Source organism: Oncorhynchus keta, chromosome 23 (genome assembly GCF_023373465.1).
Source record: "Oncorhynchus keta strain PuntledgeMale-10-30-2019 chromosome 23, Oket_V2, whole genome shotgun sequence".
Taxonomy (NCBI): domain Eukaryota; kingdom Metazoa; phylum Chordata; class Actinopteri; order Salmoniformes; family Salmonidae; genus Oncorhynchus; species Oncorhynchus keta.
The window spans coordinates 9,950,167-10,094,345 of NC_068443.1; the positions used below are offsets into that span (position 1 = coordinate 9,950,167).

Sequence of the window (144,179 nt, forward strand, 5' to 3'; positions counted from 1 at the left end):
CCTCAGAGGCTAGGAGAGTATTGTGGGAACTAGAGTGTAGATGAGATGGAGGTAGAGATGGTGGGGCAAGGCAATGTAGGCCTCCAGGAAAATTTAGCTGAATTACGTAGTGACCTGGGCAGCTTTCTCCAGGTTAAAACAAAGGGAGCACTTGTAAGAGCTAGGTTCTCCATGCCTCAAGGAGATGGATCCTACCAGCTCCTTCTTCGTTGGTTTGGAAAGACAGAGTGGTGAAACCAAGGGTATGCATTGTCTACGGCTGTCTGATGGGCGGGTGACCTCTGTGGTGGGTGAGATGCGGGAGTGAACTGTGGAGTTTTATACTGAGTTGTACAGGGCAGAACTGTGTGATCCTATGTGTGCTCAGGTCTTGTTTGCAGAACACCCTAAGCTCTCTCTGGCACAGAGGGATGAAATTCACATTCCTCTGTTGTCCCATGAACTGGCAGAGGCCGTAACCCAGATGTCCCCCGGCACCAGGGATCGATGGACTCCCAGTGGAGTTTTATAAAATATTCTGGGGAATAATTGGACTGGACTTCTTTTGAGTGTTGCGTGAGTGCATCGGGGTAGGAGAGTTGCCGATGAGCTGCCATCGGGCGGCTCTGACTCTCCTGCCCAAAAAAGGGGACTTAAGAACTGGGAGCCTGTGGCGTTGCTCTGTGCGGACTACAAGATATTTGCCAAGGTCCTCTCTAACATACTGAAGTCCCAAATGGGACTTCAAGGACCAAACATATTGTGTACCGGGAAGGTCAATCCCGGACAACTTGTTCTTAATCAGGGACATGTTGGACTTGTCGAGAGGTTCTAATGTGACGTTTGGACTGGTCTCTTTAGATCAAGAGATGGCTTTTGATAGAGTGGACCATGAGTATCTGTTTAATGTGATGTCTGTTTTGGGGTTTGGGATTTGTTTTTGACCTGTGTGAAGATGTTGTATGCTGGGGCGTCATGTATGGTCAAGGTGGGAGGGGGGCTCATAAGGCCAGTCTGGGTGAGATGGGGCATGCCTTCTATCGGGGGAGTTATATACACTAGTCATTGAGTCTTTTTTGGGCCTGCTATGCAGGAGACTGCAGGAAGTGTGCTGGACAGGCATGGGTGTGGTGACAGGCATAGCAGTGTCAGCATATGCAGACTACGTTTCTGTGGTCAGGGATGGGCAGGATATGCAGGCACTAGAGGCTAGTCTGAAAGTCTACGAGGGAGCTTTGTCAGCTAAGGTAAACTGGAGCAAGAGCAAATATCTGTTATGTGGGGCATGGGGGGATAGGGCCACTCATCTGCTTCCAGGGGGTTTGCAGTGGGGTTGTGAAAAGTTTAAAATGTTGGGGGTGTACCTGGGCTCGGAGAGGTTGGTCAGGAAGAACTGGAAGGGGCTGTCACAGGTAGTGGTGTCAAGACTAGCCAGGTGGAGGTGGCTCCTGTCCCAAGTGTCATATAGAGGGAGGGTGCTGTAAATCAAACACCTGGTGACATCTTCCCTGTGTCATAAACTGGCTGTCCTCAACCACACCTGCCAGGCTGCTTGCAGACCTGCAACGCAAGCTGGTGGACTTTTTCTGGTTGGGCCATCACTGGCTGAGGACGGCAGAGTTGTACATGACCGTCCACGAAGGAGGACAGGGCCTGGTGGAACTGGAGAACAGGGTGGCTGCTTTCCGACTAAAGGCGGTGCAGAGACTGCTGTACCATACTGATGTTGGCTGGGGGGAACCAGCATGCGCGCTGCTGAGGAGAGCTGGTGGATTAGGGTTGGACCGGCAGCTGTTCCTAATGGAGCTGGTGAGGCTGAGTATTGCAGGTCTCTCAGATGTTTACTCTGCAGTACTGAGGGCCTGGCAGCTGCTAAGACCCTGATAGAGGAATTCTATATTCCTGTATGTTTTATTGCCAAAATCAATTCGCACTCATTTCTATTTCATTAATGAGTTGTAAATTCATTAATTATGCATGAAGTAGATTGAGACCAGTCTTAAAAGCCAAAGGTAAACAGCGTTTATTACAAGAGAGTACTAAATGCGTACACACATTTCCACAGGTTATAAACAGAAAATGATGTCAGCGTTTTCCAAACGTTCCATTTCACAAGCAGAGGGCCCTCGCGTTATCAGCACGAAGTCAAGGCCAGTCAGCATAAATCAACATTCTCGACAATCTGGAGATGGCCCGTTCCCACCACCTAGAGATTTGTACAACTGAATGAACTAAGGAACAGACCTTCATTGTTACTAAACTCCTGACTACATTATATACAATTGGGAAAGGGAGCAAGAGAGAAAATTCACATGTACAGTACATTATAGTATTTGGACTAGTCAGTTCTGATTGGAATGTATACATAATTAGTCATTTCAACCATAACTTCCTCTATCAGACCCCCATGAGAAGGGGGTGGAGCCTGGGCTGTGGGTGTGGGAGGAGCCTATCTTCCACAACCCAGCCATCCCTTTGAGATCGGTTCAGTTGGCCACCCCGCAGAGGCAACTGATGGCAGTGGGTTTACAAAGGCTGGGTGACCTGCGACTGCTGGGAGAGGAGGGATGCAAAACCCCGGAAGTCCTGGCACAACAAACAGGAATAACGTCTCTTAGGCTGCTGGAGAGATTCCTGGAGGAGGTCCAGGAGGGGGGTGTTTGAGCGGCCAAAGGGGGAGGGGCCACCAATGTTTCTGCCACTGCAGGTGACGGCAGAAACAGTGGACTGGCAAGGGGGTCTGGATGACTTGTTAGATTTTAACAGTCCGAGCCTGGGGGAGTTTGAGGGGTGTGGGAGGTAAAGCCCTCCACAACCTCTGCATTAAGATGAGGAACATGACATTGATCTCTGTTACCTCATCCACATAACCCTGAACTGTTACCTCATCCTCATGACCCTGATCTCTGTTACCTCATCCACATGACATTGATCTCTGTTACCTCATCCACATAACCCTGATCTCTGTTACCTCATCCACATAACCCTGAACTGTTACCTCATCCACATAACCCTGATCTCTGTTACCTCATCCACATGACCCTGATCTCTGTTACCTCATCCACATAACCCTGAACTGTTACCTCATCCTCATGACCCTGATCTCTGTTACCTTATCCACATAACCCTGATCTCTGTTACCTCATCCAGATAACCCTGAACTGTTACCTCATCCTCATGACCCTGATCTCTGTTATCTCATCCACATGACACTGATCTCTGTTACCTCATCCTCATAACCCTGATCTCTGTTACCTCATCCTCATAACCCAGATCTGTTACCTCATCCTTATAACCCTGATCTGTTACCTCATCCACATAATCCTGAACTGTTACCTCATCCTCATGACCCTGATCTCTGTTATCTCATCCACATGACACTGATCTCTGTTACCTCATCCTCATAACACTGATCTCTGTTACCTCATCCGCATAGCCCTGATCTGTTACCACATCCAAAGGACCCCGATCTCTGTTACCTCATCCTCATAACCCTGATCTCTGTTACCTCATCCTCATAACGCTGATCTCTGTTACCTCATCCTCATAACCCTGATCTTGGTTACCTCATCCTCATAACCCTGATCTATGTTACCTGATCCACAGGACCCTGATCTATGTTACCTCATTCTCATAACCCTGATCTCTGTTACCTCATCCTCATAACCCTGCTCTATTACCTCATCCTCATAACCTTGATATGTTACCTCATCCACAGGACCCTGATATGTTACCTCATCCTTATAACCCTGATCTGTTACCTCATCCTCATAACCCTGATCTGTTACCTCATCCTTACAACCCTGATCTCTGTTATCTTATCCTCATAACCCTGATCTCTGTTACCTCATCCTCATAACCCTGATCTGTTACCTCATTCTCATAAGCCTGATCTCTGTTACCACATCCACAGGACCCTAATCTCTGGTCCTCATCCACATGACCCTGATCTCTGTTACCTCATCCTCATAACCCTGATGTGTTACCTCATCCTCATAACCCTGATCTCTGTTACCTCATCCTCATAACCCTGATCTCTGGGCCTCATCCACATGACCCTGATCTCTGTTACCTCATCCTCATAACCCTGATCTGTTACCTCATCCACATGACACTGATCTCTGTTACCTCACCACACGACCCTGATCTCTGGTCCTCATCCTCATAACCCTGATCTGTTACCTCATCCACATGACACTGATCTCTGTTACCTCATCCACACCACCCTGATCTCTGGTCCTCATCCACATAACCCTAATCTGTTACCTCATCCACATGACCCTGATCTCTGGTCCTCATCCACATGACCCTGATCTCTGGTCCTCATCTACATGACCCTGATCTCTGTTACCTCATCCTATTTACCCTGATCTGTTACCTCATCCACATGACCCTGATCTATGTTACCTCATCCTCATAACCTGATCTCTGTTACCTCATTCTCATAACCCTGATCTCTGGTCCTCATACACATTACCCTGATCTCTGTTACCTCATCCACATGACCATGATCTCTGGTCCTCATCCACATGACCCTGATCTCTGTTACCTCATTCTCATAACCCTGATCTCTGGTCCTCATCCACATGACCCTGATCTCTGTTACCCACATCCATAGGACCCTGATCTCTGTTACCTCCTCATCTCTGGTCCTCATATGACCCTGATCTCTGTTCCTCATCATGACCCTGATCATAACCCTGATCTCTGGTCCTCATCCACATGACCCTGATCTGATCTCTGTTACCTCATCCTCATAACCCTGATCTGTTACCTCATCCACATGACCTGATCTCTGTTACCTCATCCTCTCACCATCTCATAACCCTGATCTCTGGTACCTCCTCATCCTCATAACCCTGATCTGTTACCTCATCCACATGACCCTGATCTCTGTTACCTCATCCCACACCCTGATCTCTGTTCCTCATCCACATAACCCTAATCTGTTACCTCATCCTCATGACCCTGATCTCTGGATCCTCATCCACATGACCCTGATCATCCTCATAACCCTGATCTCTGTGTTACCTCATCCTCATACCTCATCCACATGACCCTGATCTATGAACAGATCATCCACAGCCCTCTGGTCCTCTCCCCAGACCTGACTGCCCTTAACCTGAAGACAAAAACATCCTCATCCCCTATTTACCCACATGGCGATTCTGCATTAGCAAAAAACATCCTATGGCGTTCTGCATTAGCAATCGAACAGCCCCTGTGATATGCAGCTTTTCAGGGAAGCTAGAAACCATTATACACAGGCAGTTAGAAAACATCCAAGGCTAGCTTTTTGAAGCAGAAATGTGCTTCCTGCAAAACTAACTCAAAAAAGTTCTGGGACACTGTAAAGTCCATGGAAAATAAGAACACCTCCTCCTTGCTGCCCACTGCTCTGAGGCTAGGAAACACTGTCACCACTGATAAATCCACTATAATTGAGAATTTCAATAAGTATTTTTCTACGGCTGGCCATGCTTTCCACCTGGCTACCCCTACCCCGGTCAACAGCACTGCACCCCCCACAGCAACTCGCCCAAGCCTTCCCCATTTCTCCTTCTCCCAAATCCAGTCAGCTGAGCTGCAAAATCTGGACCCCTACAAATCAGCCGGGCTAGACAATCTGGACCCTTTCTTTCTAAAAATTATCTGCAGAAATTGTTGCCACCCCTATTACTAGCCTGTTCAACCTCTCTTTCATGTCGTCTGAGATTCCCAAAGATTGGAAAGCAGCTGCGGTCATCCCCCTCTTCAAAGGGGGAGACACTCTTGACCCAAACTGCTACAGACCTATATCTATCCTACCCTGCCTTTCTAAGGTCTTCGAAAGCCAAGTCAACAAACAGATTACCGACCATTTCGAATCTCACCATACCCTCTCTGCAATGCAATCTGGTTTCAGAGCTGGTCATGGGTGCACCTCAGCCACGCTCAAGGTCCTAAATGATATCTTAACCGCCATCGATAAGAAAGATTACTGTGCAGCCGTATTCATTGATCTGGCCAAGGCTTTCGACTCTGTCAATCACCACATCCTCATCGGCAGACTCGACAGCCTTGGTTTCTCAAATGATTGCCTTGCCTGTTTCACCAACTACTTCTCTGATAGAGTTCAGTGTGTCAAATCGGAGGGTCTGCTGTCCGGACCTCTGGCAGTCTCTATGGGAGTGCCATAGGGTTCAATTCTTGGACCGACTCTCTTCTCTGTATACATCAATGATGTCGCTCTTGCTGCTGGTGAGTCTCTGATCCACCTCTATGCAGACGACACCATTCGGAATACTTCTGGCCCTTCTTTGGAAACCGTGTTAACAACCCTCCAGGCAAGCTTCAATGCCATACAACTCTCCTTCCGTGGCCTCCAATTGCTCTTAAATACAAGTAAAACTAAATGCATGCTCTTCAACCGATCGCTGCCTGCACCTGCCCGCCCGTCCAGCATCTCTACTCTGGACGGTTCTGACTTAGAATATGTGGACAACGACAAATACCTAGGTGTCTGGTTAGACTGTAAACTCTACTTGCAGAATCACATCAAGCATCTCCAATCCAAAGTTAAATCTAGAATTGGCTTCCTATTTCGCAACAAAGCATCCTCATGCTGCCAAACATACCCTTGTAAAACTGACTATCCTACCAATCCTCGACTTCGGCGATGTCATTTACAAAATAACCTCCAATACCCTACTCAACAAATTGGATGCAGTCTATCACAGTGCCATCTGTTTTGTCACCAAAGCCCCATACACTACCCACCATTGCGACCTGTACACTCTCGTTGGCTGACCCTCGCTTCATACTCGTCGCCAAACCCACTGGCTCCATGTCATCTTCAAGACCCTGCTAGGTAAAGCCCCCCTTATCTCAGCTCGCTGGTCACCATAGCATCACCCACCCATAGCACACGCTCCAGCAGGTATATCTCTCTGGTCACCTCCAAAACCAATTCTTTCTTTGGCCGCCTCTCCTTCCAGTTCTCTGCTGCCAATGACTGGAACGAACTACAAAAATCTCTGAAACTGGAAACACTTATCTCCCTCACTAGCTTTAAGCACCAGCTGTCAGAGCAGCTCACAGATTACTGCACCTGTACATAGCCCACCTATAATTGAGCCCAAACAACTACCTCTTTCCCTACTGTATTTATTTTATTGTATTTATTTATTTTGCTCCTTTGCACCCCATTATTTTTATTTCTACTTTGCTCATTCTTTCACTGCAAATCTACCATTCCAGTGTTTTACTTGCTATATTGTATTTACTTTGCCACCGTGGCCTTTTTTTGCCGTTAAACCCCTTATCTCACCTCATTTGCTCACATCGTATATAGACTTGTTTATACTGTATTATTGACTGTATGTTTGTTTTGCTCCATGTGTAACTCTGTGTCGTTGGATGTGTCAAACTGCTTTGCTTTATCTTGGCCAGGTCGCAATTGTAAATGAGAACTTGTTCTCAACTTGCCTACCTGGTTAAATAAAGGTTAAATAAAAAATACAAATGTTCCTCATCCACATGACCCTGATCTATGTTCCTCATCCACATGAACCTGGTCTATGTTCCTCATCCACAGGACCCTGATCTATGTTCCTCATCCACAGGACCCTGATCTATGTTCCTCATCCACATGAACCTGGTCTATGTTCCTCATCCACAGGACCCTGATCTATGTTCCTCATCCACATGACCCTGATCTATGTTCCTCATCCACAGGACCCTGATCTATGTTCCTCATTCACATGACCCTGATCTATGTTCCTCATCCACATGACCCTGATCTATGTTCCTCATCCACATGACCCTGATCTATGTTCCTCATCCACATGACCCTGATCTATGTTCCTCATCCACAGGACCCTGATCTATGTTCCTCATCCACATGACCCCGATCTATGTTCCTCATCCACATGACCCCGATCTATGTTCCTCATCCACATGACCCTGATCTATGTTCCTCATCCACATGACCCTGATCTATGTTCCTCATCCACAGGACCCTGATCTATGTTCCTCATCCACATGACCCTGATCTATGTTCCTCATCCACATGACCCTGATCTATGTTCCTCATCCACATGACCCTGATCTATGTTCCTCATCCACAGGACCCTGATCTATGTTCCTCATCCACATCACCCTGATCTATGTTCCTCATCCACATGACCCCGATCTATGTTCCTCATCCACATGACCCCGATCTATGTTCCTCATCCACATGACCCCGATCTATGTTCCTCATCCACATCACCCTGATCTATGTTCCTCCGGCTAAAATGCATATTTATTCAATAGAGGTTGTGATGATGATGCAGAAGGATTATACTAACACAGCCCATCACACACACACACACACACACACACACACACACACACACACACACACACACACACACACACACACACACACACACACACACACACACACACACACACACACACACACAAGCATGTATACACACACAAGCACATCTACACACAAGCACATCTTCATGTGAGACTCTTGCGAATGAATCAGTGTGCTCACGTCAGAGAGGCTCTTCTTCTCCCTCGAGAACAGTCAGCTGACGGAATGTTAAAGCAAAACACCTCCAATAGCAGCCAAGTGAAACGTGGAGCACCTCAGGACGTGTGGAGGGAGGAATTAGTGGGTACTCCAATGGCTACAACCTTGGTGGGTATGTAAAAAGCTCAAGTTATTGTACACGATGACAGCAAGTCATGTGATGTGATGGTTATGTGAAGTGTGGAGGGCATTTCAAGGGTGAATTGTAAGAGCACTTTTGAGTGAATGCTGTGAGTTTATTGAGCTCTGGGGGAATAGTTTGAAGCACTTTAGAAGGTAGAAGGACAACGAGAAGTACTGTAGTTTGGGCATCAATGTAGATTATATAATTGAAATGACTCAATTTGCTGAGTTTAATGAGGATCCTTAAGGTTTCAATTAATAAAACTGTGAATCCTATTAAATCATACACTCCATGACCAAAAGTATGTGGACACGTACTCGAACATCTCATTACAAAATCATGGGCGTTAACATGGAGATGGTCTCCCCCTTTGCTGCTATAACAGCCTCCACTCTTCTGGGAAGGCTTTCCACTAGATGTAGGAACATTGCTGCTATAACAGCCTCCACTCTTCTGGGAAGGCTTTCCACTAGATGTAGGAACATTGCTGCTATAACAGCCTCCACTCTTCTGGGAAGGCTTTCCACTAGATGTAGGAACATTGCTGCTATAACAGCCTCCACTCTTCTGGGAAGGCTTTCCACTAGATGTTAGAACATTGCTGCTATAACAGCCTCCACTCTTCTGGGAAGGCTTTCCACTAGATGTAGGAACATTGCTGCTATAACAGCCTCCACTCTTCTGGAAGATGTTAGAGAACATTGCTGCTATAACAGCCTCCACTCTTCTGGGAAGGCTTTCCACTAGATGTTGGAACATTGCTGCTATAACAGCTATAACAGCCTCCACTCTTCTGGGAAGGCTTTCCACTAGATGTTAGAACATTGCTGCTATAACAGCCTCCACTCTTCTGGGAAGGCTTTCCACTAGATGTTGGACATTGCTGCTATAACAGCCTCCACTCTTTGGGAAGGCTTTCCACTAGAGAACATTGCTGCTATAACAGCCTCCACTCTTCAGTTAGAAGAACATTGCTGCTATAACAGCCTCCAGCATGGCGCTTGCTATAACAACTCTTCTGGGAAGGTAGATGTTGGAACATTGCTGCTATAACAGCCTCCACTCTTCTGGGAACCACCCATACTAGATGTTAGAACATGCTATAACAGCCTCCACATGACTGTAAGTCGCTAGATGTTGAACATTGCTGATAAAAGCCTCCACTCTTCTAAATGGCATATATTATTATTATTATTATTATATTAAGAGCATTAGTGAGGTTGGGCACTGATGTTGGGCGATTAGGCCTGGCTCGCAGTTGGTGTTCCAATTCATCCCAAAGTTGTTAGACGGGTTTGATGTCAGGGCTCTGTGCAGGTCAATCAAATTCTTTCAAACCATTACTGTATGGACCTCGCTTTGTGCACGGGGGAATTCTCATGCTGAAACAGGAAAGGGCCTTCCCTAAACTGTTGCCATAAGCTGTAAACACAGAATCGTCATTCTATGCTGTAGCAATAATATTTCCCTACACTAGTACTAAGGGGCCAAGCCTGAACCATGAAAAACAGCCCAAGACCATTATTCTTTCTCCACCAAACTTTACAGTTGGCACTATGCATTTGGGTAGGTAGCGTTTTCCTGGCCTACGTCAAACCCAGATTTGTCTGTTGGACTTTCAAATGGTGAAGCGTGATTCATCACTCCAGAGAAAGCTTTTCCTGCTCCAGAGTCCAATAGAGTCCAATAGCGGCGAGCTTTACACGAAGTTTGGAATTGCAAATGGTGATCTTAGGCTTGTGTACGGCTTCTCGGCCATGGAAACCCATTTCATGAAGCTCCCGACAAACAGTTCTTGTGCTGACGTTGCTTCCAGAGGCTGTTTGGAACTCGGTAGTGAGTGTTGCAACCGAGGACAGACGATTTTCACGCGCTAAGCGCTTCAGCACTCGGTGATCCCGTTCTGTCAGCTTGTGTGGCCGACCACTTTGCGGCTGAGCAGTTGTTGCTCCTAGACTTTTCCACTTCACAATAACAGCCCTTACAATTGACCAGTGCAGCTCTAGCAGGGAAGAAATGTGATGAACTGACTTGTTGGATGGTGCTACATTGAAAGTCATTGAGCTCTTCAGTAAGGCCATTCTGCTGCCAATGTTTGGCTATGGGGATTGCATGGCTGTTTACTCGATTTTATACACCTGTCAGCAATGGGTGTGGCTGAAATATAATTCACTAATTTAAAGGGGTGTCCACATACTAATGTATATACAGTGTATCTGAAATAGCGGTATTAAATTCCCTGTATAAAATCCCACCAATACATATTATTAAATGTCTGTAACTGGGTAGGCTTGTTGACATGTTGTTGATACGCAGCGTTATTATATAACGCTTGCCACTGCTTTGGCGTTGACATTGCGTGCCACCAGGTCCCTGACCTGCTCGTGACGTGTTGTGATGGGCGTCCTGATCAATGGCCCGATTTTAAAAATCACTATGCCAGGAGGAGCGCGAGCCATGCCAGTAGATGCATTTACCACCGGCGGCGTCTCTTCTCTGCGGACCATAAGCGAGACAGAGAACTGCGACTGCTACTAAGATTCTGCAGCTCCTCAGTGGTGGGTTCAGGGCGTGAGTCATCACCGGTGGTTTTAACCTCTTATCTTCCGCGAGAGACGGATGTAGTAGGATAACTCCTTGTTACACCTTATTGTTCTGATAATTCCATTAGGCTAATGCAAATCACTGCAATATGTCAACAGACATAGGTGATTTCTATGGGTGTAGTTTTTATGGTTAAGCTATTGCTTACTGCTTGAGTAAATGTGTGCCTCATTAGCAAATTAATATTTACAAGAACTGCAATCTGAATAGGGTGGTACATGAAGCCATACAATTAAATGCTGTAAGAATTGATGTCACAGTGATAACTATTGGCCTTCACAAAGCTAATTGGGACAAGCTCAAAAATAACCCACCACTTTTCCAAAGGGAGTTATGAATAGCGCTTGAATAATAATTGATACAGCTAGAAACAGACAATATCCATCTCTATTTTAAGCACACTGCCTTTTCTTAGCATGCTATATCATGAGCCTAAATCATGTATTATGGATTTCCAAAGGCTGGGTATTGCGTGCGTACTGCTGTGATGACGCGCGAGTCAGGTGTTGCCATATATCACCCGGAGCTGTCCTGGTGCTGAAAACAGAATCGCTCGCGCTACGACTGGGAGGAGATGCTATACACGTTTACTACTGTCGTCTGAGCTACTTACCGAAAGGTACAAACTCATGCATGTCTTTTATTTCTCAAACAAAGATTACGATGTTTGTAAGTTATTTGTGGGCTTTCCAGCATTCCGTGTTTAGATTTTCTCTCTCAAGTTCTCATCTCTTATCAGATCTCGGCAATGGCTTGGAATTTAGTTGAATAACTGATAGCCTGATAGCTGTGTGCATGTTGTTGTGATGCATGTCAAGTAGTCTGATGCATTTTGACATTGGGCAACATTGAGATGAATGAATTATTATTATATCCTTCATAAAAGTGTTTAATCGAGATGGTTTGGAGAAAGGCAGCCACAAGCAAAAAAAGGTTGCCCTGACAACGGGCAGTGACTCATCCTGTGATGTAGTCTAGTCATTTAAAAACAGTGATTCACAAATATAGCCCACTTTTCCTTGGTGGGTGATTATATCCTGCTCTAGATATAACCTACTTTTTATCCTTTGTGCATTGAGTCATAGCATTCATCACTTATAAGGGTTGTCAATGAACTTGGCATGAATTGAAACGCAGATTTTTCATTAAAAGAATAATTTGCATTAGAGTGTGGTGGTAACCTCCTTAAAGAGTTAGAAGATTCTAAGAATTTGGAAGATAGAATCTCAGATCAAAATGTAAAAAATGTGCAGGCATATTATTGTTAAACTCAGCTCTCTCTCTCTCTGCTATATGAAGATGCTGTCACTCCCCAAGCTATCCACGGGGAAAACTGTTGTTCTCGCCTGCCTCCTCCATGCGTGCGCGTCCCTCCCCCGCCATCACAGGCTCAGAGGCGGGGAGTCCGAGGACCGGCAACCCGCTGCATACCCGCCCAGCTCAGACATGATCAAAGCCCTGGAGTACATCGAGAGCCTGAAGCAGCGGACAGATGGGGGCAGAGAGAGAGAGGAGCCAACAAGAGACTATGATGAGGTCGAAAAGTTCCACATCCTCCTCCAACTCGCCTCTCTCCAGGACAAAGGTGGACCCGAAAGGCAGTCTCCCTCGCCGACCCAGAGAGAGCAAGACATCCCGACTGAGCAGCTGGTGAGAGCCTTGCTCAGGACCCTCCAGGAGCAGCCCGCTAGTCCCCTCAGACCCGTTCCCGTGGTGCCGGGGAACGAACATCACACCCACAGGTACCAATCGGTGAACACAGGCAGCCCCGTAAACGCACCTGCCTACGGTGGCTTCCCGAGGCCACACAAGAAGTACCCGCTGATGTTCGAGGACGAAGAGAATAGGGACAGCGCCAAGCGCGCTACGGAGGACCTGGACGAACAATACACCCCTCAGAGCCTTGCCAACCTGCGCTCCATCTTCGAAGAGCTGGAGAAACTATCCACATCCAATGGCCAGAAGCGCGGAATCTTTGATGATGATGATGATGATGATGATTTATTCAGTCTGAGGAACCTGGCCTACGAGGATGTGGCAGGCGGGGAGGAGTGGATTCCTTTAGAGGAGCAGGTCGAGACGGAGGAAGTGGTAAACGGGAGCCACGATGAGTTCGACAGGGCACTGGAGCAGAACTATGACGAGGATGAAGAGGAGGAAGGCAATGGAATGCAGGTGCAGCGCAGAGCCAGCCAGGACAAAGAGGACCCAGAGGACAATACTAAACTAGTGGATTATTATCTGTTGAAGATACTGGAGATGAGTGAACATGAGACAGCCAAGAGGCAAGCTGGAGAGCAAAAACATAGAGTGATTCGCCACCCCTTGGTCGACCCCCAGGCTCTGAACGAGCTGTTAGAGATCTCCCTCAAGCTCCACATCCCCCCGGAGGACCTCATTGATATGCTGATCACAGAGGAGATCAGAAAACTAGAACGTCACCCGCAAGCCTCTTCCCGCTACAGGACCAAACCGAAAATCAGATACTACAGCCGGAGACTGCCAGTCAAAAACGCTCCTGAGGACATGGACGAGGAAGACTTCTTGAAAATCATTGAAATGGAAACCATCAGCAACGACTATCCTGTGAGTCGGAGGCCGCTCAAAAGTGTCTCTGTCCCGGCCAGGGTTTCAGCACCACCCGTCCCGGTGAGAGTTTCAGCACCAGCACCTCCTCCAAAAATCCCAGCTCAGTCCGGCCGAAGGGAAAACTTATTTATGTCGGAGCTCAACAAGATGCCTTTTAGGAGAGAAGCCGATGACGATGACGAGGCGGACGAAGACGAGATAACAACCTTTCTGGCGGCCAAAATATTAACGGAGTACCCTAGCACGATCAGCAAACGCGACACCCAATCTCAGGCGAACGGACAGTTTCCTTATGAGCTATACGAACAAGCCATGAAAGATTACTTTGACCAAGCGGACAGTGAGAAAGCAGGCATGCTGACAAAGAGAGATTCAGTAGCTAATGAGGAGGTAGTGGAGTCCACTGAGACGCAGGTGAAAGATGAGGTAACGCCAGAGACCGCGGCTCCAGAGTCCGAGAAAGAGGAGGAAAAGGAGCATCGCGGAAAACCGTTTTCTGGAATGTAAAGCTAAGATCGGAGGTCACACACGACATCCTCTACTGAAATATGAATAAGTCATGTTTATACTATCTCCAAATGACCCGTCTGCTGGACGTACTCTGATTTACATAAAATGTGTATATACATGAAGTAACATATATGAATTATATCAGTGTGCTGGGCATGGAGGCAAAGTGTGTTGTGTAAACATCTGGGTTTGTGACTTTCCAATCTTGTAACATTGTGAAAATGTAATTCACTGATATAGGCTAGAGAGTAAGACCGTCACCGTCCTGCCTTTCAACCCTGTAACGCTGCTCTGTAATCGCTCAACTCTCTCTATTGATGTGGTAATATATATGCTCATTTTGAAACCATTTTGTACGTGTTTAATAATGTGTGACGAGTTGGAGATGAATAAAGCGTCAGCGCCATTTTTCTTCTTGCTGCGCTGTGTGTTTCTTAATAAACACTGATCACTACAACAGTGATCAGAAATGCCTTCTCAATGATCATACATTGACTCACAGTGATGATTAGATATTGATGATCAGAAATGCCTTCTGAATGATCATACATTGACTCACAGTGATGATTAGATATTGATGATCAGAAATGCCTTCTCAATGATCATACATTGACTCACAGTGATGATTAGATATTGATGATCAGAAATGCCTTCTGAATGATCATACATTGACTCACAGTGATGATTAGATATTGATGATCAGAAATGCCTTCTGAATGATCATACATTGACTCACAGTGATGATTAGATATTGATGATCAGATATGCCTTCTGAATGAAGCTTGATTCCACAATGAAAGTGTGAGAAGTTCCTTTTTCACATCCCTCTTGAGCAAGCTTGAACCTGTGGACAATTCCCGAGGCAGAATCAACAGACTCGAGGTAAGATTATAAAGACAGTAAAAGTGTCGGTCTATAAATTCACAATTCTACTGATTGTGCTTGTTAATGTTTATCATCTAGTTTGTTTTTAAAACTTCAGCACCATGGACAGCTCCCGCAAATAAAATGTCAAATAATGATGAACATCAAATAGTCTATTCTACAACAGAAAAACAAATCATCAGAGGCTTCTGTATCAAAATACACATTTTAATTCCAAAGTCTTCACCATTCAAGATCCATAATTAGTTATATAAAAAAAACTGTGACATTCACCCAGATAAATAATCACTCCCTTTCCAAGATATAATCCTACAACAAGTCACACAGAAAAAGGCTAGTCTACAAGATGCATTTAAAACACAACTTCAAATACATATTTCTAAAAAGGCACTTCTTAAAATGTCAATACAGCGTACATATTTTGGAGAAAAAAAAAATGTGAGTATTGATTTTAATGATTGTCATAACCACCGTTTTCAGTAACCTCAATGTACATCGACGAGCAAGAGGGATGGGTGATCACACAGCATCAATATACATTTGATAATAGCTCAATCAATGAGTGTCTCCTACCAATTTATTGGTCATCATGTTATTGTCCTATTTGCAGAAACAAGATAGATTTCACTGCACTTCCCTACTTAAAAACACTTCCTGCCTGCCTCAGGACACAGATTCAGACACATCATTCTAGAACTCATAACTCCATGGTTCTGTACAGTAGTAAGACTTCCAGGTCTGTAATCGTTCAGATTCCTTCTGGTGTGTGTAGATCCATTTCCCCCAGTTGTTAGAATGCAGGCTTGCTCATGTATTCCTCCATGGTCTGGAGTGGAGAGACAGATGAAACGTGAGATCTCCAGATCAACAAGCCTTGTCCTAATGTGATGAATATTCATAGCCACACCTACATAACATCTAACCATAGAGGTAGAATGATTGTCATTCTAATTGAATGCATCTTACATCCCTGGAGACATAGGAGCGTAAACCGCCAACACAATGTAGACTACTCTGCTACGAACACAATCACAATCATTCACTTCTAACCTTTCGGTCCACATTCAAGGCCATCCAAGCTCCAGACCAAAATCACTGTTGTCAATCTCAGCCTATAGCAATGATGATGAAGGGTGGTGATGAAGATTAAAACGAGTGTGATGATGCAACAACGTCAGATAGCATGCACGTGCATCAGACTAGATCAAACAAGTTTGTTTTATTCCCCCGAAGCAAGAAGATGGTGTGAAACCAGGGCCACGCAGGGTGGGACTCTGGTTTGGTGCGTCTATAGCGCCACCGAGAGCTGGGGATAGACTGACAATACAGAAAACAGACATACTGCCAACGCTCAGACTTACAGCAACTGAAGAATAAAGGAAATAGAAGTATAATCTCCATCAGTCTCTGTTTCTGAGATAGGAGAGAAAAGAGGAGAGAAAAGAGGAGAGAAGAGGAGAGAAAAGAGAAAAGAGGAGAGAAGAGAGAAGAGAGAAGAGAGAAAAGAGAAAAGAGGAGAGAAAAGAGAAGAGGAGAGAAAAGAGAAGAGGAGAGAAAAGAGAGGAGAGAGGAGAGAAAAGAGAGGAGAGAAAAGAGAAAAGAGGAGAGAAAAGAGAGAAAAGAGGAGAGAAAAGAGAAAAGAGGAGAGAAAAGAGAGAAGACAAAAGAGAAAGGAGGAGAGAAAAGAGGAGAGAAAAGAGAAAAGAGGAGAGAAAAGAGAAAAGAGGAGAGAAAAGGAGAGAAAAGAGAAAAGAGGAGAGAAAAGAGAAAAGAGGAGAGAAAAGAGAAAAGAAAAGAGAAAAGAGGAGAGAAAAGAGAAAAGAGGAGAGAAAAGAGAAAAGAGAAGAGAAAAGAGAAAAGAGGAGAGAAAAGAGAAAAGAGGAGAGAAAAGAGAAAAGAGGAGAGAAAAGAGAAAAGAGGAGAGAAAAGAGAAGAGGAGAGAAAAGAGAAAAGAGGAGAGAAAAGAGAAGAGGAGAGAAAAGAGAGGAGAGGAGAGAGGAGAGAAAAGAGAGGAGAGAAAAGAGAGAAGAGGAGAGAAAAGAGAGGAGAGAAAAGAGAGAAGAGGAGAGAAGAGAAGAGAGAGAAGAGAGAGAAGAGAAAAGAGAAAAGAGGAGGAGAGAAAAGAGAGGAGAGAAAAGAGAAGAGAGAAAAGAGAGAAAAGAAGAGAGAGGAGAGAGAAAAGAAGAGAGAGGAGAGAGAAGAGAGGAGAGAAAAGAGAGAAGAGGAGAGAAGAGAGGAGAGAGAGGAGAGAAAAGAGGAGAGAAGAGAAGAGAGGAGAGAGGAGAGAGAGAATAGACAGAACAGGTCCATGAGTATTGGCACCAGTTAATATGGTTCATGAAGGGAAGCCTGTTAGCGGAGATTGACAGGAGAGCTCACCAGGAAGTCAGTTAGCTGCTGCACTACACATTATCAACCCATGCTGAAACAGTAACACTTTTTCAACAGTCCACTTTCACCTGGTATTACTAAGGAATTATAGGGTAAAATGGCTACTTTAGAGTACCTACTATAAATAATTCATTAAAATTGGTAACTACTTGTTACAAAATGGTATAGCTATGCGTGTGTTCAATCTCCAATAAACAAGAGGTTAATTATAGCTAATTATTATGTAATTACATATGTAAATACAAGATAAATATCAGACCGCAACATAGTCTCAGCTAAGATCGGAGGCAGAAATACTGATCCTAGATCAGATCGGAGGCAGAAATACTGATCCTAGATCAGATCGGAGGCAGAATTACTGATCCTAGATCAGATCGGAGGCAGAATTACTGATCCTAGATCAGATCGGAGGCAGAATTACGATCCTAGATCAGATCGGAGGCAGAATTACGATCCTAGATCAGATCGGAGACAGAATTACTGATCCTAGATCAGATCGGAGACAGAATTACTGATCCTAGATCAGATCGGAGACAGAATTCTGATCCTAGATCAGATCGGAGACAGAATTCCTGATCCTAGATCAGATCGGAGACAGAATTCCTGATCCTAGATCAGATCGGAGACAGAATTCCTGATCCTAGATCAGATCGGAGACAGAATTACTGATCCTAGATCAGATCGGAGACAGAATTCTGATCCTAGATCAGATCGGAGACAGAATTCTGATCCTAGATCAGATCGGAGACAGAATTCTGATCCTAGATCAGATCGGAGACAGAATTCTGATCCTAGATCAGATCGGAGACAGAATTCTGATCCTAGATCAGATCGGAGACAGAATTCTGATCCTAGATCAGTCCCTACTGGGCAGGTTCTATCCTGAGCGTGGCGTTTCTCTCACCTCCTGTAGCATGTCCGAGGCCTCGACGGAGCGGGCCACCACTAGTTTGGAAGTCTCCTGTACCTCTCCCCCTAATAGAAACTCATCCAGGATGAAGTAGGCCTTTTCAAAGTTAAAGATAATGTCCAGCTCACACACCTGCATGGGTAAAGGAAGAGGAAATCACCCAATGTTCACGAGGTACTATCCAGTCTAGCAGGAATCATTTTACTGTGTTAAATCATATCTACTACATAGGCAGTGCAGTTTCAGTCTAAGTTTGGGAAGAAATAGGCTGAAAGAGAAGGGAAGGAAATATGTGAGAGAAAGACAGAAAGACATAGTGAGAGAGAATGAGAGTGAAATAAAGAGAGTGCTGGATGAAAGAGAAGAAAGGTCGTCCCTCACGTACGTTGCCAAAGTACTTGTCCAACAGCTCCACATAGCGATGCAGCATCTCCAAGGCCAGAAGTTCATTCTCCTCAGCATCCAGACCACAGCAGAAATACAGACTGGCATACCTACAATGAGAGAGTAGTGGGGGGTAACAGGACAATACAACATTACAGTCAGAGAGTGGTGGGGGGGGGTAACAGGACAATACAACATTACAGTCAGAGAGTGGTGGGGGGGGTAACAGGACAATACAGCATTACAGTCAGAGAGTGGTGGGGGGTAACAGGACAATACAGCATTACAGTCAGAGAGTGGTGGGGGGGTAACAGGACAATACAACATTACAGTCAGAGAGTGGTGGGGGGGTAACAGGACAATACAGCATTACAGTCAGAGAGTGGTACAGGGGGTGGGGGGTAACAGGACAATACAGCATTACAGTCAGAGAGTGGTGGGGGGTAACAGGACAATACAACATTACAGTCAGAGAGTGGTGGGGGGTAACAGGACAATACAGCATTACAGTCAGAGAGTGGTGGGGGGTAACAGGACAATACAGCATTACAGTCAGAGAGTGGTGGGGGGTAACAGGTCAATACAGCATTACAGTTAGAGAGTGGTGGGGGGGTGACAGGGCAATACAACATTACAGTCAGAGAGTGGTGGGGGAGGGGGTAACAAGGACAATACAGCATTACAGTTAGAGAGTGGGGGGTAACAAGGACAATACAGCATTACAGTCAGAGAGTGGTGGGGGGTAACAAGGCAATACAGCATTACAGTCAGAGAGTGGTGGGGGGTGGGGGGTGACAGGCAATACAACATTACAGTCAGAGAGTGGTGGGGGGGGGGTAACAGGGCAATACAGCATTACAGGTAGAGAGTGGTGGGGGTAACAGGCAATACAGCATTACAGTCAGAGAGTGGTGGGGGGGGTAACAGGACAATACAGCATTACAGTCAGAGAGTGGTGGGGGGTAACAGGTCAATACAGCATTACAGTTAGAGAGTGGTGGGGGGGTGACAGGGCAATACAGCATTACAGTCAGAGAGTGGTGGGGGGGTAACAAGGCAATACAACATTACAGTTAGAGAGTGGGGGGTAACAAGGCAATACAACATTACAGTTAGAGAGTGGGGGGTAACAAGGCAATACAACATTACAGTTAGAGAGGGGGGGTAATAGGGCAATACAGCATTACAGTTAGAGGGGGGGGGTAACAAGGCAATACAGCATTACAGGTAGAGAGTGGGGGTAACAAGGCAATACAGCATTACAGTTAGAGAGTGGGGGGTAACAGGACAATACAGCATTACAGTCAGAGAGTGGTGGGGGGTAACAGGCAATACAACATTACAGTTAGAGAGTGGTGGGGGTAACAGGGCAATACAACATTACAGTTAGAGAGTGGGGGGTAACAGGGCAATACAACATTACAGTTAGAGAGTGGGGGGTAACAAGGCAATACAACATTACAGTTAGAGAGTGGGGGGGTAACAGGCAATACAACATTACAGTTAGAGAGTGGGGGGTAATAGGGCAATACAACATTACAGTTAGAGTGTGGGGGGTAACAGGGCAATACAGCATTACAGGTAGAGAGTGGGGGGTAACAAGGCAATACAACATTACAGTTAGAGAGTGGGGGGTAACAGGGCAATACAGCATTACAGGTCAGAGAGTGGGGGTAACAAGGCAATACAACATTACAGTTAGAGAGTGGTGGGGGGTAACAGGGCAATACAACATTACAGTTAGAGAGTGGGGGGGTAACAGGACAATACAGCATTACAGTCAGAGGTGGGGGGGTAACAGGACAATACAGCATTACAGTTAGAGAGGGGGGGTAACAGGGCAATACAGAATTACAGTTAGAGAGTGGTGGTGGGGTGGGGGGTAACAGGGCAATACAACATTACAGTCAGAGAGTGGGGGGTAACAAGGCAAAACAGCATTACAGGTAGAGCGTGGGGGGTAACAAGGCAATACAGCATTACAGTTAGAGAGTGGGGGGGTAACAAGGCAATACAGCATTACAGTTAGAGAGTGGGGGGGTAACAGGGCAATACAGAATTACAGTTAGAGAGTGGTGTGGGGGGGGTAACAGGGCAATACAACATTACAGTTAGAGAGTGGTGGGGGTAACAAGGCAATACAGCATTACAGTTAGAGAGTGGTGGGGGGTAACAAGGCAATACAGCATTACAGTTAGAGAGTGGGGGGGTAACAGGGCAATACAGAATTACAGTTAGAGAGTGGTGGTGGGGTGGGGGGTAACAGGGCAATACAACATTACAGTTAGAGAGTGGGGGGTAACAGGGCAATACAACATTACAGTTAGAGAGTGGGGGGTAACAAGGCAATACAACATTACAGTTAGAGAGTGGGGGGTAACAAGGCAATACAGCATTACAGTTAGAGAGGGGGGTAATAGGGCAATACAGCATTACAGGTAGAGAGTGGGGGGGTAACAGGGCAATACAGCATTACAGTTAGAGAGTGGTGTGTGGGGGGGTAACAAGGCAATACAACATTACAGTTAGAGAGTGGTGGGGGTAACAAGGCAATACAGCATTACAGTCAGAGAGTGGTGGGGGTAACAAGGCAATACAGCATTACAGTCAGAGAGTGGGGGTAACAAGGCAATACAACATTACAGTTAGAGAGTGGGGGGTAACAGGGCAATACAGCATTACAGTTAGAGAGTGGGGGGTAACAAGGCAATACAACATTACAGTTAGAGAGTGGGGGGTGGGGGGTAACAGGGCAATACAGCATTACAGTTAGAGAGTGGGGGGTAACAAGGCAATACAACATTACAGTTAGAGAGTGGGGGGTAATAGGGCAATACAGCATTACAGTCAGAGAGTGGGGGTAACAAGGCAATACAACATTACAGTTAGAGAGTGGGGGGTAATAGGGCAATACAGCATTACAGGTAGAGAGGGGGGTAACAAGGCAATACAGCATTACAGTTAGAGAGTGGGGGTAACAGGGCAATACAGAATTACAGGTAGAGAGTGGGGGTAACAAGGGCAATACAGCATTACAGTTAGAGAGTGGGGGGTAACCAGGCAATACAGCATTACAGTTAGAGTGGTGGTGGGGTGGGGGGTAACAGGGCAATACAGAATTACAGTTAGAGAGTGGTGGTGGGGTGGGGGGGGGTAACAGGGCAAAACAACATTACAGTTAGAGAGTGGGGGGTAACAAGGCAATACAGCATTACAGTTAGAGAGTGGTGGGGGTAACAGGGCAATACAGCATTACAGTTAGAGAGTGGTGGGGGTAACAAGGCAATACAGCATTACAGTTAGAGAGTGGTGGGGGTAACAAGGCAATACAGCATTACAGTTAGAGAGTGGTGGGGGTAACAAGGCAATACAGCATTACAGTTAGAGAGTGGTGGGGAGGGGGGTAACAGGGCAATACAGCATTACAGTTAGAGAGTGGTGGTGGGGTGGGGGGTAACAGGGCAATACAGCATTACAGTCAGAGAGTGGGGGGGGGGGTAACAGGTCAATACAACATTACAGTTAGAGAGTGGGGGGGAAGGGGGTAATAGGGCTGGGGTAATTTAATATGAATAAGAGGAAACCACTTGAATACTTAGATTTTGACATGCAACCTGAGATAAATAGTAAGCAAATCTAGTTCTCCTCTTCACTTCCTCCCCTCCCCACTTCTTGTAGACGATTTTCAGGTCCTTCCTCCCTGTCCTCCCCTCCTCACCTCTTGTAGACAATCTTTAGGTCTTTCCAGTGCAGGAAGTTGCAGGAGCGTGGTTTCCGTGCCAACACCATGGTGGTCATGTCCCTGGTGATCTTCTTCTTCTCTCGCTCGGGGATGGGCGTGAACCACTTCTGGAGACGGAGCTTGCCCTGGCGACTGAAGAGGAGCAGGAAACGCATCTAAAAGGGCGAGATGGGTTAGGAGAGGACATGCAGAGAGGAGAGAAAAATATAGGGCAGAACGCTGGGTTCCAATATTTATCTTTCAAACCTTCATTCAGGTAGTTGGGTGAAAACCCTGGAATGAGTAGGTGTGTCCAAACTGTTGACTGGTACTGTACACAGTTGAAGTCAGAAGTTTACATACACCTTAGCCAAATACATTTAAACTCAGTTTTTCAGAATTACTGACATTTAATCCTAGTAGAAATTCTGTCTTAGGTCAGTTAGGATCCCCACTTTACTTGTGAGAGATTGTGAAATGTCAGAATAATAGTAGAGAGAATGATTTATTTCAGCTTTTATTTGTTTCATCACATTCCCAGTGGGTCAGAAGTTTACATACACTCAATTAGTATTTGGTAGCCTTCCACAATAAGTTGGGTGAATTTTGGCCCATTCCTCCTGACAGAGCTGAGCTGGTGAAACTGAGTCAGGTTTGTAGGCCTCCTTGTGTAACCGATGTGAAATGGCTAGCTAGTTAGCGGTGTTCGCGCTAAATAGCGTTTCAATCGGTGACGTCACTCGCTCTGAGACCTTGGAGTAGTGGTTCCCCTTGCTCTGCAAGGGCCGCGGCTTTTGTGGAGCGATGGGTAACGTTGCTTCGAGGGTGACTGTTGATGATGTGTGCAGATGGTCCCTGGTTCGAGCCCGGCGAGGGGACGGTCTAAAGTTATACTGTTACACTTACACACGCTTTTTCAGTTCTGCCAACAGACTTTCTATAAGATTGAGGTCAGGGCTTTGTGATGGCCATTTCAATACCTTGACTTGCCTTGTTGTCCTTAAGCCATTTTGCCACAACTTTGAAAGTATGCTTGGGGTCATTGTCCATTTGGAAGACCCATTTCCGACCAAGCTTTAATTTCCTGACTGATGTCTTGAGATGTTGCTTCAATATATCCACATCATTTTCCTTCCTCATGTTGCCATCTATTTTGTGACGTGCACCAGTCCCCTCCTGCAGCAAAGCACCCCCACAACATGATGCTACCACCCCCGTGCTTCACGGTTGGGATGGTGTTCTTCAGCTTGCAAGCCTCCCCCTTTTTCCTTCAAACATAACAATGGTCATTATGGCCAAACAGTTCTAGTTTTGTTTCATCGGACCAGAGGACATTTCTCCAAAAACTACGATCTTTGTCCCCATGTGCAGTTGCAAACCGTAGTCTGGCTTTTTTATGGCGGTTTTGAAGCAGTTGCTTCTTCCTTGCTGAGCGGCCTTTCAGGTTATGTTGATATAGGACTCGTTTTACTGTGGATATAGATACTTTTGTACCTGTTTCCTCCAGCAAGGTCCTTTGCTGTTGTTCTGGGATTGATTTGCACTTTTCGCACCAAAGTACGTTCATCTCTAGGAGAAATCGCCTTTCTGAGCGGTGTGACGGCTGCGTGGTCCCATGGTGTTTATACTTGCGTACTATTGTTTGTACAGATGAACGTGGTACCTTCAGGCACTTGGAAATTCCTCCCAAGGATGAACCAGACTTGTTTTTTAACTGAGGTCTTGGCTGATTTCTTTTGATTTTCCCATGATGTCAAGCAAAGAGGCACTGAGTTTGAAGGTAGGCTTTGAAATAAATCCACAGGTACACCTCCAATTCACTCAAATGATGTCAATTAGCCCATCAGAAGCTTCTAAAGCATGACATAACTTTCTGGAATTTTTCCAAGCTGTTTAAAGGCACAGTCAACATAGTGTATGTAAACTTCTGACCCACTGGAATTGTGATAGAGTGAATTATAAGTGAAATAATCTGTCTGTAAACAATTGTTGGAAAAATGACTTGTGTCATGCACAAAGTATATGTCTTAACCGACATACCAAAACTATAGTTTGTTAACAAGAAATTTGTGGAGTGGTTGAAAAACAAGTTTTAATGACTCCAACCTAAGTGTATGTAAACTTCTGACTTCAACTGTATAGTACTGTATATAGTACCAGCTTGGACACACCTACTCATTCAAAGGTTTTTCTTTATTTTGATTCTGATTACAGTGACAGTGTTTTTGTAATCGGATTACATGTAAACTGATGAGATGTAATCATTACTCCCCTGTACCCAACCTCTTTCATTTAGTAATACTGTTTTGCTTCCAAGAGAACTCAAGAGACGTGCTAGTGCTGTTTAGAGAGTGTGTTTCCTTGCTTTGTTCAGCTGGATGTCCAGTTTGATATTCATTAGAATATAGCCACATCATTTTCCTCTGGTTTCATCTTCCTCTATTTTTGACTTCAGAGGACCGCAGCTGCACAAGCACCCCTGAGGACATCATGATGACTACCAGAGGACCTTCAGCTGGACAAGGTGTTCTTCTGAGGACATCTATTTTCCTTCAAACATGGACAAGCTTTCATTGAGGACATCTATTTTGTTTCATCGGACCCAGCTGGACAATTTCTCTGAGGACATCTATTGTTGATGTGAGAGGACCGCAGCTGGACAAGCTTTCTCTGAGGACATCTATTGTTGACTTCCAGAGGACGGCAGCTGGACAGGTTTGTCTGAGGACATCTATTTTGACTTCAGAGGACCGCAGCTGGACAAGCTTTCTCTGAGGACATCTATTGTTGACTTGAGAGGACCGCAGCTGGACAAGCTTTCTCTGAGGACATCTATTGTTGACTTGAGAGGACCGCAGCTGGTCCCATGGTGTTTATACGCAGCTGAGGACATCTATTGTTTGACAGATGACGTGGTACCTTCAGGCACTTGGAAATTCCTCCCAAGGATGACATCCAGACTTGAGAGGACCGCAGCTGGACAAGCTTTCTTTTGATTTTCATCTATTGATGTCAAGCAAGGAGGCAGCTGGACAAGTTTGAAGGACATCTAGGACTTGAAGGACATCCAGCTGGACAAGCTTTCTCTGAGGACATCATTTTGACATCAGAGGACCTTCTAAAGCCATGACAAGCTTTTCTGAGGACATCTATTGTTGACTTGAGAGGACCGCAGCTGGACAAGCTGTTTGAGGACATCTATTGTTGACTTGAGAGGACCCAGCTGGACAATTTTCTGAGGACATTATGAGAGGACCGCAGCTGAAATAAGCTTTCTGTAAACATCTATTGTTGAAAGAGGACCGCAGCTGGACAAGCTTTCTTGAGGACATCTATTGTTGACTTAACAGAGGACCGCAGCTGGACAAGTGGTCTGAGGACATCTATTGTTGACTTCAGAGGACCGCAGCTGGACAAGCTTTTCTGAGGACATCTATTGTTGACTTATAGAGGACCGCAGCTGGACAAGCTCATTCTGAGGACATCTATTTTGACTTCAGAGGACCGCAGCTGGACAAGCTTTTCTGAGGACATCTATTGATGACTTAAGAGGACCGCAGCTGGACAAGCTTTCATCTGAGGACATCTATTTTGACTTCAGAGGACCGCAGCTGGACAAGCTTTCTGAGGACATCTATTGTTGACTTCAGAGGACCGCAGCTGGACAAGCTTTCTCTGAGGACATCCATTGTTGACTTCAGAGGACCGCAGCTGCTTTCATCTTCATCTATTGTTGACTTCAGAGGACCGCAGCTGGACAAGCTTTCTCTGAGGACATCTATTGTTGACTTCAGAGGACCGCAGCTGGACAAGCTTTCTCTGAGGACATCTATTGTTGACTTGAGAGAGGACCGCAGCTGGACAAGCTTTCTCTGAGGACATCTATTGTTGACTTGAGAGGACTGCAGCTGGACAAGCTTTCTCTGAGGACATCTATTGTTGACTTGAGAGGACCGCAGCTGGACAAGCTTTCTCTGAGGACATCTATTGTTGACTTGAGAGGACCGCAGCTGGACAAGCTTTCTCTGAGGACATCTATTGTTGACTTCAGAGGACCGCAGCTGGACAAGCTTTCTCTGAGGACATCTATTGTTGACTTCAGAGGACCGCAGCTGGACAAGCTTTCTCTGAGGACATCTATTGTTGACTTGAGAGGACCGCAGCTGGACAAGCTTTCTCTGAGGACATCTATTGTTGACTTCAGAGGACCGCAGCTGGACAAGCTTTCTCTGAGGACATCTATTGTTGACTTCAGAGGACCGCAGCTGGACAAGCTTTCTCTGAGGACATCTATTGTTGACTTGAGAGGACCGCAGCTGGACAAGCTTTCTCTGAGGACATCTATTGTTGACTTGAGAGGACCGCAGCTGGACAAGCTTTCTCTGAGGACATCTATTGTTGACTTCAGAGGACCGCAGCTGGACAAGCTTTCTCTGAGGACATCTATTGTTGACTTCAGAGGACCGCAGCTGGACAAGCTTTCTCTGAGGACATCTATTGTTGACTTGAGAGGACCGCAGCTGGACAAGCTTTCTCTGAGGACATCTATTGTTGACTTCAGAGGACCGCAGCTGGACAAGCTTTCTCTGAGGACATCTATTGTTGACTTCAGAGGACCGCAGCTGGACAAGCTTTCTCTGAGGACATCTATTGTTGACTTCAGAGGACCGCAGCTGGACAAGCTTTCTCTGAGGACATCTATTGTTGACTTGAGAGGACCGCAGCTGGACAAGCTTTCTCTGAGGACATCTATTGTTGACTTGAGAGGACTGCAGCTGGACAAGCTTTCTCTGAGGACATCTATTGTTGACTTGAGAGGACTGCAGCTGGACAAGCTTTCTCTGAGGACATCTATTGTTGACTTCAGAGGACCGCAGCTGGACAAGCTTTCTCTGAGGACATCTATTGTTGACTTGAGAGGACCGCAGCTGGACAAGCTTTCTCTGAGGACATCTATTGTTGACTTCAGAGGACCGCAGCTGGACAAGCTTTCTGACTTGAGGACTTCTATTGTTGACTTCAGAGGACCGCAGCTGGACAAGCTTTCTCTGAGGACATCTATTGTTGACTTCAGAGGACCGCAGCTGGACAAGCTTTCTCTGAGGACATCTATTGTTGACTTCAGAGGACCGCAGCTGGACAAGCTTTCTCTGAGGACATCTATTGTTGACTTGAGAGGACCGCAGCTGGACAAGCTTTCTCTGAGGACATCTATTGTTGACTTGAGAGGACCGCAGCTGGACAAGCTTTCTCTGAGGACATCTATTGTTGACTTGAGAGGACCGCAGCTGGACAAGCTTTCTCTGAGGACATCTATTGTTGACTTCAGAGGACCGCAGCTGGACAAGCTTTCTCTGAGGACATCTATTGTTGACTTCAGAGGACCGCAGCTGGACAAGCTTTCTCTGAGGACATCTATTGTTGACTTCAGAGGACCGCAGCTGGACAAGCTTTCTCTGAGGACATCTATTGTTGACTTCAGAGGACCGCAGCTGGACAAGCTTTCTCTGAGGACATCTATTGTTGTCGACTGTTAAACGACGCCAGCAAAGCCATACAGAATACACAATATAGAAATTAATTAACTTAACATAAATGTGTTTCCTTCTTAACCTTGCACTGCAGATGTGTATAGTTGTTAATGAATGGCAGCAAAGCCATTGATATTTCAGGGACTTGAGGCATCGTGACAGTAGGACAGAGACTAGGATATATAAAGAACATAGGATTAGAAGTTCTGCTATTAAAACGTTATACCTTTCTAAATGTAGGGAGACGTACAGGGCATTCAGAAAGTATTCACACCCCTTGATTGTTTCCACATCTTGTTGTGTTACAGCCTGAAATGAAAATGGATCAATTTGAGACTGTGTGTCACTGGACTACACAATATACCCCAACATGTCAAAGCAGAATTATGTTTTTAGAAACTTAAAAAAAATGTATTAAACATGTAAATCTGAAATGTCTTTGAATCAATAAGTATTGGACCCATTTGTTATGGCCTAAATATGCTGAACAAGTCACATAATAAGTTGCATGGACTCTATAATAGTGTGACATGTTTTTTTGAACGACTACCTCATCTCTGTACCCAACACATGTATCTGTAAGCTCTGTTGAGCAGTGAATTTACAACACAGATTCAACCACAAAGACCAGGGAGGTTTTCCAATGCCTCACAAAGATGGGCACCTATTGGTAGATGGGTCAAAATAAATCAAAACATTGAATATGGCTTTGTGCATGGTGAAGTTATTAATTACACTTTGGATGGTGTATCAATACACCCAGTCACTACAAAGATAAAGATCAAATCAAATTGTATTTGCACCAGATCACTGTGGAGCTATATACAGGGAATACCAGATCACTGTGGAGCTATATACAGGGAATACCAGATCACTGTGGAGCTATATACAGGGAGTACCAGATCACTGTGGAGCTATATACAGGGAGCACCAGATCACTGTGGAGCTATATACAGGGAATACCAGATCACTGTGGAACTATATACAGGGAGTACCAGATCACTGTGGAACTATATACAGGGAGTACCAGATCACTGTGGAGCTATATACAGGGAGCACCAGATCACTGTGGTCCTTCTGTAGCTCATAGAGCATACAGGGTAGTGGGGAGGGACCACCAGATCACTGTGGAGCTGCTAAATGGCATATATATATACAGGAGTACCAGATCACTGTGGAGCTATATACAGGAGCACCAGATCACTGTGGAGCTATATACAGAATCAAAGTGGAGCTATATACAGGGAGCACCAGATCAAAGTGGAGCTATATACAGGGAGTACCAGATCACTGTGGAGCTATATACAGGGAGTACCAGATCACTGTGGAGCTATATACAGGGAGTATCAGTACCAGATCAAAGTGGAGCTATATACAGGGAGTACCAGATCAAAGTAGAGCTATATACAGGGAGTACCAAATCAAAGTGGAGCTATATACAGGGAGTACCAGATCACTGTGGAGCTATATACAGGGAGTATCAGTACCAGATCACTGTGGAGCTATATACAGGGAGTATCAGTACCAGATCAATGTGGAGCTATATACAGGGAGTACCAGATCACTGTGGAGCTATATACAGGGAGTACCAGAACACTGTGGAGCTATATACAGGGAGTACCAGATCACTGTGGAGCTATATACAGGGAGTACCAGTACCAGATCAATGTGGAGCTATATACAGGAGTACCAGATCACTGTGGAGCTATATACAGGGAGTACCAGATCACTGTGGAGCTATATACAGGAGTACCAGATCACTGTGGAGCTATATACAGGAGTACCAGTACCATATCAATGTGGAGCTATATACAGGAGTACCAGATCACTGTGGAGATACAGGAGCACCACTGTGGAGCTATATACAGGGAGTACCAGATCACTGTGGAGCTATATACAGGGAGTACCAGATCAAAGTGGAGCTATATACAGGGAGTACCAGATCACTGTGGAGCTATATACAGGGAGTACCAGATCACTGTGGAGCTATATACAGGGCGTACCAGATCACTGTGGAGCTATATACAGGGAGTACCAGATCACTGTGGAGCTATATACAGGGAGTACCAGATCACTGTGGAGCTATATACAGGGAGTATCAGTACCAGATCAAAGTGGAGCTATATATAGGGAGTACCAGATCACTGTGGAGCTATATACAGGGAGTACCAGATCACTGTGGAGCTATATACAGGGAATACCAGATCGATATGGAACTATATACAGGGAGTATCAGTACCAGATCAAAGTGGAGATTTACAGGCCTCTCTCATCTTTTTAAGTGGGAGAACGTGCACAATTGGTGGCTGACCAAAAACGTTTTTTTTGCCCCAAAAATCCAGAAAATCACATTGTAGGATTTTTAATTCATTTATTTTCAAATTATGGTGGAAAATAAGTATTTGGTCAATAACAAAAGTTTATCTCAATCATTTTTTACCAAAAAGTTATATTTTGGTTTCATCTGACCATATGACATTCTCCCAATCGTCTTCTGGATCATCCAAATGCTCTCTAGCAAACTTCAGACGGGCCTGGACATGTACTGGCTTAAGCAGGGGGACACGTCTGGCACTGCAGGATTTGAGTCCCTGGTGGCGTAGTGTGTTACTGATGGTAGGCTTTGTTACTTTGGTCCCAGCTCTCTGCAGGTCTTTCACTAGGTTCCCCCGTGTGGTTCTGGGATTTTTGCTCACCGTTCTTGTGATCATTTTGACCCCACGGGGTGAGATCTTGCGTGGAGCCCCAGATCGAGGGAGATTATCAGTGGTCTTGTATGTCTTCCATTTCCTAATAATTGATCCCACAGTTGATTTCTTCAAACCAAGCTGCTTACCTATTGCAGATTCAGTCTTCCCAGCCTGGTGCAGGTCTACAATTCTGTTTCTGGTATCCTTTGACAGCTCTTTGGTCTTGGCCATAGTGGAGTTTGGAGTGTGACTGTTTGAGGTTGTGGACAGGTGTCTTTTATACTGAAAACAAGTTCAAATAGGTGCCATTAATACAGGTAACGATTGGAGGACAGAGGAGCCTCTTAAAGAAGAAGTTACAGGTCTGTGAGAGCCAGAAATCTTGCTTGTTTGTAGGTGACCAAATACTTTTTTTCCACCATAATTTTCAAATAAATAAATTTAAAATCCTACAATGTGATTTTTATCTTCTTGTTTTGTCTGTCATTGTTGAAGTGTACCTATGATGGAAATTACAGGCCTCTCTCATCTTTTTAAGTGGGAGAACGTGCACAATTGGTGGCTGACTAAATACTTTTTTGCCCCACTGTATACTGTTTCCTATACTATTCTATAGTATCTCATTCACTTAATAATGCAAACATATCTTGCATTACTCATCTCATATGTATATACTGTTTCCTATACTATTTTTCTGTATCTTAGTCCATTCCGCTCTGACATCTTAATTCATTCCTACTTAGATTTGTGTGTATTGGGTATATATTGGGTAATTTGTTAGATATTACTTGTTAGATTTTACTGCTCTGTCAGAGCTAGAAGCACAAGCATTTAGCTACACCTGCAATAACATCTGCAAATCACGTGTATGTGACCAATACAATGAGATTTTGATTAATGGCTGTGATAGGAGAAAACTGAGGATGGATCAACAACATTGTAGTTACTCCACAATACTAACCTAAATGACAGAGTGAAAAGAAGGATGCCTGTACAGAATACACATATTCCAAAACATGCATCCTGTTTGCAATAAGGAACTAAAAAAGTTAAACTGCAAAAACAAATTGCAAATAAATTAACTTTATGTCCTGAATACAAAGCGTTATGTTATTCAACACACCACTGAGTACAAATTCATATTTCAAGCATGGTGGTGGCTGCATCTGCTAGGACTAGGGAGGTTTTTTGTTTGTTGATAAAAATAAAACAGAATATAGCGCAAGCAAAATCCCAGCAGAAAACTTGGTTCAGTCTGCTTTCCACCAGACACTGGGAGACACATTCATCATTCAGCAGGACAATAACCTAAAACACAAGGACAAATATACATTGGAGTTGCTTACCGAAATAACATTGGCCTAGTTATGATTTAAATTGGCTTGAAAATGTATGGCAAGACTTGAAAATGGCTGTCTGGCAATGATCAACAACCAATGTGATTTTTTTGTTGTACAATCCAGGTGTGCAAAGCTCTCAGAAAGTTATCCAGGAAGAACCACAACTGCAGAATGTGATTCTAACATGTATTGACTCAGGGGTGTGTTACTTATGTAAATGGAGTTTTTCCATATTTAATTATCAATACATTTACTAAAATGTCTAAAAACATGTTTTCACTTTGTCATTATGGAGTATCGTGTGTAGATGGGTGAGAAAAAATAATCATTTAATCCATTTTGAATTCAGGATGTAACACAACAAATGTGGAATAAGTCAAGGGGTATAAATAGTTTATGAAAACACTACTTACAGTTATTGAAAGGGCAAGGCAGTCCCAAATAGGCTATGACGCCTAAACTGTATAAACATATCCCAGGTTGCCACTGTCACCGGGGCTGTGCAGAGTCGCCTGCCAAGCGACAAGTGACGGAATATGTTCCACAGGAGGGAAATACCCTTTACTTCCGACTGTCCCTTCCGCAGAAATACTGTCGCATATCCATTCAAAGCCCATCAAACATTTAGAATAAACGATGTATTTATAATCAATATATTTATAGTGTATAGAGAGGGCAAACGATAAATGACAAATATACAGTTGAAACTGACTCAGAAATCCTAAACAAACACCTGGCAGCTAATGTACAGGTACAGTCTAGTGACTGTCAGAATAGTCTGACTCAATACTAAATTAGAACAGCGCGTCATGCACCGGAAAAAAACGAAAACCAACACTAACTCACCACTTTGAGGATTTTTGGGGGGGATCGTTTTTAGTAAATAAAAGTTCGTAAAATAGTTTCACCTCGCACAGCGTGTCTGACAACTGAAGGGGCGCATATCTGTCGTTGTTCCTCCAGAACGCTCGCTGACCTCCGAGCTGAACGGGTACAACTCCTCCCTCCTGGATCCTGTGGGGATTAGCCCCTACGTCACCAGCCCTCTTTTTATGGATTGGATGTGAGCTTTACACCTGTTCAATGCTGTACGGGAGGTGGTTACTGTACCAGGCTAGGCCGTTAACACTAACCTATGCGTGAGAGTATTCTATGCTGGTCCTCGTTTCAAGATCATGATGAAATATTTGTCTGTTTATGATCATCTGCAATTGTCAGGCTACTACTCTCACTGTAGGCTATATATTCATTTAGATCACCGTATGGCACTACCAGACATACACAACCCCTGTTTTAACTCACATTACAATAGTCCCATTGACAGACAAAGTGCCTTGTCATGTGAGGTTGGTTTCTCCTTCAGTCACACAACAGCTGACCCATTCTATAAAGGTGTCACACAGCAGCTGACCCATTCTATAAAGGTGTCACACAGCAGCTGACCCATTCTATAAAGGTGTCACACAGCAGCTGACCCATTCTATAAAGGTGTCACACAGCAGCTGACCCATTCTATAAAGGTGTCACACAGCAGCTGACCCATTCTATAAAGGTGTCACACAGCAGCTGACCCATTCTATAAAGGTGTCACACAGCAGCTGACCCATTCTATAAAGGTGTCACACAGCAGCTGACCCATTCTATAAAGGTGTCACACAGCAGCTGACCCATTCTATAAAGGTGTCACACAGCAGCTGACCCATTCTATAAAGGTGTCACACAGCAGCTGACCCATTCTATAAAGGTGTCACACAGCAGCTGACCCATTCTATAAAGGTGTCACACAGCAGCTGACCCATTCTAAAGGTGTAAAGGTGTCACACAGCAGCTGACCCATTCTATAAAGGTGTCACACAGCAGCTGACCCATTCTATAAAGGTGTCACACAGCAGCTGACCCATTCTATAAAGGTGTCACACAGCAGCTGACCCATTCTATAAAGGTGTCACACAGCAGCTGACCCATTCTATAAAGGTGTCACACAGCAGCTGACCCATTCTATAAAACAGCTGACCCATTCTATAAAGGTGTCACACAGCAGCTGACCCATTCTATAAAGGTGTCACACAGCAGCTGACCCATTCTATAAAGGTGTCACACAGCAGCTGACCCATTCTATAAAGGTGTCACACAGCAGCTGACCCATTCTATAAAGGTGTCACACAGCAGCTGACCCATTCTATAAAGGTGTCACACAGCAGCTGACCCATTCTATAAAGGTGTCACACAGCAGCTGACCCATTCTATAAAGGTGTCACACAGCAGCTGACCCATTCTATAAAGGTGTCTGACCCACAGCAGCTGACCCATTCTATAAAGGTGTCACACAGCAGCTGACCCATTCTATAAAGGTGTCACACAACAGCTGACCCATTCTATAAAGGTGTCACACAGCAGCTGACCCATTCTATAAAGGTGTCACACAGCAGCTGACCCATTCTATAAAGGTGTCACACAACAGCTGACCCATTCTATAAAGGTGTCACACAGCAGCTGACCCATTCTATAAAGGTGTCACACAGCAGACCCATTCTATAAAGGTGTCACACAGCAGCTGACCCATTCTATAAAGGTGTGACCCATTCTATAAAGGTGTCACACAGCAGCTGACCCATTCTATAAAGGTGTCACACAGCAGCTGACCCATTCTATAAAGGTGTCACACAGCAGCTGACCCATTCTATAAAGGTGTCACACAGCAGCTGACCCATTCTATAAAGGTGTCACACAGCAGCTGACCCATTCTATAAAGGTGTCACACAGCAGCTGACCCATTCTATAAAGGTGTCACACAGCAGCTGACCCATTCTATAAAGGTGTCACACAGCAGCTGACCCATTCTATAAAGGTGTCACACAGCAGCTGACCCATTCTATAAAGGTGTCACACAGCAGCTGACCCATTCTATAAAGGTGTCACACAGCAGCTGACCCATTCTATAAAGGTGTCACACAGCAGCTGACCCATTCTATAAAGGTGTCACACAGCAGCTGACCCATTCTATAAAGGTGTCACACAGCAGCTGACCCATTCTATAAAGGTGTCACACAGCAGCTGACCCATTCTATAAAGGTGTCACACAACAGCTGACCCATTCTATAAAGGTGTCACACAGCAGCTGACCCATTCTATAAAGGTGTCACACAGCAGCTGACCCATTCTATAAAGGTGTCACACAGCAGCTGACCCATTCTATAAAGGTGTCACACAGCAGCTGACCCATTCTATAAAGGTGTCACACAGCAGCTGACCCATTCTATAAAGGTGTCACACAGCAGCTGACCCATTCTATAAAGGTGTCACACAGCAGCTGACCCATTCTATAAAGGTGTCACACAGCAGCTGACCCATTCTATAAAGGTGTCACACAGCAGCTGACCCCATTCACACAGCAGCTATTCTAAAGGTGTCACACAGCAGCTGACCCATTCTATAAAGGTGTCACACAGCAGCTGACCCATTCTATAAAGGTGTCACACAGCAGCTGACCCATTCTATAAAGGTGTCACACAGCAGCTGACCCATTCTATAAAGGTGTCACACAGCAGCTGACCCATTCTATAAAGGTGTCACACAGCAGCTGACCCATTCTATAAAGGTGTCACACAGCAGCTGACCCATTCTATAAAGGTGTCACACAGCAGCTGACCCATTCTATAAAGGTGTCACACAGCAGCTGACCCATTCTATAAAGGTGTCACACAGCAGCTGACCCATTCTATAAAGGTGTCACACAGCAGCTGACCCATTCTATAAAGGTGTCACACAGCAGCTGACCCATTCTATAAAGGTGTCACCAGAGACTGGTCAAGAATTCTAAAAAGGTGTCACCACAGCTGACCCATTCTATAAAGGTGTCACTACAGCTGACCCATTCTGTCACAGCAGCTGACCCATTCTATAAATTAAAGCTGACCCATTCTCACCCCTGACCCATTCTATAAAGGTGTGCTGCTGTCATAGGCTGACCCATTCTATAAAGGTGTCACACAGCAACCCCTCACACCCTGACCCATTCTATAAAGGTGCTGCTGTCATAAAGGCTGACCCATTCTATAAAGTGTCAAAGCCCTGACCCATTCTCACACGCTGCTGTCAGAGCAGCTGACCCATTCAAGGTGTAAACCCTGACCCATTCTCTACGCTGCTGTCATAGGCTGACCCACTATAAAGGTTAAACCCTCACCCCTGCCTCTATAAAGGTGTCTACAGCTGCTGTCATAGGCTGACCCATTCTATAAAGTGTAAACCCTCCCCTGCCTCTCTACGCTGCTGTCATAGGCTGACCCACTATAAAGGTGTAAACCCTGACCCCTGCCTTTACGCTGCTGTCATAGGCTACACAAGTTAAACCCTCCCTCTCTATGCTGCTGTCATAGGCTACACAAGTTAAACCCTCCACAAGTTAAACCCTCCCCCTGGCTCTCTACGCTGCTGTCATAGGCTACACAAATTAAACCCTCCCCCTGCCTCTACGCTGCTGTCATAGGCTACACATGTTAAACCCTCCCTCTCTATGTTGCTGTCATAGGCTACACAAGTTAAACCCTCCCCCTCCCTCTCTACGCTGCTGTCATAGGCTACACAAGTTAAACCCTCCCTCTCTACGCTGCTGTCATAGGCTACACAAGTTAAACCCTCCCTCTCTACGCTGCTGTCATAGGCTACACAAGTTAAACCCTCCCCCCTCGCCTCTCTAAACCTCCCCCTCTCGCTGCTGTCATAGGCTACACAAGTTAAACCCTCCCCCTCTCTACGCTGCTGTCATAGGCTACACAAGTTAAACCCTCCCTCTCTACGCTGCTGTCATAGGCTACACATGTTAAACCCTCCCTCTCTACGCTGCTGTCATAGGCTACACAAGTTAAACCCTCCCTCTCTACGCTGCTGTCATAGGCTACACAAGTTAAACCCTCCCTCTCTACGCTGCTGTCATAGGCTACACAAGTTAAACCCTCCCTCTCTACGCTGCTGTCATAGGCTACACAAGTTAAACCCTCCCTCTCTACGCTGCTGTCATAGGCTACACAAGTTAAACCCTCCCTCTCTACGCTGCTGTCATAGGCTACACATGTTAAACCCTCCCTCTCTACGCTGCTGTCATAGGCTACACAAGTTAAACCCTCCCTCTCTATGCTGCTGTCATAGGCTACACAAGTTAAACCCTCCCTCTCTACGCTGCTGTCATAGGCTACACAAGTTAAACCCTCCCTCTCTATGCTGCTGTCATAGGCTACACAAGTTAAACCCTCCCTCTCTACGCTGCTGTCATAGGCTACACAAGTTAAACCCTCCCTCTCTACGCTGCTGTCATAGGCTACACAAGTTAAACCCTCCCTCTCTACGCTGCTGTCATAGGCTACACAAGTTAAACCCTCCCTCTCTACGCTGCTGTCATAGGCTACACAAGTTAAACCCTCCCTCTCTACGCTGCTGTCATAGGCTACACAAGTTAAACCCTCCCTCTCTACGCTGCTGTCATAGGCTACACAAGTTAAAACCTCCTCTCTACGCTGCTGTCATAGGCTACACAAGTTAAACCCTCCCTCTCTACGCTGCTGTCATAGGCTACACAAGTTAAACCCTCCCTCTCTAAGCTGCTGTCATAGGCTACACAAGTTAAACCCTCCCTCTCTACGCTGCTGTCATAGGCTACACAAGTAAAACCTCCCTCTCTACGCTGCTGTCAAACCTCCCCTCCCTCTCTACGCTGCTGTCATAGGCTACACATGTTAAACCCTCCCTCTCTACGTTGCTGTCATAGGCTACACAAGTTAAACCCTCCCTCTCTACGCTGCTGTCATAGGCTACACAAGTTAAACCCTCCCTCTCTACGCTGCTGTCATAGGCTACACAAGTTAAACCCTCCCTCTCTACGCTGCTGTCATAGGCTACACAAGTTAAACCCTCCCTCTCTACGCTGCTGTCATAGGCTACACAAGTTAAACCCTCCCCCTGCCTCTCTACGCTGCTGTCATAGGCTACACAAGTTAAACCCTCCCCCTCCCTCTCTATGTTGCTGTCATAGGCTACACAAGTTAAACCCTCCCTCTCTACGCTGCTGTCATAGGCTACACAAGTTAAACCCTCCCTCTCTACGCTGCTGTCATAGGCTACACATGTTAAACCCTCCCTCTCTACGCTGCTGTCATAGGCTACACAAGTTAAACCCTCCCTCTCTACGCTGCTGTCATAGGCTACACAAGTTAAACCCTCCCTCTCTACGCTGCTGTCATAGGCTACACATGTATCTGGTTAAAAAAAGGTACGACATTACCAAAACGTTGCTTAATAAGTTTACCCATTGAATTGTTGGGTGTGACTTTCTTTGTATAGGCTACAGAACTATCAGGATTCTGTTTTACCAACATCCCATCTGTTTGTCCAGGTGTTACAGTCCATATGGTACGCAGGAACAAGGAGAGAGCTGAGAGAGAGAGAGATTGCTCGTGTGTGTTTGTGAACTCAGATTCCGCATAAAGATCAACATCTGACCATACTGGTTTATTGTATTACTTTAAATTACTTTTCAATCTAGGAAGTTTACAGTCACCATCTGGATATATCTGAGACACAAGGTCTGGGATCCTTTCAAATGCAATATATACTAACCTGCAACACCCCACCATCAACATGCTGCTAGGCTCCACACAGTCTGTATACTAACCTGCAACACCCCACCATCAACATGCTGCTAGGCTCCACACAGTCTGTATACTAACCTGCAACACCCCACCATCAACATGCTGCTAGGCTCCACACAGTCTGTATACTAACCTGCAACACCCCACCATCAACATGTTGCTAGGCTCCACACAGTCTGTATACTAACCTGCAACACCCCACCATCAACATGTTGCTAGGCTCCACACAGTCTGTATACTAACCTGCAACACCCCACCATCAACATGTTGCTAGGCTCCACACAGTCTGTATACTAACCTGCAACACCCCACCATCAACATGTTGCTAGGCTCCACACAGTCTGTATACTAACCTGCAACACCCCACCATCAACATGCTGCTAGGCTCCACACAGTCTGTATACTAACCTGCAACACCCCACCATCAACATGTTGCTAGGCTCCACACAGTCTGTATACTAACCTGCAACACCCCACCATCAACGTGTTGCTAGGCTCCACACAGTCTGTATACTAACCTGCAACACCCCACCATCAACGTGTTGCTAGGCTCCACACAGTCTGTATACTAACCTGCAACACCCCACCATCAACATGTTGCTAGGCTCCACACAGTCTGTATACTAACCTGCAACACCCCACCATCAACGTGTTGCTAGGCACCACACAGTCTGTATACTAACCTGCAACACCCCACCATCAACGTGTTGCTAGGCACCACACAGTCTGTATACTAACCTGCAACACCCCACCATCAACGTGTTGCTAGGCACCACACTAGAGGTGGACTGATTGTCCTGCGTTGCATATAATCTGACTGAGCGGTGGTAGGCAGAAGCAGACGCGTAAACATTCATTCAAACAGCACTTTCAGACGTTTTGCCAGCAGCGCTTCGTTGTGCGTCAAGCATTGCACTGTTTATGACTTCAAGCCTATCTGTTTATGACTTCAAGCCTATCAACTCCTGGTGTAGAGATGAGGCTGGTGTAACCGAAGTGAAATGGCTGGCTAGTTAGCGCACAAACGTCACTCGCTCTGAGCCTTCTAGTAGTTGTTCCCCTTGTTCTGCATGGGTTATGCTGCTTCGATGGTGGCTGTTGTCGTTGTGTTCCTGGTTCAAGCCCAGGGAGGAGCAAGGAGAGGGTCGAAAACTATACTGTTCCACTGGCAATACTAAAGTGCCTATAAGAACGTCAAATAGTCAAAGGTTAATGAAATACAAATGGTATAGAGGGAAATAGTCCTATAATTCCTATAATAACTTCAACCTAAAACTTCTTACCTGGGAATATTGAAGACTCATGTTAAAAGGAACCACCAGCTTTCATATGTTCTCATGTTCTGAGCAAGGAACTGAAACGTTAGCTTTCTTACATGGCACATATTGCACTTTTACTTTCTTCTCCAACACTTTGTTTTTGCATTATTTAAACCAAATTTATTTGAGGCTAAATGGATTTGATTGATGTATTATATTAAGTTAAAATAAGTGTTAATTCAGTATTGTTGTAATTGTCATTATTACAAATAAATACATGTTTTAAAAAATCAGCCGATTAATCGGTAGCGGCTTTTTTGGTCCTGCAATAATCGGTACCGTTGAAAACTCATAATCGGCCGACCTCTAATATAGACTTTATTTTTTTCTATTGTGTTATTGACTGTACGCTTGTTTATTCCATGGGTAACTCTGTGTTGTTGTTTCAGTCGCACTGCTGTGCTTTATCTTGGCCAGGTCGCAGTTGTAAATGAGAACATGTTCTCAACTGGCCTACCTGGTTAAATAAAGGTGAAATAAAAAAAAGTAATAAAAAATTCCACTGCAGAAGAGTTAGGACCCAAGGGTGGTGGACACGTGCACAGTAGACATAACCAACCAATGGTCTGGATATTCCTTGGGGCTATGCCATGGTAGTTTCTGCAATAAAAAAAATATCTGTCAACATCAACTCTTTTGTCCATTCTGGCATGTCCATGTACTGACGACACCGTTCTCATCCTCTTCCCCCCCAGATTAGTTACATCAGGGGGCATGCTGGTCCAGAAGGTCCGACCTGATGACCTCCAGTCTGCAAAAGGTCACTGATGGACCCATGGTCTAGGTAGAAGTAGAGAACAGGGTTTACATGGTGAGGATACCTTGCTTGGAGGTGCTTGGCAACAGTAGTTATGTACAACACACTATAAGATTGTATTCATCGCATACGTATGTCAAAAGTTGCTTAAGACTGTTATTGTGTGACCCAGCTGCACCATATCAACATAAGCTAGTATTTTCCAGTCTCAAGATGTGACCCCAATGGAACCAAACACACACAACCATTTGATAAACTCTTTCATACCTAAAGAACCAATTCTAATACTAGCTGAAATGATTCAGCTCTAAGGCTGAACAAAAATATAAAAGGCAACATGCAACAATGTAAAATATTTTACCGAGTTACAGTTCATATAAGGAAATCAGTCAATTGAAAAATTCATTGGGCTCTAATCTTTGGATTTCACATGACTGGGAATACAGATATGCATCTGACGGTCACAGATACCTTAACAAAAAGGAAGGAGCATGGATCAGAAAACCAGTCAGTATCTGGTGTGACCACCATTTGCCTCGTGCAGCGTGACATCTCTCCTTCACATCGAGTTGATCAGGCTGTTTGTTGCCTGTGGAATGTTGTCCCACTCCTCAATGGCTGTGCAATGTTGCTGGATATTGGCAGGAACTGAACACTACGTCGGTCCAGAGCATCCCAAACATGCTCAACATGTCTGAGTATGCAGGCCATGGAAGAACTAGGACATTTTTAGCTTCCAGGAAGTGTGTACAGATCCTTGTGACATGGAGGCGTGCTGAAACATCACGTGATGACGGCTGATGAATGGCACGACAATGGGCCTCAAGATCTGGTCACGGTATCTCCGCATTAAAAATTGCCTTGATAAAATGCAATTGTGTTCGTTGTCTGTAGCTTATGCCTGCTCATACCATAACCCCACCGCCACCGTGTTCACAACGTTGACATCATCATCATACCACTTGCCCACACGGTGCCATAAACGCCGTCTGCCATCTGCCTGGTACAGTTGAAACTGGGATTCATCCGTGAAGAGCACTCTTCTCCAGCGTGCCACTGGCCATCGAAGGTGAGCATTTGCCCACTGAAGTCGGTTACGACACCAAACTGCAGTCAGGTCAATACCCTGGTGATGACGAGCATGTTGGTGAGCTGCCCTGGGACGGCTTCTGACAGTTTGTACAGAAATTCTTCAGTTGTGCAAACCCAAAGTTTCATCAGCTGTCCGGGTGGCTGGTCTCAGATAATCCCGCAGGTGAAGAAGCCAGATGTGGAGGTCCGGGGCTGGCGTGGTTACACCTGGTCTGCCGTATGTTAGGCCGGTTGGACTTACTGTCAAATTCTCTAAAACAACATTGGAGTTGGCTTATGGGAGGGAAACATTCGCTGGTTGACATCCCTGAAGTCAGTATGCGAATTCTATGCTCCCTCAAAAACATCTGGAGCATTGTGTTGTGACAAAACTGCATATTTTAGAGTGGGATTTTGTCCCCCAGCACAAGGTGCACCTATGTAACGATCATGCTGTTTAATCAGCTTCTTGATATTCCACACCTGTCACGTAGATGATCTTGGCAAAGGAAAAATGCTCACTAACAGGCATGTGAACATTTGTTCACAATTTTAGAGAAATAAGCTTTTCGTGCACGTATGAAACATTTCTGGAATCTTTTATTTCAGCTCATGAAACCAACACTTCACATGTTCCGTTTGCAGTTTTGTTCAGTGTAGAATCCCAACTTCCACTAAAGTTAAATGTTCACTTCAGTCATTGATGTAAATGGAATTCTCCCCTTTGTACTTTTCACTGTGTTAAGGAAATGCAAAGCTTCAGTATGTGACCAACAGCCATGAGGTGGTAGATCGCTCATCCTGACAGTCACGGTCGCTCATTTGTCTCTTAAACTAGAATCCCAGCTGAGGGACGGGCCTGAAAAAAATAAATGTAGCCACTCATTCAGACAGAGCTTATGGATGCAAGGACTGACCATCCAGGATATCAACATTTTTAACCATGCTCAGCTGAACTGAGCTCATGAGGAATTTGAAACGTGTTCTTTAAGATTGAAATAGGTAAAAAATAAGTTTGAAAAAAATAGTTGTAGCAACTAAGGATTCTAGCTTTAAGTATGTCTAACCTGCCCTCATTGTCTTTCATTGGTAATAAAGAACGTGGCCTTAAACACAGATTGAGTATATATATCCCTGTCTGAAACAGGACACACACACTTGAATTCAACGATTTGTGTTAGCCTGAAGGATCAGCATTAAATAATTGTTGGCTAAGAAATAAAACCTCAATATTCAATATTTTTTTATTTATTTTTGTTAGCAATCCACATTTGCTGTTTTGTTTTTAATAATTCATTCTCATTTTTATACAGTATTGAAAACCAAAAAAAAAAAAAAAAAAGTGGTGCATTCACATCTTTCCCAAGGGATTCTTTTAAGGTCGATCTCTACAAGGGTAAAACGGTGAAAAGCTGGAATCCATCCATGTTGAAATTCTCACAGGGAGCAAGAGTAATAGTAGTTGGCCTGATAAAAAAAAAAAAAAAATCTACAACACTTCATGGATTTTTTTTTTTTGTATTATTTTTTTTGCCATTTAACTTCTGGTTTTTGTCATTTTTGTAAAGGGAGGAGTCAGCTTCCCAGCATTTATCTTTTAAAAAGGAACTTCCCAGTCCATGCGCACAACACTCCCCCTCCAAAAAAACACTCCCCCTCAATCCATTTCTCCTCTCCCACAATGCTCCTCTCCTCTTATGCAACGTAGGTGTAGACTTTGCGATCCTCAGGCGTCCGTGCCAAATATTCTCTCTCTATGAGTCCTTCAATGCGCTTCTTAATGACCACGGGGCTGGGGAGGAACCGGGCCCTCAGCTGCTGGGTGACCTGGGGAGAAAGGCAATACAATAACACTATTAGACACTACACTATCGTTTCTCTGGTTCAAGAGACTGTGCTGAAAATGTCCTTGAAATATCATGTTAATGTCCTGTACTGAAATTTGATGTCCCGAAATATCCAGTGTATTTTCATGAAAAACCATAAGATGATAGGTGAAAGAATAGCACTGAGATGATTGCCAGCACTCATGTTGCAAAAAAGTTACCTCAAAGTACTCACTGAAATACTGTAGGCATAAACATTTCCATGTAAAAATATAAATTGAAAACAAAATCTTATATTCAACCAAATTGACTCAGAAATTATCTAGGGATGCAGATTATAATAATAAAAACTATCTTCCAAACCTGGCTGCACACCAACCCTACACATGCTGTGACGAGGGACTGAATGGACAACAGATGGAAATTTACCCGCTTTGCTCAGAGACAATTTATGCTTTTGATCCGAAAATGTGGTCGGTGTTTCCATATGGAGGCGTTGCGGAGCCTCCGGCAGCATTCAGAGGCCAAACTGAGCTCCATACCGCATCGCCGTGCACCTTGCACATTTCGAAACAACGCAGAGTGCTCCGTAAAACTACGCATTGACATGATTGATTGATGGAAGGTGAGGGGGGGGGTCCTGTATAAACACAAAGTCACTTCCTTGACAACAGCTCTGCACTGCTCTGAGAAGTACGAATGCCCTGACTTCTGCAGTGGCCCGATCATCCTTACTGCTGCACGGCCAATGCAGACAACAGATTGGCCACACAGCGCCTTTTAGTCTGAAATATTGAACAATGTGTGTTGTCCCTGTGAAATAAACCAAGTCCAGGGCAGTACAGCAGGTGGAGATCAAGGCAGAGAGTTCTCTCCAGACCCCATGGGCCGGTTTCCCTAAACAGATTCAATGGAAATTCTCCCATTGAGCTAGTTATTCTTTAGTCTAGGGCAAAGGTCCGTCCTCCACCCCTTTTTCCTCTGTCCACAGTAACCCCCGAAACTGATAAGTGGTCTAGTAGATGAATGTCAATGGGTTAGTAGGAGAACGGAAGAGGTTCCTCCCATCCTCTACAGCCACCTTTCATCGAGAAGAGTCATGTGAATACTATGAGTCTTTATTGGAAGAGGCTCCTCCCCTCCTCTACAGCCACCTTTCATCGAGAAGAGTCATGTGAATACTATGAGTCTTTATTGGAAGAGGCTCCTCCCCTCCTCTACAGCCACCTTTCATTGAGAAGAGTCATGTGAATACTACGAGTCTTTATTGGAAGAGGTTCCTCCCCTCCTCTACAGCCACCTTTCATCGAGAAGAGTCATGTGAATACTACGAGTCTTTATTTGGAAGAGGCTCCTCCCCTCCTCTACAGCCACCTTTCATTGAGAAGAGTCATGTGAATACTACGAGTCTTTATTGGAAGAGGTTCCTCCCCTCCTCTACAGCCACCTTTCATCGAGAAGAGTCATGTGAATACTACGAGTCTTTATTTGGAAGAGGCTCCTCCCCTCCTCTACAGCCACCTTTCATTGAGAAGAGTCATGTGAATACTACGAGTCTTTACTTGGAAGAGGTTTGGAATCTGCCTCACCCCCTTTGAATCAGTGTTTGTTTTGTCTGTATGCTTTTCTCCTTCAGACGTGTTAAAACAATATGCCTCAAGGTTTTACCTAGAAAATGTCTTGCACAACCAACTTGTTTTTATCATTTCACAGATGTATTTTGGGATCCACCCTTGTAAACGTAATTTAACTGATGACGCACGAGAGAAGGAGCTTCTCATTTCATAAAAGCGCTTTTTTTCTCTACTTTCCCTCTTCTTCTTCAAAAGGAGGGGAGAGGAAGTCTCCATTTGATTTGCTCAACTGCTGAAAGGCCATCTCCATGGTAACACTACCACTTACCATCCGAATCTCTATGGATGCCATATAGGCCTAAGCTTACTCTGTGTCCAGGAAACAATCTGCCAGTGTTTGTTTTGTCACCCCTCCTCTCCCTGCCGGGGTTTTGTCTGTAGGCCTCCTCTCCTTCCGGGCGTGTTAAAACAATATGCCTGCCGGTTTTACCTAGAAAATCCTCTTGCACGGGCCAACTTGTTTTTATCATTTCCGGGGCGTAGGGATCCACCCTTGCCGGGCGCCGAGGCCTCCCTCTCCCTGCCGGGCGGAGGCCTCATTTCCTAAAAGCCGGGCGCCGAGGCCTCCTCTCCTGCCAAAAGGGCGCCGAGGCCTCCTCTCCCTGCCGATTTCCCTCAACGGGCTGAGGCCTCCTCTCCCTGGTAACACTACCACTTACCATCTCTCTATGGATGCCATATAGGCCTCCTCTCCCTGTCCGGGAAACAAGGCCTCCTCTCCTGCCGGGCGCCGAGGCCTCCTCTCCCTGCCGGGCGCCGAGGCCTCCTCTCCCTGCCGGGCGCCGAGGCCTCCTCCCTCCCGGGCCGGGCGCCGAGGCCGAGGCCCCTCCCTGCCGGGCGCCGAGGCCTCCTCTCCCTGCCGGGGCGCCGAGGCCTCCTCTCCCTGCCGGGGCGCCGAGGCCTCCTCTCCCTGCCGGGGCGCCGAGGCCTCCTCTCCCTGCCGGGGCGCCGAGGCCTCCTCTCCCTGCCGGGGCGCCGAGGCCTCCTCTCCCTGCCGGGGCGCCGAGGCCTCCTCTCCCTGCCGGGGCGCCGAGGCCTCCTCTCCCTGCCGGGGCGTCGAGGCCTCCTCTCCCTGCCGGGGCGTCGAGGCCTCCTCTCCCTGCCGGGGCGTCGAGGCCTCCTCTCCCTGCCGGGGCGTCGAGGCCTCCTCTCCCTGCCGGGGCGTCGAGGCCTCCTCTCCCTGCCGGGGCGTCGAGGCCTCCTCTCCCTGCCGGGGCGTCGAGGCCTCCTCTCCCTGCCGGGGCGTCGAGGCCTCCTCTCCCTGCCGGGGCGTCGAGGCCTCCTCTCCCTGCCGGGGCGTCGAGGCCTCCTCTCCCTGCCGGGGCGTCGAGGCCTCCTCTCCCTGCCGGGGCGTCGAGGCCTCCTCTCCCTACCGGGGCGTCGAGGCCTCCTCTCCCTACCGGGACGTCGAGGCCTCCTCTCCCTACCGGGACGTCGAGGCCTCCTCTCCCTACCGGGACGTCGAGGCCTCCTCTCCCTACCGGGACGTCGAGGCCTCCTCTACCGGGACGTCGAGGCCTCCTCTACCGGGACGTCGAGGCCTCCTCTACCGGGACGTCGAGGCCTCCTCTACCGGGACGTCGAGGCCTCCTCTACCGGGACGTCGAGGCCTCCTCTACCGGGACGTCAAGGCCTCCTCTACCAGGACGTCAAGGCCTCCTCTACCAGGACGTCAAGGCCTCCTCTACCAGGACGTCAAGGCCTCCTCTACCAGGACGTCAAGGCCTCCTCTACCAGGACGTCAAGGCCTCCTCTACCAGGACGTCAAGGCCTCCTCTACCAGGACGTCAAGGCCTCCTCTACCAGGACGTCAAGGCCTCCTCTACCAGGACGTCAAGGCCTCCTCTACCAGGACGTTAAGGCCTCCTCTACCAGGACGTTAAGGCCGCACCCACCTCTGCTACCAGGACGTTGTGCTGCATCCTCTTTCTGGACTTCATGATGCGGACGATGGCCGCCTCGATCTCATGCTTCCTGTCGTCGTCCACCTTCTGCCGCGTCTCCTTCCTCTCTGGGTCCGACTCGCCCTGCTTAGCAGCGACTGGAGGGAGGGAGAGAGAGAGAGAGACAGCAACCTTAGCACGGCGGAGGGGGCTGGCCGCAACCTCAGCACAAGGCCACGTTCAGTAGCCGAACGTTGCAGATAGAAATACCACAAATAGAGCCAATTATTTTGCAAAACACGACATGTCAGAGAAGCATGTTTGTTCTAAATAGCATATCTCTATCTGCGCGTCCTGCTGAACACATCTCAGGTCATAAGGGCAAAGTCAAAGGTCAACATGCCCAGATGTTAAATGAGCAATAGTTGGAAGATGACCCCCTAAGCCTGTAGCTCCCCAGACCAGAAGACCACTGTGATATGGGTCCTTTTATCATTTAGAATAACAGACAGACGCACTCACCCGTCTGTATTTTGACTCTGTGCAGCTTGGAGGTAAACTGATCGTTGACTGTAAACACGTGGCCGTTCTCGATCTCCTTGGACTTGGGCTCCTTGGTGAGAACGCGCTGTGTGGGCTTCCCGCAGGCCAGCGACTGCAGGGCTCGCACCAGCTCCCTCTCCGGTATGTCCGTCTCCTGCTGGATCTCCTACAGTGGGGACGGGAGTGGAAGAAAGGGTAAAAGGAGGAGCAGAGGGAGTGAAGGAGGAAGGGGAGCAGAAAATGGGATCTTGCCATCTTTATCTGTGAATTCTAACACTTTTATGTGATGGAGACTGACCTGTATCTGGCTCTTACCTCAAACGTGGACTTTTCTCTGTTGTTGAAGAGTATGAGGATGGTCATCTGGAAGGTGGAGACCTGCAGTATGTGCTTCCTGGTGTTAGAGCCCGTCACCTGGGCTCCTCCCACTCCCACCTCCGAACCATCCTCCTGGAGAGACGGAGAGAGACTGTGACTGACCCAAACTTTAAGGAAAGCTTTGACTATGTACAGACTCAGTGAGCATAGCCTTGCTATTGAGAAAGGCCGCCATAGCCTGTCTTCTCTTGAGAGTCAGGTCTGCCTATGTGCTCACTGCCCTCAAAATGAGGTGGAAACTGAGCTGCACTTCCTAACCTCCTGCCCAATGTATGACCATATTAGAGACACATACTTCCCTCAGATTACACAGATTCACAAAGAATTTGAAAACAAACGCAATTTTGATAAACTCCCATATCTATTGGGTGAAATACCAGTGTGCATCACACCAGCAAGATGTGACCTGTTGCCACAAGAAAAGAAGTGACGAACAAACACCATTGTAAATACAACCTGTATATATGTTGATTTATTTTCCCTTTAGTACTTTAACTATTTGCACATCATTACAACACTGCATATATACATAATATGACATTTGAAATGTCTTTATTCTTTTGGAACTTCTGTGAGTGTCATGTTTACTGTACATTTTAGTTTTTCACTTTTGTTAATGATTTATTTCACTTAATTTGGCAATGTTAACATATATAAATATATAAAGCCCCTTGAATTGAGACAGAGTGACCAGAGGTAGAAAGAGATGGAAATGGGTTAAGAGAAGGGAGAGTGGAGAGAGAAATGTAAAACAGTATTGACAGTTCACATCATTCTGAGTAGACCCCCCATGCCTTATTGTCGACAGGAAACCTTTACCTTCTTGATGGGGCCGTGGAAGGTTGCGTTGAGGTCAGCTGAGCCCATGTGGTGCTGGAGGGTCAGCTGTCTGCCACTGTGTTTGGCCAAGTAGAACCTAACAGAAAAATATATATTAAATTGACTACACTGTGGAAGACACATGTAATAGATAACAGATCCATCGTTGAGGCTCAGCTGGTACCTTCTGAAGACCTCGAAGGCGTGTCTCGGGGAGGGGGGGATGGTGCATTTGGGCGTGGCCGACTGTGTGGGCCAATAGCCAGTGGTGAGTACTCTTACTGTGAGGTCGACGCCCCCTAGAGACAGCTGGGAGAAACGGCAGTCACAACATGAAAAGGAGAACCAAGACACACAGGAGTCCAGGGTTTAGAACACAGAAACAAGACATGTTAGGGCAATGCCAGTTTTTCATTTGATAGAAATAGGTGGTGACAACGTGGACTGTTAGGGGTGTTTGTGTGTGTGGAGACAATGTGGACTGTTAGGGGTGTTTGTGTGTGTGGAGACAATGTGGACTGTTAGGGGTGTGTGTGTGTGTGTGGAGACAATGTGGACTGTTAGGGTGTGTGTGTGTGTGGAGACAATGTGGACTGTTAGGGTGTGTGTGTGTGTGGAGACAATGTGGACTGTGTGTGTGTGTGTGTGGAGACAATGTGGACTGTGTGTGTGTGTGTGTGTGGAGACAATGTGGACTGTGTGTGTGTGTGTGTGTGTGTGGAGACAATGTGGACTGTGTGTGTGTGTGTGGAGACAATGTGGACTGTGTGTGTGTGTGTGTGGAGACAATGTGGACTGTTAGGGTGTGTGTGTGTGTGGAGACAATGTGGACTGTTAGGGGTGTGTGTGTGTGGAGACAATGTGGACTGTTAGGGGTGTGTGTGTGTGGAGACAATGTGGACTGTTAGGGGTGTGTGTGTGGAGACAATGTGGACTGTTAGGGGTGTGTGTGTGTGGAGACAATGTGGACTGTTAGGGGTGTGTGTGTGTGGAGACAATGTGGACTGTTAGGGGTGTGTGTGTGTGGAGACAATGTGGACTGTTAGGGGTGTGTGTGTGTGGAGACAATGTGGACTGTTAGGGGTGTGTGTGTGTGGAGACAATGTGGACTGTTAGGGGTGTGTGTGTGTGGAGACAATGTGGACTGTTAGGGGTGTGTGTGTGGAGACAATGTGGACTGTTAGGGGGTGTGTGTGTGGAGACAATGTGGACTGTTAGGGGTGTGTGTGTGTGGAGACAATGTGGACTGTTAGGGGGTGTGTGTGTGGAGACAATGTGGACTGTTAGGGGTGTGTGTGTGTGGACTGTTAGGGTGGTGTGTGTGGAGACAATGTGGACTGTTAGGGGTGTGTGTGTGTGGAGACAATGTGGACTGTTAGGGGTGTGTGTGTGTGTGTGTGTGGAGACCATGTGGACTGTTAGGGTGTGTGTGTGTGGAGACCATGTGGACTGTGTGTGTGTGTGTGTGTGGAGACAATGTGGACTGTTAGGGGGTGTGTGTGTGTGGAGACAATGTGGACTGTTAGGGGTGTGTGTGTGTGGAGACAATGTGGACTGTTAGGGGTGTGTGTGTGTGGAGACAATGTGGACTGTTAGGGGTGTGTGTGTGTGGAGACAATGTGGACTGTGTGTGTGTGTGTGTGGAGACAATGTGGACTGTGTGTGTGTGTGTGGAGACAATGTGGACTGTGTGTGTGTGTGTGTGTGGAGACAATGTGGACTGTTAGGGGTGTGTGTGTGTGTGTGTGTGGAGACAATGTGGACTGTTAGGGGTGTTTGTGTGTGTGGAGACAATGTGGACTGTTAGGGGTGTGTGTGTGTGTGTGTGGAGACAATGTGGACTGTTAGGGGTGTGTGTGTGGAGACAATGTGGACTGTTAGGGGTGTGTGTGTGTGTGTGTGTGTGGAGACCATGTGGACTGTTAGGGGTGTGTGTGTGTGTGTGTGTGTGTGGAGACCATGTGGACTGTTAGGGTGTGTGTGTGTGTGTGTGTGGAGACCATGTGGACTGTTAGGGGTGTGTGTGTGTGTGTGTGTGTGTGGAGACCATGTGGACTGTTAGGGTGTGTGTGTGTGTGTGTGTGTGTGGAGACCATGTGGACTGTTAGGGGTGTGTGTGTGTGTGTGGAGACCATGTGGACTGTTAGGGGTGTGTGTGTGTGTGGAGACCATGTGGACTGTTAGGGGTGTGTGTGTGTGTGTGGAGACCATGTGGACTGTTAGGGGTGTGTGTGTGTGTGTGGAGACCATGTGGACTGTTAGGGGTGTGTGTGTGTGTGGAGACCATGTGGACTGTTAGGGGGTGTGTGTGTGTGTGGAGACCATGTGGACTGTTAGGGGGGTGTGTGTGTGTGGAGACCATGTGGACTGTTAGGGGTGTGTTTGTGTGGAGACCATGTGGACTGTTAGGGTGTGTGTGTGTGGAGACCATGTGGACTGTTAGGGTGTGTGTGTGTGGAGACCATGTGGACTGTTAGGGGTGTGTGTGTGGAGACCATGTGGACTGTTAGGGGTGTGTGTGTGTGGAGACCATGTGGACTGTTAGGGGTGTGTGTGTGTGGAGACCATGTGGACTGTTAGGGGTGTGTGTGTGTGGAGACCATGTGGACTGTTAGGGTGTGTGTGTGTGGAGACCATGTGGACTGTTAGGGGTGTGTGTGTGGAGACCATGTGGACTGTTAGGGGTGTGTGTGTGTGGAGACCATGTGGACTGTTAGGGGGTGTGTGTGTGTGGAGACCATGTGGACTGTTAGGTGTGTGTGTGTGTGTGTGTGTGTGGAGACCATGTGGACTGTTAGGGGTGTGTGTGTGCGGAGACCATGTGGACTGTTAGGGGTGTGTGTGTGCGGAGACCATGTGGACTGTTAGGGGTGTGTGTGTGCGGAGACCATGTGGACTGTTAGGGGTGTGTGTGTGCGGAGACCATGTGGACTGTTAGGGTGTGTGTGTGCGGAGACCATGTGGACTGTTAGGGGTGTGTGTGTGCGGAGACCATGTGGACTGTTAGGGGTGTGTGTGTGCGGAGACCATGTGGACTGTTAGGGGTGTGTGTGTGCGGAGACCATGTGGACTGTTAGGGGTGAGTGTGTGTGGAGACCATGTGGACTGTTAGGGGGTGTGTGTGTGTGTGGAGACCATGTGGACTGTTAGGGGTGTGTGTGTGTGGAGACCATGTGGACTGTTAGGGGTGTGTGTGTGTGGAGACCATGTGGACTGTTAGGGGTGTGTGTGTGTGGAGACCATGTGGACTATTAGGGGTGTGTGTGTGTGTGTGTGTGTGGAGACCATGTGGACTGTTAGGGGTGTGTGTGTGTGTGTGCGGAGACCATGTGGACTGTTAGGGGGGTGTGTGTGTGCGGAGACCATGTGGACTGTTAGGGTGTGTGTGTGCGGAGACCATGTGGACTGTTAGGGGTGAGTGTGTGTGGAGACCATGTGGACTGTTAGGGGGTGTGTGTGTGTGGAGACCATGTGGACTGTTAGGGGTGTGTGTGTGTGGAGACCATGTGGACTGTTAGGGGTGTGTGTGTGTGGAGACCATGTGGACTGTTAGGGGTGTGTGTGTGGAGACCATGTGGACTGTTAGGGGTGTGTGTGTGTGTGTGTGTGGAGACCATGTGGACTGTTAGGGTGTGTGTGTGTGTGCGGAGACCATGTGGACTGTTAGGGAGACCATGTGGACTGTTAGGGGGTGTGTGTGGAGACCATGTGGACTGTTAGGGGTGTGTGTGTGTGGAGACCATGTGGACTGTTAGGGTGTGTGTGTGTGGAGACCATGTGGACTGTTAGGGGTGTGTGTGTGCGGAGACCATGTGGACTGTTAGGGGTGTGTGTGTGGAGACCATGTGGACTGTTAGGGTGTGTGTGTGTGTGGAGACCATGTGGACTGTTAGGGGTGTGTGTGTGTGTGTGTGTGTGGAGACCATGTGGACTGTTAGGGGTGTGTGTGGAGACCATGTGGACTGTTAGGGGTGTGTGTGTGTGGAGACCATGTGGACTGTTAGGGTGTGTGTGTGTGGAGACCATGTGGACTGTTAGGGGTGTGTGTGTGTGTGTGGAGACCATGTGGACTGTTAGGGGTGTGTGTGTGTGGAGACCATGTGGACTGTTAGGGGTGTGTGTGTGTGGAGACCATGTGGACTGTTAGGGGTGTGTGTGTGTGGAGACCATGTGGACTGTTAGGGGTGTGTGTGTGTGGAGACCATGTGGACTGTTAGGGGTGTGTGTGTGGAGACCATGTGGACTGTTAGGGGTGTGTGTGTGGAGACCATGTGGACTGTTAGGGGTGTGTGTGTGTGGAGACCATGTGGACTGTTAGGGGTGTGTGTGTGTGGAGACCATGTGGACTGTTAGGGGTGTGTGTGTGTGGAGACCATGTGGACTGTTAGGGGTGTGTGTGTGTGGAGACCATGTGGACTGTTAGGGGTGTGTGTGTGTGGAGACCATGTGGACTGTTAGGGTGTGTGTGTGTGTGGAGACCATGTGGACTGTTAGGTGTGTGTGTGTGTGTGTGTGGAGACCATGTGGACTGTTAGGGGTGTGTGTGTGTGTGGAGACCATGTGGACTGTTAGGGTGTGTGTGTGTGGAGACCATGTGGACTGTTAGGGGTGTGTGTGTGTGTGGAGACCATGTGGACTGTTAGGGGTGTGTGTGTGTGGAGACCATGTGGACTGTTAGGGGTGTGTGTGTGTGGAGACCATGTGGACTGTTAGGGGTGTGTGTGTGTGGAGACCATGTGGACTGTTAGGGGTGTGTGTGTGTGGAGACCATGTGGACTGTTAGGGTGTGTGTGTGGAGACCATGTGGACTGTTAGGGTGTGTGTGTGTGGAGACCATGTGGACTGTTAGGGTGTGTGTGTGTGGAGACCATGTGGACTGTTAGGGGTGTGTGTGTGGAGACCATGTGGACTGTTAGGGGTGAGTGTGTGTGTGAGACCATGGACTGTTAGGGGTGTGTGTGTGTGGAGACCATGTGGACTGTTAGGGTGTGTGTGTGTGTGGAGACCATGTGGACTGTTAGGTGTGTGTGTGTGTGGAGACCATGTGGACTGTTAGGGGTGTGTGTGTGTGGAGACCATGTGGACTGTTAGGGGTGTGTGTGTGTGGAGACCATGTGGACTATTAGGGGTGTGTGTGTGTGTGTGTGTGTGTGGAGACCATGTGGACTGTTAGGTGTGTGTGTGTGGAGACCATGTGGACTGTTAGGGGGTGTGTGTGTGCGGAGACCATGTGGACTGTTAGGGTGTGTGTGCGGAGACCATGTGGACTGTTAGGGGTGTGTGTGTGCGGAGACCATGTGGACTGTTAGGGGTGTGTGTGTGCGGAGACCATGTGGACTGTTAGGGGTGTGTGTGTGCGGAGACCATGTGGACTGTTAGGGGTGTGTGTGTGCGGAGACCATGTGGACTGTTAGGGGTGTGTGTGTGCGGAGACCATGTGGACTGTTAGGGTGTGTGTGTGCGGAGACCATGTGGACTGTTAGGGTGTGTGTGTGCGGAGACCATGTGGACTGTTAGGGTGTGTGTGTGTGGAGACCATGTGGACTGTTAGGGGTGTGTGTGTGCGGAGACCATGTGGACTGTTAGGGGTGTGTGTGTGTGTGTGTGGAGACCATGTGGACTGTTAGGGGTGTGTGTGTGGAGACCATGTGGACTGTTAGGGGTGTGTGTGTGGAGACCATGTGGACTGTTAGGGGTGTGTGTGTGGAGACCATGTGGACTGTTAGGGGTGTGTGTGTGGAGACCATGTGGACTGTTAGGGGTGTGTGTGTGTGTGGAGACCATGTGGACTGTTAGGGGTGTGTGTGTGTGTGTGGAGACCATGTGGACTGTTAGGGGTGTGTGTGTGTGTGTGTGTGTGGAGACCATGTGGACTGTTAGGGGTGTGTGTGTGTGTGGAGACCATGTGGACTGTTAGGGGTGTGTGTGTGTGGAGACCATGTGGACTGTTAGGGGTGTGTGTGTGTGGAGACCATGTGGACTGTTAGGGTGTGTGTGTGTGGAGACCATGTGGACTGTTAGGGGTGTGTGTGTGTGTGGAGACCATGTGGACTGTTAGGGGTGTGTGTGTGTGTGGAGACCATGTGGACTGTTAGGTGTGTGTGTGTGTGTGTGTGTGGAGACCATGTGGACTGTTAGGGGTGGTGTGTGTGTGTGGAGACCATGTGGACTGTTAGGGTGTGTGTGTGTGGAGACCATGTGGACTGTTAGGTGTGTGTGGTGTGTGTGTGTGTGAGACCATGTGGACTGTTATGTGGACTGTTAGGGGTGTGTGTGTGTGTGGAGACCATGTGGACTGTTAGGGGTGTGTGTGTGTGTGGAGACCATGTGGACTGTTAGGGGTGTGTGTGTGTGTGTGTGTGTGGAGACCATGTGGACTGTTAGGGGTGTGTGTGTGTGGAGACCATGTGGACTGTTAGGGGTGTGTGTGTGTGTGTGTGTGGAGACCATGTGGACTGTTAGGGGTGTGTGTGTGTGGAGACCATGTGGACTGTTAGGTGGTGTGTGTGTGTGTGGAGACCATGTGGACTGTTAGGGGTGTGTGTGTGTGTGTGGAGACCATGTGGACTGTTAGGGGTGTGTGTGTGTGTGTGGAGACCATGTGGACTGTTAGGGTGTGTGTGTGTGTGTGGAGACCATGTGGACTGTTAGGGTGTGTGTGTGTGTGTGGAGACCATGTGGACTGTTAGGGTGTGTGTGTGTGTGTGGAGACTATGTGGACTGTTAGGGGTGTGTGTGTGTGTGTGGAGACCATGTGGACTGTTAGGGGGTGTGTGTGTGTGTGTGGAGACCATGTGGACTGTTAGGGGTGTGTGTGTGTGTGTGGAGACCATGTGGACTGTTAGGGGGGTGTGTGTGTGTGTGGAGACCATGTGGACTGTTAGGGGTGTGTGTGTGTGTGTGTGGAGACCATGTGGACTGTTAGGGGGTGTGTGTGTGGAGACCATGTGGACTGTTAGGGGTGTGTGTGTGTGTGGAGACCATGTGGACTGTTAGGTGGTGTGTGTGTGTGTGGAGACCATGTGGACTGTTAGGGGTGTGTGTGTGTGTGTGGAGACCATGTGGACTGTTAGGGTGTGTGTGTGTGTGTGGAGACCATGTGGACTGTTAGGGGTGTGTGTGTGTGGAGACCATGTGGACTGTTAGGGGTGTGTGTGTGTGGAGACCATGTGGACTGTTAGGGGTGTGTGTGTGTGGAGACCATGTGGACTGTTAGGGGTGTGTGTGTGTGGAGACCATGTGGACTGTTAGGGGGTGTGTGTGTGGAGACCATGTGGACTGTTAGGGGTGTGTGTGTGTGGAGACCATGTGGACTGTTAGGGGTGTGTGTGTGGAGACCATGTGGACTGTTAGGGGTGTGTGTGTGTGGAGACCATGTGGACTGTTAGGGGTGTGTGTGTGGAGACCATGTGGACTGTTAGGGGTGTGTGTGTGGAGACCATGTGGACTGTTAGGGGTGTGTGTGCGTGGAGACCATGTGGACTGTTAGGGTGTGTGTGCGTGGAGACCATGTGGACTGTTAGGAGACCATGTGGACTGTTAGGGGTGTGTGTGTGGAGACCATGTGGACTGTTAGGGGGTGTGTGTGGAGACCATGTGGACTGTTAGGGTGTGTGTGGAGACCATGTGGACTGTTAGGGGTGTGTGTGGAGACCATGTGGACTGTTAGGGGGTGTGTGGAGACCATGTGGACTGTTAGGGTGTGTGTGGAGACCATGGACTGTTAGGGTGTGTGGAGACCATGTGGACTGTTAGGGGTGTGTGGAGACCATGTGGACTGTTAGGGTGTGTGTGGAGACCATGTGGACTGTTAGGGTGTGTTGGAGACCATGTGGACTGTTAGGGGTGTGGAGACCATGTGGACTGTTAGGGGTGTGTGTGGAGACCATGTGGACTGTTAGGGGTGTGTGTGGAGACCATGTGGACTGTTAGGGGTGTGTGTGGAGACCATGTGGACTGTTAGGGGTGTGTGTGGAGACCATGTGGACTGTTAGGGGTGTGTGTGGAGACCATGTGGACTGTTAGGGGTGTGTGTGGAGACCATGTGGACTGTTAGGGGTGTGTGTGGAGACCATGTGGACTGTTAGGGGTGTGTGTGTGTGGAGGTATATAACAGTCTTACCCCCGTGGACTGTTAGGGGTGTGTGTGTGTGGAGGTATATAACAGTCTTACCCCCGTGGACTGTTAGGTGTGTGTGTGTGTGGAGGTATACAACAGTAATATATGCCATTTAGCAGACGCTTTTATCCAAAGCGACTTACAGTCATGTGTGCATACATTCTACGTATGGGTGGTCCCGGGAAACGAACCCACTACCCTGGCGTTACAAGCGCCATGCTCTACCAACTGAGCTACAGAAGGACCACAACAGGGGTGTTGTCTTACCCCCGTGGACTGTTAGGTGTGTGTGTGTGGAGGTATATAACACTCTTACCCCCGTGGACTGTTAGGTGTGTGTGTGTGGAGGTATATAACAGTCTTACCCCCGTGGACTGTTAGGTGTGTGTGTGTGGAGGTATATAACACTCTTACCCCCGTGGACTGTTAGGGGTGTGTGTGTGGAGGTATATAACAGTCTTACCCCCGTGGACTGTAGGTGTTGTCTGAACTCGTCCATGGTGGTGTTGGAGATGCTCATGTCTCTGAACATCCCTTCCAGTTTAGAGGTGAACTGACAGCCACACTCAGTCTACACAGAGAAGACAACACAGCGATTCACACAGCACATCGAGTCACACAGCACAGCGAGTCACACAGCACAGCGAGTCACACAGCACAGCGAGTCACACAGCACAGCGAGTCACACAGCACAGCGAGTCACACAGCACATCGATTCACATGTTCAGGGTTGAGACCAGCACAATATGGAACACCAGGTCAAACAACTACCAGTCCATTCTAATGCTTAGAGATGTAAGATAGTCAAGAACATCCTGATTATTAATGATAATAAAGTAATAATCTAATTAAAATCAAATGAATTAGTTATATATTGGGTATGAAATGTCAATGTGTAATTGACAGCAGACTCGTTCATCTCCTCACCTTTAGCTTAGAGATCATGTTCTTTTCAGAGTCGTCTGAGACACTCTTGTTGGTGAGCAGCCTCCGGGCCAAGTGCTGTTTGTAGTACCTCTCAAACACATCCTTCTCCTGCATGAACCGGAAAAGAACCATGGCCTTGTCCAGGATGGACTCCACCTCCTGTTCTGTCAGCTGGAGACCCAAACAGACAGAGTTAGGATATTGGTTTGAATAGTTTTGGGTAGGTACGGTAGATATGAAAGGTGGGGTAGGTACGGTAGATATGAAAGGTGGGGTAGGTACGGTAGATATGAAAGGTGGGGTAGGTACGGTAGATATGGAAGGTGGGGTAGGTACGGTAGATATGGAAGGTGGGGTAGGTACGGTAGATATGAAAGGTGGGGTAGGTACGGAAGGTGGGGTAGGTACGGTAGGTATGGAAGGTACGGTAGATATGGAAGGTGGGGTAGGTACGGTAGATATGGAAGGTGGGGTAGGTACGGTAGGTATGGAAGGTACGGTAGATATGAAAGGTGGGGTAGGTATGGAAGATATGGAAGGTGGGGTAGGTACGGTAGATATGGAAGGTGGGGTAGGTACGGGAGATACGGAAGGTGGGGTAGGTACGTTAGATACGAAAGGTGGGGTAGGTACGTTAGATACGAAAGGTGGGGTAGGTACGTTAGATACGAAAGGTGGGGTAGGTACGTTAGATACGAAAGGTGGGTAGATACGGAAGGTGGGTAGATACGGAAGGTGGGGTAGGTACGGAAGATACGAAAGGTGGGGTAGGTACGGAAGATACGAAAGGTGGGGTAGGTACGGAAGATACGAAAGGTGGGGTAGGTACGGAAGATACGAAAGGTGGGGTAGGTACGGAAGATACGGAAGGTACGGAAGATACGGAAGGTGGGGTAGGTACGGAAGATACGGAAGGTGGGGTAGGTACGGAAGATACGGAAGGTGGGGTAGGTACGGTAGATACGGAAGGTGGGGTAGGTACGGTAGATACGAAAGGTGGGATAGCTACGGAAGATACGGAAGGTGGGGTAGGTACGGTAGATACGAAAGGTGGGGTAGGTACGGTAGATACGAAAGGTGGGGTAGGTACGGAAGATACGAAAGGTGGGGTAGGTACGGAAGATACGGAAGGTGGGGTAGGTGCGGTAGATACGAAAGGTGGGGTAGGTACGGTAGATACGGGAAGGTGGGGTAGGCATGGCATGGAAAGTAGGGTAGGTATGGTAAGGAATGGAAGGTAGGGTAGGAGGTAGGGTAGGTATAGGAGGTAGGGTAGGGCATGGTCGGTAGGTGTGGAAGGTAGGGTCGGTGTGGAAGGTAGGGTCGGTGTGGAAGGTAGGGTCGGTGTGGAAGGTAGGGTCGGTGTGGAAGGTAGGGTAGGCATGGAAGGTATGGAAGGTAAGGGTAGGTATGGAAGGTAAGGGTAGGTATGGAAGTTAGGGTAGGTAGGGACGGTAGGGTAGGTAGGGACGGTAGGGTAGGTAGGGACGGTAGGTATGGAATGTAGGGTAGATATGGTAGGTATGGACGGTAGGTATGGAAGGTAGGGTAGGTAGGGTAAGGAATGGAAGGTAGGGTAGGTATGGAAGGTAGGGTAGGCATGGAAGGTAGGGTAGGTATGGAAGGTAGGGTAGGTATGGAAGGTAGGGTAGGATGGTAAGAAAAGGAGGGCAGGTATGGAAGGAATGGTAGGTACGGAGGTAGGGTAGGAATGGAAGGTTGGGTAGGCATGGAAGGTAGGGTAGGCATTTAAGGTAGGGTAGGCATGGTAGGTATGGAAGGTAGGGTAGGTATGGAAGGTAGGGTAGGATGGTAAGAAAAGGAGGGCAGGTATGGAAGGAATGGTAGGTACGGAGGTAGGGTAGGAATGGAAGGTTGGGTAGGCATGGAAGGTAGGGTAGGCATTTAAGGTAGGGTAGGCATGGTAGGTATGGAAGGCATGGTAGGTATGGAAGGTAGGGTAGGTATGGTAGGTATGGAAGGCATGGTAGGTATGGAAGGTAGGGTAGGTATGGAAGGTAGGGTAGGTAGGGACAGTAGGGTAGGTAGGGACAGTAGGGTAGGTAGGGACGGTAGGTATGGAATGTAGGGTAGATATGGACGGTAGGTATGGAAGGTAGGGTAGGTATGGAAGGTAGGTATGGAAGGTAGGGTAGGTATGGAAGGTAGGGTAGGTAGGGTAGGTATTGAAAGTATGGACGGTAGGGTAGGTATTGAAAGTATGGACGGTAGGGTAGGTATGGAAGGTAGGGTAGGTATGGAAGGTAGGGTAGGTATGGACGGTAGGGTAGGTATTGAAAGTATGGAAGGTAGGGTAAGTATGGAAGGTAGGGTAAGTATGGAAGGTAGGGTAAGTATGGAAGGTAGGGTAGGTATGGAAGGTAGGGTAGGTATGGAAGGTAGGGTAGGTAGGGATGGTAGGGTAGGTAGGTATGGAATGTGGGGTAGGTATGGAAGGTAGGGTAGGTATGGACGGTAGGGTAGATATGGTAGGTATGGACGGTAGGGTAGGTAGGTATGGACGGTAGGGTAGGTAGGTATGGTAAGGAATGGAAGGTAGGTATGGAAGGTAGGGTAGGTATGGAAGGTAGGGTATGTATTGAAAGTATGGACGGTAGGGTAGGTATGGAAGGTAGGGTAGGTATGGAAGGTAGGGTAGGTATGGAAGGTAGGGTAGGTATTGAAAGTATGGACGGTAGGGTAGGTATTGAAAGTATGGACAGTAGGGTAGGTATGGAATGTAGGGTAGGTATGGAAGGTAGGGTAGGTATGGATGGTAGGGTAGATATGGTAGGTATGGACGGTAGGGTAGGTAGGTATGGAAGGTAGGGTAGGTATGGTAAGGAATGGAAGGTAGGTATGGAAGGTAGGGTAGGTATTGAAAGTATGGACGGTAGGGTAGGTATTGAAAGTATGGACGGTAGGGTAGGTATGGAAGGTAGGGTAGGCATGGAAGGTATGGAATGTAGGTATGGTAGGTATGGAATGTAGGGTAGGTATGGACAGTAGGTAGGTAGGTATGGACGGTAGAGTAGGTAGGTATGGACGGTAGGGTAGGTAGGTATGGAAGGTAAGGTAGGCAGGTATGGAAGGTAAGGTAGGCAGGTATGGAAGGTAAGGTAGGTAGGTATGGAAGGTAGGGTAGGTAGGTATGGAAGGTAGGGTAGGCAGGTATGGAAGGCAGATATGGAAGGTAGGGTAGGCATGGAAGGTAGGGTAGGCATGGAAGGATAGGTAGGTATGGAAGGTAGGCTAGGTAGGTATGGAAGGTAGGCTAGGTAGGTATGGAAGGAAGGGTAGGTGTGGAAGGCAGGGTAGGTATGGAAGGCAGGGTAGGTATGGAAGGTAGGGTAGGATGGTAAGGAAAGGGAGGGTAGGTACGGAAGGGAGGGCAGGTATGGCTAAAATGGTAGGTACGGAGGTAGGGTAGCATGGAAGGTAGGGTAGGCATGGTAGGTATGGAAGGCATGGAAGGTATGGAAGGCATGGAAGGTAGGGTAGGCATGGAAGGTAGGGTAGGTAGGGACGGTAGGTATGGAATGTAGGATAGGTATGGAATGTAGGGTAGGTATGGAAGGTAGGGTAGGTAGATATGGAAGGTATGGAAGGTAGGGTAGGTAGGCATGGAAGGTAGGGTAGGCATGGAAGGTAGGGTAGGCATGGAAGGTAGGGTAGGCATGGAAGGTAGGGTTGGTATGGAAGGTAGGGTAGGTATGGAAGGTAGGGTAGGTATGGAAGGTAGGGTAGGTAGGGGGACGGTAGGGTAGGCATGGAAGGTATGGAAGGTAGGGTAGGTATGGGAGGTAGGGTAGGTATGGACGGTAGGGTAGGTATGGAAGGTAGGGTAGGTATTGAAAGTATGGAAGGTAGGGTAGGTATGGAAGGTAGGGTAGGTATGGAAGGTAGGGTAGGTAGGGTAGGTATGGAAGGTAGGGTAGGTATGGAAGGTAGGGTAGGTATGGAAGGTAGGGTAGGCATGGAAGGTAGGGTAGGCATGGAAGGTAGGGTAGGTATGGAAGGTAGGGTAGGTATGGAAGGTAGGGTAGGTATGGAAGGTAGGGTAGATATGGACGGGAAGGTAGGGTAGGCATGGAAGGTATGGAAGGCATGGAAGGATAGGGTAGGTATGGAAGGATAGGGTATGTATGGAAGGTAGATATGGAAGGTAGGGTAGGTAGGGACGGTAGGGTAGGTATGGAAGGTAGGGTAGGTATGGAAGGTCGGGTAGGTATGGAAGGTCGGGTAGGTAGGTATGGAAGGTCGGGTAGGTAGGTATGGAAGGTCGGGTAGGTAGGTATGGAAGGTAGGGTAGGTAGGTATGGAAGGTAGGGTAGGTACGTATGAAAGGTAGGGTAGGTAGGTATGAAAGGTAGGGTAGGTAGGTATGAAAGGTAGGGTAGGTAGGTATGGAAGGTAGGTAGGTATGGAAGGTAGGTAGGTATGGAAGGTAGGTAGGTATGGAAGGTAGGGTAGGTATGGAAGGTAGGGTAGGTATGGAAGGTAGGGTAGGTATGGAAGGTAGGGTAGGTAGGTATGGAAGGTAGGGTAGGTAGGTATGGACGGTAGGTAGGTATGGACGGTAGGTAGGTATGGACGGTAGGGTAGGTATGGAAGGTAGGGTAGGTATGGAAGGTAGGGTAGGTATGGAAGGTAGGGTAGGTATGGAAGGTAGGGTAGGTATGGACGGTAGGGTACGTATGGAAGGTCGGGTAGGTAGGTATGGAAGGTCGGGTAGGTAGGTATGGAAGGTCGGGTAGGTAGGTATGGAAGGTCGGGTAGGTAGGTATGGAAGGTCGGGTAGGTAGGTATGGAAGGTCGGGTAGGTAGGTATGGAAGGTCGGGTAGGTAGGTATGGAAGGTCGGGTAGGTATGGAAGGTCGGGTAGGTATGGACGGTAGGTAGGTATGGAAGGTAGGGTAGGTATGGAAGGTAGGGTAGGTATGGAAGGTCGGGTAGGTAGGTATGGAAGGTAGGGTAGGTATGGAAGGTCGGGTAGGTAGGTATGGAAGGTAGGGTAGGTAGGTATGGACGGTAGGGTAGGTAGGTATGGAGGGTAGGGTAGGTATGGAAGGTAGGGTAGGTATGGACGGTAGGTAGGTAGGTATGGAGGGTAGGGTAGGGTAGGTATGGAAGGTAGGGTAGGTAGGTATGGAAGGTCGGGTAGGTATGGACGGTAGGTAGGTAGGTATGGAAGGTAGGGCAGGCAGGCATGGACCTGCAGGGCAGGCAGGCATGGACGGTAGGGTAGGTATGGACGGTAGGTAGGTATGGACGGTAGGTAGGTACGGACGGTAGGGTAGGTATGGAGGGTAGGGTAGGTATGGACGGTAGGGTAGGTAGGTATGGAAGGTCGGGTAGGTATGGACGGTAGGTAGGTAGGTATGGAGGGTAGGGTAGGTATGGAAGGTAGGGTAGGTAGGTATGGACGGTAGGGTAGGTATGGAAGGTCGGGTACTACATGACATTAGTCCATTGAAGTGTAGCAATTTAACATTTAGCAGGTTGAACACTGACGTACTCCTTTGACTCCCTTCTTGAGCTTGTCGTCGATGAAGAGGGAGAGGTACTCTGGGGATCGGGAGTTGAGGTTGAGGAAGTACTCAAAGTCTCCGGCGATGGTCTGCTTGAAGAGCCGGTCGTTGTTGAACGACTCCAGGAGGAAACGGTCGAACCGCGTCTTCAGGTCCAACAGGCCCTATAGGACAGAGAATCAAATCCAACTTTATTTAAAGGGAATTTAAAATCACAGCACACTTTACAATAAGTAATAACACACAAACACTATGGAGATTGCAAGTGGTTTACGTGTTACAGTGGGGCAAAAAAGTATTTAGTCAGCCACCAATTGTGCAAGTTCTCCCACTTAAAAAGATGAGGCCTGTAATTTTCATCGTTGGTACACTTCAACTATGATCACTACAAATCACATTGTAGGATTTTTTTATGAATTTGCAAATTATGGTGGAAAATAAGTATTTGGTCAATAACAAAAGTTTATCTCAATACTTTGTTATATACCCTTTGTTGGCAATGACAGAGGTCAAACGTTTTCTGTAAGTCTTCACAAGGTGTTGCTGGTATTTTGGCCCATTCCTCCATGCAGATCTCCTCAAGAGCAGTGATGTTTTGGGGCTGTTGCTGGGCAACACGGACTTTCAACTCGCTCCAAAGATTTTCTATGGGGTTGAGATCTGGAGACTGGCTAGGCCACTTCAGGACCTTGAAATGCTTCTTACGAAGCCACTCCTTCGTTGCTCGGGCGGTGTGTTTGGGATCATTGTCATGCTGAAAGACCCAGCCACGTTTCATCTTCAATGCCCTTGCTGATGGAAGGAGGTTTTCACTCAAAATCTCACGATACATGGCCCCATTCATTCTTTCCTTTACACGGATCAGTCGTCCTGGTCCCTTTGCAGAAAAACAGCCCCAAAGCATGATGTTTCCACCCCCATGCTTCACAGTAGGTATGGCGTTCTTTGGATGCAACTCAGCATTCCTTGTCCTCCAAACATGACGAGTTGAGTTTTTACCAAAAAGTTACATTTTGGTTTCATCTGGACATATGACATTCTCCCAATCTTCTTCTGGATCATCCAAATGCTCTCTAGCAAACTTCAGACGGGCCTGGACATGTACTGGCTTAAGCAGGGGGATACGTCTGGCACTGCAGGATTTGAGTCCCTGGCGGCGTAGTGTGTTACTGATGGTAGGCTTTGTTACTTTGGTCCCAGCTCTCTGCAGGTCATTCACTAGGTTCCCGCCGTGTGGTTCTGGGATTTTTGCTCACCGTTCTTGTGATCATTTTGACCCCACGGGGTGAGATCTTGCGTGGAGCCCCAGATCGAGGGAGATTATCAGTGGTCTTGTATGTCTTGCATTTCCTAATAATTGCTCCCACAGTTGATTTCTTCAAACCGAGCTGCTTACCTATTGCAGATTCAATCTTCCCAGCCTGGTGCAAGTCTACAATTTACAATTACAAGTTTCTGGTGTCCTTTGACAGCTCTTTGGTCTTGGCCATAGTGGAGTTTGGAGTGTGACTGTTTCAGGTTGTGGACAGGTGTCTTTTATACTGATAACAAGTTCAAACAGGTGCCATTAATACGGGTAACGAGTGGAGGACAGAGGAGCCTCTTAAAGAAGAAGTTACAGGTCTGTGAGAGCCAGAAATCTTGCTTGTTTGTAGGTGACCAAATACTTATTTTCCACCATAATTTGCAAATAAATAAATAAAAAAATCCTACAATGTGATTTTCTGGATTTGTTTCTTCTCATTTTGTCTGTCTTAGTTGGAATGTACCTAATGATGAAAATTACAAACCTCTCATCTTTTTAAGTGGGAGAACTTGCACAATTGGTGACTGACTAAATACTTTTTTGCCCCACTGTAACTCTTGGTGATGCCCTAAAAAGATCATTGGTATTCTTCTGTACTGAAATTCCAAATACTGTAGCACTTGGCAGTTATGTACATAGTTTTTATTCCTTTTGCTTATTTTCTGAAATACTGTAAGATGTATATATTGTGTCGTTCCTGGAAGCTGTTGCCGTAGTGATAACCAAAAGATACTCCCTAAAAAAAGAGTGGGCTGGAACCTTAGCTTCAATGCTTATTGGGGTAGTTACCAATGTTACTATTTTAAACACGCTTCAGATTTGAGTTCTTTCTGGTCAGGAAATAATCTGTGCCCTGATTGTTATGGACATGTTCTGAGAATAAAAATGCCAGACAGTCTTTGATTTGAGGTTAGGCCCAGCATACCTGGATGTAGTCGACAGGGTTCTTGCCCTCTCCCTCCTCTGACACCAGAGCCTTGCCCTGCTCCCTCAGGTAGGAGCTCATACACTCACACATGGTCTTCAGGCCGTTAGGCACACGGCTGAACAGCTTGTACATACAGCCCAGGTCTGAGAGGAAGAAATGGGAGAGGAAGGGGGAGAGAAAGAGAGGGGGAGAGAAAGAGAGGGGGAGAGAAAGAGAGGAGGAGAGAAAGAGAGGGGGAGAGAAAGAGAGGGGGAGAGAAAGAGGGGGGAGAGAAAGAGGGGGAGGAGAGGGGAGGAGAGAAAGAGGGGGGAGGAAAGAGAGAGGAAGGGGGGGAGAGAAAGAGGAGGGGGAGAGAGGAAAGAGGGGGGGAGAGAGCAAGAGGGGGAGAGAGCAAGAGGGGGGAGAGAGCAAGAGGGGAGGAGAGAGCAAGAGGGGAGGAGAGAGAAAGAGGGGAGGAGAGAAAGAGGGGAGGAGAGAAAGAGGGGAGGAGAGAAAGAGGGGAGAGAGGAAGAGGGGAGAGAGGAAGAGGGGAGAGAGGAAGAGGGGAGAGAGGAAGAGGGGAGAGAGGAAGAGGGGAGAGAGGAAGAGGGGAGAGAGGAAGAGGGGAGAGAGGAAGAGGGGAGAGAGGAAGAGGGGAGAGAGGAAGAGGGGAGAGAGGAAGAGGGGAGAGAGGAAGAGGGGAGAGAGGAAGAGGGGAGAGAGGAAGAGGGGGGAGAAGAGGGGAAGAGGAAGGGAGAGAGGAAGAGGGGAGAGAGGTAGAAGGGAGAGAGGAAGAGGGGAGAGAGGAAGAGGGGAGAGAGGAAGAGGGGAGAGAGGAAGAGGGGAGAGAGGAAGGGGGGAGAGAGGAAGGGGGAGAGAGGAAGGGGGAGAGAGCAAGAGGGGGAGAGAGCAAGAGGGGGAGAGAGCAAGAGCAAGGGGGAGAGCAAGAGGGGGAGAGCAAGAGGGGGGGGAGAGCAAGAGGGGGGGGGGAGAGCAAGAGGGGGAGAGCAAGAGGGGGAGAGCAAGAGGGGGAGAGCAAGAGGGGGAGAGCAAGAGGGGGAGAGCAAGAGGGGGAGAGCAAGAGAGGGGGGAGGAAGAGATGGGAGAGAGGAAGAGAGGGGGGATGGGAGAGAGGGGGGTGGGAGAGAGGCAGGGGGATGGGAGAGAGGCAGGGGGATGGGAGAGAGGCAGGGGGAGAGGAAGAGAGGGGGGAAGAGATGGGAGGGAGGAAGAGATGGAGGGAGGAAGAGATGGGAGGGAGGAAGAGATGGGAGGGAGGAAGAGATGGGAGAGAGATGGGAGAGAGGGGGGGATGGGAGAGAGGCAGGGGGAGAGGAAGAGAGGGGGAGAGGAAGAGAGGGGGGAGAGATGGGAGGGAGGAAGAGATGGGAGAGAGGAAGAGATGGGAGAGAGGAAGGGGGAGAGAGGAAGGGGGGAGAGATGGGAGAGAGGAAGGGGGGGAGAAATGGGAGAGAGGAAGGGGGGGAGAGGAAGAGGAAAATGGAGAATAGACAAGTTTATGAAGGAAGTTCAAACCAATACACAGACCTACAGTCAGAACTTGACATTGGTTTAGATGTCAAAGATTCACTGGCTCTGTCTTATCTGTATTTCTGCATGTCTGGTTTCAGAGTTAATCTGCATGTCTGGTTTCAGAGTTAATCTGCATGTCTGGTTTCAGAGTTAATCTGCATGTCTGGTTTCAGAGTTAATCTGCATGTCTGGTTTCAGAGTTAATCTGCATGTCTGGTTTCAGAGTTAATCTGCATGTCTGGTTTCAGAGTTAATCTGCATGTCTGGTTTCAGAGTTAATCTGCATGTCTGGTTTCAGAGTTAATCTGCATGTCTGGTTTCAGAGTTAATCTGCATGTCTGGTTTCAGAGTTAATCTGCATGTCTGGTTTCAGAGTTAATCTGCATGTCTGGTTTCAGAGTTAATCTGCATGTCTGGTTTCAGAGTTAATCTGCATGTCTGGTTTCAGAGTTAATCTGCATGTCTGGTTTCAGAGTTAATCTGCATGTCTGGTTTCAGAGTTAATCTGCATGTCTGGTTTCAGAGTTAATCTGCATGTCTGGTTTCAGAGTTAATCTGCATGTCTGGTTTCAGAGTTAATCTGCATGTCTGGTTTCAGAGTTAATCTGCATGTCTGGTTTCAGAGTTAATCTGCATGTCTGGTTTCAGAGTTAATCTGCATGTCTGGTTTCAGAGTTAATCTGCATGTCTGGTTTCAGAGTTAATCTGCGAGGTGAATGCAGAGCTCAGGAAATGCAGTTGAAGCAGATTTCGGTAAAAGAAAGAGAACTGAACCAGTAAATACATGAGTGAGAGTTAACTTATTTGTCTCGCCGATTTGAAAATCATCAACACGAGGGTTTGATTCAGTCAACTCATCTTTAATAGGTCTTGTACTATCTAGTATTTGTATCCCTGTCTGATAGTATGACATCTAGTGGCCCTTTTGGGTACTTCAGACTAACACACATGTTTAATTATCTCTGGCTCTCTGTGTGGCCTTCTACCCCACTATTGTTTGTGGAGATATGCTTCGATTGGTCGACTGACCAAAAGCTCAGCTATAATTAAAATAAATGTGGATCTGACTGGAAGTGTGCAGAGACTTTATTTCTCCCCGTTTCACTTTTGTCTCCAGTAGCTTCACTAATCAGCTTTGGGTGTCCGGTAGATTGTGCCTAATTGGCTACGGTTACATAGGCAACCCATTCAGATCTTTTGCCAATTATTTCCATATCTGATCCCAATCTGATATTTTTCCTAATGTATGAACAGCAACAACGAGTCATATATTGAATATGATCTTTTGCCTGAAGATTCATACCATGTCCATACGTGTGGACCTCAATCCTAACGCAATTCTGATGCTCCAATATGTGGCCTCATTTGTATGATCTAAAAGTAATTTTTGTTTGTGCGCACATGACTTGCCGTTATCAACCATCCCGAAAATGTTATGCAACAGTGACAGGAAATGAACGTTACATCTGTGTGCTACTTCAGAGGCTACATCAGTGGGAATGTGCAAATCTGATATGAGTGTGGACAGTCAAAAAAAATAAGACTGGATAGAAGACAATCGCTAGGTCTGGAGAATCATTGATTAACCCTGGATAACATGCCTATGTCCGGGCAAGAACGGGAACGCTGATCTAGGATTAAGTTTCTCTTTTAGACCACAGTGAAAAGGTTTCTATGGACAGGATGATGTGTCTGGCACTCATACTCGGATGAAAGAGCCCAGGTCTCCAGATATAATTAAACACACAAGTTCTTAGTCTTGATTATAACTCAATTCAGTCTTAATCCAATGCCTGTAAAACAAGCCTGTTTTCCACGTTCACCTTCTGTCTTGCCGTTCTTGAGCATGTGAACCAGGCCAGAATTCTCCATCTCCACGATGGTCTTCATGTGTTTGGAGATGAGCTCCCGTTCCACCACCTTGACGATGGGCTCCTCTGTGGACTTGTCCAGGCAGTGCAGCACCCGCTCTATCTCCTCGTTGATCCTGGCCTCCACCTTCTTGATGTACACACTGGCACTGTTCTCCGCTAGGAACTTCTGGCTCTCCATCTGAGGGGTAGGACAGGGTACGGTTTGAGGAGGAGGGGGGTAGGACAGGGTACGGTTTGAGGAGGAGGGGGGTAGGACAGGGTACGGTTTGAGGAGGAGGGGGGTAGGACAGGGTACGGTTTGAGGAGGAGGGGGGTAGGACAGGGTACGGTTTGAGGGGGAGGGGGTAGGACAGGGCACGGTTTGAGGGGGAGGGGGTAGGACAGGGTACGGTTTGAGGAGGAGGGGGGTAGGACAGGGTACGGTTTGAGGAGGGGGTAGAACAGGGTACGGTTTGAGGAGGAGGGGGTAGGACAGGGTACGGTTTGAGGAGGAGGGGGTAGGACAGGGTACGGTTTGAGGAGGAGGGGGTAGGACAGGGTACGGTTTGAGGAGGAGGGGGTAGGACAGGGTACGGTTTGAGGAGGGGGTAGAACAGGGTACGGTTTGAAGGGGAGGGGGTAGGACAGGGTACGGTTTGAGGGGGAGGGGGTAGGACAGGGTACGGTTTGAGGAGGAGGGGGTAGGACAGGGTACGGTTTGAGGAGGGGGTAGAACAGGGTACGGTTTGAGGGGGAGGGGGGTAGGACAGGGTACGGTTTGAGGGGGAGGGGGGTAGGACAGGGTACGGTTTGAGGAGGAGGGGGGTAGGACAGGGTACGGTTTGAGGAGGGGGTAGAACAGGGTACGGTTTGAGGAGGAGGGGGGTAGGACAGGGTACGGTTTGAGGAGGAGGGGGGTAGGACAGGGTACGGTTTGAGGAGGAGGGGGGCAGGACAGGGTACGGTTTGACGAGGAGGGGGGCAGGACAGGGTACGGTTTGAGGAGGAGGGGGGTAGGACAGGGTACGGTTTGAGGAGGAGGGGGGTAGAACAGGGTACGGTTTGAGGAGGAGGGGGGGTAGGACAGGGTACGGTTGGGGAGGAGGGGGGTAGGACAGGGTACGGTTTGAGGAGGAGGGGGGTAGGACAGGGTACGGTTTGAGGAGGAGGGGGTAGAACAGGGTACGGTTTGAGGAGGAGGGGGGGTAGGACAGGGTACGGTTGGGGGGGGGGGGGGTAGGACAGGGTACGGTTTGAGGAGGAGGGGGTAGGACAGGGTACGGTTTGAGGAGGAGGGGGTAGAACAGGGTACGGTTTGAGGAGGAGGGGGTAGGACAGGGCACGGTTGGGGAGGAGGGGGTAGGACAGGGTACGGTTTGAGGAGGAGGGGGGTAGGACAGGGTACGGTTGGGGAGGAGGGGGGTAGAACAGGGTACGGTTTGAGGAGGAGGGGGGGTAGGACAGGGTACGGTTGGGGAGGAGGGGGTAGGACAGGGTACGGTTTGAGGAGGAGGGGGTAGGACAGGGTACGGTTTGAGGAGGAGGGGGTAGGACAGGGTACGGTTTGAGGAGGAGGGGGTAGAACAGGGTACGGTTTGAGGAGGAGGGGGGTAGGACAGGGTACGGTTGGGGAGGAGGGGGTAGGACAGGGTACGGTTTGAGGAGGAGGGGGGTAGGACAGGGTACGGTTTGAGGAGGAGGGGGTAGGACAGGGTACGGTTTGAGGAGGAGGGGGGTAGGACAGGGTACGGTTTGAGGAGGAGGGGGTAGAACAGGGTACGGTTTGAGGAGGAGGGGGTAGGACAGGGTACGGTTGGGGAGGAGGGGGTAGGACAGGGTACGGTTTGAGGAGGAGGGGGTAGGACAGGGTACGGTTTGAGGAGGAGGGGGTAGGACAGGGGCGGTTTGAGGAGGAGGGGGTAGACAGGGTACGGTTTGAGGAGGAGGGGGTAGAACAGGGTACGGTTTGAGGAGGAGGGGGTAGGACAGGGTACGGTTGGGGAGGAGGGGGTAGGACAGGGTACGGTTTGAGGAGGAGGGGGTAGGACAGGGTACGGTTTGAGGAGGAGGGGGTAGGACAGGGTACGGTTTGAGGAGGAGGGGGTAGGACAGGGTACGGTTTGAGGAGGAGGGGGTAGAACAGGGTACGGTTTGAGGAGGAGGGGGTAGGACAGGGTACGGTTGGAGGAGGAGGGGGTAGGACAGGGTACGGTTGGGGAGGAGGGGGTAGGACAGGGTACGGTTTGAGGAGGAGGGGGGTAGGACAGGGTACGGTTTGAGGAGGAGGGGGTAGGACAGGGTACGGTTTGAGGAGGAGGGGGTAGGACAGGGTACGGTTTGAGGAGGAGGGGGTAGGACAGGGTAGGGTTTGCGGAGGAGGGGGTAGGACAGGGTACGGAGGAGGGGGTAGGACAGGGTACGGAGGAGGGAGGTAGGACAGGGTACGGAGGAGGGAGGTAGGACAGGGTACGGAGGAGGGGGGTAAAACAGGGTACGGTTTGATGTGAGATAGAGGTATTTCAGATACAGAACTAAGTGGAAGTTGGAAGAGGTTTATAGGGCAATACAAACTTATGTAAAACTGAAAATAAAAAGCATTTTATTAGTGTGGACAATTGTTGAGGAGCACACAATGGCGAACTGATGGGCTTCGACTCATGAACCAAGAGGTCACCTATGTTGGAATGTTGCTATATGGGGTTAGATGAGGATAGAGAGAAGCTCCACGGACTAAATGCAGCTTAACGTTTTGTAATAGCTTAGTTGCGTGTTTTTGTGGTTTTAGCATCCATGCCAACATCATAAAACAAATCTCAGCAGTCACAATGACTGGACAAAAAAAAAAATAATAATAAAAAAAAAAAAGTGTGTGTAAAATGTTGCCCAACCCACCTGGAAGAATTCTGCAGACATTTCTAAGAAGGGGGACTCAAAGTCTTCCTCGTACACAGACCTACCCTCCAGACCCAGAATCATCAGCATCTGACAGGCGTTCCTGATCGCTCCCCTGTGCACACACACGGAATAAACATATGATCTAGATTTTTGAGGGGGGATTTCGCTCTTTAAAGAGATAAAAACCATATGATAGGATTTATAGTTTTATGACTCCTTAAAACAAACAGTTTTTTTAAAAGAAGTAACACTGAGTAAAACCTATTTGCCAGAGTGGTGATGAGTTGGGTATTAATGTAGTAGTTAATCTCCCAAGTTGAAAGGTCAGTTCTCTGTGAATAGGATGTGCTACTGCCCTTATCATAGGCAAACATTTTTTTTAAAACAGGCAAAGAGAAAGATAGAATGGTTTCAGGGGCTTAAACCTCACATCACAGATAGCCATTGTCCCCTAGGATATGACTTATGCACCAGCCTCACCAAATACCCACTATCTGATCAACAGTAGCAGGGACTGTATACACAAAGCAAGTCAGTCATCATGACTAATACACTGAATAGATACAGGTCTTTATTTTGTTAGACAGATCCCAGAACAGTCCTTACCTGTCCACCACCTCTCCTTTCCTCTCCCGTGCGATCATGTCCAGCAGGGTCTGTCGCAGGTGGTCTCGGATGCAGCCGTAGCGCACCACCTGGTCTCTGAAGATGATCAGGCCCAGGTTGTAGACGTTCTCCACGTTGTTCTGCTGCACGTACACCCGGTCCTGGAGCCAAGGGGAGTACAGCGCGTTAGAGCGGCCGGTAAGTTAGAATAAAACTGATTTGAATACTTTGTCCTCCGAAGAGAAAATTTACTCAAAGTTTACTCAAATTAAAAATTCAGGAACGGGTAAGGGGGAGGACTCCAAAAGTCAGATTTTTTGCACTGAAAAGCCATATGATACCTGATAGGCTGGTGTCCTTGGTACTTGGTTACACTCAATACTAATCTATAGCCTACTAGGCAGACACAAAAGAAATATGTCTGAAATCTTAGTTCTGGGATTAGATGTTTTTATTACCAAAATAACACTACATCATCTTCCCATTTCTGCACCTAACACTGAGCAGGCCAGGCAACTAACTGGAGACCCAGGGAAAGGTCAAACTTCCTTCCTTTTGTGAGCGTACTCTTTACTGTTCGTTTTATATTGTTTATTTAACTTCTGTTTATTATCTCTTGTCACTTGCTTTGGCAATGTTAACATATGTTTCCCATGCCACTAAAGCCCTTTGAATTGAGGAGAGAGAGAGAGAGAGATCGAGCCCTTTAAATTGAGAAGGGGTGGGGAGGGGGGGAGCGGGGAGAAGGAGAGAGAAAAACAGAAGAATCCCGAGAGAATTCTGCAGTCTCCATAGCGACTGTGTCACTGGATTGTCCCCCACCTCATACAGCACACAGTTGGCCTTACTGTTACAGTAAATCAAGGAGAGTTACCACTAGTTGCCCAAAAAACTGGAGAAATAAAACAGAAGTTCTTTGTTCTGCCCAGGGATAACAGTGCAAACAGTAACTAGAAGGCTGGCCGCCCAACACCCGCCATGACGTGTCGTTGAGGAGAGTCTTCCCAGGGAAAACAGCAACTAGAAGGCTGGCCCGCCCAACACACGCCATGACGTGTCGTTAAGGAGAGTCTTCCCAGGGAAAACAGTAACTAGAAGGCTGGCCCGCCCAACACCCGCCATGACGTGTCGTTGAGGAGAGTCTGCCCAGGGAAAACAGCAACTAGAAGGCTGGCCCGCCCAACACCCGCCATGACGTGTCGTTGAGGAGAGTCTTCCCAGGGAAAACAGCAACTAGAAGGCTGGCCCGCCCAACACACGCCATGACGTGTCGGTGAGGAGAGTCTTCCCAGGGAAAACAGCAACTAGAAGGCTGGCCCGCCCAACACACGCCATGACGTGTCGGTGAGGAGAGTCTTCCCAGGGAAAACAGCAACTAGAAGGCTGGCCCGCCCAACACCCGCCATGACGTGTCGTTGAGGAGAGTCTGCCCAGGGAAAACAGCAACTAGAAGGCTGGCCCGCCCAACACCCGCCATGACGTGTCGTTGAGGAGAGTCTTCCCAGGGAAAACAGCAACTAGAAGGCTGGCCCGCCCAACACACGCCATGACGTGTCGGTGAGGAGAGTCTTCCCAGGGAAAACAGCAACTAGAAGGCTGGCCCGCCCAACACCCGCCATGACGTGTCGGTGAGGAGAGTCTTCCCAGGGAAAACAGCAACTAGAAGGCTGGCCCGCCCAACACACGCCATGACGTGTCGTTAAGGAGAGTCTTCCCAGGGAAAACAGTAACTAGAAGGCTGGCCCGCCCAACACCCGCCATGACGTGTCGGTGAGGAGAGTCTTCCCAGGGAAAACAGCAACTAGAAGGCTGGCCCGCCCAACACACGCCATGACGTGTCGTTGAGGAGAGTCTTCCCAGGGAAAACAGTAACTAGAAGGCTGGCCCGCCCAACACACGCCATGACGTGTCGTTGAGGAGAGTCTTCCCAGGGAAAACAGTAACTAGAAGGCTGGCCCGCCCAACACCCGCCATGACGTGTCGGTGAGGAGAGTCTTCCCAGGGAAAACAGTAACTAGAAGGCTGGCCCGCCCAACACCCGCCATGACGTGTCGGTGAGGAGAGTCTTCCCAGGGAAAACAGTAACTAGAAGGCTGGCCGCCCAACACCCGCCATGACGTGTCGTTGAGGAGAGTCTTCCCAGGGAAAACAGTAACTAGAAGGCTGGCCCGCCCAACACCCGCCATGACGTGTCGGTGAGGAGAGTCTTCCCAGGGAAAACAGCAACTAGAAGGCTGGCCCGCCCAACACCCGCCATGACGTGTCGGTGAGGAGAGTCTTCCCAGGGAAAACAGCAACTAGAAGGCTGGCCCGCCCAACACACGCCATGACGTGTCGGTGAGGAGAGTCTTCCCAGGGAAAACAGCAACTAGAAGGCTGGCCCGCCCAACGCCCGCCATGACGTGTCGGTGAGGAGAGTCTTCCCAGGGAAAACAGCAACTAGAAGGCTGGCCCGCCCAACACACGCCATGACGTGTCGGTGAGGAGAGTCTTCCCAGGGAAAACAGCAACTAGAAGGCTGGCCCGCCCAACACCCGCCATGACGTGTCGGTGAGGAGAGTCTTCCCAGGGAAAACAGGGCAAACAGCAACTAGAAGGCTGGCCCGCCCAACACACGCCATGACGTGTCGGTGAGGAGAGTCTTCCCAGGGAAAACAGCAACTAGAAGGCTGGCCCGCCCAACACACGCCATGACGTGTCGGTGAGGAGAGTCTTCCCAGGGAAAACAGGGCAAACAGCAACTAGAAGGCTGGCCCGCCCAACACACGCCATGACGTGTCGGTGAGGAGAGTCTTCCCAGGGAAAACAGCAACTAGAAGGCTGGCCCGCCCAACACACGCCATGACGTGTCGGTGAGGAGAGTCTTCCCAGGGAAAACAGCAACTAGAAGGCTGGCCCGCCCAACACACGCCATGACGTGTCGGTGAGGAGAGTCTTCCCAGGGAAAACAGCAACTAGAAGGCTGGCCCGCCCAACGCCCGCCATGACGTGTCGGTGAGGAGAGTCTTCCCAGGGAAAACAGCAACTAGAAGGCTGGCCCGCCCAACGCCCGCCATGACGTGTCGGTGAGGAGAGTCTTCCCAGGGAAAACAGGGCAAACAGCAACTAGAAGGCTGGCCCGCCCAACACACGCCATGACGTGTCGGTGAGGAGAGTCTTCCCAGGGAAAACAGCAACTAGAAGGCTGGCCCGCCCAACACACGCCATGACGTGTCGGTGAGGAGAGTCTGCCCAGAGTAAACAGGGCAAACAGCAACTAGAAGGCTGGCCCGCCCAACGCCCGCCATGACGTGTCGGTGAGGAGAGTCTTCCCAGGGAAAACAGCAACTAGAAGGCTGGCCCGCCCAACACACGCCATGACGTGTCGGTGAGGAGAGTCTGCCCAGAGTAAACAGGGCAAACAGCAACTAGAAGGCTGGCCCGCCCAACCCCCGCCATGACACATCGTTGAGGAGTCTGCCAGGGCCATTCTTTCATACAAGGAAACTATTATTTACACTTTAGGGAAACCACTGGAGACAAAACTCCACAACTTTCTGGAGAAGCAATACTACTGATTAGGCCTGTCTGGGGTTAAAAAGACATCTGGAGAATCCTTCAGGACCGGGGTCTGGGAATTCTGCAGATTCATGTAAATTCGGCATATTTTCCAGCAGCTCACTGGTATACAGACAGTAGTTGTGCTTCTTGACATGGTCGACATGGACTGGACATTTCCAATTCAGTGTAACAACAAAACTGTTGTTCTTCCATCAATAACCACAGAACACACTAGAACAGGAGTGTCAAACTTTCAATTAAGACCCAGGTGAGGGGAGTTCTTTACTACTAGTTAGTGACCTTAATTCATCAATCAAGTACAAGGGTGGGGCGAAAACCTGCAGACACTCGGCCCGCCGTGGAATGAGTTTGACACGTGAACTAGACCTAAAGCAGTCCACCTACCATGTACATCAGGATGTCTCTGATCATGACCATGGCTGTCTGGTGGTCGTTCCACGCTTGATTCAAAGTCTGTAGAAAGTTATTGTTTAACGAGTTTAGGACATCTTCCCGTACCTGCGGAAAGACACAAGATAAGTACTGAGAGTCTTAGTAAAGATATAAGATAAGTACTGAGAGTCTTAGTAAAAGTACTGAGAGTCTTAGTAAAGATATAAGATAAGTACTGAGTGTCTCAGTAAAGATATAAGATAAGTACTGAGTGTCTCAGTAAAGATATAAGATAAGTACTGAGAGTCTTAGTAAAGATATAAGATAAGTACTGAGAGTCTTAGTAAAGATATAAGATAAGTACTGAGAGTCTTAGTAAAAGTACTGAGAGTCTTAGTAAAGATATAAGATAAGTACTGAGTGTCTCAGTAAAGATATAAGATAAGTACTGAGTGTCTCAGTAAAGATATAAGATAAGTACTGAGTGTCTCAGTAAAGATATAAGATAAGTACTGAGTGTCTCAGTAAAGATATAAGATAAGTACTGAGTGTCTCAGTAAAGATATAAGATAAGTACTGAGTGTCTTAGTAAAGATATAAGATAAGTACTGAGTGTCTTAGTAAAGATATAAGATAAGTACGGAGAGTCTTAGTAAAGATATAAGATAAGTACTGAGAGTCTTAGTAAAGAAATAGGATAAGTACTGAGAGTCTTAGTAAAGATATAGGATAAGTACTGTCAGTCTTAGTAAAGACATAAGATAAGTACTGAGAGTCTTAGTAAAGATATAAGCTAAGTACTGAGAGTCTTAGTAAATATATAGTTTCTGTCTATGTTGAAGTCGCCCGTAGACACTGATCCAAGGCAAAGACATTTGAGATCAGTGTCTCCATTTTTTGGAGTTTCCAAACTAATGGTGTAAGTTAGGAATGAGATTGAATGAACTGATCCTAGTTCTGTACCTATGGGCAACGTCTACCCAGGGCTCTGTGTTAGAACAGCTGGAGACGGACAACATGTGGACATACAGGTTATGACCCCAGCTATCTGGCCTGCTGTATGCTAAATGTTATATTCATGAGAGAAGGCGATGCCAAATACTAAAATCCAGTGCAGACCAGCTGGTGGTTCATATGAATCAGCCCAGTCCCCAGACAGAATAGACTGCTACAGCTCCCATACTCATCAATCACAAGAGTTTAATCAAGTCTGTCTGTCTGGTTCAGTTTTGAGTGTGGTGAGTTTTCATGTAGGCTATATAGGAATATCATCCGCTCTATTATCCGTATATCTATATTTTAGCTGAACGGGGGATCGTTTCATTGCGTGCGTACTTAATTTGCAAAGTGGATTGCACTGTTGTGTGTGTGCACAGGTTCTCAGCTGATTTTGCATATAAAATTGTTTCCGTTACAAAAGAAACTCCTGGGCCTAATTCGCTGTGTAAGTTAACACCCATTCACAATTGTTTATTTTTTATTTAAAAATATATATTTTTAAATTTTCCCCCAATTTTGTCATTATTTATTTTCTTTTTTTGTGTTGAATTCTACCCCCTTTTCTCCCCAATTTCGTAGGATCCAATTGTTAGCAGTTACTATCTTATCTCATCGCTACAACTCCCGTACGGGCTCGGGAGAGACGAAGGTCGAAAGCCATGAGTCCTCCGAAACACAACCCAACCAAGCCGCACTGCTTCTTAACACAGCGCGCATCCAACCCGGAAGCCAGCCGCACCAATATCTTAGAGTAAACACCGTGTACCTGGTTAGCGTGCACTGCGCCCGACCCGCCACAGGAGTCGCTAGTGCGCGATGAGACAAGGATATCCCTACCGGCCAAACCCTCCCTAACCCGGACGACACTAGGACAATTGTGCGTCGCCCCATGGACCTCCCGGTCGTGGCCGGCTGCGACAGAGCCTGGGCTCGAACCCAGAGTCTCTGGTGGCACAACCTTAGACCACTGTGCCACCCGGGAGGCCAGTCAAACTAGTTTGAATGGGATTCAAGATTATATCCTCAAATTCATGAAGGTACGATATATAAAATGATATTGTGATTACGGATTAAATTGACTTCTACCAGATGCCTCTTATTACGATTTTCATATGCATACACATGCTTTTGCTCTTGAAGACCATAAAAACCAAACTACAAGGCGTGAGGGATGGTCACCTTCACAGCGTATTATGGGAAATTATTTATAGAAGATAAACAGTGGTGCATTGTGGGAGGCGTAGTCCTTTACTTTGTTGACGAGGTGCTCGGTGACGACCTCCCGCAGGCCCGTGTAGAGCTTCTCGCCGTGTTTGTGCAGCACCATTGTGTAGGCGTTCCTGTAGAGCTCCTCGAAGCTCAGCCCGCTGTTGTTCTTCCTCTGGATCTCCTGGATAGCGTTCTTCAGAAGGTCCCAGATATTGTTGACATACTTCTCATCCATTGTCATCTAGGGAGAGAGAAATCGGACACAATGAAGAAACAATGACAACGGAACTGTTCTTCAACCCTTTTCACCTGTGTCCGTTCATTCTTAGTAAGGATTGTTTCCTCATTCTGCAAATCTGAACAGATGACATCTTTGTCAATTGATATATGACAGCAAGTGCACAGACGTTGGTAATTCATTTAGAGGTTGCTATCGGGTTAGAACAATGATGCAAGTTTATAAGTATCTTACAGTGTTTCATACAGTCTCAAAAGTTGTTTAGGTATGGCTATGATCGACGACAAGCCCTGCACCTAGTATGCATTTTTGTGATTTGCGTGAGGATTTGAAGCCTTAACTTAAAAATGTTCTAAGTGCTTGCTTTGATAAACAACAGGTGCAGCTCGTGTCTAAAACTTGAGTGATAATAACATGAAAAACAAAACAGTCAATTATGACTTCACAGTGACTCAATCATGGCGGTTGAAACACACCTTGTCTCGACACATTTGAAACAAAGAGACAACGCCATTGGCCTATTATTAGGGATGTCTGTGTTTCTCATTGGTAGAGAGAAGGGAGGAGTTGGTGCATTAGGAAATCAAGTGACTAGGCTAATTGTAGTCAGAACATCTGTATTAGGACTATTGTGTAGGTTGTGATGGTGCAACACGCGATAAGTCAAATACAAAACAATAATACATTTATTTCAGTTAGGGATTTTCATTATACAGGTCATCTCAAAGACGCTTAAAACCAAAAGTACATGTAGTTCTTGGGCTGGACGATGGTCATCAACAGAGGCTGACGTGTCCAGGTCCCATCACCTCCGGTGGGTTAGAGATAGCATGACGTCGGTCTAAGCCTAGGTGTTTTTATATTTTAAAGTATTGGTAATTATCAATAGTAGAACGAGTACATAGCAGTAAATGATATATTTGCTTGCGTTCGTTTACATGATCATAATCTGACATTATTAATGCAGATAGGGTCTATAACTACAACAAAGTGAACAAACCAGGAGTTGTTATGCAAGCCTGTCTGTATAAACACATTAATGAATGAGATAATTTGTTGTGGGAAAGTATCTTGTCTTTCCCTAGGCAGGTGCAGAAGAATAGAAAATTCCAAGATGAGGTGAGGGGGAAAAAAAATATGCAGACAGTAACATTTGTTTTAATCAACTACAGATATGATTCTGATTAAAATTAATGTGGGCACAGCAGAGGCACCAAGATGAGTCAAGTCTTTTTGCCCCGTAGCTTATTAGTATTACAACAGCTTAGCTAGCTATCAAACCCTGTCAAGATGTCCATTCTTTTGGCCATTCAAACCTCAGGCATCCAGTCACCTGACCAGAGAGCATATTAGCACTCCAGCCACAACCATACACCTATTAGACAGGCAAGGAGAGGGCTGGAACCTGTAACTTTGATTGACTTCATGGCCGTTTGTCCGCCAGAGATGGATGTTCAACTCACACATTGACATGAGGAGTAATTGAGGGAGATTGACTCAGCCTAAGAGTTTAAAATGAGAGAGAGAGAGAGAGAGAACGGGCCATGCCAACAAGTCATTATTCTACACCCGAGTGCCTCCCCTCCACAAAGTAATTACATAATCTGTTTTATTATATCAGGGCCAACAACTGAACTGAGGGGTACAGGATGCACCAACATGTGCAAAGGGGAAAACTGCCTAAATAGAATCCAGTTCTTCATGGCAGTCTAAATTAAAGCCTGCCCAAGCATGCAGAGATGTAAGCAAACACATAGGCCCTAAACACACACACACTACACTGAAAGTCACTTTGGTGGGCCTACATTTGGAACATGGGCCAAATAAACTGGGGGGCAAGTAGTTGTGTAAGATGAAAAGCTTATCCCTTCTCCTGCTCAGTTATTATTAGGTGGGGCTGCTGCAGGTATGCAGGCAGACAAAACTGCATATCCCATACCCTGGCTACTGTCCAGGTGCACAGACTGAGTGCGTGGTCACAGAAGCACTCGCACGGCCATTCCGCTGCTGTTATTCCTGCAGCATTCAAGCAGTCAGAGTGTAACAGAGTGCGTGTGTGCGAGATATTCAGGGGACGAGAGAGTACATTTCTGTCTAAGCCCAGGGCCCTGACTGCAATGTCATTCCTTCACACATACAGCCAATGTCTGACATCCAACAGTGTAGGGCTGCTCTCATAAAACGAGAGACTAACGTTATCTAACTAACGTACAGCAATCGGTATACATGTTTAGCTAGTTCTGCAACATAGTCAGGCTACATATTGCCATGTTAAATATCTACAAATCACGACACCGATTTTTAAAAAACAACAACAAAAAACCACTGACAAATTAGTTTAGAAACTCTGTTCATACCCTTTCTGAGTTAGTAAGTTAGGCCTACGCTACAGGCAGTTTTTACGGGTGGGCAGTTTGCTACACAGCTAAGGAACTAGATAACGTTAGCCGGTAGCTTACTAGCTAACGATAGATAGTTGACTTAAAAGTGTAGTTAACCAGGTAGCTAGTTAGTTACCAAGCTAGGTTTCTGCTAACTAGCTAATAAGGTTAGCTGGCTGCCAATGTATATAGTTAGCCAACGACCTAGCTAGAAACTAGTTTGTCAGCAACACCGCAAGTTCGCTAACGAACAGTTATCTAGTGGATATTTTCCAATGTGCACTGCACAAATAACAGACACTTACCGAATCAAAGGTAGCTAGCAAACTAGCTAGCTAGTTGTTGTTAGCTGACAGTGACATTTTCAAAGTATCTAGTTTAGCTAACTAGCCAGGCCCGTCTTTAGCAAATGACATCCCCGGTGCTCGCGTCTCAGCGTACCCGGCCAATACTTACAGGAAAGGCTCTTATCCTCATCTTGGTGTCCTTCTTGACGCCGCCTTTGAGGTTGGACATGATTAGTTAGTACGTCCGTCTTCTCTACGTTATCATGAAATACTATTTTAGGCTGCAACAGGGATGCCTGCAAATGCAAAGTGGTAAAGATCCCCCTCGACCTTCCCCTTGGGCTTGGGTCCGTCTCTCTGCGCTGTTGTTGTCACTCCTCTTCTCCCAATTTTTGCCTAGCTTCTCCTTGCAGTGATGGCGGACAAGCTTCTACAGGGCAATGGTAACTGCGAACCGAAATCACGCGAGATGAACCATGGAAAACATAATGTTGCAAAAAGATATAGCACGTTCATCCTCATTCTACCAGTTGGATATATTTCCAATTAACTTTAACCCAGTATCAAGTCTGGACAATGTGTGTGTATACAGTCTATTCAGTTCATATCATATTGCATTTTATCAGGTGGCCAACATTGGATGTGACATGGATTTTTTTTAAATATTACACAAACGCGCACATTTCAAAATCTAGCATTCTTTCTTTGTGCTCACTAGATACCTAGCTACATTATTGAGTAGTCAGTACCCATGCACTAGGCCTGTCAACTATGATGAGTTGGCCAATACAGTCTCAATCACATGATGTCCATGCTGTTTTGTTATTTAAATACCAGTGTGCATGTACACATAAAGCCTTGACACAGTGCTAATGTAAACTGAGGGACATGTGATGTCACTAGGCCTAATAGTGTGACAGGGTAGGAACCATGGCATCTGTTCCTTAGTTACCATGTTACCATGTGAAATGTATAAAAGCAACCTTTTTTCAGGTAGGCCTAAAATATTTTGTCCTAAAGGTCCTGAGAGGTAATTGTGATTTGATGTTTCTGAACTGTTAAAGTAAATATAGGCCTATGTGTGTTATTTACTCTTATTGCCTTGTCTAGCTGTTCTTTTACTGTTCTCTTATTGCCTAGTCTAACTGTTATTTTACTGTTCTCTTATTGCCTTGTCTAACTGTTCTTTTACTGTTCTCTTACTGCCTAGTCTAACTGTTATTTTATTGTTCTCTTACTGCCTAGTCTAACTGTTCTTTTACTGTTCTCTTATTGCCTTGTCTAACTGTTCTTTTACTGTTCTCTTACTGCCTAGTCTAACTGTTATTTTACTGTTCTCTTACTGCCTAGTCTAACTGTTGTTTTACTGTTCTCTTACTGCCTGGTCCAGCTGTTATTTTACTGTTCTCTTACTGCCTGGTCTAACTGTTCTTTTACTGTTCTCTTACTGCCTAGTCTAACTGTTATTTTATTGTTCTCTTACTGCCTAGTCTAACTGTTGTTTTACTGTTCTCTTACTGCCTGGTCTAGCTGTTATTTTACTGTTCTCTTACTGCCTGGTCCAGCTGTTATTTTACTGTTCTCTTACTGCCTGGTCTAGCTGTTATTTTACCGTTCTCTTACTGCCTGGTCTAGCTGTTATTTTACTGTTCTCTTACTGCCTGGTCTAGCTGTTATTTTAATGTTCTCTTACTGCCTGGTCTAGCTGTTATTTTACTGTTCTCTTACTGCCTGGTCTAGCTGTTATTTTACTGTTCTCTTACTGCCTAGTCTAGCTGTTATTTTATTGTTCTCTTACTGCCTAGTCTAACTGTTATTTTACTGTTCTCTTACTGCCTAGTCTAACTGTTATTTTACTGTTCTCTTACTGCCTGGTCTAACTGTTATTTTACTGTTCTCTTACTGCCTAGTCTAACTGTTATTTTACTGTTCTCTTACTGCCTAGTCTAACTGTTATTTTACTGTTCTCTTACTGCCTAGTCTAACTGTTATTTTACTGTTCTCTTACTGCCTAGTCTAACTGTTATTTTATTGTTCTCTTACTGCCTAGTCTAACTGTTATTTTATTGTTCTCTTACTGCCTGGTCCAGCTGTTATTTTACTGTTCTCTTACTGCCTGGTCTAACTGTTCTTTTACTGTTCTCTTACTGCCTAGTCTAACTGTTATTTTATTGTTCTCTTACTGCCTAGTCTAACTGTTGTTTTACTGTTCTCTTACTGCCTGGTCTAGCTGTTATTTTACTGTTCTCTTACTGCCTGGTCCAGCTGTTATTTTACTGTTCTCTTACTGCCTGGTCTAGCTGTTATTTTACCGTTCTCTTACTGCCTGGTCTAGCTGTTATTTTACTGTTCTCTTACTGCCTGGTCTAGCTGTTATTTTACTGTTCTCTTACTGCCTGGTCTAGCTGTTATTTTACTGTTCTCTTACTGCCTGGTCTAGCTGTTATTTTACTGTTCTCTTACTGCCTAGTCTAGCTGTTATTTTATTGTTCTCTTACTGCCTAGTCTAACTGTTATTTTACTGTTCTCTTACTGCCTAGTCTAACTGTTATTTTACTGTTCTCTTACTGCCTGGTCTAACTGTTATTTTACTGTTCTCTTACTGCCTAGTCTAACTGTTATTTTACTGTTCTCTTACTGCCTAGTCTAACTGTTATTTTACTGTTCTCTTACTGCCTAGTCTAACTGTTATTTTACTGTTCTCTTACTGCCTAGTCTAACTGTTATTTTATTGTTCTCTTACTGCCTAGTCTAACTGTTATTTTATTGTTCTCTTACTGCCTAGTCTAACTGTTATTTTACTGTTCTCTTACTGCCTAGTCTAACTGTTATTTTACTGTTCTCTTACTGCCTAGTCTAGCTGTTATTTTATTGTTCTCTTACTGCCTAGTCTAACTGTTATTTTACTGTTCTCTTACTGCCTAGTCTAACTGTTATTTTACTGTTCTCTTACTGCCTAGTCTAACTGTTATTTTACTGTTCTCTTACTGCCTAGTCTAGCTGTTATTTTATTGTTCTCTTACTGCCTAGTCTAACTGTTATTTTACTGTTCTCTTACTGCCTAGTCTAACTGTTATTTTACTGTTCTCTTACTGCCTAGTCTAACTGTTATTTTACTGTTCTCTTACTGCCTAGTCTAACTGTTATTTTACTGTTCTCTTACTGCCTAGTCTAACTGTTATTTTATTGTTCACTTACTGCCTAGTCTAACTGTTATTTTACTGTTCTCTTACTGCCTAGTCTAACTGTTATTTTACTGTTCTCTTACTGCCTAGTCTAACTGTTATTTTACTGTTCTCTTACTGCCTAGTCTAGCTGTTATTTTATTGTTCTCTTACTGCCTAGTCTAACTGTTATTTTACTGTTCTCTTACTGCCTAGTCTAACTGTTATTTTACTGTTCTCTTACTGCCTAGTCTAACTGTTATTTTACTGTTCTCTTACTGCCTAGTCTAACTGTTATTTTACTGTTCTCTTACTGCCTAGTCTAACTGTTATTTTACTGTTCTCTTACTGCCTAGTCTAGCTGTTATTTTACTGTTCTCTTACTGCCTAGTCTAACTGTTATTTTACTGTTCTCTTACTGCCTAGTCTGACTGTTTAGAGGTAGGTTATGTTTGTCACTGTTGTTGATCTGTTTTTTGCTTTGTAACCTGTAGTCCTGTGAAAGCACTATTGCACTTCAGGAAGGCACTTCGATCTTAAAAGCCTTGTGTGTAGGTGTTTTGTACATTATTAAATCTCAACCCTAAATATTAGGCTACGTCTAGATGTTACACTTGGCCTTATACAACATCAGATAATGAAATTCAAATGGAGACGGGTGATATTTTAAAGAATTACTTTAATTCTTTTGGGTATGCACAAAAATAATTGTGTTACAATTACTGTTGGTATTTGCTCAGAGAATTAAAGAAGCCCGTGATGGCTACATGCGTGATAATGAGCCTCCACTGCAATACAGTAAACACCCACAAGAGGGTAACGTTGCGCTCTTATCAATCCAAGGCTAGAGTTATTTATTTAACCTTTATTTAACTAGGCAAGTCAGTTAAGAACATTAAGAACAAATTCTTATTTACAATGGCGGCCTACCAAAAGGCAAAAGGCCTCAAGCGGGGACAGGGGCTGGGATTAAAAATAAAAATAAATATAAATATAGGACAAAACACACATCACGAGAAGATGAGGGTCAGGCGATGAACGGATCAACTAAGTAAACGTCACCCTTCACATGTCACATTATGCTGTCCAGTGTCCACCGTGCCTCCGTCAGAGGGTTATTCCATCTCTCTCTCTCTCTCTCTCTCTCTCTGCACCCTGGTCACATTATGCTGTCCAGTGTCCACCGTGCCTCCGTCAGAGGGTTATTCCATCTCTCTCTCTCTGCACCCTGGTCACATTATGCTGTCCAGTGTCCACCGTGCCTCCGTCAGAGGGTTATTCCATCTCTCTCTCTCTGCACCCTGGTCACATTATGCTGTCCAGTGTCCACCGTGCCTCTGTCAGAGGGTTATTCCATCTCTCTCTCTCTGCACCCTGGTCACATTATGCTGTCCAGTGTCCACCGTGCCTCCGTCAGAGGGTTATTCCATCTCTCTCTCTCTGCACCCTGGTCACATTATGCTGTCCAGTGTCCACCGTGCCTCCGTCAGAGGGTTATTCCATCTCTCTCGCTCTCTCTCTCTCTCTCTCTGCACCCTGGTCACATTATGCTGTCCAGTGTCCACCGTGCCTCCGTCAGAGGGTTATTCCATCTCTCTCTCTCTCTCTCTCTCTCTCTGCACCCTGGTCGCATTATGCTGTCCAGTGTCCACCGTGCCTCCGTCAGAGGGTTATTCCATCTTTCTCTCTCTCTCTCTCTCTCTCTCTCTCTCTCTCTCTCTCTCTCTCTCTGCACCCTGGTCACATTATGCTGTCCAGTGTCCACCGTGCCTCTGTCAGAGGGTTATTCCATCTCTCTCTCTCTGCACCCTGGTCACATTATGCTGTCCAGTGTCCACCGTGCCTCCGTCAGAGGGTTATTCCATCTCTCTCGCTCTCTCTCTCTCTCTCTCTGCACCCTGGTCACATTATGCTGTCCAGTGTCCACCGTGCCTCCGTCAGAGGGTTATTCCATCTCTCTCTCTCTCTCTCTCTCTCTCTGCACCCTGGTCGCATTATGCTGTCCAGTGTCCACCGTGCCTCCGTCAGAGGGTTATTCCATCTTTCTCTCTCTCTCTCTCTCTCTCTCTGCACCCTGGTCACATTATGCTGTCCAGTGTCCACCGTGCCTCTGTCAGAGGGTTATTCCATCTCTCTCTCTCTGCACCCTGGTCACATTATGCTGTCCAGTGTCCACCGTGCCTCCGTCAGAGGGTTATTCCATCTCTCTCGCTCTCTCTCTCTCTCTCTGCACCCTGGTCACATTATGCTGTCCAGTGTCCACCGTGCCTCCGTCAGAGGGTTATTCCATCTCTCTCTCTCTCTCTCTCTCTCTGCACCCTGGTCGCATTATGCTGTCCAGTGTCCACCGTGCCTCCGTCAGAGGGTTATTCCATCTTTCTCTCTCTCTCTCTCTCTCTCTCTCTCTCTCTCTCTCTCTCTCTCTGCACCCTGGTCACATTATGCTGTCCAGTGTCCACCGTGCCTCCGTCAGAGGGTTAATCCATCTCTCTCTCTCTCTCTCTCTCTCTCTCTCTCTCTCTCTCTCTCTCTCTCTCCTCTCCCTCTCCCTCTCCCTCTCCCTCTCTCTCTCTCTCTCTCTCTCTCTCTCTCTCTCTCTCTCTCTCTCTCTCTCTCTCTCTCTCTCTCGCTCTCTCTCTCTCTCTCTGCACCCTGGTCACATTATGCTGTCCAGTGTCCACCGTGCCTCCGTCAGAGGGTTATTCCATCTCTCTCTCTCTCTCTCTCTCTGCACCCTGGTCACATTGAAATCTCCTGGGTCGATGATCGACCAAGGACTGGAAGATGGAATATCTTCTCACAGTCATGACGATGCTCTCTGAATAAGGCAATAGACAGAATGTAAAATAAAGTTGTGTAGCCAAATGCATTGCATTATCCCATTTATTCTTCACATGAGGATACAAACAAAAAATATAACTGCAAGCAGCAATGAGCAGTGTTCACAGGATGACAGAAAGAACACAAGATCAGTTGGATAACAAAGCAAGGCACATCGTGTAGGAACTATCTTCCTTTGTGTGAAAGCATTACCATGTTTATTTTTCAATACCACAAGGATGACACAAGTGAAGTTTTGTGTAGTGCTGTAGGATGCAGGATGTAATCCTTCTTAAAGTCATTACTTCATGTATTGAGGTTATATAATATTTATATATATACTGCATATATTCATATATATATATATATATATATATATATATATATATATATATATATATATATATATATATATATATATATATGCTGACTGTGCAAGCAGCAAGACTTACAATTTCACATTTTCCAGAATAAAATATACACATTTCACTAAATTCAGACCAATAATAGGGCTAGTATTATGATACAGATATACTAATAACAATAATTCACATAGTTTTTAAGCATAATTTAAATCAAACATTAATTTGCACGAGACAAAGTCCACTTGATCACTAGTTATTGCCCTAGTATCCTATGGTGCCACTGGTGCCAATGACATCTATAGTGCCACCAATTTGTCTGGTGCAGTGACTTTATAGCCACACAGCTTCTAAGGACATATACATAAGGTTTACATACCAAATGCCATGGCCCCATGTCCATTGGTTCAGTTATTGTAGCCCTGTTGTGATATGGTGCCATCTAGTAGTGTAAGGTGGCTCACTTTGAGTGCAGCAACTAATCAATCTCAAATTCATTAGAGGCTAATTCATTGAGTCTACATACCCATTCTGGAGTCGATATGGTTCATGAGAAGAATAATTAGAATAATTAGTATAAGTATTTTTATCATTGGCATACGTGCTTTAAATGTTATTTAATTTTTTAATTGAACCTGTATTTAACTAGGCATGCTAACGCGCATCTAGATGTACAGTGTCGCTATATTTGAATGGAGCAACTATTCTGATGTAATGAGTCTAAATGCAGAATCTGGAGTGAATCTGACGGACGGTTCATGAGGAAAAGATGATTGCATATGATTTTGAACATTAACATGACACATATAAAGAATGAGTTAGTTCACTGTTTTATATGTTTATATATCAATAACAAATTCAGTGTGTTTTATCTTAGGGATATCCCTGACAGCGATGACAAGTTCAAGTTGATAGGCCACTGCGGAGTGGATTTACAGTGGTTTAAATTAACATATATTTTTGGGGTATTATCTCAAACTCAGTTAAGACATGTCCATGTGCCTACATTCCAAATTTGATCTTCCATGAGAAGACTTTTATAGCATATTTAGCATATTTGAGCATATTAGCGTATGTGCTAAGTTAAGGGATGTGCCATGGGCCTACATTCTAAATTGGGTGTTATTTGGTCTTATGTTTCATGAGAATATGTTTTTTAAATGTTTTCCGAAATTTCCAAGATGGAGGAAAATCTATCCTGATGGACCTTATGGGTCCTTGAAGCAGATTGGTTCAGCATAAGGAAAGACACCAACATAACAACGTTTCAAGTCTCTAGGTCAAACGGGCCTATAGATATGAGAGTTTAAGTGAGACTGCTTATAACAACTCCACCTATAGGCCAATCGGTGCCATTCTTTTTGACCAAGTTAATCATGGCCTCTTGTTTCTGTGTGCCAAATTAGAAAGCAAAGTTACCAATCCCTGCTTTAGTTATTTGACCATGTCAAGGGAAACAAATGATACGAATACAGAAAATAACAATATGCTTCAACCCCTAAAAACAGTGAGAAAAAAGGAAAACGTGAAGGTTTGACTCACTTTTGTATTCGGCCAATAATGTAGGGGAGGTAGTACTCCTTCTTAACTTGTTTCCAACTCTTCTCAGCCCCATGTTCTCTAACTCCAATTTCCGGATTTCCGACCGCATTTCTATGATTACCTGCTTGAGTCTCCGTTCGCTATCCATGGTGCTGAAACGACTGACTAATGTCCGCGCGTAAAGTGCCATAGGGACAGAATATCTTACCCTTGGCCACTTGCCTCATCTGACCTGGTAAATAGATATCATGCTCTCCTAAACTGTTTTCCTCTGTACATACACTATTTCAGTCACATGGTAGGCCTAGTTTTTCCTCCCCTCATCTCGGTTGTCAATGTGATTGTCGCGCGCGGACCCGGTTAGTGAACCATGTGGAGCAAATTTTTTTTCCTCTCACTTTTTTAAATGAACAAAATAAACAATTACCCTGTCATCGCACCATTGATAACACAGCCACATGACGTAGGCCAACTAGTGTCATTTTCTTCTCTGAGACCCGATGCCACCCACTTTCTCTGCGACAGTTAAATATTTATCCGTTCTGTCAACGTAAAGCAGCAATAGGCAATCTAGTACGGGTCAGTGACACGTAGGACGACACTGCAACGTTGTGGTGATTTAATTAAATCACTTTCATTTTCTGTCTCTTGTTTACTGTCGTCTGCCATTCACCTGCATCTGTATGCTCTCCATCCGTTCCAGTCACTAAAAGTAATTTGAAAATAAAATAAAGTGTTATTGTCACATACACGTGTTGAGCAGATGTTATTGTGGGTGTAACGAAACGCTTGTGTTTCTAGCTCCAACAGTGCAGTAATATCTAACAAGTAATATCTAACAATACACACAATCTAAAGTAAAGGAATGGGATTAAGAATATATATATATAAATAGCTAGATCTATAGGTGATTCCTATAATAGAAAATGTGTATACTTTTGTAGACCATTTTCTTGCAGGCCTAGAAAGTCCCTATCAATTTTTGAAAGTTGTGAAAAATAGGGACCTTTAAGTTAGATCTAGGTCAAAATGGATCCTTGAGAAGTCCAAAACATATTTTCCAGTTCCCACACTGCTATCATTATCTGCTATTACATACACTGAGTGTACAAAATATTAGGAACACCTGCTCTTTCCATGACATAGACTGACCAGGTGAATCCAGGTGAAAGCTATGATCCCCCTCATCTGTTTAATCAAATCAAATCAAATGTATTTATATAGCCCTTTGTACATAAGCTGATATCTCAAACTGCTGTACAGAAACCCAGCCTAAAACCCCAAACAGCAAGCAATGCAGGTGTAGAAGCACGGTAGCTAGGAAAAACTCCCTAGAAAGGCCAAAACCAAGGAAGAAACCTAGAGAGGAACCAGGCTATGAGCTCTTCTGGCTGTGCCGGGTGGAGATTATAACAGAACATGGCCAAGATATTCAAATGTTCATAAATGACCAGCATGGTCAAATAATAATAATCACAGTAGTTGTCGAGGGTGGAGCAAGTCAGCACCTCAGGAGTAAATGTCAGTTGGCTTTTCATAGCCGATCATTAAGAGTATCTCTACCGCTCCTGCTGTCTCTAAAGAGTTGAAAACAGCAGGTCAGGTAGCACATCCGGTGAACAGGTCAGGGTTCCATAGCCACAGGCAGAACAGTTGAAACTGGAGCAGCAGCACGGCCAGGTGGACTGGGGACAGCAAGGAGTCATCATGCCAGGTAGTTCTGAGGCATGGTCCTAGGGCTCAGGTCCTCCGAAAGAGAGAAAGAAAGAGAGAAAGAGAGAATTAGTGAGAGCATACTTAAATTCACACAGGACACCAGATAAGACAGGAGACGTACTCCAGATATAACAAACTGACCCTAGCCCCCCGACACATAAACTACTGGAGGCTGAGACAGGAGGGATCAGGAGACACTGTGGCCCCATCCGATGATACCCCCGGACAGGGCCAAACAGGAAGGATATAACCCCACCCACTTTGCCAAAGCACAGCCTCCACACCACTAGAGGGATATATTCTATAATCCAAGTCAATCAGTGTAGATGAAGGAGAGATTAGGTTAAGGTTAATTAAGTCTTTTTTAGCCTTGAGACAATTGAAACATGGATTATATATGTGTGCCATTCAGAGGGTGAATGGGCAATACAAAATATTTAACGGGGTGTGGTAGTTGGTGCAAGGCACACCGGTTTGAGTGTGTAAGCATTGGAGTCAACATGGGCCAGCATCCCTGTGGAACACTTTTGACACCTTGCAGAGTCCATGACCCAATGAATTGAGGCTGTTCTGGGTGTGCAACTCAGTATTAGGAAGGTGTTCCTAATGTTGTGTACACTCAGTGTATACAGTGTAACACTATATAAATGGCTTTCTTAGCTGTCATGTTGACTCTTACATTGTATCGATGGCAATTTGAATGCACAGAGATACCGTGATGAGATCCTGAGGCCCATTGTTGTGCCATTCATCTGCCTCCATCACCTCATGTTTCATCATGATAATGCACGGCCCCATGTCGCAAGGATCTGTACAAAATTCCTGGAAGCTGAAAATGTCCCAGTTCTCCCATGGCCTGCATACTCGCCAGACATGTAGCCCATTGAGCATGTTTGGGATGCTCTGGATCGACGTGTATGACAGCGTGTTCCAGTTCCCGCCAATATCCAACAACTTCACACAGCCATTGAAGAGGAGTGGGACAACATTCCACAGGCCACAATCAACAGCCTGATCAACTATATGTGAAGAAGATGTGTCAAGCTACATGAGTCAAATGGTAATCACAGCAGATACTGACTGGTTTTCTGATACATGCCCCTACCTTTTAAGGTATCTGTGACCAACAGAATCATATCTCTATTCCCATTCATGTGAAATCCATAAATTAGGGCCAAATGCATTTAAAAAAAATGTATTGTTGTTTTTATGTTGAATGACACATCTGGATTCAAAATGTATCACAATTAAATTCAACTTAATCCTAAACCCCTTTCATCATAACCCTAACCCACAACAACATCCAGAGGTTTTCTACCTACGACATGGACCAGGACAGCATGTGAACTGTGCTGAGAGTTACCTGGGAGGTTTCTGGTACTACAGGCGCTACAACGTTAACCCCAACGGCGTGTACAGCCAAAAGAGACTGTCTTGGAGGGACATCGGATTCCTCTGGTCGAGAAGAAGCTCTCTGAAGGCGTCGGGCGATTGACATGAATATACAACCTGTAAGTCAAACAGAGTCTTTCATATTATAGTCATAGACATTACTGTGTCATATTCCTCATAGTAAGCAGTGATAATGTACTACAATGTAGGCCAGGGGTGTCACATGTATTTTGCCCCAGGGGCTGCATTTGGTCTTCACAGAGGTCCAGAGGGCCACACCTGAAATACATTATATTTCCTTGAAGTCAAAATTTGCCAAAAGTAGTCCTCTGTCCATCACCTTTAGAATTGTGATGCTCCCTGACTGTCTAGCTTTGTTCAATGACTATTAGCTAGCTGGACATAGTGAAGAGACTATAGATGACTGTACTCCGCAGAGTACGACCCTGCCTCACACAGGAAGCGGCGCAGGTCCTAATCCAGGCACTTGTCATCTCCCGTCTGGATTACTGCAACTCGCTGTTGGCTGGGCTCCCTGCCTGTGCCATTAAACCCCTACAACTCATCCAGAACGCCGCAGCCCGTCTGGTGTTCAACCTTCCCAAGTTCTCTCACGTCACCCCGCTCCTCCGCTCTCTCCACTGGCTTCCAGTTGAAGCTCGCATCCGCTACAAGACCATGGTGCTTGCCTACGGAGCTGTGAGGGGAATGGCTCCTCAGTACTTCCAGGCTCTGATCAGGCCCTACACCCAAACAAGGGCACTGCGTTCATCCACCTCTGGCCTGCTCGCCTCTCTACCACTGAGGAAGTACAGTTCCCGCTCAGCCCAGTCAAAACTGTTCGCTGCTCTGGCCCCCCAATGGTGGAACAAACTCCCTCACGACGCCAGGACAGCGGAGTCAATCACCACCTTCCGGAGACACCTGAAACCCCACCTCTTTAAGGAATACCTAGGATAGGATAAAGTAATCCTTCTCACCCCCCCCCCCCTTAAAAGATTTAGATGCACTATTGTAAAGTGGCTGTTCCACTGGATGTCATAAGGTGAATGCACCAATTTGTAAGTCGCTCTGGATAAGAGCGTCTGCTAAATGACGTAAATGTAAATGTAAATGTAAATCTAGAGACTATAGATGACTGTTATCTAGCTGGACAGAGTGTAGAGACTATAGATGACTGTTATCTAGCTGGACAGAGTGAAGAGACTATCGATGACTGTTATCAAGCTGGACAGAGTGAAGAGACTATAGTTGACTGTTATCTAGCTGGACAGAGTGAAGAGACTATAGATGACTGTTATCTAGCTGGACAGAGTGAAGAGACTATAGATGACTGTTATCTAGCTGGACAGAGTGAAGAGACTATAGATGACTGTTATCTAGCTGGACAGAGTGAAGAGACTATAGATGACTGTTATCTAGCTGGACAGAGTGTAGAGACTATAGATGACTGTTATCTAGCTGGACAGAGTGAAGAGACTATAGATGACTGTTATCTAGCTGGACAGAGTGAAGAGACTATAGATGACTGTTATCTAGCTGGACAGAGTGAAGAGACTATATTTGATTGTTATCTAGCTGAACAGAGTGAAGAGACTATAGATGATTGTTATCAAGCTGGACAGAGTGTAGAGACTATAGATGACTGTTATCTCGAGACTATAGATGACTGTTAGCTAACTGGACAGAGTGAAGAGACTATAGATGACTGTTATCAAGCTGAACAGAGTGAAGGGACTATAGATGACTGTTAGGACAGAGTGGAGAGACTATAGATGACTGGTATCAAGCTGAACAGAGTGAAGACACTATAGATGACTGTTATCTCGAGACTATAGATGACTGTTAGCTAACTGGACAGAGTGAAGAGACTATAGATTACTGTTAGGACAGAGTGGAGAGACTATAGATGACTGTTATCAAGCTGAACAGAGTGAAGGGACTATAGATTACTGTTAGGACAGAGTGGAGAGACTATAGATGACTGTTATCAAGCTGGACAGAGTGAAGAGACTATAGATGACTGTTATCTAGCTGGACAGAGTGAAGAGACTATAGATGACTGTTATCTAGCTGGACAGAGTGAAGAGACTATAGACGATTGTTATCAAGCTGAACAGAGTGAAGGGACTATAGATGACTGTTAGGACAGAGTGGAGAGACTATAGATGACTGTTAGGACAGAGTGGAGAGACTATAGACGATTGTTATCTAGCTGGACAGAGTGAAGAGACTATAGATGACTGTTAGCTAACTGGACAGAGTGAAGAGACTATAGATGACTGTTATCAAGCTGAACAGAGTGAAGGGACTATAGATGACTGTTAGGACAGAGTGGAGAGACTATAGATGACTGGTATCAAGCTGAACAGAGTGAAGACACTATAGATGACTGTTATCTCGAGACTATAGATGACTGTTAGCTAACTGGACAGAGTGAAGAGACTATAGATTACTGTTAGGACAGAGTGGAGAGACTATAGATGACTGTTATCAAGCTGAACAGAGTGAAGGGACTATAGATTACTGTTAGGACAGAGTGGAGAGACTATAGATGACTGTTATCAAGCTGGACAGAGTGAAGAGACTATAGATGACTGTTATCTAGCTGGACAGAGTGAAGAGACTATAGATGACTGTTATCTAGCTGGACAGAGTGAAGAGACTATAGACGATTGTTATCAAGCTGAACAGAGTGAAGGGACTATAGATGACTGTTAGGACAGAGTGGAGAGACTATAGATGACTGGTATCAAGCTGAACAGAGTGAAGACACTATAGATGACTGTTATCTCGAGACTATAGATGACTGTTAGCTAACTGGACAGAGTGAAGAGACTATAGATTACTGTTAGGACAGAGTGGAGAGACTATAGATGACTGTTATCAAGCTGAACAGAGTGAAGGGACTATAGATTACTGTTAGGACAGAGTGGAGAGACTATAGATGACTGTTATCTAGCTGGGCAGAGTGAAGAGACTATAGATGACTGTTATCTAGCTAGACAGAGGGAAGAGATTATAGATGACTGTTATCTAGCTGGACAGAGTGAAGAGACTATAGATGACTGTTATCTAGCTGGACAGAGTGAAGAGACTATAGATGACTGTTATCTAGCTAGACAGAGGGAAGAGATTATAGATGACTGTTATCTAGCTGGACAGAGTGAAGAGACTATAGATGACTGTTATCTCGCTGGACATAGTGAAGAGACTATAGATGACTGTTATCTAGCTGGACAGAGTGGAGAGACTATAGATGACTATTATCTAGCTGGACAGAGTGAAGAGACTATAGATTACTGTTATCTAGCTGGACAGAGTGAAGAGACTATAGATGACTGTTATCTAGCTGGACAGAGTGAAGAGACTATGCTGGACAGAGTGAAGAGACTATAGATGACTGTTATCTAGCTGGACAGAGTGTAGAGACTATGCTGGACAGAGTGAAGAGACTACATATGACTGTTATCTAGCTGGACAGAGTGAAGAGACTATAGATGACTGTTATCTAGCTAGACATAGTGAAGAGACTATAGATGACTGTTAGGACAGAGTGTAGAGACTATAGATGACTGTTATCAAGCTGAACAGAGTGAAGGGACTATAGATGACTGTTAGGACAGAGTGGAGAGACAATAGATGACTGTTATCAAGCTGGACAGAGTGAAGAGACTATAGATGACTGTTATCTAGCTGGACAGAGTGAAGAGACTATAGATGACTGTTATCAAGCTGGACAGAGTGAAGAGACAATAGATGACTGTTATCAAGCTGGACAGAGTCAAGAGACTATAGATGACTGTTATCAAGCTGGACAGAGTGAAGAGACTATAGATGACTGTTAACTAGCTGGACAGAGTGAAGAGACTATAGATGACTGTTATCTAGCTGGACAGAGTGAAGAGACTGTAAATGTACAGTAGGTCCATTATCATTCCTACACATTTTCAAATTTGGTTTTAGTCCTTTCAATGTCAATTGGGCCACATGAGCACATAGATATGTGTGTACATGGTGTTTAAGCATGTGTGTGTGCTGCCTGTGGCCCCGTTCTCTATTGATTGCACTACTTTTGACCAGGGTCCATACGTTTCTGGTCAAAAGTAACATACTAAATAGTGAATAGGGTGTGTGTACATAGTGGCATGTTTCAACACTGTGGCCCAGTGGTTCCCAATCAGGGGGACTAGGATCCCTGGGGGTACTTGTCCGAACCACAGGGGTTACTGGAGAAGACTCACAGACCATAGGTCTACTCAGGGCCGGTTCCAAGCAGAAGCGACATAAGCTTTTTATTTATCACATCTTTGGGGGAACTCAGTGGGGTCTCAATTTACTATTGTGAGTTAGAATAGTAGAATACATCAGGGGCAATTTAGAAATGTGCTTGTGCATCAGCATTTTTTCTATTGTTATGTCAATCCCTGACAGTCACTCAATGAGCAATGTCAGCTAAATGTTTTTAGATTGGTAGTTAGTCTAGCCAGCCCTGATGTCCAAGGAACCCCCATTGATTTTGTTAGTAATTCTCACTCAGAAATCTTATTAACATGAAACAAGCCATTATAAAATGGTAGAATTGCAGGAAATTAGCTGTAAATGGGTCCCCCAAAACAAATCTCGCTTCGGGCCCCCAAAAGGCTAGTTGGCCCTGGGCCTACTGGTAAAATGCACATGAGGGGGTACTTCAGGGGTTCTCCTGGCAGAGCAAAATTCAGTTGGTGGTACAGTTATCGAAAAATGTTGGTAACCACCACTGTAGCCTGTACTCCGCATTCCTCCCATTCCACAAAACAGTGTCTCAGCTGCTGTTTGCTTGCTGATAACAACCCTTACAGCAACTGACAGATAGACTGACCTCCTTCCTCTTTCTGTGTCATGGTGTTGAGTAAACACAGGAAGTTAACCTCTGAAGTCTGAAAGCATCTGTAGATAAAGGCTATATCATTCTGCTCTTACAGGATTAGTAAAGGCCCAGTTTACTCCTTTTTTGGATTTTTTTTATATAGATATATTTTTATTTACTGACATCGTTCTTCTTCGATTTTTTTTAGGGGGTTCTGCAGCACCCTCGACAGCCCTGCTTCCCGCGGTTCTGTACATAATTTAAAATGTTGAGTCCTTAATTTAAAAACTGAAGTACCAAAATCAACCTACAGATGTCAGTGTTGCGTGCTATTCTTTGGCTGCAGGCCTTGCTGGCAATCTGAATCTGCTGTCTTTCGTTGAGGAAGCATACAAATGTCGAATCAGGACAGGTAAGATACACATGAAAAGTATGTACAAAGATTATAGAACAAACGTCTTCCCCTTTTATAAGTGGTATGTTAAAGTTAACCGGCAGATGCACGTTGTGCTACCTGTCGTTTTTTTTCAGTAATGCTGATAGGTGCACTGCTGCTGCGGTTGATTTATGCTACGTTGGCCCAACGTTATTCACGGTGCATGGGCGCTGATGCCAAAAGCGCTGACATTAAGGAAGGTCAAGAAAACAAACGCTGCTGACAACCGTATCCCCGTTTCATCATTTTAGCAAGTCACTTTTGTCTATGTGCCAACAGCACAATATTGGAGGAAATTAATCCCATAATGGTGTTGACCTTGAAACAGTTTATTGTCCACATTGGCTACTGAGAAAATATATCCAGGGATATATTCAGTGAAACAGGGATGAGATGTATTGTCAGCTTGTCCTCTGTTTAATGGCCACGAGTTTCTCCCTGAACCTGGCCTTCTGTGTTGTCAATTCTAGGGAGCTACTGTGAAAGTAAAATACATATCTTTGCTTTCTTTCATTCACAGGGGTTGATACAAAAAATATATCCTTAGTTCTTCTATAACTTAAGTAGACCTAGTACATCAATAGCAGTGGAGGTCAATACATTTTTTCATGAGCATGGCCTTCTTTCTATTACAGCATATGTGATGACTGTCATTCATTTTCCATTCACCCAGCTCAATGTAACAATGATAGGTTTAGGCTACTACATGATACTTGAATTTGCCCTATACCCATCATGAGCTTGCTACAACCTAACCTACAAACATATATGCAGTTGAAGTCAGAAGTTTACATACACCTTAGCCAACTACATTTAAACTCAGATTTTCACCATTCCTGACATTTAATCCAAGTAAAAATTCCCTGTTTTAGGTCAGGTTAGGATCCCCACTTTATTTTAAATCTGCAGGATTTGAGTCCCTGGCGGTGTAGTGTGTTACTGATGGTAGGCTTTGTTACTTTGGTCCCAGCTCTCTGCAGGTCTTTCACTAGGTTCCCCCGTGTGGTTCTGGGATTTTTGCTCACCGTCCTTGTGATCATTTTGACCCCATGGGGTGAGATCTTGCGTGGAGCCCCAGATCGAGGGAGATTATCAGTGGTCTTAAATGTCTTCCATTTCCTAATAATTGCTCCCACAGTTGATTTCTTCAAACCAAGCTGCTTATCTATTGCAGATTCAGTCTTCCCAGCCTGGTGCAGGTCTACAATTTTGTTTCTGTTGTCCTTTGACAGCTCTTTGGTCTTGGCCATAGTGGAGTTTGGAGTGTGACTGTTTGAGGTTGTGGACAGGTTTTCTTTTATACTGATAACAAATTCAAACAGGTGCCATTAATACAGGTAACAAGTGGAGGACAGAGGAGCCTCTTAAAGAAGAAGTTACAGGTCTGTGAGAGCCAGAAATCTTGCTTGTTTGTAGGTGACCAAATACTTATTTTCCACCATAATTTGCAAATAAATTCATTAAAAATCCTACAATGTGATTTTCTGTTTTTTTTCTTCTTCTCATTTTGTCTGTCATAGTTGGAGTGTACTTATGTTGAAAATTACAGGCCTCTCCCATCTTTTTACGTGGGAGCATCTTTTTACGTGGGAGAACTTGCACAATTGGTGGCTGACTAAATACTTTTTTTGCCCCACTGTATAGCTGTAAGTAGCACATGCAAAAAAAAGTTTTGTCTCTTTGTCCAGTATGAAGGAAGTTAGAATTAATTTTGTGAGTCATTGCTAATTAGCCTTTAGCACAATGCTATCCTGGATCTACGTGCTCTCCTCTTCATACCATTTCCCTTTGCTGTCTGTGACCTGGCAAAAAAACTCTCTAAGCCAAACCTTTATACCATAACCGCTAACCACAGCACAGTCTACATCGTTGTCACGATATTAACATTAAACTCAACCAACTAGAACCAATGCGTGTGCAATCATGCAGTACGGTGTACAGCAAGCAGTTTAGCAGCTACACCATTGGTCCCCGGTGGCAATGAATGAATAAAAACGAAAGCTTACCTTGTCTTGGAAGAGTTGCCGAGTTGGAGAGCCTTAGCCAGCTAGATAACATAGCATCCCTCTCTGTTAGATAGCCTTAGCCAGCTAGATAACATAGCATCCCTCTCTGTTGGATAGCCTTAGCTAGCTAGATAATATAGCATCCCTCTCTGTTAGATAGCCTTAGCCAGCTAGATAACATAGCATCCCTCTCTGTTGGATAGCCTTAGCCAGCTAGATAATATAGCATTCCTCTCTGTTAGATAGCCTTAGCCAGCTAGATAACATAGCATCCCTCTCTGTTAGATAGCCTTAGCCAGCTAGATAACATAGCATCCCTCTCTGTTGGATAGCCTTAGCTAGCTAGATAATATAGCATCCCTCTCTGTTAGATAGCCTTAGCCAGCTAGATAACATAGCATCCCTCTCTGTTGGATAGCCTTAGCCAGCTAGATAATATAGCATCCCTCTCTGTTAGATAGCCTTAGCCAGCTAGATAATATAGCATCCCTCTCTGTTGGATAGCCTTAGCCAGCTAGATAACATAGCATCCCTCTCTGTTAGATAGCCTTAGCCAGCTAGATAATATAGCATCCCTCTCTGTTGGATAGCCTTAGCCAGCTAGATAACATAGCATCCCTCTCTGTTTGAGTCAGGTTTTTGAGTAGGCTAAATTAACTATTTATAGAAGCCTCTTGCACCTAGACTTGGCGCTCCGGTACCGCTTGCCGTGCGGTAGCAGAGAGAACAGTCTATGACTAGGGTGGCTGGAGTCTTTGACAATTTTGGACACCACCTTGTATAGAGGTCCTGGATGGCAGGAAGCTTGGCCCCAGTGATGTACTGGGTCATACGCACTACCCTCTGTAGTGCCTTACGGTCAGAGGCCAAGCAGTTGCCGTACCAGGCAGTGATGCAACCAGTCAGGATGCTCTCGATGGTGCATCTGTATAACCTTTTGAGGATCTGAGGACCCATGCCAAATCTTTTCAATCTCTTGAGGGGGAATAGGTCTTGTCATGCCCTCTTCACAACTGTCTCAATGTATTTGAACCATGTTAGTTTGTTGGTGATGTGGACACCAAGGAACTTAATGCTCTCAACCTGCTCCACTACAGCAAAACAGTATGTTTAATGAGTTACTTGGTGACGTGAATATATTTACTATAGTTCTATCGAAACAGGATACCTTGTTTCACCGGTTCACTATTTTATTATTCTGAAATTCACTGAGTAGGATGGTCCTCCCCTTCCTTCTTCGAGGAGCCTCCACTGATCAATGGAGTTGAGAACACCAACTATCAGTCACAGGATCATTTAAATTGATGCCTTCTATAGCAACAGGCCGGTCCATGACCATTCCTTCTATAGCAACGGGCCGATCCATTACCATGCCTTCTATAGCAGCAGGCCGATCCATTACCATGCCTTCTATAGCAGCAGGCCGATCCATTACCATGCCTTCTATAGCAACGGGCCGATTCATTACCATGCCTTCTATAGCAACGGGCCGATCCATTACCATGCCTTCTATAGCAAAGGCACGATCCTTTACCATGCCTTCTATAGCAACGGGCCGATCCATTACCATGCCTTCTATAGCAACGGGCCGATCCATTACCATGCCTTCTATAGCAAAGGCACGATCCTTTACCATGCCTTCTATAGCAACGGGCCGAACCATTACCATGCCTTCTATAGCAACAGGCCGATCCATTACATGCCTTCTATAGCAACAGGCCAATCCATTACCGCCTTCTATAGCAACGGGCCGATCCATTACCATGCCTTCTATAGCAACAGGCCGGTCCATGACCATTCCTTCTATAGCAACGGGCCGATCCATTACCATGCCTTCTATAGCAACGGGCCGATCCATTACCATGCCTTCTATAGCAACAGGCCGATCAATTACCATGCCTTCTATAGCAACAGGCCGATCCATTACCGCCTTCTATAGCAACGGGCCGATCCATTACCATGCCTTCTATAGCAACGGGCCGATCCATTACCATGCCTTCTATAGCAACAGGCCGATCCATTACCATGCCTTCTATAGCAAAGGCACGATCCTTTACCATGCCTTCTATAGCAACGGGCCGATCCATTACCATGCCTTCTATAGCAACGGGCCGGTCCATGACCATTCCTTCTATAGCAACGGGCCGATCCATTACCATGCCTTCTATAGCAACAGGCCGATCCATTACCATTCCTTCTATAGCAACGGGCCGATCCATTACCATGCCCTCTATAGCAACAGGCCGATCCATTACCATGCCTTCTATAGCAACAGGCAGATCCATTACCATGCCTTCTATAGCAACAGGCCGATCCATTACCATGCCTTCTATAGCAACGGGCCGAACCATTACCATGCCTTCTATAGCAACGGGCCGATCCATTACCATGCCTTCTATAGCAACAGGCCGGTCCATGACCATTCCTTCTATAGCAACGGGCCGATCCATTACCATGCCTTCTATAGCAACAGGCCGATCCATTACCATTCCTTCTATAGCAACAGGCCGATCCATTACCATGCCTTCTATAGCAACGGGCCGATCCATTACCATGCCTTCTATAGCAACGGGCAGATCCATTACCATGCCTTATATAGCAACAGGCTGATCCATTACCATGCCTTCTATAGCAACGGGACGATCCATTACCATTCCTTCTATAGCAACGGGACGATCCATTACCATTCCTTCTATAGCAACGGGTCGATCCATTACCATGCCTTCTATAGCAGCAGGCCGATCCATTACCATGCCTTCTATAGCAGCAGGCCGATCCATTACCATGCCTTCTATAGCAGCAGGCCGATCCATTACCATGCCTTCTATAGCAACGGGCCGATCCATTACCATGCCTTCTATAGCAACGGGCCGATCCATTACCATGCCTTCTATAGCAACGGGCCGATCCATTACCATGCCTTCTATAGCAACGGGCCGATCCATTACCATGCCTTCTATAGCAACGGGCCGATCCATTACCATGCCTTCTATAGCAAATACACAATCCTTTACCATGCCTTCTATAGCAACGGGCCGAACCATTACCATGCCTTCTATAGCAACGGGCCGATCCATTACCATGCCTTCTATAGCAACAGGGCGATCCATTACCATGCCTTCTATAGCAACGGGCCAATCCATTACCGCCTTCTATAGCAACGGGCCGATCCATTACCATGCCTTCTATAGCAACAGGCCGGTCCATGACCATTCCTTCTATAGCAACGGGCCGATCCATTACCATGCCTTCTATAGCAACGGGCCGATCCATTACCATGCCTTCTATAGCAACAGGCCGATCCATTACCATGCCTTCTATAGCAACAGGCCGATCCATTACCGCCTTCTATAGCAACGGGCCGATCCATTACCATGCCTTCTATAGCAACGGGCCGATCCATTACCATGCCTTCTATAGCAACAGGCCGATCCATTACCATGCCTTCTATAGCAAAGGCACGATCCTTTACCATGCCTTCTATAGCAACGGGCCGATCCATTACCATGCCTTCTATAGCAACAGGCCGGTCCATTACCATTCCTTCTATAGCAACGGGCCGATCCATTACCATGCCCTCTATAGCAACAGGCCGATCCATTACCATGCCTTCTATAGCCACAGGCAGATCCATTACCATGCCTTCTATAGCAACAGGCCGATCCATTACCATGCCTTCTATAGCAACGGGCCGAACCATTACCATGCCTTCTATAGCAACGGGCCGATCCATTACCATGCCTTCTATAGCAACAGGCCGGTCCATGACCATTCCTTCTATAGCAACGGGCCGATCCATTACCATGCCTTCTATAGCAACAGGCCGATCCATTACCATTCCTTCTATAGCAACGGGCCGATCCATTACCATGCCCTCTATAGCAACAGGCCGATCCATTACCATGCCTTCTATAGCAAAGGGCCGATCCATTACCATGCCTTCTATAGAAACAGGCCGATCCATTACCATGCCTTCTATAGCAACGGGCCGATCCATTACCATGCCTTCTATAGCAACGGGCCGATCCATTACCATGCCTTCTATAGCAACGGGCCGATCCATTACCATGCCTTATATAGCAACAGGCTGATCCATTACCATGCCTTCTATAGCAACGGGACGATCCATTACCATTCCTTCTATAGCAACGGGACGATCCATTACCATTCCTTCTATAGCAACGGGTCGATCCATTACCATGCCTTCTATAGCAGCAGGCCGATCCATTACCATGCCTTCTATAGCAGCAGGCCGATCCATTACCATGCCTTCTATAGCAACGGGCCGATCCATTACCATGCCTTCTATAGCAACGGGCCGATCCATTACCATGCCTTCTATAGCAACGGGCCGATCCATTACCATGCCTTCTATAGCAACGGGCCGATCCATTACCATGCCTTCTATAGCAACGGGCCGATCCATTACCATTTCTTCTATAGCAACGGGCCGATCCATTACCATGCCTCTATAGCAACAGGCCGATCCATTACCATGCCTTCTATAGCAACAGGCAGATCCATTACCATGCCTTCTATAGCAACAGGCCGATCCATTACCATGCCTTCTATAGCAACGGGCCGAACCATTACCATGCCTTCTATAGCAACGGGCCGATCCATTACCATGCCTTCTATAGCAACAGGCCGGTCCATGACCATTCCTTCTATAGCAACGGGCCGATCCATTACCATGCCTTCTATAGCAACAGGCCGATCCATTACCATTCCTTCTATAGCAACGGGCCGATCCATTACCATGCCCTCTATAGCAACAGGCCGATCCATTACCATGCCTTCTATAGCAAAGGGCCGATCCATTACCATGCCTTCTATAGCAACGGGCCGATCCATTACCATGCCTTATATAGCAACAGGCTGATCCATTACCATGCCTTCTATAGCAACGGGACGATCCATTACCATTCCTTCTATAGCAACGGGACGATCCATTACCATTCCTTCTATAGCAACGGGTCGATCCATTACCATGCCTTCTATAGCAGCAGGCCGATCCATTACCATGCCTTCTATAGCAGCAGGCCGATCCATTACCATGCCTTCTATAGCAGCAGGCCGATCCATTACCATGCCTTCTATAGCAACGGGCCGATCCATTACCATGCCTTCTATAGCAACGGGCCGATCCATTACCATGCCTTCTATAGCAACGGGCCGATCCATTACCATGCCTTCTATAGCAACGGGCCGATCCATTACCATGCCTTCTATAGCAACGGGCCGATCCATTACCATGCCTTCTATAGCAAATACACAATCCTTTACCATGCCTTCTATAGCAACGGGCCGAACCATTACCATGCCTTCTATAGCAACGGGCCGATCCATTACCATGCCTTCTATAGCAACAGGCCGGTCCATGACCATTCCTTCTATAGCAACAGGCCGATCCATTACCATTCCTTCTATAGCAACAGGCCGATCCATTACCATTCCTTCTATAGCAACGGGCCGATCCATTACCATGCCTTCTATAGCAACAGGGCGATCCATTACCATGCCTTCTATAGCAACGGGCCAATCCATTACCGCCTTCTATAGCAACGGGCCGATCCATTACCATGCCTTCTATAGCAACAGGCCGGTCCATGACCATTCCTTCTATAGCAACGGGCCGATCCATTACCATGCCTTCTATAGCAACAGGCCGATCCATTACCATTCCTTCTATAGCAACAGGCCGATCCATTACCGCCTTCTATAGCAACAGGCCGATCCATTACCATGCCTTCTATAGCAACAGGCCGATCCATTACCGCCTTCTATAGCAACGGGCCGATCCATTACCATGCCTTCTATAGCAACGGGCCGATCCATTACCATGCCTTCTATAGCAAAGGCACGATCCTTTACCATGCCTTCTATAGCAACGGGCCGATCCATTACCATGCCTTCTATAGCAACAGGCCGGTCCATGACCATTCCTTCTATAGCAACGGGCCGATCCATTACCATGCCTTCTATAGCAACAGGCCGATCCATTACCATTCCTTCTATAGCAACAGGCCGATCCATTACCATGCCCTCTATAGCAACAGGCCAATCCATTACCATGCCTTCTATAGCAACAGGCAGATCCATTACCATGCCTTCTATAGCAACAGGCCGATCCATTACCATGCCTTCTATAGCAACGGGCCGAACCATTACCATGCCTTCTATAGCAACGGGCCGATCCATTACCATGCCTTCTATAGCAACAGGCCGGTCCATGACCATTCCTTCTATAGCAACGGGCCGATCCATTACCATGCCTTCTATAGCAACGGGCCGATCCATTACCATGCCTTCTATAGCAACGGGCCGATCCATTACCATGCCTTCTATAGCAACGGGCTGATCCATTACCATGCCTTCTATAGCAACGGGACGATCCATTACCATTCCTTCTATAGCAACGGGCCGATCCATTACCATGCTTTCTATAGCAGCGGGCCGATCCATTACCATGCCTTCTATAGCAACGGGCCGATCCATTACCATGCCTTCTATAGCAACAGGCCGATCCATTACCATGCCTTCTATAGCAACAGGCCGATCCATTACCATGCCTTCTATAGCAACGGGCCGATCCATTACCATGCCTTCTATAGCAACAGGCCAATCCATTACCATGCCTTCTATAGCAACGGGCCAATCCATTACCATGCCTTCTATAGCAACAGGCCGATCCATTACCATGCCTTCTATAGCAACGGGCCGATCCATTACCATGCCTTCTATAGCAACGGGCCGATCCATTACCATGCCTTCTATAGCAACGGGACGATCCATTACCATTCCTTCTATAGCAACGGGTCGATCCATTACCATGCCTTCTATAGCAGCAGGCCGATCCATTACCATGCCTTCTATAGCAGCAGGCCGATCCATTACCATGCCTTCTATAGCAACGGGCCGATCCATTACCATGCCTTCTATAGCAACGGGCCGATCCATTACCATGCCTTCTATAGCAACGGGCCGATCCATTACCATGCCTTCTATAGCAACGGGCCGATCCATTACCATGCCTTCTATAGCAACGGGCCGATCCATTACCATGCCTTCTATAGCAAATACACAATCCTTTACCATGCCTTCTATAGCAACGGGCCGAACCATTACCATGCCTTCTATAACAATGGGCCGATCCAGTACCATGCCTTCTATAGCAACAGGCCGGTCCATGACCATTCCTTCTATAGCAACAGGCCGATCCATTACAATTCCTTCTATAGCAACAGGCCGATCCATTACCATTCCTTCTATAGCAACGGGCCGATCCATTACCATGCCTTCTATAGCAACAGGGCGATCCATTACCATGCCTTCTATAGCAACGGGCCGATCCATTACCATGCCTTCTATAGCAACAGGCCGATCCATTACCATGCCTTCTATAGCAAGGGGCCGATCCATTACCATGCCTTCTATAGCAACAGGCCGATCCATTACCATGCCTTCTATAGCAACGGGCCGATCCATTACCATGCCTTCTATAGCAACGGGCTGATCCATTACCATGCCTTCTATAGCAACGGGACGATCCATTACCATTCCTTCTATAGCAACGGGCCGATCCATTACCATGCTTTCTATAGCAGCGGGCCGATCCATTACCATGCCTTCTATAGCAACGGGCCGATCCATTACCATGCCTTCTATAGCAACAGGCCGATCCATTACCATGCCTTCTATAGCAACAGGCCGATCCATTACCATGCCTTCTATAGCAACGGGCCGATCCATTACCATGCCTTCTATAGCAACAGGCCAATCCATTACCATGCCTTCTATAGCAACGGGACGATCCATTACCATTCCTTCTATAGCAACGGGACGATCCATTACCATTCCTTCTATAGCAACGGGCCGATCCATTACCATGCCTTCTATAGCAACGGGACGATCCATTACCATGCCTTCTATAGCAACGGGACGATCCATTACCATGCCTTCTATAGCAACGGGACGATCCATTACCATGCCTTCTATAGCAACGGGCCGATCCATTACCATGCCTTCTATGGCAACAGGCCGATCCATTACCATTCCTTCTATAGCAACGGGCCGATCCATTACCATCCCTTCTATAGCAACGGGCTGATTCATTACCATGCCTTCTATAGCAACAGGCCGATCCATTACCATGCCTTCTATAGCAACGGGCCGAACCATTACCATGCCTTCTATAGCAACGGGCCGATTCATTACCATGCCTTCTATAGCAACAGGCCAATCCATTACCATGCCTTCTATAGCAACAGGCCGATCCATTACCATGCCTTCTATAGCAACGGGCCGATCCATTACCATGCCTTCTATAGCAACGGGCCGATCCATTACCATGCCTTCTATAGCAACGGCTTGGGACTCAGAACAGAATAACATCAACAGAACAAAGTGACAGGCGTGGTTTGAGTCAGAGAAACATCACATTGGGGTCCAGAAAGTGGCTTTTCAGTTGAATGCATTCAGTTGTACAAATGACGAGGTATCCCCCTTTCCCCTTTATAACTGCATTTCGGTGCACTGATCACACCAGTCACCATCCCTCCTCCTGATCACTGATCACACCAGTCACCATCCCTCCTCCTGATCACTGATCACACCAGTCACCATCCCTCCTCGTGATCACTGATCACACCAGTCTCCATCCCTCCTCCTGATTACTGATCACACCAGTCACCATCCCTCTTCATGATCACTGATCACACCAGTCACCATCCCTCCTCCTGATCACTGATCACACCAGTCACCATCCCTCTTCATGATCACTGATCACACCAGTCACCATCCCTCTTCATGATCATTCACACCAGTCACCATCCCTCCTCCCGATCATTCACACCAGTCACCATCCCTCCTCCTGATCACTGATCACACCAGTCACCATCCCTCCTCCTGATCACTGATCACACCAGTCACCATCCCTCCTCCTGATCATTCACACCAGTCACCATCCCTCCTCCTGATCACTGATCACACCAGTCACCATCCCTCCTCCTGATCACTGATCACACCAGTCACCATCCCTCCTCCTGATCACTGATCACACCAGTCACCATCCCTCCTCCTGATCACTGATCACACCAGTCACCATCCCTCCTCATGATCACTGATCACACCAGTCACCATCCCTCTTCATGATCACTGATCACACCAGTCACCATCCCTCCTCCTGATCACTGATCACACCAGTCACATCCCTCCTCCCGATCACTGATCACACCAGTCACATCCCACCTCCCAATCATTCACACCAGTCACCATCCCTCTTCCTGATCGCTGATCACACCAGTCACCATCCCTCCTCCCGATCATTCACACCATTCACCATCCCTCCTCCCGATCATTCACACCAGTCACCATCCCTCCTCCCGATCATTCACACCAGTCACCATCCTTCCTCCCGATCATTCACACCAGTCACCATCCCTCCTCCCAATCATTCACACCAGTCACCATCCCTCCTCATGATGACTGATCACACCAGTCACCATCCCTCCTCCTGATCATTCACACAAGTCACCATCCCTCTTCATGATCACTGATCACACCAGTCACCATCCCTCCTCCCGATCACTCACACCAGTCACCATCCCTCCTCCTGATCATTCACACCAGTCACCATCCCTCCTCCTGATCACTGATCACACCAGTCACCATTCCTCCTCCTGATCACTGATCACACCAGTCACCATTCCTCCTCCTGATCATTCACACCAGTCACCATCCCTCCTCCCGATCACTCACACCAGTCACCCTCCTCCTGATCATTCACACCAGTCACCATCCCTCCTCCTGATCACTGATCACACCAGTCACCATCCCTCCTCCTGATCATTCACACCAGTCACCATTCCTCCTCCTGATCATTCACACCAGTCACCATCCCTCCTCCTGATCACTGATCACACCAGTCACCATCCCTCCTCCTGATCATTCACACCAGTCACCATCCCTCCTCGTGATGACTGATCACACCAGTCACCATCCCTCCTCCTGATCATTCACACAAGTCACCATCCCTCTTCATGATCACTGATCACACCAGTCACCATCCCTCCTCCCGATCACTCACACCAGTCACCATCCCTCCTCCCGATCACTCACAGGGTATTTCAGTGTGGCTGCTGTAGGTACAGGATCATGTGACATCATTGTCACGTGTGTACTGTAACGTAATGTTATGGCTGCATCAAGAATGCAATGACCCTAGTGCCTAGACCAGTGAACTTAATTCCTGGTAGGCCTGTAGGTTTTTGCTCCAACCCAACACTAATCAATCAGATTGAACTAATCAAATCGAACTAATCAAGAGCTTTATGATTAGTTGATTTGAGGGCTGTTAGTGTAATGTTGGAACAAAAGCCTGCACGCCCAATGGCTCTCCAGGTTCAGTACTGAAGAACATTGCGGCCTCGACTGTAGCCTAAAAATGGATTCACTTCGGAAATGTGCACAGGAAAAACAGTGGTCATTGCCAGTATTGAGATGGCAACGCCCTGAAACAATAAGCTAGGCTTTGGCATCTTTGGAAAGGCATTATTATTAAGGGTCTTCATATTCATACACTTCACCAACTCTTATCTTTCAGCACCCAGACAACATCTTGAGCTAAATATTTCTCCAGAAATAAATATGTCTCCAGCAACCCAAGCTTTAACCCATGTGATGTTGTGAAGTGATAGTAATTGTGGCCGTAACTTCTTGCCCCGTCAACAGTGACACCTTAGATCACTCTGATGAAAATGTCTTGGGGTGGAAATTCAATATTGATCGTAAAATCTAAAGATAGTTCCCAAAGGGTCAAGGGATCATTTCTCTGAACATTTGATACATAGAAGATCTGGCATATAAGGCAATTTACTGCCATTGAAAACCATTAACTTGAACTATAAAGCATTTTTGTCATGGTTTTAAGGCCTCATAAGCTGTTTTCTAATCGCCGCCAGTGTGTCACATCTGCTCCTGCCACGCCCTTTAGTGCTCATCCGGTGTCTCCTTGACCTGCCACCACTCCCCCAGTGCTCTCTCCCTTTCCCTCTCTCTGTGTGTGTGTGTGTGCGTGTGCGTGTGTGCGTGTGGGCGGAGACAGGTGTGCTGGAGTCAGAGCAGATCCCCACCAGCTGCAACCTGTTCCATAATCAAGACCTCTACAAATACTCAGTCCTGCCACTTCCACACTGCCAGATCATAATCTCTGCGCAGTCAGTCCATGTTTCTAGCCGTTTGTTCCTGTTGTGCCTGTTTTCCCTTGCCTGAAGCTGTTTTCCGCTCCACTACAGTTCTGCCTGCTCTGACTCTGGTCCCTGTCTCCAGTCCGACTTCTCATCAGGCCTGCTTCTCTGTCCTGGATTCCCCACTCTACACTCCCTTGGATTCCCCTCTGGACTTGCTTACCCTGTCCCAACCCCTCTCGCTCCAGCCTCAGCCTCCGCACCTGGTTTCCTGCAACCCACCCGAACTTCCCCTTGCCTGCACTCAATCTTCCCCCTGTGTTTCAATAAATATCTTGGTTTCCTCATCCCAGTGTCCTCATCTGAGTCTGCTCTTGGGTTCACCTGTTCCGCTCCGCGTGACACTGTGAATGTTTTTGTCACGTCCTGACCTTAGTTCCTTTTTTATGTCTCTGTTTTAGTTTGGTCAGGGCGTGAGATGGGGTGGGCATTCTATGTTTTGTGTTCAATGTTTTCTATCTCTGTGTTTGGTTCCCAATCAGAGGCAGCTGGCAATCGTTGTCTCTGATTGAGAACCATACTTAGGCAGCCTGTTTTCCCATTTTGAGTTGTGGGTGATTGTTTTCTGTTTTGTGTGAGTACCTGACAGAACTGTTGCGTTTTGTTCTACTTTTGTTTTTTTGTTTTTGTTTCAGTTTTCCGGTTATAATAAACAACATGGACACTTACCACGCTGCGCATTGGTTCGATATTTCCTACTCCTCCTCAGAAGAGGAGGAGAATTGTTACAGTTTTGAAACCCTGAAAATGTATGTTGGCTCATCTTTATGCATTTGTGTTTTCAAATAATGACTTACATTATAAGGCCATTATGCTAGCATGGACTTTAGTTTCTACTGCCAATGTTTTTCAGGCCTCACCCCTACTTATCATCGCCTCTGCATCATTATGATGCAGTAATCATAGGCTATCTGTTTTTCTTGTCTCTCTCTTTCTCTCCTCTCTTCCTTCTCCTCCTCTTCTCTCTGTTGACTGGAGAAAGTGTTTGTTGACGTTTGGGCTCAGTAGAGGAGTCGTGTGTTATTTATGGAGCACAGCGCAACATGATTGGCTAAAGAGAGAGATATAATTATGCCTGGCGGGACGAGCCAGTCCGGGAAATGCAGTAGGTACTGTGTGGAGTTCGCTGGTTGCTAGGCGATGGTGGTGGGTCCTGGGGTGTATGGAGAGAAGATTTTTAGACCTAAGTTGTGCTGTGGCTGTTGCCTGGTCCCCCTTCCCTGGTTAGCTCCCCTGATAGATCCATTCACCCGTGATCCCCTATCTATTATAGCTGTGATGCTGGAATTATATGGAATTATATGGTGCAGATCTTTCCCATTTATTCTGGATTGAGGCTTGCAGATTTGTACTAATGGATTTAGGATTTACAGAAAAGATGGGCTTGGAATCTGGACACAACTCCGGCTCAGCTTCCGGTTATTGGCTCATATTCCATCACACTCAGAATTTAAACTGGTAACCCTCCGGTTTCTGGCCAGTCTATCTAACCTTCAGGCTACCAAGCTGCCACCTCAAAACATTTTACAGACTTTGATTTTGGATTAAACTATCCAATTAAATCAGTTGTAATTTTGGGTGTTTAAATAACTATTACAATGCCATAGAGTTTTATAATGGATACGATTAAAGACATGGCATTGAAATGTATCAGGATGCTCTGTCACTCCAACCTACCTGACAAGATACTGTATTCTATACTATCATTCTATTCTATCTATACTATCATTCTATTCTATCTATACTATCATTCTATTTTATACTATCATTCTATTCTATCTATACTATCATTCTATTCTATACTATCATTCTATTCTATACTATCATTCTATTCTATCTATACTATCATTCTATTCTATACTATCATTCTATTCTATCTATACTATCATTCTATTCTATACTATCATTCTATTCTATCTATACTATCATTCTATTCTATACTATCATTATATTCTATCTATACTATCATTCTATTCTATACTATCATTCTATTCTATCTATACTATCATTCTATTTTATACTATATTTCTATTTGATCTATTCTATCATTCTATTCTATACTATCATTCTATTCTATTCTATCCTATACTATCATTCTATTATATCTATTCTATCATTCTATTCTATAGTATCATTATATTCTATCTATTCTATTCTATATTATTCTATCCTGTACTATCTATTCTATATTATTCTATCCTATTTATTCTATCTATTCTATTCTATATTATTCTATCCTGTACTATCTATTCTATATTATTCTATCCTATTTATTCTATCTATTCTGTGCTACCTATTCTATCATTATATTCTATACTATTCTATCCTATACTATCTATTTTATCTATTCTATGCTACCTATTCTATACTATCTATTCTATACTATTCTATCCTATACTATCTATTCTATCTATTCTATGCTACCTATTCTATCATTCTATTCTATACTATCATTCTATTCTGTCTATTCTACACTATTCTATCCTATACTATCTATTCTATGCTACCTATTCTATCATTCTATTCTATACTATCATTCTATTCTATCTATTCTACACTATTCTATCCTATACTATCTATTCTATGCTACCTATTATACTCTATCATTCTATTCTATACTATCATTCTATTCTATAATTCTATACTATCTATTCTATACTACAATTCTATTCTATCTATTCTATTATATCTACTCTATAATATATATACTATCTATTCTATTCTATCTATTCTATGCTATCATTCTATTCTATCTATCGCATCTTAGTCTATGCCGCTCTGACATTGCACATCCATATATTTTTATATTATTATTCCATTCCTTACTTAGATTTGTGTGTTTCAGGTAGTTGTTGTGGAATTGTTAGATATTACTTGTTAGATATGATTGGACTGTCGGGAACTAGAAGCACAAGCATTTCGCTGCACTCACATTAACATCTGCTACCCATGTGTAGGTGACCAATAACATCTGCTACCCGTGTGTAGGAGACCAATAACATCTGCTAACCATGTGTAGGAGACCAATAACATCTGCTAACCATGTGTAGGAGACCAATAACATCTGCTAACCATGTGTAGGAGACCAATAACATCTGCTACCCATGTGTAGGAAACCAATAACATCTGCTAACCATGTGTAGGAGACCAATAACATCTGCTAACCATGTGTAGGAGACCAATAACATCTGCTACCCATGTGTAGGAGACCGATAACATCTGCTAACCATGTGTAGGAGACCAATAACATCTGCTAACCATGTGTAGGAGACCAATAACATCTGCTACCCATGTGTAGGAGACCAATAACATCTGCTAACCATGTGTAGGAGACCAATAACATCTGCTACCCATGTGTAGGAGACCGATAACATCTGCTACCCATGTGTAGGAGACCAATAACATCTGCTACCCATGTGTAGGAGACCAATAACATCTGCTACCCGTGTGTAGGAGACCGATAACATCTGCTACCCATGTGTAGGAGACCAATAACATCTGGTACCCGTGTGTAGGAGACCAATAACATCTGCTACCCATGTGTAGGAGACCAATAACATCTGCTACCCGTGTGTAGGTGACCAATAACATCTGCTACCCGTGTGTAGGAGACCGATAACATCTGCTACCCATGTGTAGGAGACCAATAACATCTGCTAACCATGTGTAGGAGACCAATAACATCTGCTACCCATGTGTAGGTGACCAATAACATCTGCTACCCATGTGTAGGAGACCAATAACATCTGCTAACCGTGTGTAGGAGACCAATAACATCTGCTACCCGTGTGTAGGAGACCAATAACATTTGTTTTGAAGATTATGGGAAGGATGTCAATGTGTACCTCCTCACCCCTGTTAACTCTCCTGTTACCCTTATTCCCTATCCCCTATCCAATTACATCACCTTTACCCCCGCCCGCCTGCCCCACACCCCTCTTGACTCTGATTGGTGCTCTAAAAAGTGACCGTGTTGTAGCCCGGAATGACCTGCGCTGGTTGGCAAGTCACTCATCTGCACCATGCCATTAGTAATGTATCTACAGCAGGGAGGATGATGCATTACGTTTCATCAACGTTAGGCTGAATTAAGCGCAAGGGCGTCCTCAAACCCAACACTACAGGATTAGTGTTGAGCGCGGGGGCTTCCCCAAACCCAACACTACAGGATTAGTGGAGATACGACTGTAATGTCAAGTATTATTGATGTTGACCTCTTCCTACCCTGGAACACTTAGGGGTTGTTGTTATGTTATTGCAGGGTCTGCACGGTCGATAACTGTTGTTGTTGAGTTGATGGACTCCCACAGCTGGCTTACTGTAACGTCTCTTCTCTTCAAGGCCTAATTCTGATGGATGGATGTGTATGGATTATAAATGACAATGTACCGAGATAAATCCCGGAACGGGGGATTTTAGGATTCTGAGAATAGCTGTATAGCTGAATAGTGTATAATGCACTTACAACACCTGAAAAGTCAGCATCTCCAGGCGAGTTATTTTAAAAAGTTAGAATGAATTAGAATTATGCAATGTGGAGACTGATAGATTATAGAAACATAATACTGTAGCTACATTGCAATAAATGTCCCTCCTTTATATGAATAAACTCATTACAGGGTGGTCTTGTAGAGAAGTGACAGAGCGTGGTTTCAGTAATGGGATTATGGCTGGTGTGAATAGGGCTTTCCCAGGGCTTTCCCAGGGTTTTCCTATATTATCGGGTCTGGTGACACGGCGCCGGCGGCTATCTTGGCCTTTTGAAGGGGGACAAAAGATGGGTGCTCCTAACCCCCCGCCCACCCACCATGCCTAATCCTGTTGTTATATTCATCGCATGGATGATGTGATCATATTTCTTTAATAACCACTGTATTGTCACATGGTGACATAATGTATCATAATCTCCATCTTAATGCTGTTATTTAAAACATGTCATGGGTAATAACCATGGGAACAATAACTGGGAAATGCCTATCATATGCGTGAGGTTGAAACATTGCCTGGCCGTCATCGCTAGAGCTACTCTGACTTAAAGTGGTTGAGATTAGATTGAAGTTATTATAATTGACTACTTATATAACCTATTGCCTGCAGTCTTTTAGAGTCCATTTTGTTTTCTGACCTGATTATAGGCTTTAATGCTGAAAATGTCTGTTAATTCTGATGGATTTAAGGTTGTCCTGCAGTGAAGCGAACTCTGAAATACGTTAAGTAATAAGTGACGACCGAAACTCATTATTTAATAAACTGCACAAATGTAGCTACGTTTAGATGAAAGTATTTTGTCAGATGGTTTTAAAGGGGAAAAGCATGGAGAAATGGAAGAATAACAGAAAGGAAAAGCATCGAGACATTGAAGAATAACAGAAAGGAAAAGCATCGAGACATTGAAGAATAACAGAAAGGAAAAGCATCGAGACATTGAAGAATAACAGAAAGGAAAAGCATCGAGACATTGAAGAATAACAGAAAGGAAAAGCATCGAGACATTGAAGAATAACAGAAAGGAAAAGCATCGAGACATTGAAGAATAACAGAAAGGAAAAGCATCGAGACATTGAAGAATAACAGAAAGGAAAAGCATCGAGACATTGAAGAATAACAGAAAGGAAAAGCATCGAGACATTGAAGAATAACAGAAAGGAAAAGCATCGAGACATTGAAGAATAACAGAAAGGAAAAGCATCGAGACATTGTATTCTCTCTCTTTCAGTCTTCTGATGCTACATTGATCTGGGCTGCTGGGAACGTGAACAAGTATCTGGGACAAGGTCAATTCTGTCCCCAATCTAAGAGAGGGAGTGCAGAGAGAATGATAGATAGAGAGAACTAGTGTGAGACATACAGACAGACAGACACGCAGACAGACAGACAGACAGACAGACAGACAGACAGACAGACAGACAGACAGACAGACAGACAGACAGACAGACTGACTGACTGACTGACTGACTGACTGACTGACTGACTGACAGATGTAGGCATGTAGACAGGCAGACACACATACAGACAGACAGACAGACAGACAGACAGACAGACAGACAGACAGACAGACAGACAGACAGACAGACAGAAATAGAGAAACCTGTCACTGGCACCTACTGGGCACTTTATCCACTAATGTGACTGGGGCATCTAGTTACAGTGTGAGGCTATTTAATATGACATTGCATAGTGTCAGCCAGTGAGTGTATTTCTGATTAGGCAAGAATAACATCACTGATCAGCCTTTTCTCACATCTAATGAGTGATGTGATATTAGACAGCCTATTTTGACAGGCCCTGGCCACCGTAGTTTGCTATAGGGGAAAACAGGAAGTGTGTGATAGGAGAATATGCCCTGGGAGTCGGTTGGGATGTCTGTTTTCAGTCTTTCTCAGTTAGGGGCTGATCATCAATGGATCATCGTGTTTACGACTGCAACGTTACCCTCAAATGTACTTTTTCACCTTGACCTTTCCCATCGACGAGGTAACCGTGTGTGTGCCTCACCCTTTCTCTGAATTGTCCTGAACTCGTTGTTTTAGCCTCCAGGGTTGAACAACTATTACAAACACTTATGGTTGGAGAAGACTTAATATATCCTAGTAATCACGTCTCCTAGCACTAACTCCTGTTCTATCAACACTAATTCACTTTATATCCTAGTAATCACGTCTCCTAGCACTAACTCCTGTTCTATCAACACTAATTCACTTAATATATCCTAGTAATCACGTCTCCTAGCACTAACTCCTGTTCTATCTACACTAATTCACTTAATATCCTAGTAATCACGTCTCCTAGCACTAACTCCTGTTCTATCAACACTAGTTCACTTAATATCCTAGTAATCACGTCTCCTAGCACTAACTCCTGTTCTATCAACACTAATTCACTTAATATATCCTAGTAATCACGTCTCCTAGCACTAACTCCTGTTCTATCTACACTAATTCACTTAATATCCTAGTAATCACGTCTCCTAGCACTAACTCCTGTTCTATCAACACTAATTCACTTAATATATCCTAGTAATCACGTCTCCTAGCACTAACTCCTGTTCTATCTACACTAATTCACTTAATATCCTAGTAATCACGTCTCCTAGCACTAACTCCTGTTCTATCAACACTAGTTCACTTAATATCCTAGTAATCACGTCTCCTAGCACTAACTCCTGTTCTATCAACACTAATTCACTTAATATCCTAGTAATCACGTCTCCTAGCACTAACTCCTGTTCTATCAACACTAATTCACTTAATATATCCTAGTAATCACGTCTCCTAGCACTAACTCCTGTTCTATCAACACTAATTCACTTAATATATCCTAGTAATCACGTCTCCTAGCATTAACTCCTGTTCTATCAACACTAATTCACTTTATATCCTAGTAATCACGTCTTCTAGCACTAACTCCTGTTCTATCAACACTAATTCACTTAATATATCCTAGTAATTACGTCTCCTAGCACTAACTCCTGTTCTATCAACACAAATTCACTTAATATATCCTACTAATCACGTCTCCTAGCACTAACTCCTGTTCTATCAACACTAATTCACTTAATATATCCTAGTAATCACGTCTCCTAGCACTAACTCCTGTTCTATCAACACTAATTCACTTAATATATCCTAGTAATCACGTCTCCTAGCATTAACTCCTGTTCTATCAACACTAATTCACTTTATATCCTAGTAATCACGTCTTCTAGCACTAACTCCTGTTCTATCAACACTAATTCACTTAATATATCCTAGTAATTACGTCTCCTAGCACTAACTCCTGTTCTATCAACACAAATTCACTTAATATATCCTACTAATCACGTCTCCTAGCACTAACTCCTGTTCTATCAACACTAATTAACTTTATATATCCTTCTAATCACGTCTCCAAGCACTAACTCCTGTTCTATCAACACTAATTCACTTAATATCCTAGTAATCACGTCTCCTAGCACTAACTCCTGTTCTATCAACACTAATTCACTTAATATATCCTAGTAATCACGTCTCCTAGCACTAACTCCTGTTCTATCAACACTAATTCACTTAATATATCCTAGTAATCACGTCTCCTAGCACTAACTCCTGTTCTATCAACACTAATTCACTTAATATATCCTAGTAATCACGTCTCCTAGCACTAACTCCTGTTCTATCAACACTAATTCACTTAATATATCCTAGTAATCACGTCTCCTAGCACTAACTCCTGTTCTATCAACACTAATTCACTTAATATATCCTAGTAATCACGTCTCCTAGCACTAACTCCTGTTCTATCAACACTAATTCACTTAATATATCCTAGTAATCACGTCTCCTAGCACTAACTCCTGTTCTATCAACACTAATTCACTTAATATATCCTAGTAATCACGTCTCCTAGCACTAACTCCTGTTCTATCAACACTAATTCACTTTATATCCTAGTAATCACGTCTTCTAGCACTAACTCCTGTTCTATCAACACTAATTCACTTAATATATCCTAGTAATCACGTCTCCAAGCACTAACTCCTGTTCTATCAACACTAATTCACTTAATATATCCTAGTAATTACGTCTCCTAGCACTAACTCCTGTTCTATCAACACTAATTCACTTAATATATCCTAGTAATCACGTCTCCTAGCACTAATTCCTGTTCTATCAACACTAATTCACTTAATATATCCTAGTAATCACGTCTCCTAGCACTAACTCCTGTTCTATCAACACTAATTCACTTAATATATCCTAGTAATCACGTCTCTTAGCACTAACTCCTGTTCTATCAACACTAATTCACTTAATATATCCTAGTAATCACGTCTCCTAGCACTAACTCCTGTTCTATCAACACTAATTCACTTAATATATCCTAGTAATCACGTCTCCTAGCACTAACTCCTGTTCTATCAACACTAATTCACTTAATATCCTAGTAATCACGTCTCCTAGCACTAACTCCTGTTCTATCAACACTAATTCACTTAATATATCCTAGTAATCACGTCTCCTAGCACTAACTCCTGTTCTATCAACACTAATTCACTTAATATATCCTAGTAATCACGTCTCCTAGCACTAACTCCTGTTCTATCAACACTAATTCACTTTATATCCAAGTAATCACGTCTTCTAGCACTAACTCCTGTTCTATCAACACTAATTCACTTAATATATCCTAGTAATCACGTCTCCGAGCACTAACTCCTGTTCTATCAACACTAATTCACTTAATATCCTAGTAATCACGTCTCCAAGCACTAACTCCTGTTCTATCAACACTAATTCACTTAATATCCTAGTAATCACGTCTCCAAGCACTAACTCCTGTTCTATCAACACTAATTCACTTAATATATCCTTGTAATCACGTCTCCTAGCACTAACTCCTGTTCTATCAACACTAATTCACTTTATATCCTAGTAATCACGTCTCTTAGCACTAACTCCTGTTCTATCAACACTAATTCACTTTATATCCTAGTAATCACGTCTCCTAGCACTAACTCCTGTTCTATCAACACTAATTCACTTAATATATCCTAGTAATCACGTCTCCTAGCACTAACTCCTGTTCTATCAACACTAATTCACTTAATATATCCTAGTAATCACGTCTCCTAGCACTAACTCCTGTTCTATCAACACTAATTCACTTAATATATCCTAGTAATCACGTCTCCTAGCACTAACTCCTGTTCTATCAACACTAATTCACTTAATATCCTAGTAATCACGTCTCCAAGCACTAACTCCTGTTCTATCAACACTAATTCACTTAATATATCCTTGTAATCACGTCTCCTAGCACTAACTCCTGTTCTATCAACACTAATTCACTTAATATATCCTAGTAATCACGTCTCCTAGCACTAACTCCTGTTCTATCAACACTAATTCACTTTATATCCTAGTAATCATGTCTTCTAGCACTAACTCCTGTTCTATCAACACTAATTCACTTAATATATCCTAGTAATCACGTCTCCTAGCACTAACTCCTGTTCTATCAACACTAATTCACTTTATATCCTAGTAATCATGTCTTCTAGCACTAACTCCTGTTCTATCAACACTAATTCACTTAATATATCCTAGTAATTACGTCTCCTAGCACTAACTCCTGTTCTATCAACACTAATTCACTTAATATATCCTAGTAATCACGTCTCCTAGCACTAACTCCTGTTCTATCAACACTAATTCACTTAATATATCCTAGTAATCACGTCTCCTAGCACTAACTCCTGTTCTATCAACACTAATTCACTTTATATCCAAGTAATCACGTCTTCTAGCACTAACTCCTGTTCTATCAACACTAATTCACTTTATATCCAAGTAATCACGTCTTCTAGCACTAACTCCTGTTCTATCAACACTAATTCACTTAATATATCCTAGTAATCACGTCTCCGAGCACTAACTCCTGTTCTATCAACACTAATTCACTTAATATCCTAGTAATCACGTCTCCAAGCACTAACTCCTGTTCTATCAACACTAATTCACTTAATATCCTAGTAATCACGTCTCCAAGCACTAACTCCTGTTCTATCAACACTAATTCACTTAATATATCCTTGTAATCACGTCTCCTAGCACTAACTCCTGTTCTATCAACACTAATTCACTTAATATATCCTAGTAATCACGTCTCCTAGCACTAACTCCTGTTCTATCAACACTAATTCACTTAATATATCCTAGTAATCACGTCTCCTAGCACTAACTCCTGTTCTATCAACACTAATTCACTTAATATATCCTAGTAATCACGTGTCCTAGCACTAACTCCTGTTCTATCAACACTAATTCACTTAATATATCCTAGTAATCACGTCTCCTAGCACTAACTCCTGTTCTATCAACACTAATTCACTTAATATATCCTAGTAATCACGTCTCCTAGCACTAACTCCTGTTCTATCAACACTAATTCACTTAATATATCCTAGTAATCACGTCTCCTAGCACTAACTCCTGTTCTATCAACACTAATTCACTTAATATATCCTAGTAATCACGTCTCCTAGCACTAACTCCTGTTCTATCAACACTAATTCACTTAATATATCCTAGTAATCACGTCTCCTAGCACTAACTCCTGTTCTATCAACACTAATTCACTTAATATCCTAGTAATCACGTCTCCAAGCACTAACTCCTGTTCTATCAACACTAGTTCACTTAATATCCTAGTAATCACGTCTCCAAGCACTAACTCCTGTTCTATCAACACTAATTCACTTAATATCCTAGTAATCACGTCTCCTAGCACTAACTCCTGTTCTATCAACACTAATTCACTTAATATATCCTTGTAATCACGTCTCCTAGCACTAACTCCTGTTCTATCAACACTAATTCACTTAATATATCCTAGTAATCACGTCTCCTAGCACTAACTCCTGTTCTATCTACACTAATTCACTTAATATATCCTAGTAATCACGTCTCCTAGCACTAACTCCTGTTCTATCAACACTAATTCACTTAATATCCTAGTAATCACGTCTCCTAGCACTAACTCCTGTTCTATCAACACTAATTCACTTAATATCCTAGTAATCACGTCTCCAAGCACTAACTCCTGTTCTATCAACACTAGTTCACTTAATATCCTAGTAATCACGTCTCCAAGCACTAACTCCTGTTCTATCAACACTAATTCACTTAATATCCTAGTAATCACGTCTCCAAGCACTAACTCCTGTTCTATCAACACTAATTCACTTAATATATCCTAGTAATCACGTCTCCAAGCACTAACTCCTGTTCTATCAACACTAATTCACTTAATATATCCTAGTAATCACGTCTCCTAGCACTAACTCCTGTTCTATCAACACTAATTCACTTAATATATCCTAGTAATCACGTCTCCTAGCACTAACTCCTGTTCTATCAACACTAATTCACTTAATATATCCTAGTAATCACGTCTCCTAGCACTAACTCCTGTTCTATCAACACTAATTCACTTAATATATCCTAGTAATCACGTCTCCTAGCACTAACTCCTGTTCTATCTACACTAATTCACTTAATATATCCTAGTAATCACGTCTCCTAGCACTAACTCCTGTTCTATCTACACTAATTCACTTAATATCCTAGTAATCACGTCTCCTAGCACTAACTCCTGTTCTATCAACACTAATTCACTTAATATCCTAGTAATCACGTCTCCAAGCACTAACTCCTGTTCTATCAACACTAGTTCACTTAATATCCTAGTAATCACGTCTCCAAGCACTAACTCCTGTTCTATCAACACTAATTCACTTAATATCCTAGTAATCACGTCTCCAAGCACTAACTCCTGTTCTATCAACACTAATTCACTTAATATATCCTAGTAATCACGTCTCCGAGCACTAACTCCTGTTCTATCAACACTAATTCACTTTATATCCTAGTAATCACGTCTTCTAGCACTAACTCCTGTTCTATCAACACTAATTCACTTAATATATCCTAGTAATCACGTCTCCTAGCACTAACTCCTGTTCTATCAACACTAATTCACTTAATATATCCTAGTAATCACGTCTCCTAGCACTAACTCCTGTTCTATCAACACTAATTCACTTAATATATCCTAGTAATCACGTCTCCTAGCACTAACTCCTGTTCTATCAACACTAATTCACTTAATATATCCTAGTAATCACGTCTCCTAGCACTAACTCCTGTTCTATCAACACTAATTCTTAATATATCCTAGTAATCACGTCTCCTAGCACTAACTCCTGTTCTATCAACACTAATTCACTTAATATATCCTAGTAATCACGTCTCCTAGCACTAACTCCTGTTCTATCAACACTAATTCACTTAATATATCCTAGTAATCACGTCTCCTAGCACTAACTCCTGTTCTATCAACACTAATTCACTTAATATATCCTAGTAATCACGTCTCCTAGCACTAACTCCTGTTCTATCAACACTAATTCACTTAATATATCCTAGTAATCACGTCTCCTAGCACTAACTCCTGTTCTATCAACACTAATTCACTTTATATCCTAGTAATCACGTCTCCTAGCACTAACTCCTGTTCTATCAACACTAATTCACTTAATATATCCTAGTAATCACGTCTCCTAGCACTAACTCCTGTTCTATCAACACTAATTCACTTAATATATCCTAGTAATCACGTCTCCTAGCACTAACTCCTGTTCTATCAACACTAATTCACTTAATATATCCTAGTAATCACGTCTCCTAGCACTAACTCCTGTTCTATCAACACTAATTCACTTAATATATCCTAGTAATCACGTCTCCTAGCACTAACTCCTGTTCTATCAACACTAATTCACTTAATATCCTAGTAATCACGTCTCCTAGCACTAACTCCTGTTCTATCAACACTAATTCACTTAATATATCCTAGTAATCACGTCTCCTAGCACTAACTCCTGTTCTATCAACACTAATTCACTTAATATATCCTAGTAATCACGTCTCCTAGCACTAACTCCTGTTCTATCAACACTAATTCACTTTATATCCTAGTAATCACGTCTCCTAGCACTAACTCCTGTTCTATCAACACTAATTCACTTAATATATCCTAGTAATCACGTCTCCTAGCACTAACTCCTGTTCTATCAACACTAATTCACTTAATATATCCTAGTAATCACGTCTCCGAGCACTAACTCCTGTTCTATCAACACTAATTCACTTAATATCCTAGTAATCACGTCTCCAAGCACTAACTCCTGTTCTATCAACACTAATTCACTTAATATATCCTTGTAATCACGTCTCCTAGCACTAACTCCTGTTCTATCAACACTAATTCACTTAATATATCCTAGTAATCACGTCTCCTAGCACTAACTCCTGTTCTATCAACACTAATTCACTTAATATATCCTAGTAATCACGTCTCCTAGCACTAACTCCTGTTCTATCAACACTAATTCACTTAATATATCCTAGTAATCACGTCTCCTAGCACTAACTCCTGTTCTATCAACACTAATTCACTTAATATATCCTAGTAATCACGTCTCCTAGCACTAACTCCTGTTCTATCAACACTAATTCACTTAATATATCCTAGTAATCACGTCTCCTAGCACTAACTCCTGTTCTATCAACACTAATTCACTTAATATATCCTAGTAATCACGTCTCCTAGCACTAACTCCTGTTCTATCAACACTAATTCACTTAATATATCCTAGTAATCACGTCTCCTAGCACTAACTCCTGTTCTATCAACACTAATTCACTTAATATATCCTAGTAATCACGTCTCCTAGCACTAACTCCTGTTCTATCAACACTAATTCACTTAATATATCCTAGTAATCACGTCTCCTAGCACTAACTCCTGTTCTATCAACACTAATTCACTTAATATATCCTAGTAATCACGTCTCCTAGCACTAACTCCTGTTCTATCAACACTAATTCACTTAATATATCCTAGTAATCACGTCTCCTAGCACTAACTCCTGTTCTATCAACACTAATTCACTTAATATATCCTAGTAATCACGTCTCCTAGCACTAACTCCTGTTCTATCAACACTAATTCACTTAATATATCCTAGTAATCACGTCTTCTAGCACTAACTCCTGTTCTATCAACACTAATTCACTTAATATATCCTAGTAATCACGTCTCCTAGCACTAACTCCTGTTCTATCAACACTAATTCACTTAATATATCCTAGTAATCACGTCTCCTAGCACTAACTCCTGTTCTATCAACACTAATTCACTTAATATATCCTAGTAATCACGTCTCCTAGCACTAACTCCTGTTCTATCAACACTAATTCACTTAATATATCCTAGTAATCACGTCTCCTAGCACTAACTCCTGTTCTATCAACACTAATTCACTTATATATCCTAGTAATCACGTCTCTAGCACTAACTCCTGTTCTATCAACACTAATTCACTTAATATATCCTAGTAATCACGTCTCCTAGCACTAACTCCTGTTCTATCAACACTAATTCACTTAATATATCCTAGTAATCACGTCTCCTAGCACTAACTCCTGTTCTATCAACACTAATTCACTTAATATATCCTAGTAATCACGTCTCCTAGCACTAACTCCTGTTCTATCAACACTAATTCACTTAATATATCCTAGTAATCACGTCTCCTAGCACTAACTCCTGTTCTATCAACACTAATTCACTTAATATATCCTAGTAATCACGTCTCCTAGCACTAACTCCTGTTCTATCAACACTAATTCACTTAATATATCCTAGTAATCACGTCTCCTAGCACTAACTCCTGTTCTATCAACACTAATTCACTTAATATATCCTAGTAATCACGTCTTCTAGCACTAACTCCTGTTCTATCAACACTAATTCACTTAATATATCCTAGTAATCACGTCTCCTAGCACTAACTCCTGTTCTATCAACACTAATTCACTTATATATCCTAGTAATCACGTCTCCTAGCACTAACTCCTGTTCTATCAACACTAATTCACTTAATATATCCTAGTAATCACGTCTCCTAGCACTAACTCCTGTTCTATCAACACTAATTCACTTAATATATCCTAGTAATCACGTCTCCTAGCACTAACTCCTGTTCTATCAACACTAATTCACTTAATATATCCTAGTAATCACGTCTCCTAGCACTAACTCCTGTTCTATCAACACTAATTCACTTAATATATCCTAGTAATCACGTCTCCAAGCACTAACTCCTGTTCTATCAACACTAATTCCTAGCACTAATATATCCTAGTAATCACGTCTCCTAGCACTAACTCCTGTTCTATCAACACTAATTCACTTAATATATCCTAGTAATCACGTCTCCTAGCACTAACTCCTGTTCTATCAACACTAATTCACTTAATATATCCTAGTAATCACGTCTCCTAGCACTAACTCCTGTTCTATCAACACTAATTCACTTAATATATCCTAGTAATCACGTCTCCTAGCACTAACTCCTGTTCTATCAACACTAATTCACTTAATATATCCTAGTAATCACGTCTCCTAGCACTAACTCCTGTTCTATCAACACTAATTCACTTAATATATCCTAGTAATCACGTCTCCTAGCACTAACTCCTGTTCTATCAACACTAATTCACTTAATATATCCTAGTAATCACGTCTCCTAGCACTAACTCCTGTTCTATCAACACTAATTCACTTAATATATCCTAGTAATCACGTCTCCTAGCACTAACTCCTGTTCTATCAACACTAATTCACTTAATATATCCTAGTAATCACGTCTCCTAGCACTAACTCCTGTTCTATCAACACTAATTCACTTAATATATCCTAGTAATCACGTCTCCTAGCACTAACTCCTGTTCTATCAACACTAATTCACTTTATATCCTAGTAATCACGTCTCCTAGCACTAACTCCTGTTCTATCAACACTAATTCACTTAATATATCCTAGTAATCACGTCTCCTAGCACTAACTCCTGTTCTATCAACACTAATTCACTTAATATATCCTAGTAATCACGTCTCCTAGCACTAACTCCTGTTCTATCAACACTAATTCACTTAATATATCCTAGTAATCACGTCTCCTAGCACTAACTCCTGTTCTATCAACACTAATTCACTTAATATATCCTAGTAATCACGTCTCCTAGCACTAACTCCTGTTCTATCAACACTAATTCACTTAATATCCTAGTAATCACGTCTCCTAGCACTAACTCCTGTTCTATCAACACTAATTCACTTAATATATCCTAGTAATCACGTCTCCTAGCACTAACTCCTGTTCTATCAACACTAATTCACTTAATATATCCTAGTAATCACGTCTCCTAGCACTAACTCCTGTTCTATCAACACTAATTCACTTAATATATCCTAGTAATCACGTCTCCTAGCACTAACTCCTGTTCTATCAACACTAATTCACTTAATATATCCTAGTAATCACGTCTCTAGCACTAACTCCTGTTCTATCAACACTAATTCACTTAATATATCCTAGTAATCACGTCTCCTAGCACTAACTCCTGTTCTATCAACACTAATTCACTTAATATATCCTAGTAATCACGTCTCCTAGCACTAACTCCTGTTCTATCAACACTAATTCACTTAATATATCCTAGTAATCACGTCTCCTAGCACTAACTCCTGTTCTATCAACACTAATTCACTTAATATATCCTAGTAATCACGTCTCCTAGCACTAACTCCTGTTCTATCAACACTAATTCACTTATATATCCTAGTAATCACGTCTCCTAGCACTAACTCCTGTTCTATCAACACTAATTCACTTAATATATCCTAGTAATCACGTCTCCTAGCACTAACTCCTGTTCTATCAACACTAATTCACTTAATATATCCTAGTAATCACGTCTCCTAGCACTAACTCCTGTTCTATCAACACTAATTCACTTAATATATCCTAGTAATCACGTCTCCTAGCACTAACTCCTGTTCTATCAACACTAATTCACTTAATATATCCTAGTAATCACGTCTCCTAGCACTAACTCCTGTTCTATCAACACTAATTCACTTATATCCTAGTAATCACGTCTCTAGCACTAACTCCTGTTCTATCAACACTAATTCACTTAATATATCCTAGTAATCACGTCTCCTAGCACTAACTCCTGTTCTATCAACACTAATTCACTTAATATATCCTAGTAATCACGTCTCCTAGCACTAACTCCTGTTCTATCAACACTAATTCACTTAATATATCCTAGTAATCACGTCTCCTAGCACTAACTCCTGTTCTATCAACACTAATTCACTTAATATATCCTAGTAATCACGTCTCCTAGCACTAACTCCTGTTCTATCAACACTAATTAACTTAATATCCTAGTAATCACGTCTCCTAGCACTAACTCCTGTTCTATCAACACTAATTCACTTAATATATCCTAGTAATCACGTCTCCTAGCACTAACTCATGTTCTATCAACACTAATTCACTTAATATATCCTACTAATCACGTCTCCAAGCACTAACTCCTGTTCTATCAACACTAATTCACTTAATATCCTAGTAATCACGTCTCCTAGCACTAACTCCTGTTCTATCAACACTAATTCACTTAATATATCCTAGTAATCACGTCTCCTAGCACTAACTCCTGTTCTATCAACACTAATTCACTTTATATCCTAGTAATCACGTCTTCTAGCACTAACTCCTGTTCTATCAACACTAATTCACTTAATATATCCTAGAAATTACGTCTCCAAGCACTAACTCCTGTTCTATCAACACTAATTCACTTAATATATCCTACTAATCACGTCTCCTAGCACTAACTCCTGTTCTATCAACACTAATTCACTTAATATATCCCAGTAATCACGTCTCCTAGCACTAACTCCTGTTCTATCAACACTAATTCACTTAATATATCCTAGTAATCACGTCTCCTAGCACTAACTCCTGTTCTATCAACACTAATTCACTTAATATATCCTAGTAATCACGTCTCCTAGCACTAACTCCTGTTCTATCAACACTAATTCACTTAATATATCCTAGTAATCACGTCTCCTAGCACTAACTCCTGTTCTATCAACACTAATTCACTTAATATATCCTAGTAATCACGTCTCCTAGCACTAACTCCTGTTCTATCAACACTAATTCACTTAATATATCCTAGTAATCACGTCTCCTAGCACTAACTCCTGTTCTATCAACACTAATTCACTTAATATATTAATATATCCTAGTAATCACGTCTCCTAGCACTAACTCCTGTTCTATCAACACTAATTCACTTAATATATCCTAGTAATCACGTCTCCTAGCACTAACTCCTGTTCTATCAACACTAATTCACTTAATATATCCTAGTAATCACGTCTCCTAGCACTAACTCCTGTTCTATCAACACTAATTCACTTAATATATCCTAGTAATCACGTCTCCTAGCACTAACTCCTGTTCTATCAACACTAATTCACTTAATATATCCTAGTAATCACGTCTCCTAGCACTAACTCCTGTTCTATCAACACTAATTCACTTAATATATCCTAGTAATCACGTCTCCTAGCACTAACTCCTGTTCTATCAACACTAATTCACTTAATATATCCTAGTAATCACGTCTCCTAGCACTAACTCCTGTTCTATCAACACTAATTCACTTAATATATCCTAGTAATCACGTCTCCTAGCACTAACTCCTGTTCTATCAACACTAATTCACTTAATATATCCTAGTAATCACGTCTCCTAGCACTAACTCCTGTTCTATCAACACTAATTCACTTAATATATCCTAGTAATCACGTCTCCTAGCACTAACTCCTGTTCTATCAACACTAATTCACTTAATATATCCTAGTAATCACGTCTCCTAGCACTAACTCCTGTTCTATCAACACTAATTCACTTAATATATCCTAGTAATCACGTCTCCTAGCACTAACTCCTGTTCTATCAACACTAATTCACTTAATATATCCTAGTAATCACGTCTCCTAGCACTAACTCCTGTTCTATCAACACTAATTCACTTAATATATCCTAGTAATCACGTCTCCTAGCACTAACTCCTGTTCTATCAACACTAATTCACTTAATATATCCTAGTAATCACGTCTCCTAGCACTAACTCCTGTTCTATCAACACTAATTCACTTAATATATCCTAGTAATCACGTCTCCTAGCACTAACTCCTGTTCTATCAACACTAATTCACTATAAGTAATATCCTAGTAATCACGTCTCCATAATATATCCACTAACTCCTGTTCTATCAACACTAATTCACTTAAATATCCTAGTAATCACGTCTCCTAGCACTAACTCCTGTTCTATCAACACTAATTCACTTAATATATCCTAGTAATCACGTCTCCTAGCACTAACTCCTGTTCTATCAACACTAATTCACTTAATATATCCTAGTAATCACGTCTCCTAGCACTAACTCCTGTTCTATCAACACTAATTCACTTAATATATCCTAGTAATCACGTCTCCTAGCACTAACTCCTGTTCTATCAACACTAATTCACTTTATATCCTAGTTCTATCTAGCACTAACTCCTGTTCTATCATCACTAATTCACTTAATATATCCTAGTAATCACGTCTCCTAGCACTAACTCCTGTTCTATCAACACTAATTCACTTAATATATCCTAGTAATCACGTCTCTAGCACTAACTCCTGTTCTATCAACACTAATTCACTTAATATATCCTAGTAATCACGTCTCCTAGCACTAACTCCTGTTCTATCAACACTAATTCTGTTCTTAAATATCCTAGTAATCACGTCTCCTAGCACTAACTCCTGTTCTATCAACACTAATTCATAATATATCCTAGTAATCACGTCTCCTAGCACTAACTCCTGTTCTATCAACACTAATTCACTTAATATATCCTAGTAATCACGTCTCCTAGCACTAACTCCTGTTCTATCAACACTAATTCACTTAATATATCCTAGTAATCACGTCTCCTAGCACTAACTCCTGTTCTATCAACACTAATTCACTTAATATATCCTAGTAATCACGTCTCCTAGCACTAACTCCTGTTCTATCAACACTAATTCACTTAATATATCCTAGTAATCACGTCTCCTAGCACTAACTCCTGTTCTATCAACACTAATTCACTTATATATCCTAGTAATCACGTCTCCTAGCACTAACTCCTGTTCTATCAACACTAATTCACTTAATATATCCTAGTAATCACGTCTCCTAGCACTAACTCCTGTTCTATCAACACTAATTCATAATATATCCTAGTAATCACGTCTCCTAGCACTAACTCCTGTTCTATCAACACTAATTCACTTAATATATCCTAGTAATCACGTCTCTAGCACTAACTCCTGTTCTATCAACACTAATTCACTTAATATATCCTAGTAATCACGTCTCCTAGCACTAACTCCTGTTCTATCAACACTAATTCACTTAATATATCCTAGTAATCACGTCTCCTAGCACTAACTCCTGTTCTATCAACACTAATTCACTTAATATATCCTAGTAATCACGTCTCCTAGCACTAACTCCTGTTCTATCAACACTAATTCACTTAATATATCCTAGTAATCACGTCTCCTAGCACTAACTCCTGTTCTATCAACACTAATTCACTTTATATCCAAGTAATCACGTCTTCTAGCACTAACTCCTGTTCTATCAACACTAATTCACTTAATATATCCTAGTAATCACGTCTCCTAGCACTAACTCCTGTTCTATCAACACTAATTCACTTAATATCCTAGTAATCACGTCTCCAAGCACTAACTCCTGTTCTATCAACACTAATTCACTTAATATATCCTTGTAATCACGTCTCCTAGCACTAACTCCTGTTCTATCAACACTAATTCACTTAATATATCCTAGTAATCACGTCTCCTAGCACTAACTCCTGTTCTATCAACACTAATTCACTTAATATCCTAGTAATCACGTCTCCTAGCACTAACTCCTGTTCTATCAACACTAATTCACTTAATATATCCTAGTAATCACGTCTCCTAGCACTAACTCCTGTTCTATCAACACTAATTCACTTAATATATCCTAGTAATCACGTCTCCTAGCACTAACTCCTGTTCTATCAACACTAATTCACTTAATATACGTCTCCTAGTAACTCACTGTTCTATCAACACTAGCACTAACTCCAAGCACTAACCTGTTCTATCAACACTAATTCTTAATATATCCTAGTAATCACGTCTCCTAGCACTAACTCCTGTTCTATCAACACTAATTCACTTAATATATCCTAGTAATCACGTCTTCTAGCACTAACTCCTGTTCTATCAACACTAATTCACTTAATATATCCTAGTAATCACGTCTCCTAGCACTAACTCCTGTTCTATCAACACTAATTCACTTAATATATCCTAGTAATCACGTCTCCTAGCACTAACTCCTGTTCTATCAACACTAATTCACTTAATATATCCTAGTAATCACGTCTCCTAGCACTAACTCCTGTTCTATCAACACTAATTCACTTAATATATCCTAGTAATCACGTCTCCTAGCACTAACTCCTGTTCTATCAACACTAATTCACTTAATATATCCTAGTAATCACGTCTCCTAGCACTAACTCCTGTTCTATCAACACTAATTCACTTAATATATCCTAGTAATCACGTCTCCTAGCACTAACTCCTGTTCTATCAACACTAATTCACTTAATATATCCTAGTAATCACGTCTCCTAGCACTAACTCCTGTTCTATCAACACTAATTCACTTAATATATCCTAGTAATCACTAGTCTCCTAGCACTAACTCCTGTTCTATCAACACTAATTCACTAATTTAATATATCCTAGTAATCACGTCTCCTAGCACTAACTCCTGTTCTATCAACACTAATTCACTTAATATATCCTAGTAATCACGTCTCCTAGCACTAACTCCTGTTCTATCAACACTAATTCACTTATATATCCTAGTAATCACGTCTCCTAGCACTAACTCCTGTTCTATCAACACTAATTCACTTAATATATCCTAGTAATCACGTCTCCTAGCACTAACTCCTGTTCTATCAACACTAATTCACTTAATATATCCTAGTAATCACGTCTCCTAGCACTAACTCCTGTTCTATCAACACTAATTCACTTAATATATCCTAGTAATCACGTCTCCTAGCACTAACTCCTGTTCTATCAACACTAATTCATAATATATCCTAGTAATCACGTCTCCTAGCACTAACTCCTGTTCTATCAACACTAATTCACTTAATATATCCTAGTAATCACGTCTCTAGCACTAACTCCTGTTCTATCAACACTAATTCACTTAATATATCCTAGTAATCACGTCTCCTAGCACTAACTCCTGTTCTATCAACACTAATTCACTTAATATATCCTAGTAATCACGTCTCCTAGCACTAACTCCTGTTCTATCAACACTAATTCACTTAATATATCCTAGTAATCACGTCTCCTAGCACTAACTCCTGTTCTATCAACACTAATTCATAATATATCCTAGTAATCACGTCTCTAGCACTAACTCCTGTTCTATCAACACTAATTCACTTAATATATCCTAGTAATCACGTCTCCTAGCACTAACTCCTGTTCTATCAACACTAATTCACTTAATATATCCTAGTAATCACGTCTCTAGCACTAACTCCTGTTCTATCAACACTAATTCACTTAATATATCCTAGTAATCACGTCTCCTAGCACTAACTCCTGTTCTATCAACACTAATTCACTTAATATATCCTAGTAATCACGTCTCCTAGCACTAACTCCTGTTCTATCAACACTAATTCACTTAATATATCCTAGTAATCACGTCTCCTAGCACTAACTCCTGTTCTATCAACACTAATTCACTTAATATATCCTAGTAATCACGTCTCCTAGCACTAACTCCTGTTCTATCAACACTAATTCACTTAATATATCCTAGTAATCACGTCTCCTAGCACTAACTCCTGTTCTATCAACACTAATTCACTTAATATATCCTAGTAATCACGTCTCCTAGCACTAACTCCTGTTCTATCAACACTAATTCACTTAATATATCCTAGTAATCACGTCTCCTAGCACTAACTCCTGTTCTATCAACACTAATTCACTTAATATATCCTAGTAATCACGTCTCCTAGCACTAACTCCTGTTCTATCAACACTAATTCACTTAATATATCCTAGTAATCACGTCTCCTAGCACTAACTCCTGTTCTATCAACACTAATTCACTTAATATATCCTAGTAATCACGTCTCCTAGCACTAACTCCTGTTCTATCAACACTAATTCACTTATATATCCTAGTAATCACGTCTCCTAGCACTAACTCCTGTTCTATCAACACTAATTCACTTAATATATCCTAGTAATCACGTCTCCTAGCACTAACTCCTGTTCTATCAACACTAATTCACTTAATATATCCTAGTAATCACGTCTCCTAGCACTAACTCCTGTTCTATCAACACTAATTCACTTAATATATCCTAGTAATCACGTCTCCTAGCACTAACTCCTGTTCTATCAACACTAATTCACTTAATATATCCTAGTAATCACGTCTCCTAGCACTAACTCCTGTTCTATCAACACTAATTCACTTAATATATCCTAGTAATCACGTCTCCTAGCACTAACTCCTGTTCTATCAACACTAATTCACTTAATATATCCTAGTAATCACGTCTCCTAGCACTAACTCCTGTTCTATCAACACTAATTCACTTAATATATCCTAGTAATCACGTCTCCTAGCACTAACTCCTGTTCTATCAACACTAATTCACTAATTTAATATATCCTAGTAATCACGTCTCCTAGCACTAACTCCTGTTCTATCAACACTAATTCACTTAATATATCCTAGTAATCACGTCTCCTAGCACTAACTCCTGTTCTATCAACACTAATTCACTTAATATATCCTAGTAATCACGTCTCCTAGCACTAACTCCTGTTCTATCAACACTAATTCACTTAATATATCCTAGTAATCACGTCTCCTAGCACTAACTCCTGTTCTATCAACACTAATTCACTTAATATATCCTAGTAATCACGTCTCCTAGCACTAACTCCTGTTCTATCAACACTAATTCACTTAATATATCCTAGTAATCACGTCTCCTAGCACTAACTCCTGTTCTATCAACACTAATTCACTTAATATATCCTAGTAATCACGTCTCCTAGCACTAACTCCTGTTCTATCAACACTAATTCACTTAATATATCCTAGTAATCACGTCTCCTAGCACTAACTCCTGTTCTATCAACACTAATTCACTTAATATATCCTAGTAATCACGTCTCTAGCACTAACTCCTGTTCTATCAACACTAATTCACTTAATATATCCTAGTAATCACGTCTCCTAGCACTAACTCCTGTTCTATCAACACTAATTCACTTAATATATCCTAAGTAATCACGTCTCCTAGCACTAACTCCTGTTCTATCAACACTAATTCACTTAATATCCTAGTAATCACGTCTCCTAGCACTAACTCCTGTTCTATCAACACTAATTCACTTAATATATCCTAGTAATCACGTCTCCTAGCACTAACTCCTGTTCTATCAACACTAATTCACTTAATATATCCTAGTAATCACGTCTCCTAGCACTAACTCCTGTTCTATCAACACTAATTCACTTAATATATCCTAGTAATCACGTCTCCTAGCACTAACTCCTGTTCTATCAACACTAATTCACTTAATATATCCTAGTAATCACGTCTCCTAGCACTAACTCCTGTTCTATCAACACTAATTCACTTAATATATCCTAGTAATCACGTCTCCTAGCACTAACTCCTGTTCTATCAACACTAATTCACTTAATATATCCTAGTAATCACGTCTCCTAGCACTAACTCCTGTTCTATCAACACTAATTCACTTAATATATCCTAGTAATCACGTCTCCTAGCACTAACTCCTGTTCTATCAACACTAATTCACTTAATATATCCTAGTAATCACGTCTCCTAGCACTAACTCCTGTTCTATCAACACTAATTCACTTAATATATCCTAGTAATCACGTCTCCTAGCACTAACTCCTGTTCTATCAACACTAATTCACTTAATATATCCTAGTAATCACGTCTCCTAGCACTAACTCCTGTTCTATCAACACTAATTCACTTAATATATCCTAGTAATCACGTCTCCTAGCACTAACTCCTGTTCTATCAACACTAATTCACTTAATATATCCTAGTAATCACGTCTCCTAGCACTAACTCCTGTTCTATCAACACTAATTCACTTAATATATCCTAGTAATCACGTCTCCTAGCACTAACTCCTGTTCTATCAACACTAATTCACTTAATATATCCTAGTAATCACGTCTCCTAGCACTAACTCCTGTTCTATCAACACTAATTCACTTAATATATCCTAGTAATCACGTCTCCTAGCACTAACTCCTGTTCTATCAACACTAATTCACTTAATATATCCTAGTAATCACGTCTCCTAGCACTAACTCCTGTTCTATCAACACTAATTCACTTAATATATCCTAGTAATCACGTCTCCTAGCACTAACTCCTGTTCTATCAACACTAATTCACTTAATATATCCTAGTAATCACGTCTCCTAGCACTAACTCCTGTTCTATCAACACTAATTCACTTAATATATCCTAGTAATCACGTCTCCTAGCACTAACTCCTGTTCTATCAACACTAATTCACTTAATATATCCTAGTAATCACGTCTCCTAGCACTAACTCCTGTTCTATCAACACTAATTCACTTATATATCCTAGTAATCACGTCTCCTAGCACTAACTCCTGTTCTATCAACACTAATTCACTTAATATATCCTAGTAATCACGTCTCCTAGCACTAACTCCTGTTCTATCAACACTAATTCACTTAATATATCCTAGTAATCACGTCTCCTAGCACTAACTCCTGTTCTATCAACACTAATTCTTAATATATCCTAGTAATCACGTCTCCTAGCACTAACTCCTGTTCTATCAACACTAATTCACTTAATATATCCTAGTAATCACGTCTCTAGCACTAACTCCTGTTCTATCAACACTAATTCACTTAATATATCCTAGTAATCACGTCTCCTAGCACTAACTCCTGTTCTATCAACACTAATTCACTTAATATATCCTAGTAATCACGTCTCCTAGCACTAACTCCTGTTCTATCAACACTAATTCACTTAATATATCCTAGTAATCACGTCTTCTAGCACTAACTCCTGTTCTATCAACACTAATTCATAATATATCCTAGTAATCACGTCTCCTAGCACTAACTCCTGTTCTATCAACACTAATTCACATTAATATATCCTAGTAATCACGTCTCCTAGCACTAACTCCTGTTCTATCAACACTAATTCACTTAATATATCCTAGTAATCACGTCTCCTAGCACTAACTCCTGTTCTATCAACACTAATTCACTTAATATATCCTAGTAATCACGTCTCCTAGCACTAACTCCTGTTCTATCAACACTAATTCACTTAATATATCCTAGTAATCACGTCTCCTAGCACTAACTCCTGTTCTATCAACACTAATTCACTTAATATATCCTAGTAATCACGTCTCCTAGCACTAACTCCTGTTCTATCAACACTAATTCACTTATATATCCTAGTAATCACGTCTCCTAGCACTAACTCCTGTTCTATCAACACTAATTCACTTAATATATCCTAGTAATCACGTCTCCTAGCACTAACTCCTGTTCTATCAACACTAATTCACATATAATATATCCTAGTAATCACGTCTCCTAGCACTAACTCCTGTTCTATCAACACTAATTCACTTAATATCCTAGTAATCACGTCTCCTAGCACTAACTCCTGTTCTATCAACACTAATTCACTTAATATATCCTAGTAATCACGTCTCCTAGCACTAACTCCTGTTCTATCAACACTAATTCACTTAATATATCCTAGTAATCACGTCTCCTAGCACTAACTCCTGTTCTATCAACACTAATTCACTTAATATATCCTAGTAATCACGTCTCCTAGCACTAACTCCTGTTCTATCAACACTAATTCACTTAATATATCCTAGTAATCACGTCTCCTAGCACTAACTCCTGTTCTATCAACACTAATTCACTTAATATATCCTAGTAATCACGTCTCTAGCACTAACTCCTGTTCTATCAACACTAATTCACTTAATATATCCTGTAATCGTATCTAGCACTAATTCCTGTTCTATCATATATAATATATCCTAGTAATCACGTCTCCTAGCACTAACTCCTGTTCTATCAACACTAATTCATAATATATCCTAGTAAACGTCTCCTAGCACTAACTGTTCTATCAACACTAATTCATAATATATCCTAGCACGTCTCCTAGCACTAACTCCTGTTCTATCAACACTAATTCACTTATATATCCTAGTAATCACGTCTCCTAGCACTAACTCCTGTTCTATCAACACTAATTCACTTAATATATCCTAGTAATCACGTCTCCTAGCACTAACTCCTGTTCTATCAACACTAATTCATAATATATCCTAGTAATCACGTCTCCTAGCACTAACTCCTGTTCTATCAACACTAATTCACTTAATATATCCTAGTAATCACGTCTCCTAGCACTAACTCCTGTTCTATCAACACTAATTCACTTAATATATCCTAGTAATCACGTCTCTAGCACTAACTCCTGTTCTATCAACACTAATTCATAATATATCCTAGTAATCACGTCTCCTAGCACTAACTCCTGTTCTATCAACACTAATTCACTTAATATATCCTAGTAATCACGTCTCCTAGCACTAACTCCTGTTCTATCAACACTAATTCATAATATATCCTAGTAATCACGTCTCCTAGCACTAACTCCTGTTCTATCAACACTAATTCACTTAATATATCCTAGTAATCACGTCTCCTAGCACTAACTCCTGTTCTATCAACACTAATTCACTTAATATATCCTAGTAATCACGTCTCCTAGCACTAACTCCTGTTCTATCAACACTAATTCACTCCTAATATATCCTAGTAATCACGTCTCCTAGCACTAACTCCTGTTCTATCAACACTAATTCACTTAATATATCCTAGTAATCACGTCTCCTAGCACTAACTCCTGTTCTATCAACACTAATTCACTTAATATATCCTAGTAATCACGTCTCCTAGCACTAACTCCTGTTCTATCAACACTAATTCACTTAATATATCCTAGTAATCACGTCTTCTAGCACTAACTCCTGTTCTATCAACACTAATTCACTTAATATATCCTAGTAATCACGTCTCCTAGCACTAACTCCTGTTCTATCAACACTAATTCACTTAATATATCCTAGTAATCACGTCTCCTAGCACTAACTCCTGTTCTATCAACACTAATTCACTTAATATATCCTAGTAATCACGTCTCCTAGCACTAACTCCTGTTCTATCAACACTAATTCACTTAATATATCCTAGTAATCACGTCTCCTAGCACTAACTCCTGTTCTATCAACACTAATTCATAATATATCCTAGTAATCACGTCTCCTAGCACTAACTCCTGTTCTATCAACACTAATTCACTTAATATATCCTAGTAATCACGTCTCCTAGCACTAACTCCTGTTCTATCAACACTAATTCACTTAATATATCCTAGTAATCACGTCTCCTAGCACTAACTCCTGTTCTATCAACACTAATTCACTTAATATATCCTAGTAATCACGTCTCCTAGCACTAACTCCTGTTCTATCAACACTAATTCACTTAATATATCCTAGTAATCACGTCTCCTAGCACTAACTCCTGTTCTATCAACACTAATTCACTTAATATATCCTAGTAATCACGTCTCCTAGCACTAACTCCTGTTCTATCAACACTAATTCACTTAATATATCCTAGTAATCACGTCTCCTAGCACTAACTCCTGTTCTATCAACACTAATTCACTTAATATATCCTAGTAATCACGTCTCCTAGCACTAACTCCTGTTCTATCAACACTAATTCACTTAATATATCCTAGTAATCACGTCTCCTAGCACTAACTCCTGTTCTATCAACACTAATTCACTTAATATATCCTAGTAATCACGTCTCTAGCACTAACTCCTGTTCTATCAACACTAATTCACTTAATATATCCTAGTAATCACGTCTCCTAGCACTAACTCCTGTTCTATCAACACTAATTCACTTAATATATCCTAGTAATCACGTCTCCTAGCACTAACTCCTGTTCTATCAACACTAATTCACTTAATATATCCTAGTAATCACGTCTCCTAGCACTAACTCCTGTTCTATCAACACTAATTCACTTAATATATCCTAGTAATCACGTCTCCTAGCACTAACTCCTGTTCTATCAACACTAATTCACTTAATATATCCTAGTAATCACGTCTCCTAGCACTAACTCCTGTTCTATCAACACTAATTCACTTAATATATCCTAGTAATCACGTCTCCTAGCACTAACTCCTGTTCTATCAACACTAATTCACTTAATATATCCTAGTAATCACGTCTCCTAAGCACTAACTCCTGTTCTATCAACACTAATTCACTTAATATATCCTAGTAATCACGTCTCCTAGCACTAACTCCTGTTCTATCAACACTAATTCACTTAATATATCCTAGTAATCACGTCTCCTAGCACTAACTCCTGTTCTATCAACACTAATTCACTTAATATATCCTAGTAATCACGTCTCCTAGCACTAACTCCTGTTCTATCAACACTAATTCACTTAATATATCCTAGTAATCACGTCTCCTAGCACTAACTCCTGTTCTATCAACACTAATTCACTTAATATATCCTAGTAATCACGTCTCCTAGCACTAACTCCTGTTCTATCAACACTAATTCACTTAATATATCCTAGTAATCACGTCTCCTAGCACTAACTCCTGTTCTATCAACACTAATTCACTTAATATATCCTAGTAATCACGTCTCCTAGCACTAACTCCTGTTCTATCAACACTAATTCACTTAATATATCCTAGTAATCACGTCTCCTAGCACTAACTCCTGTTCTATCAACACTAATTCACTTAATATATCCTAGTAATCACGTCTCCTAGCACTAACTCCTGTTCTATCAACACTAATTCACTTAATATATCCTAGTAATCACGTCTCCTAGCACTAACTCCTGTTCTATCAACACTAATTCACTTAATATATCCTAGTAATCACGTCTCCTAGCACTAACTCCTGTTCTATCAACACTAATTCACTTAATATATCCTAGTAATCACGTCTCCTAGCACTAACTCCTGTTCTATCAACACTAATTCACTTAATATATCCTAGTAATCACGTCTCCTAGCACTAACTCCTGTTCTATCAACACTAATTCACTTAATATATCCTAGTAATCACGTCTCCTAGCACTAACTCCTGTTCTATCAACACTAATTCACTTTATATATCCTAGTAATCACGTCTCCTAGCACTAACTCCTGTTCTATCAACACTAATTCACTTAATATATCCTAGTAATCACGTCTCCTAGCACTAACTCCTGTTCTATCAACACTAATTCACTTAATATATCCTAGTAATCACGTCTCCTAGCACTAACTCCTGTTCTATCAACACTAATTCACGTCTCCTAGCACTAACTCCTGTTCTTAATATATCCTAGTAATCACGTCTCCTAGCACTAACTCCTGTTCTATCAACACTAATTCACTTAATATCCTAGTAATCACGTCTCCTAGCACTAACTCCTGTTCTATCAACACTAATTCACTTATATATCCTAGTAATCACGTCTCCTAGCACTAACTCCTGTTCTATCAACACTAATTCACTTAATATATCCTAGTAATCACGTCTCCTAGCACTAACTCCTGTTCTATCAACACTAATTCACTTAATATATCCTAGTAATCACGTCTCTAGCACTAACTCCTGTTCTATCAACACTAATTCACTTAATATATCCTAGTAATCACGTCTCCTAGCACTAACTCCTGTTCTATCAACACTAATTCACTTAATATATCCTAGTAATCAACGTCTCTAGCACTAACTCCTGTTCTATCAACACTAATTCACTTAATATATCCTAGTAATCACGTCTCCTAGCACTAACTCCTGTTCTATCAACACTAATTCACTTAATATATCCTAGTAATCACGTCTCCTAGCACTAACTCCTGTTCTATCAACACTAATTCACTTATATATCCTAGTAATCACGTCTCCTAGCACTAACTCCTGTTCTATCAACACTAATTCACTTAATATATCCTAGTAATCACGTCTCCTAGCACTAACTCCTGTTCTATCAACACTAATTCACTTAATATATCCTAGTAATCACGTCTCCTAGCACTAACTCCTGTTCTATCAACACTAATTCACTTAATATATCCTAGTAATCACGTCTCCTAGCACTAACTCCTGTTCTATCAACACTAATTCACTTAATATATCCTAGTAATCACGTCTCTAGCACTAACTCCTGTTCTATCAACACTAATTCACTTAATATATCCTAGTAATCACGTCTCTAGCACTAACTCCTGTTCTATCAACACTAATTCACTTAATATATCCTAGTAATCACGTCTCCTAGCACTAACTCCTGTTCTATCAACACTAATTCACTTAATATATCCTAGTAATCACGTCTCCTAGCACTAACTCCTGTTCTATCAACACTAATTCACTTAATATATCCTAGTAATCACGTCTCCTAGCACTAACTCCTGTTCTATCAACACTAATTCACTTAATATATCCTAGTAATCACGTCTCCTAGCACTAACTCCTGTTCTATCAACACTAATTCACTTAATATATCCTAGTAATCACGTCTCCTAGCACTAACTCCTGTTCTATCAACACTAATTCACTTAATATATCCTAGTAATCACGTCTCCTAGCACTAACTCCTGTTCTATCAACACTAATTCACTTAATATATCCTAGTAATCACGTCTCTAGCACTAACTCCTGTTCTATCAACACTAATTCACTTAATATATCCTAGTAATCACGTCTCCTAGCACTAACTCCTGTTCTATCAACACTAATTCACTTAATATATCCTAGTAATCACGTCTCCTAGCACTAACTCCTGTTCTATCAACACTAATTCACTTAATATATCCTAGTAATCACGTCTCCTAGCACTAACTCCTGTTCTATCAACACTAATTCACTTAATATATCCTAGTAATCACGTCTCCTAGCACTAACTCCTGTTCTATCAACACTAATTCACTTAATATATCCTAGTAATCACGTCTCCTAGCACTAACTCCTGTTCTATCAACACTAATTCAC

At 44.3% G+C, this 144,179-nt stretch overlaps 3 protein-coding genes and 2 long non-coding RNA genes across 15 annotated transcripts; 3 read left to right on the forward strand and 2 right to left on the reverse strand.

The window, feature by feature from the left end:
* Window positions 1-11,761: 11,761 nt before the first annotated feature.
* Window positions 11,762-14,791, forward strand: LOC118378568 (secretogranin-2-like). The gene is made up of 2 exons (XM_035765552.2): window positions 11,762-11,892; window positions 12,573-14,791. Exon 2 carries the CDS (start codon window positions 12,573-12,575, stop codon window positions 14,367-14,369), a length of 1,797 nt encoding a protein of 598 aa, XP_035621445.1. The 5' UTR covers window positions 11,762-11,892; the 3' UTR covers window positions 14,370-14,791.
* A 652-nt stretch (window positions 14,792-15,443) lies between these two features.
* LOC118378567 (AP-1 complex subunit sigma-3-like) lies at window positions 15,444-33,237 on the reverse strand. 9 transcript variants are annotated; one of them, XM_052476281.1, is made up of 8 exons: window positions 33,071-33,230; window positions 32,638-32,736; window positions 28,421-28,503; window positions 22,661-22,839; window positions 18,944-19,052; window positions 18,553-18,690; window positions 16,619-16,670; window positions 15,444-16,083 (listed from the first exon to the last, which is right to left on the reverse strand). In XM_052476281.1, exons 4-8 carry the CDS (start codon window positions 22,837-22,839, stop codon window positions 15,899-15,901), a joined length of 663 nt encoding a protein of 220 aa, XP_052332241.1. In that variant the 5' UTR covers window positions 28,421-28,503; window positions 32,638-32,736; window positions 33,071-33,230; the 3' UTR covers window positions 15,444-15,898. The 9 variants fall into 9 exon arrangements, with proteins under 9 accessions (XP_052332241.1, XP_052332242.1, XP_052332243.1 ...); XM_052476282.1 differs by lacking the exon at window positions 32,638-32,736; XM_052476283.1 differs by lacking the exon at window positions 28,421-28,503.
* A 10,008-nt stretch (window positions 33,238-43,245) lies between these two features.
* LOC118378570 (cullin-3-like) lies at window positions 43,246-82,291 on the reverse strand. 2 transcript variants are annotated; one of them, XM_052476288.1, is made up of 16 exons: window positions 81,992-82,289; window positions 78,960-79,157; window positions 76,721-76,834; window positions 72,776-72,936; window positions 72,167-72,281; window positions 69,245-69,473; window positions 65,907-66,052; window positions 63,663-63,839; window positions 58,145-58,315; window positions 57,681-57,788; window positions 49,283-49,407; window positions 49,099-49,195; window positions 48,217-48,351; window positions 47,881-48,067; window positions 47,371-47,516; window positions 43,246-43,842 (listed from the first exon to the last, which is right to left on the reverse strand). In XM_052476288.1, the coding sequence occupies exons 1-16, from the start codon at window positions 82,049-82,051 to the stop codon at window positions 43,711-43,713; spliced, it is 2,301 nt and encodes a 766-aa protein (XP_052332248.1). In that variant the 5' UTR covers window positions 82,052-82,289; the 3' UTR covers window positions 43,246-43,710. The 2 variants fall into 2 exon arrangements, with proteins under 2 accessions (XP_052332248.1, XP_052332249.1); XM_052476289.1 differs by lacking the exon at window positions 76,721-76,834 and having other exon boundaries at window positions 81,992-82,291.
* On the forward strand, window positions 44,983-45,488 carry LOC127910962 (uncharacterized). The gene is made up of 3 exons (XR_008077010.1): window positions 44,983-45,117; window positions 45,192-45,264; window positions 45,339-45,488. It is a non-coding gene; the product is annotated as an uncharacterized LOC127910962 (long non-coding RNA).
* On the forward strand, window positions 50,579-54,952 carry LOC127910961 (uncharacterized). Of its 2 annotated transcripts, XR_008077009.1 has the most exons (5): window positions 50,579-50,760; window positions 50,947-51,072; window positions 51,161-51,208; window positions 51,246-51,362; window positions 54,858-54,952. It is a non-coding gene; the product is annotated as an uncharacterized LOC127910961 (long non-coding RNA). The 2 variants fall into 2 exon arrangements; XR_008077008.1 differs by having other exon boundaries at window positions 51,161-51,362.
* Window positions 82,292-144,179: the final 61,888 nt, after the last annotated feature.

Bases quoted from the DNA above. Each gene is read 5' to 3' on its own strand.
- LOC118378568 (XM_035765552.2), top strand. From the start codon at position 12,573: ATGCTGTCACTCCCCAAGCTATCCACGGGGAAAACTGTTGTTCTCGCC.
- LOC118378567 (XM_052476284.1), bottom strand. From the start codon at position 22,839: ATGCGTTTCCTGCTCCTCTTCAGTCGCCAGGGCAAGCTCCGTCTCCAG. The intron at 18,691-18,943 runs GTACGTGAGGGA...TTACCCATGCAG, and splicing joins TGGACAAGTACTTTGGCAAC to GTGTGTGAGCTGGACATTAT. The intron at 16,084-16,618 runs GTAAGTCTGAGC...TCTCCACTCCAG, and splicing joins TCCTTTATTCTTCAGTTGCT to ACCATGGAGGAATACATGAG.
- LOC118378570 (XM_052476288.1), bottom strand. From the start codon at position 82,051: ATGTCCAACCTCAAAGGCGGCGTCAAGAAGGACACCAAGATGAGGATA. The intron at 69,474-72,166 runs GTGGGTTGGGCA...CCTACCCCTCAG, and splicing joins TGTCTGCAGAATTCTTCCAG to ATGGAGAGCCAGAAGTTCCT. The intron at 48,068-48,216 runs GTAAGAGCCAGA...TCCCCACTGTAG, and splicing joins GAGAAAAGTCCACGTTTGAG to GAGATCCAGCAGGAGACGGA.